General features: G+C 40.3%; 2 protein-coding genes across 3 annotated transcripts; both read right to left on the bottom strand.

Moving 5' to 3' along the window:
- Positions 1-21738: 21738 nt before the first annotated feature.
- On the bottom strand, positions 21739-38307 carry RSPH3 (radial spoke head 3). Its single transcript, XM_089529466.1, has 8 exons — positions 38183-38307; positions 33256-33343; positions 30099-30240; positions 27604-27749; positions 26286-26489; positions 23546-23708; positions 22770-22856; positions 21739-21890 (listed from the first exon to the last, which is right to left on the bottom strand). Exons 1-8 carry the CDS (start codon positions 38305-38307, stop codon positions 21739-21741), a joined length of 1107 nt encoding a protein of 368 aa, XP_089385592.1.
- Positions 38308-48906: 10599 nt separating this feature from the next.
- TAGAP (T cell activation RhoGTPase activating protein) lies at positions 48907-114076 on the bottom strand. Of its 2 annotated transcripts, none has more exons than XM_089530113.1 (10): positions 114048-114076; positions 61457-61541; positions 61288-61341; positions 59636-59702; positions 57766-57935; positions 56930-57091; positions 56416-56525; positions 54280-54475; positions 52312-52417; positions 48907-50269 (listed from the first exon to the last, which is right to left on the bottom strand). In XM_089530113.1, exons 1-10 carry the CDS (start codon positions 114074-114076, stop codon positions 48984-48986), a joined length of 2265 nt encoding a protein of 754 aa, XP_089386239.1. In that variant the 3' UTR covers positions 48907-48983. The 2 variants fall into 2 exon arrangements, with proteins under 2 accessions (XP_089386239.1, XP_089386240.1); XM_089530114.1 differs by lacking the exon at positions 114048-114076 and adding an exon at positions 62178-62351.
- Between the last annotated feature and the right edge of the window lie 11085 nt (positions 114077-125161).

The raw sequence follows: 125161 nt of genomic DNA, 5'->3' as shown, positions 1-125161 counted from the left end.
GGTTTGTAGTTTGTTGTGGCACCAGAGTTCTCTGACAGAGAAGGCAAAATAGCTCACAAAATGACAAATCCCAGAATTCCATAGCACTGAACCACGGTAGTTATAGTAGTGTCAAACTGGATTATTTCTTCATTGTAAATGCAATTTCTATTCCAGGGTTTGGCTTTTCCTTTTTGCAGAAGAGGCACTAATAATCTGTACTCATACAATATTTTTAATAATCTTGCGCATGATGCAAAGTCTGCTTCTTTCCACTGTCTTCAGCTTGACTGTGCCCTGAGGAAATAAGAAAGTGGAGCATTTTGAATAAAACGAATGCAGCACATAGTCTTTGATGATGGTGTGAAACATTAACTTCCAGCAGCCAGATGCCAAGCTGTTATAAGGTTATGAGAGCCTCTTCGCATGACCCAGTTACAGTACAGGTTCAGTCTCCTTATCCAAAATGCTTGGGACTAGAAATCTTTTGGATTTTGGGATACCTGTATTTGCATACAGGTACATTATGGGATATCTTTGAGATGGGGCCCAAGTCTAAACACAAAATTAATATATGTTTCATATATCAGTACATCTTATAGACATAGCCTTTCAGTAATTTCATATAATATTTTTAATAATTTTGTGCATGATAATAATAATAAATAATATAATAATAATAAAAACTTTATTTGTATACCGCCCTTCTAAAAACCAGGGCGGTGAACAACAATTCCGAACAATATAACAACAAGTCATACAAAACATTAAAAACAGATTAATAAAAATAACAAAATGTCCATGCCGGCAAGACAATGCTGACAAGGGGAGGGGGGGAGAGTAACTGGTCAGGGGTAAGCTTGTTCAAATAAGTGGGTCTTTAGCCCCTTCCTAAATTGGGCTAGGGAGGTGGCTGAGCGGAGCTCGAAGGGCAGCGCGTTCCAGAGGTTGGGGGCTGAGATGGAGAAAGCCCTCCTGATGGTAGAACTATATTTCGCCTCTGGAACGGTTAACAATAGCTGCCCTGATGATCTGAGTGTGCGGGGCGGATTGTACGGAGAGAGGCGGTCCTCCAGATACCCTGGGCCCAAGCCATTTAGGGCTTTATAGGTAATAACCAACACCTTGTATTGCGCCCGGAAGCGAATAGGCAGCCAATGTAAGTCTTTAAGGACTGGTATTATATGACTGGCCCTGGCAGTGCCAGTAACCAGACGGGCTGCCATATTCTGCACAAGTTGCAGCTTCCGGGTATGGTACAAGGGTACAATGGTACAATGATGAAAAGTTTGTGTACACTGAACCATCAGAAAGCAAAGGCTTCACTATCTCAGCCACCCATGAAAAAAGTTTTGGGTTTTGGAATATTTTGGATCCAGTTAAGTGAGACTCAGCCTGTAGAATGATTCTCCTTTAACATCCATGGCAATATCTTGTGGCCAGGGAATTGAATATATACAAAAACAACAGACTTGTTTCACTGACAGCGGAACATGGGAGTCAACTCCCTTTGAAAATAACAGGACTTACTTCTGTAAACATGCGCAAGAATGAAGCAGGCCATGCATTACTTCAGAAGGACTGTTTGAAGTTTGAATATGGCTGGGGAAAGGAGGTGGTTTAGCACTGGTGTGCAAGGAGTCTTTTTGTGTGATGTTGCTGCTGTTGCTGCTGTTCCATTCTCCTCCCTGTGTTTTTGCCAGCAAAAATAAACCTTTAGCCCAGGTCACATTGTTGTTCTAGGTTATATACCTAAAAGTAAGGTCCAAAATATGTAGTTTATTGTAGCACCAGAGGTCTCTGACAGAGGAGGCTAAATGTTTCACAAAACTACAGTTCCCAGAATTGCCTAGCATGGAGCCAGGGAAGTTAAAGCGGTTTGAAACTGGATAATTTCTGCAGTATGTTTTGGATCTAAATCACTGAAATTCTGACTAGATTAGTATCAGGATCATACTATGTGCAAGTGTATGTGATATATATAATGGGCCTTCCACATTCGCTAGGGTTAGGGGCACAGGATCCTCATGAAAGTGGAAAAAACACAAATAAGAAAATACTGCCTGAGACACCACCTCTCTAGGAATCTCTAGCTCCTCCAGCACAACTCTATGGTCAACATCTGTCAAAAATAGATCATACAATCATGCTGGAGGACCTAGAAATGCCTGTATAATTGTTTTACAGTTCACCAGGTTTTACTGATTTGAATTTTGGATTCGGGAATACCCAAGAACCTAGGAATTAGTAACTTGTGTTAAAAAAAAGAAGGGGAAAGAGGGAATACCTAGGCTATGAATGTGAACAAATTTCTATCTTGTTTATATATTTATATTTATATAAACCAGCCAAATTCACATTTTCCTGTTGTTGTTCATATGCAACTAAAGCAGTGAGCTCTTCTGAGCACTGAACAATAAATGGAGAATGTTTATCTTTCCATTCTTGGGAGTACAAGTCTTTTGGCAGCAGTGAGAGCAAGCAGGATCCAGCTACGCTGACCATTAGTAAAATGACTTCACTTACATTTACTGTATTATATATTACAGTATACAAACAACTTATATATCACTCAATGTATATTTTAACTTACATCTCATGTGTCAGGGATATGACTGAGAACATGTGCATCTACAAGTATCAGGGAGTTTTCCAGTGTAAAACCACTTGCAGAGAGCCAGTGGTACAGTGGTTTGAATGCTGGACTGTGACTCTGGAGACTAGGGTTCGACTCCCAGCATGAAACCCACTTGAGCAAGTCACATACTCTCAGCCTCAGGGGAAGGCAATGGTAAACCTCCTCTGAACAAATTTTGCTAAGAAAACCCCATGATAGATTTGCCTTAGGCCTGCCATAAGTCAGACATGACTTGAAGGCACGCAACACACACAACACCAACTGCATGTTCCAATTTTGGCAACTGTGCTGTTTTAGCTTATCCTCATCCTCAGTGAGAACAAGGTTGGGCCCTCTGATTCCTATGTCATTCCCTGAGGTGGTGATGACCAGGGTGACCAGACATGTCCTCCTTTTCCAGGCCATGTCCTACATTTCAGCCTTCTGTCTGGGAGGAATTCCAAATGTCCTCCCAAAATTTTCAGCATGACAATGAAACATGAATTTATATTTCTATGAGTGTTTTGAACTTTTCTTTGGTCGCATCCCTCCATTCTTCTTCATTGTCCAGCAATGAAGGAAGGAGGGAAGAAAGAAAAGGTGGAAGGATGGATAAAGGAGGGAAGGAAGGAAAGAAGGAAGGAAGGAAGGTGATTTTGCTCTCTGCCCCCCACGAAGCAAGTATGGAAAGAGGTCTTGCAGCACCTTTGAGATGAAAGAAAAAAGTTGGCAGCTGCATGAGCTCCCCTAGACTTCATTCCACTTCCTGAGGGGGGGAAAACATCTAATGAAGTAGGCTGAAATCTAGGAAAGCTCCTGTTGTTGCCAACTCCTTTCTTTCAGTCAGTCCCAAAGGTGCTGCAAGACCTCTTTCCATGCTGATTTTCCAGACTAGCGGGGCTGTTGCTTTGAACCCCTGCCTGTCCCTCGCTTCCTTGGAAGCTGTGGCTCTGGGGCAGAGGCGCAAAGTGCCAGCCAGGCGAGGCCAAAGGGGCCTGGCATCGCCGGAAAGGGCGCTGCAGGTGCTGATGCTAGTGCTGCGTGGCCAAGAGGAGGAGGAGGAGGAGGAGGAGGAGGAGGGCTGGGCTGGCATTGTCAGCGGAGCATCTCCTTGAGCCTGGCTCCCCGCCTGGTTTCGCTCTCCAGGTGGAACTTTGCTCTGGGTGCGATTGTGTCGTCACAAAGGCCGGGCAGCCAATGAGAGGGAGAGGTTAAAATAGCGCCTTATAAATAGCCAGCGCTGAGCCCCAGGAAGCAAAGGAGAGAGCAGCGGAGTCAGGGAGGGCAGCCTCGCCTTGCCTTGGCTGCCTTTGCCCTTCAGGCGCTGGGCTTTGCCCTCTTCAGGGTGCCAGCCCTCTCTCACAGTTACTCCTCTCTGGAGTCTTGCAGGTCAGGGTTTGTCCCTTGTTGGCTTTGCTGCATCCACACTGCAGAAAATAATCCAGTTTGAGACCACTTTAACTGCCCTGGCACAGTGCTAGGGAAACCTGGGGGTTGTAATGTTTGTGAGACAATTAGCCTTCTCTTGTCAGAGAGCTCTGGGGCCACAATAGACTACACTTCCCAAGATTCCCTACCAGTTAAAGCGGTTTCAAACTGGATGATCTCTGCAGTGTGTTTTGAAGCTTACATAATTTCACGTCTGTGCCAGCTGCCTCCCAGAAAGGGACCCAGGGAAGCTCATGGATACAGTTCATTTAAATAATTTTACAGTAAAAGTTTATGAACTATTAAAATAAGCTAGCTAAAAACAGGATAAAATAGCACACATATGTGTGTATTGTTTGGTGTGTGTGTGTGTGTGTGTGTGTATATATACACCCACACACATGTCATTTATGCCAGAGGATGGTGATGGCTAAACCCCCTCTGAAGAAACTTGCCAAGAAAACCCCATGATAGGCTTGCCTTAGGGTTGCCATAAGTTGGAAACAACTCGAAGGCACACAACATCAAACAACATATGTTCATGTTTATATGTTTGTTGTGTGTACACACACACACATACACACACATTGTTTTATACTGTTTCTAGCTAGTTGAATATGTATGCTATATATATTCATGTACTAGCCTAGAAATTTTAGTCAAAAAATTGACCCCAAAAAACCTGGGTTGACTTATCCGCAGGTTAATGTAAGTACTGTACTTTAACACACACACACACACACACACACACTGGGCTAAGCTCTTGATTTTTACCACTCTATTCAGAGAACACACACACACACACACACACATATATATACACACACACAAACATATACACACTATATATATATATATATATATATATATAAAAACCATTTCCTTTCTCCCAATAGAGTGGTAAAAGGCAAGAGCTTAGTCCATCCTGGAAAGAAGCATGGATCCCCTCTTCTCTCTCATCCATCCAGCCTTTAGGATGAGCACAAACAGTTATGTCTGCCAGAATTTTGTAAGTTCTTTGGCATCATTTTCCTTTGCATCATCCTTTACATCCTTTGTTACATGTCCCGAAATTTTGCCCTCAACATTCATGGGTCATATCAAAATCCATAATTTTTGCCCCAAAACCTGCCCTCGAGTTATACATGAGGTTGATTAATAGTCCAGTATATATGGTGTGTATATATATATATGTGTGTGTGTGTGTGTGTGTATGGGCAATCATGGGTTTGAATGTTGGATATTCAGAGTGGCCAGATGTCATAACCACAAAGGAGGACAAGGCACTGCAAAATGGAGGGCATTCAAGAAAAATGGAGGGCATGACCCAGTTAAAGCTAAAAGCACTCACAGAAATGTCAATTTGTGCTAGTCATGCTCAAAATGGAGGACCTTTTGGAATTCCTCTCGGACAGAAGGTTGAAATGTTGGCTATGTCTTGGAAAAGGAGGATGCCTGGTCACCCTGAGGACACTGGGAGGCCAGGGTTCGAGTGCCCACTCAGCCGTGGGAGCCCACTGGGTGACCTTTGGCAAGCCACACACTCTCAGTCTCATGGGACGGCAATGGCAAACCCCCTCTGAAGAAACTTGCCAAAAAAAACCCTATGGGCTTTATCACACAGGAGAGAATCAGCCAAATCCCGTGCAGAAAAAGGATTTAAATCTGGGAAAATCCCACAAAAGTGGGATCATTTTCAGATGTTGTTGGGGTCCCTCCCCACCTTTTCTGATCAGTAATACTGTAGCTATGGTTTTTTCCCCCTCACAGTAGTGTGTTTCTACCAGGGTGGCAATGATTTGTTGTTGTTTTTTGCCTTCAGGTCATTTCAGACTTATGGCAACCCTAAAGCAAAGCTACCATAGGGTTGTGTGTGTGTGGTTTTTTTGGGGGAGGGCATTGCCTTTCTTTGCAGCTAAAAGTTGTCTTGCCCAAGGTCATGCGGTGGGTTTCTGTGGCCAAGCAGGGATTTGAACCCTGGTCTCCAAAATTCTAGTTCAACACTCAAACAACTACACTAGGCTGGCTCTTTAGGTGATTATTACCCTTCAGATGCTGGGCAACTCCCAGTATCCCTGACTGGCAAGAGATGATGGGAAATGCAGTCTAGCATCACCTGGAAGGTCAGAGTTGCCCACACCTCTTTGACTTCTTTGAAACACCCCATTTCTAAAGTAGTCAACTAAGGGGATTTCTGCATAGTTGGTAGCCTTAAAAATTGCAGGATTAGTAAACATCCACGTACTTTATCAAACTCCAGCCAATTGTTGGTTTTAAGTTAACAGAGTGAATTATTGTCAGGTCAGTTTATAAATAAGAAACTCATGCTTACTTCAGAAAAATCAATGTCTCATCTTTCCACTGTATAGATAGTACTTTAGGTGGCTCACAAAAAGTTTGGGGGGAAAAGATTAAAAACAACAACAAAATTATAACTATAAAACAATATTGACAACATAAAATTTGTAATAATTTAATGCTATCCATTTTCCCCCTCAAATTTAAAAACCCCTAAAAAAACTAAGGCCTGATTCATACAATGCAGGCACACTATTTGATTCCTCAGCATTTGATGACCCACAGCTGATTTCTTTGGAAGGCATTGGAAAAGTTTTGGAATGATGGGAGAAGTGTGATAATTCAGAAATGCATGTAACCACTTGATGTTGCCATAATCATCATGATCAGCAAACATGTGATCTTGCCCTGTGGATTTTTTCCCCACTTTTGTTCTCATTTTACATTCTTTCCAGATTGGGAGTTGTTCAAGTTGGTGAAAAGAAGTCATTGTGCCACTTATTCCTGTGTTTTTGCATGGTAAGACAAAAAAATTGGGGAAGTGGGGAGCAGGGAGGATTATGAATGGAAGATGATGCTATGCGAAGCCCCTGTAAAATTCAGTGAATGAGGCAGGGTGGTGGTGGAATGAAAGTTTCATATAGAAATTTCCCCTAACACTTTCCTCACAAAATCAAATATACAGGTTAAGTCTCCCTTATCTAAAATGCTTAGGACACGGCATGTTTGGGATTTTGGATTTTTTTTGGATTTTGCATATACTTGGACTCAAGTCTAAATACAACATTCATTTATGTTTTGTATATACCTTATACACATAAAAGGTAAAGGTAGTCCTTGACATAAATGTCTAGTCATAACTGACTGTAGTGGGTGGTGCTCATCTCTGTTACTAACCCAAAGACCCAGCGTTATCCAAGGACTATTCTGGTGGTCATGTGCCCAGCATGACTGCACCAAACACTGTTATACACATAATACATATTATTATTAATAATTTGTTCATGAAACAAAGTTTGCGTACACTGAACGTACAGAACGTTTGCGTACAGAAAGCAAAGGTGTCACTATCTCAGCCACCCATAAAAAGTTTTGGATTTTGGAGCATTTCAGGATTCTGGATAAGGGGGACTCAACCTGTATCTGTTCTCTCTGTCCCCACCCAGCTAGGATGCTTCTTGATGCAACTTTTACTGCACAGCTGTTCTGCCTGATATACAGAAATTTATGGGAGATCCAGACAATATTGTCTTCGATTTTCAACCCTCTTGTGTTTTCCCATTGTTTCTTCCATCTTTTTTCTTGCCAGAGAAAATCTGTTCAGGAAAAAAAGACAATACCGTCAGTGATGGGTAACAAATCCATGCTAGTTTTAGTCCAACTTGAAAGGAATATCCAAGTTGTGGAACCCTACGCCCAAAAGTATGTTCTGTTCCACAAGCAGCTTCTTTAAAATTCAGGATAAACCTGGAGCGGATTCACATAACACATCATATAATAATTTCCAGACATCAGCCAATCCATCCATGAAGGTAAATTTGCTCTATACAGCTGCCACTTCTTTTGATGATCCCAGACAAACAATTATATTGGCAGTGTTATACGAGTTACAGTTTCACAAGGATGCACTGTTCTCATACCATTCTAAATACAGAAACACACCCTCTACCTATGTGGCATTTCCCCTTTCTTTTATTGAAATGTGTATCCTGCCCAAAGATTAATGTTTTGAGAATCTTGCTGTGCTAAGTATGGAACAGAAGTCTTTCCTTCACTCTTGCTTAGATTGAATCTGGGTAAAGCAGTGGGAATATGTGATCAATTGTCTGCCTTTTTCAAATTTGGCAAGTGGCAGCCTGGGAGGTGGGTGCGGGCTGTGACACTGGAAAATACCTTTAAAAAACAAAACACAACCAAAAAAAAAAACCAACCCTTTCTCCAGCACTGTTTTCCTGACTACTCCTTCCCCAGCCCACAAATTGCCTAGTTAGCAAAAATGCAGAGCATGGGAAGGCAATTTTTGAACAATTGCTCCCAGAATCCTGATTGATTGACCCATGTGTTCTTAGAACTTCTGGGAGTTGCAGTCCAAAAGTAACATTCCCAGGCTTAGGGGGAATCTTGACACAAAGCTTTTACTGAGGCTATTTCTAGATGGAGGGCTCTTTGCAATTGATCCCTCCTTTTCTCTTGAACAGGTAAGAGAAATGGAGGAAGATGCACTGGAAAAATGAGGGAGGAAGACCAAAGCACTTCAGGTCCTCATAAAATTTGGTGAATGAGAGAGGACAGTGGGATGAACTGCTCTGACTGAGATCGTCTGATTCATCTAGACCAGTAATGAAGACAATGATTAGCAGTAGTTCTCTAGGCTTTCAGGTAGGATTCTTTGTCAGCTCTACCTAAAGAAGCCAAGGATTGAATTTAGGACATCAGAGTGCAAAGCAAATCCTCTACCACTGAGCTATAGCTTTTTAATGTGCATATGTGTGCATGCCTTCAAGCCACTTGCTGACTAAGGGCAACCTCATGAATCCCACAGAGTTTTCTTAAGCAAGGAATACTCAGAGGTGGCTTACCATTGCCTTCCTCTGAACTATAGCCTACAGCATCTGGTACTCTTACATGATTCCCCATCCATACACTATCCATATACTAACCAGATCTGACCTTGCTTAGCTTCTAAGATCAGATGGGATCTGGTGCCTTCAGGATGGCATAAAGAAGTCAAACACATAAGCAAGGGGAGGAAATGCCAGTGTCCTGAAAAACCATTGTTTCTGCTTTATACTATTCCAATTTGGAGTGGAAATTCAGGAGATTACTACACATGGCTTTTAAACTGCCATTAGACCAGGGAAAAGTGGCATCGGTAATATTTATTGCACACTACCATCACTGATTAATAGCTGTGTCCATAACCTATAGTTGCTATATCCCTTTTAATTGATGGAGGAAACCTGTCAATGATTTCCCAGTCACACAAGTCCCCAGGGGTGAAATGCTCCTGCTGGGGTAGTTGTGAGATTGGCGTTCACATTCTGTCAATGTGCCCTCCTCACTTCTGGCCCACTGCCACCTTACTTTTTTTAAAAAAAATTTCAATTTTTTTTATTACACTGTGCATAATACGTAACACACTTCCACCTTACTATTCCGAAGCAGCTTGATTTCCTTTATTTAATTTATTCTGTTTTTTAAAAAACATAATCCACAGTAGCAAAGCTCTAGAACTGCATGAAAAATGAAAATAAAAAAATAATAATAGAAAGACATGGTAGGGCATAGGGCAGGGAGGTGGAGATAAGGGAGAGTCAGGAAGAGAACATGATGGGAAGAGCAGCCCCAGTCACAATTGAGAAGACGTGTGGTGATGGCTGCTCTGAAATGGTATGTTTGGTATATTTTAAAAAAACTGGCACAATTGCTGTGAGAGTGGGACTCATGTAGTAATGTCCTCAGGAGCAATCACCACTCCATTTAAATAATGTTTGGAAACATCTAGATTGTGAGTTTTCCCACCATCTGAAGTTCACCAGAGATGGTTAACTAAATGACCCCTGTGAGGCAGCACCCTCCGTGTGGAACTTAAAGAGAGTTGTTTGCAGTTGCTTATAAGGTTTTAAGATATGGGGAACTAGATCCAAAATTTTCCAGAAGGCCTTTGTTGTCTAGATTGTACTGCTGTTGATGCTGACATCAGTTGGTGCTGGGGTGAAGATTGATTGTCATCTTTCCTTGTAATAGTTTGTTTTAGACGGTGGGCTTGAACCTTACTGCATGTTAAGGTTTGAATGTTTGTGTAAGGTATTTCAGGGATAAAAACACAAGTAATTAAAAAAAAACACATGATTTGTTTTGGTGATACTATATCTATGAAGAAATGCATTATACTATTTTGGGTAAGCCCCAAAACTGTATTTGAAAGAAGTGAATTAGTGAGTAAATTATATTGAGAAGAATGGAAACAATGGTTTAAACCCTTTTACCACTGCATTCCTCACCAACTAGATTGATTAGAATACCATAAAACAATTGCTCTCCATAAAACCAGATTGGAAAACTATAACAGGGTTGTGTTTTTTTTAATCAAGCTTATGTCCTAGAACTATCGTCACATTGTATTTGTTTTTACCAAACTAATCTAAAAAAATAAAGATATGATTATAGACTTACATTAGATTTGTAAATACAAATGCAGCGGAAATGTCCCAGTATCAAATAAGTGACCTTCTGGGAAACAGAAATGGTCTACAGTTTTCAAAGAAAAATACATAGCAGTTACCATACCATGTCTGGCTAGTATTTGACTTGACACAGCAAAGGGCTGCCTTTAGGTTCCTGATTAAATGTCAAATAGAACACGTAAGTGATGCCAAACTTTGAGTATATCCAGCCTGATTAAAAAGACACCCCCCCCCCCAAGTTTTGTTCCTGTTCTTTCCAATTTTATTTGGGAGATCCATACATGTTTTGTTTAGCCCAGAATATTTTCTGTCAGTTCCTGGTATGAGCAGAGCCTTTTTATACCAGCTCCCACATTTGGTTTATTTTAACCCTCTATGAAATCCGGGGGGGGGGGGGGGGGTGACAGGAACAAAATCTGGATTTTCATTCAGTCTAAGTCTAGATGCACCCTCACCGTCTCTCATCTCTTGCTGGTAATAGCTAATAAGTTACAGGTAGTATTATGTCAGTTTGCTCTGTATGTTCCCATCATTGGTTACTGGTTGGAAGGAGTTTGGAAATACTGAACATAAGAGAAGGAGGAGGAGGAGGAAGAGGAAGAACCTGGAAGCAGACACATGTTTTTTATAACATTTCTCTCAAGAATAATTTTATCTTGAGAGAGAAAAAGACTTCATATTTCCCCCTCTCTCTCACTGAGAAAAGTTCAGTACAGAATGGAGATAGAATCTGTCCTTCAATGTTCTACAAATATTCACATTCATAAATTCCATAAATCAATAGAAGACAAATAATAGAAGGGTTCTACTTATTTGAAAGTAATTTATTATAGCCCAGAAACAACTGTGAGGATATTGCTAAATAAGACAATAGTGTTAAAAGGTAGAATATTTCATTGTCTTTAATACATTTACATTCTTATTATACAGTATAAACAACAGACCAATAAGAGTAGCACTGATACTTATATTAATGTATTTGGTTGTTTATTATAGGATGTATATACCTATCTTTTTTTTCTTTAAATTCCCTAGGGAATTAAAGAAACTCTTACTAATAAAATGGCAACAAAATTAACATTTTTAACAGATAAAACATCATTATAATATAGCTATGATAAAAGCTGTGTAATGATGAATGTAACATATGTATGATGTATCTCTTATATGTTTTATCATATTAATTACATTTTTAAAATTATATTTAACAAAGAGGGAAATATTTTTAACTAATATTACAACAAAATCAGGTTAATAGTTAATAAAATCCCAGTGGTTGCAAACATTTGAAAATGTGGAGTGTTCGGTTTATTACTTGCTGTAGGAACAATTTGCACCGGAAGAAATTCAGTTTTCAGTAGATATTCCCAGATGTAAGCCTTTTTGTATATATTTAATTCCCTGTGGAAATTTAGAAATAGATAGATAAATGAACAGCTGTATATAGCACTTAATAGTGTATATAGTTTCCTTCACTTGAAAACTTAAGAATGTGTATAAGATTTGGACCAGAGAGATCTCATTCTAAATAAGGCATTTAGTTCTGTCAGTCTCATACTACAAGGACTGACTTGAAAGACATTGTGAAAACCTGGATCTCTGTCATTCTTTAACAAACCCTCTGTCTATTAATTATTGAAAATCCAAATTCACACAATTGCACAGATGAGAACAAATCATTGAAAGCAAATTACACCAAGGTATGGTATAATCCATTTTTAAAAAGAAATTTCAGTGAAACTTAAACACATATTTATAACATTATTATTGAAAACAATTTCACAAATGTATTGACTTTGGCCCCATCATCCCAGATATTACAAGGTTTTATGAAATAACTGTCATTTGATATGGATCCCAACTTTTGTTATTAAACAAATTAATATGTTTGAGAGGTTGTTAAACATATTAGTACTGCTACTGGGTGATCAGTGATAATTCATTATTAAGAGGATTAGTGACCTCTTCCTTCCTTCCCCCACTTGCTTAGTGTCCCACCTAAATTTAAAATGAGGAGGGAGAAGGACATGTTGGTTGGTGCTTCTGCTCCAAGGTGGCACAGGAGCCATATTGTTTGACTAAAGTCAATAGATAGACTGAGTGACTAGCAGTCTTAGACCTCTAGACCAAGAGTGGGCAAAACATAGTCCACAGGCTGCATGAGGCCCCCAGGGCTGTTTTAGTGGCCCTTAGGTCACTTATTGTAAAGGAAAAAAAAAGATTTCTGCTAGGCCTAAAAAGGTGCAAAGGGCTGAAAATGTGGCAAAAAAGCTCCCCATACTCCATTAGAGGGCATCTGGGGGCCAAGACTGACTTTCTTACAGGGGTGTAAGAACTTCTCCTGGAGGACAGTTGCCTACCCCAAGTCTAGGGAAATACAAACAACTGACTATCTCCTAATTCTCTAAGGTGAAAACTCATACCACAGACTTCAAGTTGATTCTTCAAGTCAACACTCTCCGACAAGAGTCCTTTTGGTTACATACAATGGCATAACCTCCTGTTATGACAGTGTACATACGTTTCAATTGTTGTAGAAGGAAGTATCCAGTACCTCCTTGCACAACAATCTCCCTCCAACATGCAACCTTAGTTTTGCAGTAGCAGAGTGCATCCTTCTGACCAGTCAGGAGGCTCCTAAGCACCATCTAGTTGCAGTGACACAGCTGGGGAAAACAGACAGCTGGTACTCTGGCATACTTGCAAGGCATTTGCTGGAAGTCTGTGCATATGGCTGTCCCTTTTCCCCAGATGTACAAGTGCAACTGGATGGTACTCAGGATCCCTTTGCCTTGCTGGCCATTGCTTGTCCATGGAACTGAACACCAGAACTGCCAAGCTGCACTGTGCAGCTGGTGGAACAGAAGCCCAGTGGAAACATACTGGCAGAGGTTTATACTCTGTCACTTTTCAAAGAGGATCTTGGCTTGGGATTTCAGATTTTGTGGCTTTACTATCTCACCAGAATGATTTTGGGATCTCTCTGTTTTCCCTCTCATCTCAAGTTCTGTAATGTCCAGGTTGGCTAAGAGTCCTGAAGGACTCAAAATTTTATCTTGGCTACATCTTCGTGTTGTTAACTGCCTTCAAGTCGACCTCAACTCATGACAACCCTGTGATTGAGACATCGCCAAGCCACACTATCCTCCATTGCTCTGCTCAGGTCCTGTATATTCAGGCCTTTTCCTCTCTAATTGAGTCTATCCATTTAGCATCTTCATTTCTTTCTACTGCCTTCTACCTTTCATAGCATTATTGTCTTTTCTAATGTGTCATGTCTTCTCTTGATATGGCCAAAGTATGACAGCCCCAATTTGATCATCTTGGCTTCCAGGGAGAGTTCGGACTCAGTCATTGCAGACATAATGCAGATTGTCACCACTGTAATGGGCATGGCTCAATGCTATAGGATTCTAGGATTTGTAGTTTTGTGAGATATTTAGCCTTCTCTGTCAGAGAGCTCTGGTGCCATAACAAAACTACAAATCCCAGGATTCCATAACAAAGAGTTCCCCCTCCCCCTTTTAAAATTGAAAACCAACATTCTTAATAACATTGTGGCCAAAATCCTATTGGTGTTATACACACATCTATGTTTTCTTACAGGTGTGATTATACTTTCTTTGGATGTAGTGCAGCTATTGCATTCAGGTTATAGTTGTGTAAGCAGAGTTGTACAGGTGTTTCATCCCTTCCCTCCAATGAAAATCAATCTGGAAGTGATGTGATACCACTTGTGGTTACATCTGGAGCAGTGGTATAGACCCTGGGATGGGTGTGTGGATGAAAAATGGTCTTTGCTGCTTCCACAGTTGCCCACCTCTGTCTTTGACTGGAGCCTTCCAGATATTTGTGAGAATGCAACCTCCATCAGCCCTAGCCAGGATAACCCAGTCATGAGGGATGGTGGAAGATGTGAGATTACTAATTCAGATTACTGAGAATATGTATTAACTATTTTTCCATACTATTTCCTTTTGAGACCCCTTGTGTTAGAGTTAGAGCTTAACTGACGATTACGGATTGTTTGGCCAAAAGCAGGCAGAATAGGTGACTGGCTTTGATAAGGTGGGGCTGTTTTCATTTGCAGTTAATTATTAAGCTGATTTGCTCCAGTGGAATGCAGTGGCTTTCTTCTAAGTGGCAATGTTCTACTTGAACTGTTGGCATAGCAATAGATAACTGAGACAGTAAAGTGAATGCATTCTGTAAAATCCACCAAGTGCATTTAGCACAGAGATTCTGTGTATTTATCACAGAAATGAGAAAAACCAAAATTTGCCATGAATTCTGTTTCTACATTAATCATACATTGTTAGAGAATGTGTAATTGTCAAACTAAAGTCACACTGGCCTGTTACAGACTGCCAAAATAAAGCTGCTTTAGGTCTCTTTGGAGGTATGCTGTTTAAACGATTCATGGATACTATGAGTCCGGAGGTCGCGCCAAAGCCACACTCCATTCCTAAGCACTGGGGTGCAGCTTTGGTGCAGCTTCCGGATTCTTAGGATGCATGCATCATTTAAACAGCATACCTCCAAAGAGACCCAAAGCAGCTTTATTTTGGCAGTCTGTAACAGGCCACTGTTACCCAAAAAAGTGGGGATGGGACTTGGGGTCCCCTCCAACAGTGACAGTGTCTCCTTAATATTTGAGGGGAATTTATTCACTCACCAGGAGGCCTGCAAAAGGTTGAGTAAGTTTAACAGATCTTTTACACATATGTATAAAACTATTAATGGCAGTTTTGATGACTAAAATAGTTTTATTTAGAAATATGCAATTTAGAAATATGCAAAGGTCCATGCAAACACACAAAACCAATGCAACCTTAAAAACCATACAGAGCTAACAGACAGAAAGGCGTGAAAGTTTGAATAGTGAGACATCGGGAGTTAGAGAGGGTGATAATGATCGATCCTGAAGAGGGGGCTCTGTGGAAGATGTAGGGGGGCTCACATCACATCTGAGAGAGACACAGTGCACACGCAAGACTAGAGTTGGGGCTGATATTTATATCTGATTTCCTAGCCCCAAGGGGTTCTTGGTACTATGCTGCAGCAGTGTAACAAAGACCCGATGGTTTCCCCAGGGAATCAACAATGGGATTCTGGAGCATCTGATGGTTTTAACTTTGGAGTAACAAAACATTGATAAGATTTGAGACAACCTCTGGATAAGAAAGAAGAATAGGCCCAGGATGAGAAGGAAATATGGTCTTTACCTGCTTTGAATTGGGACTTACTCAATTCCTATTGTGAGAGGATATGTGAAAAGCCTGGAGAAGGATGGAGTGATTAGCAAACCCATTTAATCTTTATTTAGTGTTGCCTAGGTCCTCCACATATTTGGGTCAGTGTGCCTTTCCCATGTGAAACTTTCTAGTACAGTCAGCCATCCTTATCCATGAATTTTTTATCCATGGCTTGAATATATATATATATATATATATATATATATATATATATATATTCCAAATAGCAAACCTTGATTTTCTATTTTATATAAGGGACACCATTTTGCTATGCCATTGTATTTAATGGGACTTGAGCATCTACGGATTTAGTTATCCATGAGGGGTCCTGGAACCAAACCCCAGTGGATAACAAGGACCCACTATATTCCAAAGGTCACCATGACCTCTTCAAAATATGCCTGACTCTAGTTATCAAAATATAGAAATATGAAACCCCATATTCAGCATGGAGGATGTAGAGTATTTTAGCAACACTGATGTCTCCAGGATAGAGAAAGCAATCATCTAGCTGCCTCCAGTTGACTGGCAGTACCTATAACCTTAACACTTTTTTACATGCAAATTTGATTTTTAAAAAGTCAAAGTTTGCTGATTGATCCCAAACTTACATGAAAATGCTAAAGATGTCAGTCTGTCTAAATATCAAATTAACATTAGCTGGTAAGTACATATTCTAAATGAAGACATTCAAATTATTTATCTGGTGTGTGTGTGTGTGTGTGTGTGTGTGTGTGTGTGTGTGTTACCTGATGCAGTTGACAGATTAAGTGCAAAACCCTTTCTACGGTTTTTGTTTTAGTTTGGTTGGATAACATACCAACCCTGGTGATTTTGTGATCAAGTATGTCAATTTTTACCAGATAGAAATACTTGGAAACACTTCATAATATAGATATTTGATTTGTATCTTCCACAATTCAGCTCTGCCCTATTTTAATTGGACAAGACCTCTAGTTTTAAGAAGCTGTAGTGAACTGGAAAAATTCATTTATTCATATCTTATAACCACACCTAATGAGATTTATTAGTGTGATTCAGTTTTCCATTGTACATTTGTTGATAAAGCTGACTCATCAGCCACTATTGGTTTTGACACATTGTGGTCCTGTGTCTCTGAACAAGATGAATGCTACCTTAAAAGACTGTGGTGAAGAAATGTTCCACCTCACTTGTCCTGAGTAAAGCCACTAGTTTTGTGATGCCTGTTACTGGCTAACTTGAGTGCTACTAGCTTGCCAGGATTTCAGGTGAGAATCTTTCCTAGGCTGGTTGCTTAAGGATTTATAATTGGAAATGCTTGGGATTGTTCCTAAGAACTCTTTGACACGCGAAGCATATGATTCACCATTCAACTATGACTGCTACAAGATGAAGGTTTACCTATTACTCTTTTGAGATAGTATAGAGGGTTATCTGGACCTCTACCTGAATGGGAAAAAAAACCAATTCTGCGTAAAGAACAACAGCTTTTCTCTTGCCTTTTTACTGGATTGATAGGAAGTCCTACTACCAGTCCACCAGGGCAAGCCCAAGAGATTTTGCTGACTTAAGTGGCCATCCAGTCAAAGTACATAGTTGATAAACATGTTAATTCCTCAGTGAGGCATGCAATCCCACAAGTACCTCTCCTCTTCCCTGTGACTACAAATACAATAGTAACAAGCACAATAGTGGGAACATGCAGATCCACTAGAAAGCAAGGAATAAACAATTTGCTGTCCTTTCACAGTGTTCAAAATCAGCTGCTGAATAAGCTGCCTCGTTCTGCTAAGGGGGTGTGTGCAGTTGAGAATTTATATCACTTCCCAGTCTACAAGGGCCCTTGAGCAATGCAAAACCAGTAAAAGCATTTAAAACAATCCAGAGAACTTTTAATAACCCTCTAAAACAGTCCTTAGAATTAACTGTAGGACAAAGAAAGGACAGAGTGGTTTGAAACACCAAACGGGAAGGCCAGATACAGGATTTTGGGGAATAAGTACAACAAAAATTACACTCCATGATGGAATCTGATTTGTTTTGATTATAAAAGTTGCTTAGAATTATTTTGAAAGAAACATACATCCCCTAAAATGTAATGTAAGTAAGTGTAATGTGGAATATAACTAAAGCTAAAAGTGCAATCCTGAGCATCACCACTTAGCTGGAAGGACATCTGAACATAACTTACTATTAGATAAATTTGTAATATGATACACACCATTGCATTCAATGGGTCATGGATCTATGCACTAGAGTCTGGCGGCTCAGAAGTTGGTAGGATGGTGAACCCATTGCAGATTTTAATATGAAATTTAATTGAACAATTGAAAGCTTCCTTAAATATTTTGATTAAAACCTGGAGCAGATTCCCTGTCTCACTGTCATTGGGGTTTCCAGCCACCCCAAATAGATATTCATAAGACTCTGCTGTTCTTGAAGAAAGGGGGTAAGTCAGCCAGCCAGAAGGGATGTACACAAGCAAAAAGGCATTCACAAGCAGCTGCATAATTTTTGCTTCTAGTGGCATCACTGACATCTAGTGGTAAAACATATTGAACCTGTGTGGAGTAATTAAAGTTTATTTTAATGAATTGTAACTTGCAGGTTTTTCTAAAGAAGTGCAGCTTCTTGCAATATAGTGCCTTGGATTTTGCATGCTACTGAGGTGATCCCATTCTATAAAGGACAATTTTTCTTCTCTCTAATTTTTTAAAAAAATTTTTAGTGCTGTAGTGTAGAAGTGGAATTTCATTGAGTCACTGATGCACTATAACTTTTGAAAAAGTATTTGGGGGGGGGGGAGTGAAGAATATTTTTTATCCTAATGTTTTGGAGTTAAAAAGAAACCTGTTCAGGGATGGGAATAAAATGATGTAGGTGGTGCCAGAAATTGCCAGTGAAAAGTCTGGGACAACAGAAATATTGTTTGACTGCTTAACACCCCCCCACCCCGAACTGCAGTCACAGATGCCAGCAACCTCCTGACACATTTGCCCCTCTAGGGGAACCCATGACTTCCATATTAAAGATGGGGTGGACAGACTATTTTTGCAACTGCTCCCTGCCACACCTTCTACAGGTCTAATCAGCACTGCATAAATAATGCAGTTCGACACTGCTTTAACTGCCATGGCTCAGTGTTATGAAATCCTGGGATTTGTACTTTGTTGTGGCACTGAAGCTCTCTGGCACAGAAGACGAAATAGCTCACAGAATTACAAATCCTAGAATTCCACAGCCATGGCAGTTAAAGTAATATCAAACTGCATTATTTCTGCAGTGCAGATTAGACCCAAATTTGGCAGGCAGGGCTGAATGTCAGCAGCAGCGCACCACTAGAACAAACTACATTTTCTACTAAAAGAAGAATTCTTGTTTTAAAGTAAAATTACATTTGTCCCAAGCCTCTAGGGAATGCAGCTCTACTCTACAACAAGTAGCCCACTCCTCAATCTTCTTTTTTTGGTGGGGAAAGAGACCATTTGTAGCGTGCTGGAAATATCCCCTCCTCCTGTCATCCTCATTGCTGCCTGCCATGGAATTTTGGTGATAGCGCAATAGTGGGGTGCAGCTGCCATGGGATCTGACAAACTGGTGGCATCACTATGGTTGGCGTCACCTAATGCAGTAGTTCATGCTATTACCCCCATACCACTCCATCCAGAATCCTCAGTAATATTTTTTGTACCAATGTTACTCATAAATTGAAGTTCACTGAATGTAGCAGCAACAGTTGTGACATAAACAACTAAGAAAACTAAAAGTATGCTTTTAAATTACAATATCATATACACAGCCTAAATGGATTTACGTGTACTTTGTTTTTGGTAAGAAAATTTGGTAAGATGTAAACATTTTAAAAGGATAATAAATAAAAATAAAATAAAATAAATAATTTTTTTAAAAAAAGTGTGTTCTTTAAAATACACAGATGTTTAAGGTGTTTTACCACTAGATGTCAATGATGCCACTAGAAGCAAAAATTATGCAGCTGTTTGTGAATGCCTTTTTGCTTATAAGTCCTTCCTCCATTTTCTCAGATGGTCCGTTCTGGACCCCCCTGCGAAAACGGAAAATTGTGGATATTCAAGCCCTATTGGCTTGAATGGAGGTGCCCCCCCCCCCCCATTTTAACCTCCTTCATTTGCCACCCACGGATAGTCAAGGGACACAGATCCCAAGTTGGTGAGAACAGAGGGAGGACTGTATATCCTTTCTCCTCCTACTGACACCATCTCTTCCACTGAACTCCAGCATTTTAAAGGGACACAGGTGAATGCCACAGCTTATTTCTACCAAAATGCATATATTTGAGGAGCAGTGGTGTCACTCCCCCAGGGAGCTGCATCCTGCACCATTGCCTCCCTTTAGTGACACCCCTGTGACAAACCAGGGGTAGACAATGCATGTCCATGGCCTATACGTAGCCCTAACAGTTTTTGTGCTTCCATGACCAAATTTGCCACTTCATTGTTGGCAGGGGAAAAAAAGCCCAACAACAGAATTTCCTTTAAGAAAGAAAGAAAGAAAGAAAGCACGCACAGGTTTTTTTTTGCTAGTGGTATGGTAGGATGTTCAGCTACCCATTCTTGCCGTAAAGACTATCAGCTGACCATGGACCATTAGCATGCTTAATAAAAATCCAAGACACTGATCAGCTCTTGCTTCAAGACAAAACTGGAGAAATATAGTACCCTCACAGGTACATCTAGAGGGGAAGGGATCAATACTTTCAGGACAAGCTATACTCTTGCCTTTCACCAGGGAAGGTTTTTTTAAAAATAAAATATAAAGTACAGTACTTACATTGACCTGTGGATGAGTCAACTCAGTTTTTTTGGTTCAGTTTTTTGACTAAAATTTCCAGATGTATACAGGAGTATACACAGTAATTGTTTTTTTAATTTTTGTATTTTGTACTTTTGTATTTTGTGGATTTTAACAATGTTTTTAAATTGTAAACAGCTTTGAGTCACAATCTGGGGGGGGGGAAGGCATAATATAAATAAATATATCATGATATAAATAAATATTTGTATCATGAACAAAATATTTACAACAAGAACAAAAACAACATGCCTAGCAGTGGTTGGAATGGCCCTAACAGGGGTTGGGATGAAAAGGAGGCAACATTTGGGTTCTGTTTCAGATAGCAAACCTTTGAGCCAGAAACTGTGGGACCCACTGAATTCAGTCAGATCTGGGAGCCAGTGAGAAATAGGAAGGCCTGAAAGAAATGTCACTGCAAATCCTTAACCTTTACTGTGAGCCAAACAATTTGCAAGACAAAGAGGCATGACAGAAAATTAAATGGTGGTTCAGCTGATAGCCTTATTCTTTTCTTTCATGCCTGAAGCCTGACGCTTCACATCTGTTGTCCACCCTGGGCATGTGTGTGCGTGTGCATGCTTGTGCTTTCCTGGCCCTGGTGCTCACTTGGGTTGATCCCTGGGTCGACGCAGGGACGGGTGGATGTTACTCAGGGGTCAGGTCAGATCTTCTGGATCTGTGTCTGGACAGGCAGGATTGGGCCTGATCCTGCCCATGCGGTTTTGGCCTGCATCATCTGAACTAGACATCATGAGGCCAGGAAGAAGCCAAGCCTTTTAACCTATGCATAGAAGCCCTACATCAATAAATAAATACAAGAGCCTGTCTACATGCATACCTCATCTGGAGGAGTCTATTTTCAACAGCATCTACTTCCATGCACATTTTGATTTTATGCTGCAAGATTTGAAGAACTCATTTGCAAAGGCACAAGTCCAAAGAAAAGTAAGCAGCCTCATTGTTCTGCAAAGGTTATGACACCAGTTTTACATTTACTTTCAGGCAAGCATGTTAGGATTGCAGCTTCAACAATTTAATTTAATGCCTTCAGTGGATCTATGGTAATATGTTACTGAAAACCCATATTTTTTTGAGAGGGATAACTGTTTTGCACATTACCTGATTCTCTGGGTGAGGATTGTTCTTGAGACACCCTGGTTTATCTATCATCAGAGACTCCTCTGCGACCGTATCTGTTAGACCCAGAATATTGTTTCTGTTGCCGGGTTTTCCCTTTCTGTGACTGTTGACCATGCAATCTAGTTCTGGCGAAGCTGTAAAACCTGTTTCCAACAACCTCATTTATTAAGCCTGAAAAAGTTAGTACTTTGTGTTAGTCTCTTTTAAAATACACCCAGCAAGGCAAATTGCATTGATTACATTTTGGCACATAATCTTCCTCATCTTTAAGCACACTAGGGACTTTTAATTGATAGAATGGGCTTGGGTGACAAAATAAATGCCACAAGAATGACAGTTGAATGAAGCTGATATTTATATGTGCAAGAATATAGGAGAGAAAAGCAATAAATCTCTACTAATTCTTCAAAGCCACCAGTATCTTTTGCTCCTTGAACTCCTTAACAGCCAGAGCTTTGAGGAGGCTGCAGAAATGAGCTATATAAAGACAGTTTGGTCCATATTTTCCACCATCTTCTGAACTTGTAAGGTAACTAGAAAAATACACTGTTGTCACTGTAAAAGCCTCTCTCAACACTCCTCCCTCTGTGTCTTAGAGTAATCTAGAAGACTGAATTGGCAAGAAGGGATGACGATTTAGTTCAAAAGTAATTTCATCAGAATAAAACACGAACTTCCTCATTTTAAAAAAGATTGTTCCACTGAAGTTGCTCATTCTTTAAAAATATTCAACCAATCTCTACACAAGAGGTGCAGCTAAATGATAGCACAGGAATTATTATGTGATTGATTCTGAATGCACTTAAAAGGAATGGGGCTTATCAACAACTTTGTATGTTAAAATCAAAGTTTAAGAAAGTTACTTCTGTGGATTACAACTCTCAGAATCTCCCAGCAGGCATGACCAGTCACTATGGTGTTTGGGGGATTGTGGAGACTGTAGTCTAAAAAAGTAACTTTTCCAAACTCTTGTTGAAGGTAGGCTTAAAAAAGGAATAATCTCAAAAAGAAAATATGACACTCTTTGCTATCTCATCCCTACTAACTTACAGTCTGTCATTATTCTTCCAAGAAGCCGCTTGTCAATTCTCTGTTCTACATTCTGCATTAGGTATGGAAGGAAATCTTCCTCAATCTCTGTAATGATACAAGAAAGCAAAACAAGCATGATATTTTTATTCATGTTGTAACACTATATGGAAAAGTGAGTCCCATTTCCAATAAAATATCCTGTCAGGACTGTAGGAATGTTAATAAGTAATAAGAGTCGTAAGCACCAATGAAGTAAATCCTACTGAAGTGACTGCTTATCCTAGTAATCATGGAAAAGGAACAGGTTGCACATCATTCCACCCAGAATTTTTTTAGTTCCTCTACCTCATCTGGATCATCCAACAGATATTTGAGCCCTTTTACACTGCACAATTTGTATCACTACTATTCCATTTTAATTGCAATGGCAACATCCTATGGAATCCTGGACCTGGCAATTTAGGGAGGGATAGTCAGAGTTCTCAGTGAGGGAACGCAAGTGCTGCACCAAATGACAAAACCCAGGATTCCATAGGATGGAACCATGGAAGTTAAAGTGGAATCTCAGGGTTCCTTTAGGTTTAGACTATGCAGTAGATCTGATAAATGTTGAGGCTTCCTGTTTCAGGATTTCACAGCTTTTAATAATTATTAAACAGAAAGGTACAGTGGGTTCAACCTTCCAAGGACTCCATTGCAGCCCCCAGCCTCCCACCGTTGCCCACCCTTGGTTTAGGATGATTACTTATACTTAATCTAACTTAAATGTTTATGGCCAATTGTGTGTTCCATACCTTTTTGTATATCATTGTAGAAGAATCCCTTATTCTGAAGGCTAGTTAAGACTGAGGGAATGAGGTTTCTCAAGTACTGCTGAGCAAATGCTCGAGCTGCGATTCTCTCAGAGACTTTTGACTCCTTTTCTTGCTCATCCAGCCGCTGCTGCATACGACGTTTCTTTAAATAATAATGAAAGTTATCTATAATATTGAGTAAGATAGACATTTCCCCATCTCCCACAAAATAGACAGGAAGACTTAAAAACAGGGCTTCCCAACGTGTCTGGTCAAAAAGTTATTCTGACTCAAGAGAAAGCAATAGTAATGTAACACTATTAATAAAATTAGTTATAAAAACAGATTGCATTATTAATTTAAGTGTTATGTAAAGAAACTATAATATTTGGGTGCGTGATCAAATAGTTTGAAAAATATATACCTACCAAAAATGAAAGCTTCTGAGAACATGGTATCTTCAGAGATGGCATCTTCAAACCAATTTTTTATTTTCTTTGATTAAGCAAAAACTATTTTTTAGAAACTATGGCTGGCCAATGACTTTATATCTGACTCTGCCATGTTTTGTCAAGAATCCTACCCCTGCTAATGCCAAAGCTGTGTCTTCTTGTAGTGAGTGTGACAGGGGACAATTGTCATGGAGTGGTAGCTTGGTTACCTGTGGTGAGTAACAATTGTTACTGGATGACAAGGAGAGAGATATATCATCACCTCTAAAAATTCCTCTTTCTGTCCTTCCACCCATGCTTTCCCTGTTGTCACCTTTGTTAAAGTGCAGCTCTGCATTCTCAAAATGGATGAACTAGATATAGCTTAAATGTTACAATCCACTTGTTTGAGATGGGGGGAGGAGCTTAAAACCACAGACAGGCAGTGTCTTTATTGTTATTAAACTGTTACTGTTGACTTCGACTTATGGCAACCTTATAAAGGAGAGACCTCTAAGGCTCAAAACAGATGGGTTAAATGGTGCAGTTTCCTGCCACATTTGGGGCATAGCGTTTAGATAATGCACGCCCTGAATGTGACAAGAAACTGCACTGGGCCCATGTCATCAGAAAAGAGCCGGGCCAAAAAGGAGCAGTAAAATACTGCTCCTTTTGCTGGCCCAGTTCAAAACTGCAGTGGCGGCCTGGATTGGGGCCACATGCATGCTGTCTCCATGGCCCTGGTGCGAATGGAGCCAGCACAGCCCTGCTGCAGTTTTTTTGGCCCATCTGTTTCAGTCCTAAGTCACCCTACCTCAGCAGCCCTGCTCAGGTCTTGCTGACTTACGGCAGTGGCTTCCTTAATTGAGTCTATCCATCTGGAATGCAGTCTTCCTCTTTCCTACTGCCTTCTACCTTACCAAGCATTACTGTCTTTTCTTGTGAGTCATGTCTTATTTTCTGCATTGATTATTATAGTAAGTCTCTTTGTCTCTGCACATAAGTTGTTGAACATTTGCAGTCAGGGTTCTGACTCTATTTCTGAACTCTTTTACATTTGCTTCTCATCTGTCCTTAACTGCTTGAAGAGTCTCATGTATCATCCATTGAAGTTTCCCTTTCTTTTTGGCTGCAGACAGTGTTTTTTGCATTCCTCTCTGACAGTGCCTCTGTCTTCAGTCCAGAGTTCTTCTGTCTCCCAGTCAATGAGGTTTAAGTGCAAATCTATTTTTCACATTATTTTAAATTCTACGAGGATGTTCTTCAGGGTGTATTTAAGCACGATTGTTGATTTAGTGTTCTTTTTTAGCTTTATTCTAAATTTTGACACTGGTTGTTAATTGTCCTCGGCACCTTCTGCTCCTGGTCATGTCTTTACAGAGACAATAGAGCATCCATCTTCTGCCTCCAGTTTTGTAGTCTGATTTTTATATGTTCCATCAGATGATGTTCATGTATACAATCCCTTCTTGAGTTGCTTGAAGAAGGTGTCTGCGAAAAACAAACTGTTGGTCTTGCAAAATTCAGCCTTACTCCTAGGCCAAAATTTCTTACAATCTTTAATTCTGCTCGTTTTCCTGTTTCTGCATTCCAGTGGGCTATGATTAACAAGAAGTCCTGTTTTGATGTGTGATCAATTTCCTTCTGGACTCCACCAGTTCAAATCCCAGCTCAAGCATAAAAGCCCACTGGGTGACCTTGGCTAAGTCACAGTCTCTCAGCCTCAGATGATGGCATTGGCAAACCCTCTCTGAAGAAACATGTCATGAAAACCCTATGATAAAGTCACCTTAGGGTTGCCATGGTCAAAAATGACTTGGAAGCATACAACAACTACAAATGATTAAAAAAAAAAAACTTTTTCCTGATGAAAGAGCAAGTAGAGCTTTGAAAGCCTGCAACATATACAGTATTTTGTGCATTTTGGCTGGCCAGTAAAGGTATCACTCTTTTTTCCAGGTATAATTCTGAAATAATGACTCAATGGTTTTGGATTTTGTTGTAATCTCTTTCTTGAAAATCAGAAGTGAATACTTCCAGTTGCTTTTTCTGGTTTACTAAAGATGTAAGTGGAAGGTTGAACACATGAGCATGAGGCCTACTTAGACTTGGTCAGATAGTAGGAAACTCCAGATTTTCACTCTATCTGGACATAGCAAATAATGGTTCTGCAATTATTATAATTAACTTTTTAAAATCAAGGTTGAGCCCTGTAGACAAGAAATTAGAAATTTAAATTATCACCCACATAAATAAACAAGCAACTGCATCATATTTGGCCATCAGCAGCATTCATTGTACGGACATACCTTTTCTTCCGTGCGTCTTTTCTCTTGTTCTTCGAGGCGGTGCAGTTCTGCTATCTCTGCATTGCGCAATTCATGATAGTAATATTGGTGGGCATGAAGAGTGGCCAGTTCCTCCTCTTCTATGACTTCTATCAAAGCTTGCTCTATGGTTTTCCCAACCAAAACTTCAAGTACTGGTTTGACTTCAATGTCAAAATCAAAGAGCTGAAGAGAGAGAAAAAACAACGCTGTTCACTCTTTCCAATCAATATCTTGTTGTCTGAAGAAAAGCAGCACTCTTTTCCATTTTGGAACAGGGGATGGGAAGCGTTTTGCTGGTGAGGTTGGGATTATAATACTTACAAAGTCAGATCTTGAGATATTATTTTCAAAAGGAACTTGTTGGCCCTACACATTATTAAAAGCTTGTCATGTAATGTTATTCTTTACCAGCAAGTTACCTCATGATTACTTTCTAATTTTATTTAAAAAAAAAAAACACTTCTAAAGGCAAAGGTTTAGGAATAATTAATACAATTATTTGTTACACTCAAAGTAACATTTTTACTAATAGCTCCAGAACTGTTAGAAACACCCCTGGAAACATTATCATCCCAGTTAACACAGTTAATTGTAACATATTACTTACAAGTTCTGTACCCAGGTTACAATCTTGTTATGAGGGTAGCTGGAACAATGTTTGGAAGCATGTAGAAGTGTAGGTAAATGCCATCACTAAAGATAATCAATGTTATATTGATTATTATTTTATAGGGTTTTTTTTTGTAGCAAGCTTCTGTTGCTCTGCTTTCATATTTTATGGTGTTAGTTTTATCCTTGCAGTTTTAGGGACTTTTTGTTCTATAATTATTTTATATTTTTTTAAATAGTGTAATGCTCCTTCCATAGAAATCTTTCAAATATAAAATATAAAATAAATTATTCATTTGTTTCTTGAACATGAAGCAAAGTCTGGTGAGAAAGAAACAAATGGCAACAAAATCTACTATGGCAACAAAATCTACTATGGGAAAGCAGTGGGGTTGGAATCAGATAGGATGGCCCTCCCTCAGAGGGCTCAATCCATTTATGAATGAAGTAAACAAGATGATGCCTTTTGCTCATTCCATGTTCAGAAGCTGACTGGAATGCCTGATGAATCTTATATACCTGATTTGTCTTCACTGCACCTAAGGTGGCAGGCAGAATCAGAACTTGCCATGTTGTCCTCCAACATCTGCTGCCTGATGTGACTGCATCATTTTGCCTAATGATAGGAATGGCCCTATCCTGTGTTAATGGCAAAGAGGGAAACTGTAGCCTTTAATATCTTTAATACCTCTCCTTCTTCAATTTGTGTAGATACATCAGCTCCAGTCTTCTCTGGGATGAAAAGTGGGCTGGCTGATCTGGCCAGAAAAGCATCTGTTTGACACTCTGTGTCCATTTCTATAATGCGTTCTGCAATTTCTTCCAGGTATAATTCTGAAATAATGACACAATGAGGAAAGGTTTTAGTGGGGTTGGGTTATCCTCCATTACTCAACATGTCTTCCATAGAACATTTAATGAAACATGACAGCAGGGGCTCAGTCACAACACACAATTATACTGCTATTATTCCATGTTATCTGTCATGATTCCATCCTGTGGAATCCTGGGATTTGCAGTTTAGGGGTGGACTTTTAGAATTCTCAGCTGAAGCACTCTAGTGGCTCTAAGGACTATGCGCTGCCAATGGATGGATTTAGGTCAGTTAAAGTGGAATATAGCACTATAGCTGTTTAGTATGAATGGGCCCCAGATCTTGTCTGATCCTGGAACCTAAGCAAGGTGAAGCCTGATTAGTATTTGGAAGATATTTCACCAGGGAATATCAAGTGCAGTAAACCATATCCAAAGGAAGGAAGAGGCAAGTCTCCTTGAATAGATCTTGCCAGGCAGATCCTTTGAAGAGATGCCATAAGATGGTATTAACTTAAAGGTACACAACAATAACAACAAAAAACAACTGAACCCATTCCTCTTTTAATTATTTATTTCACTGATTTACTCCACCTTCCTTCATTGGCACACAAGATAGTGCCCATAGCGTACAACCTTCTTCAATCTAATGTCCTCCATAGTGTACAGTGGATTAGGCCCCACTGAATGAAATACATGTTGCATATCCCTTATTCAGAATTCTGAAATCTGAAATATTCCAATATGAATATTGGCTGCAATAGTGACACCTTTGCTTTCTGATGGTTCAGCATATACAAAATTATTGTTTTATGCACAAAATTATTAAAAATATTGTATAAAATCACCTTCAGGCTATATGTATAAGGTATATATGAAAAATAACTTATTAATTTTTAAAACTTGGGTCCCATATCCAAGAATCTAATTGTGTATGTATAAGCAAATATAGGTATTCTGAAATAAAAAAAAATCCAAAATATTTCTGATTCCAAGCATTTTGGATAAGAGAGACTCAACCTGTATGACTTAATTCTAAATCAATATATATGTATAGAATTGACCTATGGCACACTACTAAAATACTATAATTCCCTAACTTAAGGTGTAGGAGAAACACTAAAGAAAAGGATACCTGCTTTGGGGTACTTCAGCTAAACTCATATTTAATAAAAACAAGGTACTCCAGCACCAGTGAGCTTTATTTCTTTATCACTGCATCTCAAACACTGAAAACCTTAAGGAGCTCTTAAATAGGTTTATATAAATTAACTAGCTTGACTTCAATCACATACCAGAGTACAGACTGAGTTCAGTCAGTAGGACTTTATTTCTTGTTAACTATGTTTAAGAATTTCAATCTGAAAGGTGAACTCTTCAAAACAGAGCTGTTGAAAGGGGAAGGATAATGAGATAACTTACCTATGGCCTGAATCCAACATCATGATAATGGACAGCTAGTGCTATAATGGGACTTCCTTCCCTTCCCCTATTTCCTATCCTCCATCCACTGCAGCTCTCTGTATCTACCTGAAAAACTGTGCCCAGAGGGATCACAGATTCTGAGGGCACCTAGGGGTCTGGAGGTGAGTGGCTCAGGGATGTCCTTCCTGTTTGACTGATTGAAATAGTCTGTCAGTGGAAAAATAAACATGAATCCTGATCTATTTCATTTAAAATATTGGAAAACATTAAAAGTGATGGCTGGAATCTTGTTAGGCAATTATAAGAGTTGCATACTCATGACTGTTTCATATTCATGATCCCTATGTAGTCTCTAGTTTAGAGGATTCATAGGAACCATGCAAGTGCCCTAATATCCACTTAATGGGTAGCAGCCAGTGCGATCAATGGGGATCAGCTTCCCTGTAGATTGGGAAGCAGCTGGCTGATGGTCCCACCCTCCTTGCAGCACAAAGGCAAATTATGACAGTAATACTGTTTCTGTCTGTTGCACCAGAGATCACTCATGGAAGTGGGTGGGAACATCAGTTAGCTGCTACCCAAACAACAGGTGAACCAACCCCTCTTGACTGCAGCAACTGCTTCTTGGTAAATGAGAACTGCGGAGATTGGGACAGGATTCACTGTATAGTTCCGTAAGTATGATCCTTATGCATCCCTAAGTCTCCAATAGGATTCTGTCCTTATAATTTAAAAATCATATTTTATCTGAAAAAGTAAAATCTAAGCCACAATTTTCTGTCCATGTACTATCCTTTTTATTTGTTCTTCTTGACATGTCATCATGTTTACATTGTCTCTTAGCTATAGAAATCTCTCTGTTTAATCTGCATTGACCATGCAACAGATATTTATTAATTAATTTATTTTGACATAAAACCATTAAAGAAGTTATGGGTGTTCTACCTGTTTGCACAACAACTTTCTTTCCACTGTCATCAACCTCTGGAGCATGTATCGTACTCTCTTCTTTTGCTCGCCTTCTAGCAAGCATTTTCCTGTAGGCTTCTCGTCGCCTCTGAATCTCAGCAGGATCTGGTTCAGGACTCTGGAAAGTGGGAGAAAAAAATCTTGTGCTATTTTAAAGTGCTGTTCCAACCTATATGGTAAAGATATGAAACACTATGTTGGTTTTTTTTTGGAACACATATGTCCTACTTTATAGGTCTTAGGGGCTCTCTAAACAGTTTAAAAATATTCCCATTAGACAAAAATGCTTAAGTGTATTATGAAGAAGAAGAAGAAGACGACGACGACTATGGTAATTCATATGACACCAGGATAATTCAGGCAGCACCTCTTATCCTCATCCTTGGTCTTCCATGCTTCCATACAATATCTCATATTCCCCAGCCAGGAGAGGCTTCAGCAGTTTGCTTTTACTTGCACCTACTGGGAAAGACAAGAGTCTGCCATCTCCTCTCCTTCCACACCCTGTTGCATTAACTGAATGAAAACTACATTTGCAAACAATGAGAATGGCATATAAAATTATGGGATTTGGCTGTAAAGAGTAAATTGAAGCAGATTATCTGGGGACTTTATCTTACCAGGCTCATAAGGCACCACAAATGCAATCCTACTGGGTTGGGGATAGCCATTATTTCACATCTCTTCCAAATAACCAGGGTGCTGCTTTTGTCCCAGCCTTTGTCTTCTGCATGCCTGCCTCCATAGGCCCATCACCTCCCCACCCTATGCCCTTCCAAGCAAGCATTTCAGTCTGTGTTTATTTTTATTTATTTATATTTTTAGTGCAATTTCTCAAACATTTTATTAGCTGATCCTTATTAAGGATGTGGACAAAGATAAAAATAAATTGGTGTAAAACTATTCCAATGTGGGCATCAATTAATGAAGCTTTTTTAAAAAAGAGAAGTATGTAAGAACAGATCGATAACATATACAGATTTAACAAAAACTGATAATTATAAAATGAGAATGAAAATACAAGAACACCTGATACTAGAGGATTATAATTACAATTGATTTGCATATCGTCAAATGAAAGAAAGATTTAGTTTGGATATGAAACTACATGGGATTGAGGAACAAGATTCAGATTTTGAGAAAATACTAAAATCAGAGAGCAATCATCAAATCTTAAAGTTTTATAAATTGCTTTTGAATTTAGAAATGGAAGATGAAGTACTAAAAACATGTATGGTAAAGTGGGTCCAAGATATTGGACAAAGCATAAATTTAGAACAATGAGAAAAGACCTGCTCCAAAAGAATCAAGTATACTTTGAATTACAACTTAAAAAAAACTTTTATAAGATACAATAACACTATTACCTCTCTCCTTATAAAATAGTGAAAATGAACAAAACCACAAAAAAATTATGTTGGATTTGTGAGAAGGAACTAGGCACCTTTTATCATATCTGGTGGGTGTGTAAATGTGCAAAATAATTTTGCAGTTGGATTCGTCTTTAATCTCCAAGAATCCCCTGATCCAAAACTGTACTTATTGAATATGGTTACTAACAAGAATCTAGATTGAAAATTTGGTAGAAAAGTTTACGCAGCTAATTGGAAAAATAAAAAATGCCCAAATATAAAGACCTGGTTATTGAAATTGTATGACTACATGGAGATTGATAAACTGACTCATCTGCTTAAAGATAATTCCTTAGATATAGGAAGGAATGGGAACCCTTGATACTCTATTTTAAAAGAGAATGGGGACTGAACTTTGTAATAAGCCTAGAGTGAAAGTATAAAGAAACAAGAATGTAATCACAGAACCTAAAGTTAAATAAGGTCATAAATATGGAGTCACTAAATATTTAACATATTTGAAGTAAGATTGATATTTCTTTAATAATAGAAGAACTAAAGAAATCCGGAAGGATATTGTTTTATGTTGTGTAAAATATTGTTTAATGCAAAAAGAGTGGTGGGTTGAATGTGGGAATAAGAGAGGTTTGTTAATGGTTATGTCAAAAATGTCTGTGATGTGATGTTTATTTGTTTTTTTAATTGTATGGAAATTAATAAAAAACATTTAAAAAATAATCAGAGGTTTGCAACTTAGCTCTTTTTTAAAAAGTACACTATGGGGCTCTTCAGACCGGCCATTAAGGCCTGCCTGGGGGTGGAGTTGGGCGTTGCGTCCAAATGATGCACACCCCGACTATTCTCCCCACGGTGCTGTGATGCCGCACGCCATTTCACACAGTGCATAGCATCACGGTGCTCCTCTGGTGCTGTGTCTGGACGACACAGGGCTGAAGGAGCACCATATAGCTGCAGGGCAGTGGCATGCGGTTGCCATGGTCCCGATCTGGCTAGGAAAGAGGTGGCATCACACCGTCCCTTAGGGGCTGTCTGCATAGCCCCATATACTTTAAAAAAAGGATGTAGTGGTTTCAGTGTTGAGCTAGAACTCTAGGAGACCAGGGTTTAAATCCATGCTCAGCCAAAGAAACCCACTGGATGTTGTTGTTGTTATTATTATTATTATTATTATTAAGCTTTCTTTATATAGCGCTGTAAATTTACATAGCACTATATATACAATCTTTTAAGTCACACTCTCTCACCTGTGGAAGAAGGAAATGGATAAATCTGCTTTTAAGAAAACCCTATGAGAGGTCTGCCATAAGCTAGAATTGATTTGGAGGCTTGTAACAGCAACCAATGCATCACTGAATACAGGAAACTAGATAAGATTTACTAAGTACATAACTAGATATCCATCCTGTGGGCTATTGCCTCCATCATCATGAATCATAGAATCATAGAATCGTTGAGTTGGAAGAGACCACAAAGGCCATCCAGTCCAACCCCCTGCAATGCAGGAAATGAGTGATAGATTGTTTGAATACACACAATTAAATTGCTTGGAAGACATTATATTTGATGCTATGTAAGGCAAAAGGACATTTCTGTTTCCACTAGTACGTTTATGAGAATTTTTTTTAATACATGGAAGCATATTTCAAGTATCCCCCACACTATTTATCTGAAGGCACACATATACATTGCCAGAAGTTATTTTCTTGTCTTTCTGTTTGAGAAAGATACATAAATTTAAGGGGGGGGGGGGGGAGACTTACCCAAGGTGGCATAGGAATAGCGTATGTGTTGCCTCGAACCACTCTCCGGTCATACATGAGGTTTCCATAGCGAACAGAGCCTTCTTCACTAGAATACATAAGATTAAGGGAAACAGATCAGTGGAATTTAAAATGCTGTTAATCATGTTTTATTGGAGAGACCCAACAAAGAACAAAACATCATGACTGAATGCCTAGACTATTATCTTACAAATATAAAGAAAAGAACATGGGAAGCCCTATGGGGGCCTTGGAAGCCACCAAAATGGGTCTGGAAGAACAGGTACAGTTTGCGGGTTTTACTTTCCCCATCCATTGTCAAGACATTATCTTTTTTGGCTTCGTCACTCCAAGATGTCAGGGAAAAATTTGTTCCATAACTAATCTTTTGTTTTGAAGATGTCAAAAACTGAAGCTGAGATCTTCTGCATGATAAACATCAGTGGTGTAATGGAGCCAGGCCTTGCAGGTTCCAAGCATGGGAGATTTTGTTTGACAGGAAAAAATACTGCATCTTCCACTCCCTTGGATCTTCTGTACCCTCTGTTGCACTTCTCACATTACCTGGGGTGCATGAGTGGAAAGTCCCAGCAACAAAATATTGTTGTAAAGTATCTCTGTTATAATGCAGAATATGACAAATATTTGAAAAATTGTGGGGAAAATATTTGAAAAAATTGTGGAAAAACATGTTTTCTGTGTACAGGGAAACCCTATCAAGGAGAAACCTGGACCGATGAGAATCTTTGCACTAAGGACTCGTTCTGAGCAAAATTCACACCTAGTATTTCTGTGCAAAATGTCTGAATTTTGCAATAACATTCAATTCTTTGATTAATCCCAGTTCTCAACTGTTCCATTTTAGCATATATCTCCAGCCAAGTTACCTAAATGATTGTATTTTCCTCCATTCCTCCAATCCCCCCTTTTCCTCCCCCCCCCAAATAACCAATAGATGGAGGCAGCAATATTCCAGTTTCACTCAGTTCATAAACAAGTTTGTTTAGTCTATGAACATCCCCAACAGTTTTCTCACAGACAAAATGTCCCACAGTTAGTAAATTTTCTCTCATTTATTTCACTTCAGTTAGCTTTCAATTCTTTTTCCAATTTAAAATATAGCCCAGATATAATTCTTGAATAAACATGTTTTACCTTGTTGATTTTAAATATATTTCACTTAAGTTCTGACATATTCCAGTCATTCTCTCCCTTCTCCAGCATACTCAATCTTATTTATAGATTTAGGAGATTTACTGGGCACTTTATTTCATCCCTGCTGAGCTAGCTTCTTGCAGTTAGTCCAAATTTCATTAAAATAAAATTGTAAGGTATAGGACCTAGACAATCTTAAAGCCTGTTTGAAAAATGGCTTGACTTTTGATAGCTGGACATGCTGTTCCATCTACACATACCCCACTCCAAACCTGTAGTGATCGCCACTTCTGGCAGTCTGTTTACCAGAGCAGGATTTACATTGGGGCTGATATGGCTGATCCTTGGTTTCCTCCTCTCTCCAGAGGAAAATTTTCACAGCAGGGGTGTCCTTCCTGCCTACAATCACTATTGCACTTGTCTCTTAGAGAATGAACTGCTCTCAGGCACCTCTAGTCAAGATATAGTTATTTTGTAATGGTTGTACTCACTCCACACCAGACATCCACTTTTTCTTTGACAAATCCTACCTTTCAGCCTTATGTCTGGGGGTCTGGGAGGAATTGCAAAATGTCCTCTATTTTGAGTCATAAAATATGTCCTTGTGTCATCCAGTCCCTCTAGCTCAGCAGATTTATTACTGCCCAGCCTGCTGCAAAGGGCTGTGGAGAAGACTGTTGCTGACCATATGGTGGTTTTATTTCTTTTTTTTTTTTCTTTTGATGGAGGTTTGGAAACAAAAGGAGAATCTGGGTTGTTGAATTCAGCCAAGGGTTCATTGCTAGTAATGTACAATTTTAAATCTTTGTTGTGATCAGAGTTCTATAAGTATACTGTAAGCCAACTAGGCATTTTAATGAAGGTAAGATCATCAGAACAATATGGTTGAGTACATAATAAAATACAGTATACGTAACATAGCTGTAAATAAACAATATGCAATTAATTTAGATTTTTATTTGTGTATTTAGCTTTTTTTGGTACTATATTACATTTTTATCGAATACCCTACATTGCGGTGTCTTGACCTCCTTTGCAGTTATGATATTTCGTCACCCTTCACTCACTGGGAATATAAAAGATGGTTACATTGATTATCCTGAATCCAGTTGCTAATGCCAGTTACATTGGACTCATTGAACCAATGGGATTTACACACAAACACACAAACACTAATTTACCATTCAACAATTGATTCACCTCTAGTTGAGACTACCATTGAGACTACCAATAAGATTTAGACTTTGTTAACAACTAGGCTCCTTCCAAGGTAAAAGGTTGGCTGATAATTCTTTCCTCAAAGCAAGGTCTTAACAGTTGGCAAATGAAGTAGTTGTCCAAAAAAGGAACTTTCCCAAGCTTTGCAAGATGGAGAGAAAACCTTTGGGAGCCAGCATTTTCAACAGAGTATGAGATGACAAATTTATCTTTTTGGATGATATTACCAAAAAGGTGTGTGTATATGTGGGGAGGGAAACTGGAAGTCCCCACCAACTGTGCCAGTATCTTCTCTAAATATTGGGAGAATTGCTTAGCTCAAGGAGATTTGTGACAGAACTGGGTAACCTGAGGATTGTTTTCATCTATTTTTGTCAGTACTAACTGCTGGAGGACTCCAAGTTTGGTGAATAAAAATATTTTTTATTTATAAATATGCAAGATTGCAATCAAACACAAGATAGTAATTCAAATAACAAAGTTATCCAGAACTAACCAAAATAGAGGTATGGAATAATTACCTCCCTGAATTGGAAACCACAGAAAGTGGAGTGTGGCTTAGACGGTGTCTGAGGCAAACACAGTGAAAGGCTCTAGGTACTTACATAGTTAAGGGCAGACTGTGAATGCAACCTGGGTGCCAGCTGTGTGCAACTGTGTGCAAGAAGGCTAGGTTTGTGACTGATACTTATATCTGAGATCCTGGCCTCCAGGGGTGCTACATGCTATCTTACAGTGTTACAAAGACCTAGTTGTCTTCCCAGACAATTGATAATGGGATTCTGGAATGACTGATGGCTTTAATTTTGGAGCAGCAAAAATAGTGATTGGATTTAGGACAACCAAAAAATAGATGGATAGGGAGACTGGCTGGGAACACAGCAGAGGTAGGTAGCAAGTGTTGGCTTTCTTGCCTTTGCCTTTGTTTCCAATGTGAGCAGATATGCAGAGAGCCTGGGGAGAGGACAGAGCAACCAGCAAACCCATTCAGCTTTTACCTTGCTATTACCTGGGTCCTTCATATGTCTTTGGATCTACATGTCCTTCCCATGGGAAGATCTCCTAGTATTCCACAGGTCATCATGACCTCTTAAAAACACACCCAACTCCAGATAAGAAAGTATGGAAGTCCCATATACAGTGCCGGGTATGTCTGGTATGCTAACAGAGACAATTGTCAGAATATGCCAGCCAGTATGGCCACATGCCATGTGGGCTGGGGGACTTTGAATATTATCAAAAACAGTAAATATTCCAAGCTTTTTGTTTAAAATCATTTGGATTTTCCTCTGGAATATCTGGAGAAGTGACTGGGCATCTTAGAAGCTGAGCCAAGGCTATTGTGCAGGAAGAGAAAAATAACCGAAGATAATTTGTGTGTACTGAGCCAGTGTGGTTTAGTGGTTTGAGAGCTGGACTATGACTCTGCAGAACAGGGACCTACAGGGTAACCTTGGACAAGTCACATACTATCAACCTCATGGAGAGGCAATGGCAAACCTCCTCCAAATAAATCTTGCCAAGAAAACCCAATGAAAAGGCCACTTTAGGGTTGCCATTAGTTGGAAATTACTTGAAGCCACAGAATAACAATAGTTTGTAAAGGAGTGGGTTTTGAATCAATAGTTTTGCACTGGTTTGGCTTTTATGGTCAGTATCTATGTCTACTGTTGGAACTCTGCTGTTGTGTACTATTCGTCTCAGCTGTTGTTTTGCTTAAGGGTAAACGGGCTGCACTGTCCACAAGTCAGCACAGTAACTCAATGGAGTAAGAAAGGGAAGCTTTGAAAAATTTGATAGTATGACTTATAACTATGTGTAGACCTTTGGAATCCTTAGTCTTGTATATACTTGTAACCCACCTTAAATCTAATTGGAGGAGATCCTTGAAACAAACGAACAAACAAACAATTAGTCTTGCCAATGACAAGAAAAGTGGTGTTATGTGTTTTCATTATATCAAAGAGGACACGTTTATAATGCACACGGTGAATAAGAGATTAGGCAATGAAATGCAATATTGCTTTCTACTATTTATCACCTCATGTAAAATAGCCAACTATTCACAGGGTAACATTCTGCTAAAAATTGGGACAATGGTTTGAAATCTGATTGGTTACTCCTACCAAGACTAGACCTGTTGAACCAATTGTTGACTGATGACCAACATGTAACTAAATCCTTTTGACTCATTGGGTCTATTCTAGTTATGACTAGCAAGAGGATTCAGGCCAATAAGCCTGTATTGAGAACTTGAATATAAAAGGTGCCCAGTGTTGCCTCATCACGTCTCCTTTTACTGTAATATATGAAGAAATGAAGTAACTTTGAAGCATGCATCCCAGCAGGGAGACACATTTAATGTTCATGTGAATGCAAGGGACACAAATGAAAAATGAAACTGGACCAAAATATAGAACTGGTGTGTGTGTGTGTGTGAGAGAGAGAGAGATCAAAAGATGCAGAGAGGTGAGTGCCTGACCAAGCCTTGTCAGGTTGTACTTGGACTGAAGGGCTGGGGCCAGGACTGCTACAGTTTGGAATCATGACTCACCGCTCATTGTCTATTTTGGATTTCCGATACCGTTTCCTGTCAGGCACAACTCTAGGTCGACTGTTATAGGAATATGTTGTAGAAGGGGCAGTGGGAGCTTCTTGATTGAGAATCACTGAGGTCATGTTGGATCTTTGGGTTCCAATTGACATAGCAAAGTCTTTGTGGCATTGAAGAACAATCCTCCCTGCCAACAGTTGCTATTTGCTGCGGAACTCCACTTTGTTGCCAGGATAAACTGAACATGGGTTGAGCAGTTCTCCTGCTCCAATGGAACTCTGACCGTATTCTTAAGTCTCAAGCTTCTTTTCTAAGTTTTAGACAGAGCTGGTGAGGGTTCCTTTTTCAAACATGCTTTAATTGATGCCAGAACATAGTGGTCAGAGACAGCAAAAGACATTTGGTGCCTAAGGCAGACAAACCAATTGGTGACCTTCATATCAGGCAGGCCCAAGCTATTTTGATGCCTCAGGCAAAGTGGCAAATGGTATCACTCAACCATGGAAAGATATTATGTTTTAACTATAGCCAGCCAAGTTATTTGGGCTGCTGATGCAGAAAATCTAAAAGTGCCCCTCCCTGTCCCTGACAGCAAAAATATACCAGTTGCAAAGTAAATAACAAATAGCTCCCATTTCCCAACACCAAAAGCTGGGGCCTGAGGCAGCTGCCTCATGTTGTTGTTATTGTTGTTTGCCTTCAAGTTGTTTCTGACTTATGGCAATGCTATGGCAATCCTGTCACAGGGTTTCCTTGGCAAGATTTCTTCAGAGGGGTTTGCCTTTGCCTCCTCCTGAGAGTGTGACTTGCCTAAGATTACCCAGTAGGTTTCCACGGCCAAATGGGGATTTGGACCCTGGTCTCCAGAGTTGTAGTCAAACATTCAAACCATTACATCAAATTCTTTCCTGGTTCCATTCATGAACACTGGAGGATCACACCAGTGGAAGCAAGGAGGCAAAATTCCCATGAATTTTCCCCTTTCCCTACAAAGTCTTCTTCCTCTCACATTTCAGAGGTCAGTCTAGATCTTTGAAGGACACAAGAGACTGCAGGTACCCTTCTGTTTATAAGAACTTGAGAGCATAACTCTGGCCAGAAAATGCAAACATCATGAGCATCAAGAAACCAAATCATTAATTTCATAATGATCTTCCCCATCCCCAGCTTCAGAAATTTAATTAGGATTATCAGGGATTGTTGAATTTCAACTCCCATCAGCCCTCACCAGTACTGAGAGCTCCTGGGAATGATCAACCAACCAACCAACCAACCAACCAACCAACCAACCAACCAACCAACCAACCAGTCAATCAATTTTCTAGATCTGTTCAGCAGAACTGGCACAAAGAGCTAAAGTACAATAGCAAAATCTGAATTGCTCACAGGACAGGAAAACAAAGATTATTTTACTTAGATAAACTTTTAGTTTGTGTGGAAATGATGGAAGTTGTAGTCTAGCAACATGTGGGCATGCATTCTTCACAATAAATGTCCACTGTTTACAAGAGAAGTCTCTTTTAAAAATATTCATTTCTGTAGAGATTCCTTTCCCAAACTATTTTATTTTTTTTTAAAAAAACTGCTTTGATTCTTTAATTGGCTGTGCTTAATTGACAGAAAAATAAGAATGTGCCAATTTTAATCTTTTGCTCCCAACTACATACAGTATGGAATAAAATGTAGATGGAAATAGTCACAGATATCACAGTTTCTGTTAAGGCAATGTCTGAGAATTCTACCACAAGATGTCACTGCAATCCTTGTGAGCATCTCTGTGTATCGCCACCCGCACCTTGCTTTGTCTGAAATAGGGGGGATGCAGTTGCATTTATGACCTCCTAATGGGCTGCCCATAGCCAAATGGTTGACTACATGCTCCTCAACATTTTACAGATGAAAACCAGGACACGTGTGGCCATGTAAGATCAGAATTTGGGAAAGATAGCAAAAGTTATCAGTGAGGAAGTACATATAAGCTAGGAGAGGTTGCAACTGTTTGCTTCCACCTGAATCTATTGGAAAGGGTAAGATGCCATCCTGTATGCTTCAGGGATCCCCTGTTCTGTTAGATACAATGAATGGTGCGTGCCGCTGTGCTGCCACACCCAAGCCCCATTATAATGGTGGCACTTAGTCTGGATTCCCTCTTTCCAAAATCCTGGCTACGTCCCCATCTACTTCTTTCTAACCTGCTGAGTTAACTGAGTGTAACTTAACATTATAGTTTAAATTCAGTTTGTAGCAACTGAAGGAAGCCAGAATCAAGGAGGGAGGTGGGAGGAGGAGACTGACACTGGGACATTTTAAAAATTGGGATGATAGGATTAATTGGGACTCTCTCTGCCAAACTGAGACATGTATGGTGTGTGTGGGGAATACTGGTGATGAGTAAGGATGTTGCAAGAATACAGTGTGCAAGTTTTTGTCTTAATCCTGCAGATCCGCTGAATCAACTATAGAATGGTCAGTCAACATAAATCCTATAGATTCAATGGATCTACTTTTGTTGGGACTAAAAATATGATTCATGCTCCCTGATACAAACTGATTGAACCACCCAAACTAGCATTTGGATCAGAATGTAGTTATTCTGAGAACTCCACAGTTCTCTAAATGTTCTCACACATTGTATTTCAAATGTTTATTTTATGATAAAATTATTTTTAAAATATATATATATTTGGGGAGAAAACAATTTTAGAAATTTGGTGCTACGTTGATTAATACATATTTAAATGCTTTGTGTTCAGATTATTATTATGTTTTTTTTTTTAAAAATCAGTGTTTAATGCAGAAATAGAGTAGAAAGGAGTCACGAATCAGTGGCTGAGGATGTACATTGTGCTGATGGAGTGTAAATCTGTGCCATTGTACTTATGGGGGGCTGCTCCCCAGCCTGGCTGCTTCTTTTAGTACACAACAAAAGCCAACACACTGCTTGGTCTAGCCCCATCTTACAGGCCACTGCTTGGTGGTGAGGTGTGACTGGCCATATTTAGGCTGCTCCTGAGAAAGGGAGAAAGAGCAGGTGTTACTCCCAGTGTAAAATCACCCAAGACCAGTCATAAGGAGCCCAGGTATATCCCTGCAGTCAGTCAGTGGCTGGGAAATAGCTGTATCCAGTAGTCCCTCAAGCTGTTTTTCTATGACAGAGTTAGAGCCTTGCAGAAGGAGGAAGTAGATACCTCCTTCAGCAAAATCTGAAAAAGCACTGTATATATGAAGGTGTAATGTGGGTGTAATTTACAGTTGGGAGCCAGTGTAGTATAGTGATTTGAGCATTGGATTACGACTCTGGAGACTAGAGTTCGATTCTCAGTTCAGCCAGGAAACCCACTGGGCAAGTCACACCCTCTTAACCTCAGTCTCAGGGGCAGACAATGGCAAATCTCCTCTGAACAAATCTTGCCAAGAAAACCCCGTAATAGGTTCACCTTAGGGTTGCCATAAGCTGGAAACAACTTGAAGGCACACAACAACAAACCTCCAGTTATGTCCATGTATGCGGCTTGTGCAAGCACTAGCCCAAAACTCACAATTCAGGCTGTGCACATTTGTATATGATTATATGGGAGTTGCAGAAACCAGGTCCCAATACTGTAATAAATAAATATCTAAAAAAATTTCAAGTGATGCGTTTATACATGTGAACAAAGCAACTGCATTCATGTTTTGCTTGTGGACTTTCCACAGGCACTTAAGTGGCCACTGTATGAACAGAGTGATGGACTTGAAGCTTTTGGTCTGAGATAACAGGGGTTTTCTTGTGTTAAGGCCATATGTCAAGATTAACAAGTCTAGATGAAAGGGGAAAGCAGCAGGTCGGAGAAAGCCAGAAGATAGGAACAAAGTTCAGCAGAGGATAAAGCCACCCATCCAAGGTAATAGTCTCCAAATATAAAGAAAAAAAATGAGGTTGCACATTTCTCTGTCTCTTTCACATCATCAGTTTTAAGTATGGAATGGAAGTACCATTTTGTGTGCAGGATTTTTTCTTTTCTTTTCTGGCTTTATCCACACACTCATTCCTTTCAGATGGTATCTCAGCAACTGCTTGTGAGAAAGTAGAATACAACAACTGTATGTTGGAAACAGGTCATTTTCATTTGTCTCTGGAAGAAAAAATCATGGTCTAGAACAGATTGTACCCATGCAGAACTGAAGATATGAATCAGAAAACACATTATTGTAACCATAATTTTCTGTCTTGAAAGCACAGAAGAAAGTGTTGAGACTGATGGGCAGATTAGAACATATCACTAGCACAATCACTAGCCTAGAGGGCAGTCACTGTTGGCAGGAAGACAGAGTCAGTCAAGCAAAGAGCAAGTCCATGTGTTCATGAAACTGGAAGCTTGTATGTGAAATTGGAACTGGATACCTACTGGGTTTCCAAAACAAGCAAGCTTGCTTTCTTGTTTTGGAAATTTTACTTTTTGACTACAGTTCCCAGAATTCTTGACAGGTCATTATAGGAACTATAGTTTCAAAAGTAACTTGTTAAGCTGCTGACAGAGAAAAGCCTGTGGCTTCTGAAGTAGTGTGAAAGATAAACACTGATGGTGACAAAAAATTCAGAGAAATCCAGAAAGCTGAGACCAAACTTGTTTTTTTTTCATTTCCTGCTGAAATGTTTTTAAGTCATATGAAGCTGGAGCTGCTCTCTCTCTCTCTGGCCTTTCATTGTATGGCTGAAAAGTCAGGCACTGACTTCTGTCTCCTTCAGTTACTTACACATAATTCACTCTGACATGAAATAGTCCAGTCACACTCCCTTGACCCACACTATAGTGGGCATGCTGTGCATCTCTATATACTTTCACCAGCCTGCTCCAGCCTGAATGGTATGTAGATATTTTAATATTAAATAGAATTACTGTGAACCATTAGGATTTTATATGTATGACACTAAAACTATGGGTTGTCCTTTCTACATGTTGAAATTTAATTTATTATTGATTTTTACTGGATATATTCAACTATAAGTCAACCTCATGCAGGGACGTAGCCAAGGGGGGGGGGATCTTGGGGTCCGGACCCCCCCCCCCTTCCATTAGAAAAATGAACGGTGTGTGCTGCTGCGCCGCTGCACCCAAGCCCCATTATATTGGTGGCACTTAGTCTGGACCACCCCCCTTCCTAAAATCCTGGCTACGTCTCTGCCTCATGTATAAGTTGAGGTCAGGTTTTGGGGCCAAAATTATGGATTTTGCCATGAAGCATGGATAGGTCAAGAGTAAAACTTGGAGGCTCCTTCAGTGTGTGTATGTGTGGGCATCCCTGAGGAAGGAGAGGGCCTGAAGGAAGGAGGAGGAGGAGGAGGATTTCCAGGGGGAATTGGGTTGTGGGGCTGCGCTGGGGCTGCGCTGGGGCACGTAGGGAAATCAGGCTGCTTGTTCTACTTTCATTCCCTCTTGCTCCTGGATTATTATCAGAGGGAGGTGGGTGGTGGTGGAGAAAGCTGAAAGGGAGGAGAGGGTCGGAAGGAAGGAGAATTGCCCAGGGAAGTAGGGCTGTGGGTCCAAGCTGGGGCATGTAGGGAAATCAGCCTCTTTTGACAATTTATGCGCATTATTTTTTGGGTGCTTGCTTGTTCTACTTTCCTCTTGCTCCTGGATTATTATTATTATTATTATTATTATTATTATTATTTGTGTTATATGAGGATGCTATAGGAATGCCTGCACTGCATTTCCATTTTATTCCCAATTGATTCCATGGGTCTACTTTAGTTGGAACTGACAGGTCACACTCTCTCAGCCTCAATGGAAGGCAATGGCAGAGCTCCTCTAGCAGGAGGAAAAGGGTCAGGTCAGGTCAGGTCAAAGGCAGGGCACGAATGGGGCTCACATCATGCACCCCCCCCTTTCATATTTTTTAAAAATTATTTTTGACCAAATATGCACATGTTTTTTTTTCTTGAGGCAGATAGAGCAGGGCTAGCAGCTTGTGCAAGGGGTTTCTCTGCTCGCTTCAAGCAAAGGGGAAATGTTGTGAATGCAAATGTTACATGATACATGCTTTTGCTACTGAATTCAGAGGCAGCCCTGAATTGCTTTTAAAAGCCAAAAGAAAAAAAAAAAAGAAAAAAGAAAAAAAAGGAATGCATGGCAATTGCATCCTTTTCTGGCATTTCTGAGGTGAGGAAATTATTATTATTATTATCATCATTATTATTATTTCATGTGTAAAAGACATTCTGGGGGGCAAGGAGTGGGGGATGCATTAGTTTGCATGGGATTGAAAATGGGGACAGGGGCAGATCTGACCCAAATGCCCACATATACACACAACACACAAAAAAGAGGTTTAAAAAAATTGACACCAAGGCATTTTGTGCATGGCTCTTTAAAAAAAAAGGAGGGGGGAGGACATCTCTGATGCTCCTGCAAAAACGTCACCATGACGATCGCTTGATTGACAGCAGGCACCTTCACAGCAGGCACAGAATGCATTTGATTTAAAATGCCCCTCTTTTGTAGTGGGCACTTGCTAACGGAGAGATTCGGGGGAGGGGCATCCGAATCAGCCCAGTTCCTTCCAGATTTTTGATGCCAGTCTGCATGGGGCCTTCTTTGACCTTCCTTAGTAATTGTTCCAAGTCTGTGATGTTTTCCACTAGTAGTATGGTGAATCTGAAGCTGCATGTGCAAGTACACACACACACACACACACACACACACACACACACACACACACTCGAAGATGGGACATAGGTTCCTATGGATCTACAGCCTCTTTAAAGCTGTTCCTGACACATTTGTGGAATACCACCAATGGGACACCACTTGAAGAACTTGCTGCTGCACCAGGGTGACAGTTGATGGCAGGTGTTCTGTCTTGCTAGTAGTCCTTTCTCTCTGCTGGGGTGGATGGCACTCCTGCAGCAGCATGACCCTTTTAGACACTTTGTGGAGCAGAGAATTAATTTGGCACATGAATAGCAAAAGGTATGTCCCCATATTAGCACCAGGGTCTGTCTGCATACAACATTTGAAAAGCATCTGCACATCTGAAAATATGCAGTGTGCATATCCATCAGGAGTCTCACTCCATTGTGATTCTCTGTTTCATGTTTATTTTGTTTTCAGAGGCACAGTTTTTGTAGATTAGATTACAGAACTGCATGAACTAAAGTAGAGATGCTGGTCCTGTCTATTCTGTAGCATGCAGAATCTACCTTCCCAAACCAATGTAATAAGGATGTTGTGGACTATAGATCCCATTATCACTAGCTAGTTATCCTAAATTGTTTGATGTGTCCAGAGAACACTGGGCTGAGAACAAACAGTACAGAGTAACTGAGCTTCTGGGGTGTCAGAATCAAAACCACAGTCAAAACCATTACAACAATCACAATAATCAGTAAACATTATGTGTAATGGTAGCATTATACTGTAGAATTTATGCTGTAAGTGCAGGTTTAATCATAATGTTTACTGATGATTATTATTATTTTAATGGCTTTGATTATTGTAATGGTTTGACTAGGTTTATTGTCTAATTTGCCTTTAATGTGCTTTTAATGTTAGAGACTTTGAGTGCTGTTTTATAGTGCACGGCAAGATGAAAATATAGTAAAATAAGAGGAAGTGAATTTCTACAGCATAGTGTCATGTCTGAGTTGGCTGAGAAGAAACTAAATGAGGTTTTAGCTAGAAAAACTTTACAGCCTTGTAACCCTATGCTTCTCACAAAGGTCAAGCTACATGTTACATGTGTAGGTCTACTTGTAAGAGGCTTTAAATGTATATGTAAAAATTACATATCTAAAGGCAACATTTTTGCAAATATCAGAATTTTTACTGGAGAATTACAACTGACTATAGTTCCATATTGGATAAAAATGTGTATTATGAAACATGAGTTTGTCCCTATCTAATTCAATGTGTGAAATGGTTCTGTTTTGTCACAGTTACACTTATTGTAAACAGATTTTAAATGTTCTGCAAAAGATATGCTGAAGATACAAGGTAATAGAGGAGGACCACAGTATTGCTCTTGACTGCTCTTGGTTGGTTGGTTGAATGAATGAATAAAATGGTACTGAATATTTTCCAAGGTGGTCTCGGCACATACTGTATTCATAACTTTAAGAAAGCATTAAAGAACAAGTTATTTTTCTGAGATTGTTCTTTTTTAATGTCTTATTTTTAAAAAAGCTTGGAAAAGTTTTTTAAAAAAAGTTTCTGGAATTTCGCAAATACCATGGAGACTCCCACAATGGCTGGGAGATTCTGGGAGCTGAAGTCTACAAAAGTAACTTTTCTTGATACTAGTCAGGATAACACATTGTCAGATGGAACTACAATGATAGAAGTCCAGCACTGTAGTTATACTTGATGTCTTCCCCTAAAATCTACTGTTTTACCTTAGCAGTGCCTCAGCCAAGGGCTTCCCAACATGTTGCAGAATTTGGCACTGAGAAATGATGTCTGCAGTACTCTCCCAGTCATAGGCTGCATCAAGAAGAGACAACTGGAAAGATGCCTTGGGCCTTTGCTGCAACTGCTTCTTTCAATGTATCGTGAAACCAGAAGAGTGCTGCAGATCTCATTTGCCATTAGCCCAATCTACAGGGCCCCATTTGGTTGAGGGGTTGCCAGGCTATAATGGTAGTTTTTGGTGGATGGTATCATCAGGTGTAACTACAAAGCTGGCGTTCCTTCATTGTAGTTATGTCTGAAAATGAAAGATCCCAGCCAGTGGGGAAACAGTTCTCCACCAGTTATGAGGTCATACATCCAGTTTACAATAACCAGACTATCATAGCCAGCATCTTTAATATATAAAGATCTTGGTAAGTGTCACTAATTTCAATGAGACTCTGAGGGAAGTGCATTTAGAATGGATTACATAATTCCATTTTGTTATGCCTTTTGTAGACTGTTGAATATTTCTAAAAAAGGAGCCACTTCAATGGAAACAACTTTTTTAAAAAAAAATACAGAAGTGGTACTTTATTCTGGTGAGATTACTTTTGAACTTAACCCCTCCTACACTTTCTTGCACATGCTATATTCACTATATTAAAATACTGTGAGGCATAGAGTAAAGGCTAATCATAGAGGCTTGTACAATGACGATGGTGCATTTTTCGTCACCTTACATGTTCAGAAGACGCTCCAAGTTCACTTTGTAGAACTATGGTTCCTACAGTTCATCACATTCACACAAAACCTTTACAAAATCAGGTTACAGAAAACACGGTCCCTGCCATTATCTGACTGCAGCAACATGACTGTATCCACTTTAGAGCAGCAACAGCCTTATGTTATCTGAGTGGAAATTGTGCACTTCACCAAATGTTGTAGGATTGCAATTTCCAGTATTCACCATCATTGGCTATGACGGCGGGCGGGATTTGCAGTTTAGCAACATCTGGAGGTCTACAGGATTCACACCCCCAGCTTAGATACAAAAATGCTAGACTATAACATCCAAGGCCTGAATCCTATTGTTAGTTTAAACTAAAGTAGAACAGTTATATCAATTGGATTTATGTAACTGTCCGGTCACAGTCCGATACAATACAGCCAACCTTCTCTTCTAATGTGATCCAGAAAAACAAATCTTCTGTCCTCATTCTACCACCTGCTGCCCCAAAACAAGTATTTGTTCAGTAAAAAGGCTTTTATGTTCACTAATCCAAAAGTTGATGTTAACTAATGTGCTAAAACATTTTGCAGGAACATAAATAAACAAAAAACAGATCCCATATTTTTTCAACTGAAACTGTTTTGTTAGACTGAGATTTATTTCAGCTGGAAACAGCTTCTGAAAAGGAAATGGTGGAAACAGTGCTCCTTGAATAATGCAGAACCAAACAAAGCTGGATAATCAGATAAGTTTAAAAAAACAGTTTGCTTGTTGTAGGACTGAGATGAGCTAAAGCATCTTTCCCCAATTCATCATTTTCCAGGTATCTTGGGGCCCGTTACAGACGGGCCCTTCTGGCACCCGGTCACGTGCTAGGGGTTGGCTGAGGACCTAGCATCCACACCAGCTTTACCCCTAGCATGTGATGAGGGCGTAAAGATGGCGACGCCCTATACACACGGGCGCCGCCATCTTTACATGCTGGATGCTTAGCGTCCGCACGCTGCACCCTGGATGTGATGCTGTGAGTGCGCAAGTAGCGCCTCACGACATCCCATCCGGGGCTCAAGAAGAAGCGCCATTTTGGCATTTCTTCTTTGCTGTATCCGGGAACCGCGCGGTTTGGCTGCTGCGGTTCCCGGACGCAGCAACAGGTGGTGGCGGCAGAGTGCCGCTTTTCAGCGGTCTGTAACCCGCCATGGACTACTATTTCCACCATCTTCCATCAATATAGCTATGCCTGCTACGGATGATGAGGTTTGCAGTCCAACACATCCCTAAGGTCAACATGTTGGGGAAACGTGAGTAATATGGCGCTATATTTCTATATCTTCAGCTTATCTGTAGTACTGCAGTAGAGATACTGCTTTCTATGGCTATGACAATCCTCTCTAGATTTTCAAGTGAAAAGCAATAAATCACATCTTATAGGATGGCTAGAAGAATAGGATAGAGAATCTGTCTAGTCTTTTTGCTTAGTTTTAAAAGTGTCTTTTTAAAATTCACAGAAAATCATAAACATAATTATATACATTATGTACAAAATCTACAGATTTGTAAATGAGCAATGCAGATTCTGTATTACATCAGAAAATAGCATTTTAAAAACACAAATCAGCTTATAAAAGGGACAGTCAAAGACTTGCTTTCACATCATCTGTACACTATGTACATTTCTGTTAAAAGGGGACAGATAAACTTAAACATAGGATTCCTTTGCACCCTGGATGTTATCAAACGCTGGCTGACTGCACCGTCGCATCAGATATTCTTGTTTGCTTTTTTGATAAGAACCAGACATGGTCCTGAGACGATAGACTTGTGGAGTAAGGGGTAAATTTGCCCGAGGATGTATTCCAATAACAACATCAACACCTGGCAGATTGTCTTTAGGATTATTGCTCACAGAAAGCCTGTCACTTAAAAAGTCCTTATATACTTTGCTTGTAACCTCTCTGTCAAGCCTTGAACATTGAGGCTCAGAGTCTGGAGACATTATAGTGGGTTTCATATCTTGAACTCGTAAGCTACTGTATGAAGGAAGCCTAGCAGCTGCACAGTGTTTGGTTGCTTCTTCATAGGATGGGGGCTTTCCAGGATTTCTTTGATCCACAAGTTGAAACACCTCCTCTGCTGACATGAAACGACGCCTCAGTTCACACCCCAGAGGCACCACTGGCTTGCATTTATCAACATATGTTGCTTGGACTATTCGGCAAGAAAGATGCCTCTCTTTCTTGGACTCCTTCTTGAAACTGTCCCTTTGAAAGCCACTCAGACTACAACTTTGTGTTTTAGTCACCATTTTCTTGCGGGTTGCTGCTGAAAATGACAATGAATGTTTCTTCAGCTCTCTGGTGTATGTGTCACTTTCTTCTGAAATCTTAGTAGAAAATGACTGTGGCCTTATCAAGGCATTATCCTTCCACAGTGAAGGTGATGCTAGTGGTGAGCTGGTGAAGACAGAACTGTCTGAGATTGAGGTGACGCTGTCTAGTGAACTACTGGAGGACGTTCTGGGTAAGGAACCACTTGACAATTCTGACTGCAATCTAGCTTTCATTGTTAGGTTTGGTGGCTTTTTGGTTCTATAAAGACCTGAAAGAGAAGGTTCTTCCATCATGTGCATTCTCAGACTTCGACACTTCAATCCCAGTTCCTCTTGTTGAATGACGTTCTCCTCACTTTTAGTTAGCTTCTGGTTCCTCACAGAAGAGCTTTCCTGAGACCCCTTCGAAGAGAACATGTCTGGTTCCGAGAACCTTCTGTCCAGTTTGCTTACAGATAGTTTAAAACGGGTCAGTGAAGAGACAGAGCAAGTCTGGTCTAGTGGTTGTTGTAGGTGTAGCTTCATACTCCTGGGCCTGCTTGCTGTCAAATTGGCTTTTAGTAGATTGTTAGGCTGGAAATCATTGGAGCTGCATTCTCCCTCAAGGTCTGTGCTGTCATAGGCAGAATCATGTTGCTGGCTTAAGGACAGGATTTCTGGAGAAAGAAAATGTACTGTTTGGGTATGGGACAGATGGATGCATGCTTTACAGTTCAACTGACTTCATTATTATATTGGAATAACAAAGAATGAGAGTTATGACCTCTACATTCAAACTTCTTTTGGCATATCTGCAGTATGTCTACAAATGGTCTACAAATGGTGGCACAGTGGCTAGATGCCTGTACTGCAGCCACTCCTTCACAAATCACAAGGTTTCAAGTTCAATACCAGTGAAAGGGCTCAAGCTCGAGTCAGGCTTGCATCCTTCCGAGGAGGTCGCTAAAATGAGTATCCAGATTGTTTGGGGCAATTAGCTACCACAGAATTCTAGAGATCCTGCACCATGAAATCCCACTTTCTAATCTATAAAGGAGTCCACTATCATGAAGTCCTCAGTTTTATTGTCTATGTGCAACCATCTTTTAAAAACTTTTTAAAAATTAAAATCAGTTCATCCTATTCAGAGAAGTGTTCCCAGGCATTGCATGACTATTATTTGTTACTTGACATTTTTAATTTATTAAAAAGAGAGGGAAACAACAAATGATATATACAAATGTTTGGAAAAACAGAAACAAGGACGTATCTCATTCATAAAACATATATGTCTGTATTCACAATATCGAGACTCAATGGTCACAAACACTCAACAGTATACACATGAATAACACTGTGTTCATTGTGAAAGTCAACCAGGTCCATGAAATAAATGTATGCTGTTTTGGCAGTGAAATTTTTCTACTGCTATATCAACAGAATCCAATAAAAGGTCTAGGAAAAAATCATTGAAGGTACTTGCAGCACAGTAGCATGAGGATGTAACATATAATTTGTACTGGTAGCAAAAGTCCTTTTAAAGTCCTTTTGACGGCTACCTCCAGAGTTCTCTGTGGCCGTTTTGACACTCAAGTAGTCTTCATCAGAATTATAGAGTTTTTCTATGCCGGATTAATATGGTCAAATATATATTCCATGCTTCCATGCCATTACGCAATATAGCTTGAACTGATAAGAAGATTGAGCAATCTTCTTATCAAAAAAATGGTGGATGGATGGTGGATGAAGACTACTTGAGTGTCGAAACGGCCACAGAGAACTCCGGAGTAGAAAAATTTCACTGCCAAAACAGCATACATTTATTTCATGGACCTGGTCGACTTTCACAATGAACACAGTGTTATTCATGTGTATACTGTTGAGTGTTTGTGACCATTGAGTCTCGATATTGTGAATATAGACATATATGTTTTATGAATGAGATACGTCCTTGTTTCTGTTTTTCTAAACATTTGTATATATCATTTGTTGTTTCCCTCTCTTTTTGACTATTGTAGAGTAAGCTTGCTGCTCGTTGTTTGTGTATTTTTAATTTGTTGCCTGCTTTACTTTATTGTACCCTTTCCTGTATTGTGATTATTATTTATATGTATTATGCTATTATTTCTTAGATTGTACGCGATGGGCGGATTTACTTTATTGTTTGTATGTACAGTGCTGTGTAGATCTACAGCGCTATATAAATAAAGTATATAATAATAATAATAATATAAAATAAAAGCAAATTTCATTTTCCAATATATGATTGCTGTTACATTTTCACATGTTTCCATACATGCATCCATGTTTTGATGGTGTTCTTTGCTTATCCAGGGTTTTTATATATTCTTGGATATCAAAAGGTATCCAATACAAAGCTGCAGCTAGGGATTCCCAGACCTTAATACTCTTTCTCCTCCCGTGTCACCCCAAGACAGCAAGTACAGTAGTGTGTTAATCTCAGTCTCCCATGTGAACTTCTAAGAAATAGCACTTTTAACATTTGAAAACAATTGTGGTTTGTCTGTTATCTCTAGTTACTTCCTTTGCAGTTCAAGCATGTCTGAATAAATCAGCAATAATGTAAGACTGAATCCAGCCTTTTAGTGCAGAACTTCTAAAGAAGCCATAGTACATTCTGAGAAACATGACCAGTGAGACAATGATCTAAGTTAACTCTTAGAGAGCCCTGAAGACAAAATAGTAGCTGAATATGTACCTGATTCATCCAGGGAATCATCAGCTGCATTACTGAATAGCGAACAGATTTCTTCCCCAAATATATCAGAACAATTGTCAATGAGGAATTCCACTAATGCCTTCACCTGTGCAAATCAATCAAGAGTATTTGTTATTCAGGCATTTGTCTCAGGTCATTCTGCAATTAACAGTGTTATTTATACAGATTATTTATACATGGCCCATTCTCTGGTTAAACAAAAGAACAGATGCATCAACAGCACTGACTACACTTTCAGCCACAACCCTGTATGGGACAATGTGCTGCATGTGGAACTATATTACAGCTGGCCAACAACTGGAAGAACCACAGAGTCATTGCAGCCCTCATCTGGCCATTCTATGCCAGGTAAGAGCAATTTGGGGGGGGGGGGGGAGTAGCCAGACACAAAATGATTACATAGCATAATATAACATCACAAAATGATTACATCCTCCACGAAGGTCCACTGTGTCCTGCCAGAGGTTTCAGTAGATACGGTAATCATCATTTTGTGTCTGGCCTGGGTATGTCTGCCAGCCACAAAATGCTAACCACAGGTTCTTTACATAAAATGCAGTTCTTTGGTTAGGCCTGGTACCTATGCTAGATTTGTGGCTGTGGCTGTGAATCCATTCCCTGGCCAACAAGATACAGGACCTGTACCTAAGAATATTTGCTACCAAATAGTTCATTGGTACAGGTCCCATATAGGATAGGATAATCATCACCTTTACAACCTGCCTCTCACCACTTAGAACCTTATCACATGAGAAAAGAAAGTCAAAATGCAGCAGGAGAGTAGCAGCTTTCTCCATGCCTCTCCATCATAGCACTTCCATTCTCTTTTGAAGGGAAAGAGATGCTGTTTGTTGAACTGATTTTTCCAGTGTGAAAAAAGGCATTTTTTTGATGACTCTTTCCTTTGGGAAGAGAATGGAAGTGCTACAATGGCATGCAGAGAGGCATGGAGAAAGCCGCTACTCTTCAACTACATTTCAGCCTCCTTTTCTCATGCCTTCTCTTAGAAGAGAAGCATAGGTTGGAAACATTACTTGTTTCACCTGTAACTTCCAGAATTTCCCAGTCAGTCTGGCCACTGACTAAGGAGTACTGTGGGAATCTAGAAAAGTAAGTTTTCTAAGCACTTAGAGGTTATCTGCCAGGGATCACAGGACAGTTATAGCTGGTGACAAAGCCACAGAGACAAAAGTGGGATGGATCAACCCCTCTCCTTCTGCTATTCCTTTGCTCTCTCTCTTTCTCTCCCTACAACTCTTCCTCCCTGCCCAGTGGGGTGATGAGGGAAGAAACAATTATGCCAGAAGTCTGAATTCATCCATTGAAGAGGACTTTTGAAATCAGAACTTTGTGCAAATGTATGCTGTAGGTAAGACTTTCCCACCATAGCCACAAAAGGTATTCTTACAAAGATGCCTTATGACAGATGAGAATATTTGTCCATCTAGCCTAGCATGTCTACTCTAACTGGAAGCATTCTTCAGGGTATGAGGCAAAGGCCTCTTTCCTGTGAGCTGATACTTCATCAATTAATTGGAAATACCAGGGATTGTACCTAGACCATCTGTGTGCCCAGTACTTTCACTGAAGTATCACTCCTCCCTAGTCCATCTCCTTCATTAACTGAAGTTACCCTGATTCAGAAACTAGTGTTCACTAGAAATTTTAGATTTTTTTTTTTAAAAAAACCCATTGGCAAAAGTCACTGAGGCTAAAAAACAACAAATATTCTCAGGAATGCAGCACCTTTATTGACTAGTTTACTGGTTCCATTTTCAGGTGTTAACTCTTAGGCTAAAGGTCCCAGTGTGAGCCGATTTCATCATAAGTCAGTTTGAAGACTGATTCATCACAGTGTGTTGTAGTAATGGCCTTTGTTCCTTTTGAAGACAAACAGCTATGGGTGAAAGAAAAAGTGACAGCAGAAGGAAGTAAAACCAAGCTCACCTTATCTGTCAGCTCTTTCTGGACTTCAAGAGGAAGACCTTGGTCATAATTTGGAGTCAACATGGTTGGCCCAAAACAGATGGCAAGATTGCTAGAATCCATTTTGTTGACTTCTGACCTTTTGCTAATGTGGTGGAGCACACAAAGCAAATGCTTGAGCAAAATAAGGTTTGGTCTTGGTAGCTTGTCTGCAACCCTACAAAAACGAACAACAACAAAAATCATCCTCAGAAAGTTCTGCTTTTTTTAAAGCCAAGTTTCACATCCATTTGCAACACATGATACTTCCTCTAAAATGTGGAAATGTGTATTTAGAGTGGCTAAATAAAATTCCCATTCAGAAATCCCCAGGCATCAGCTGTGTTTGAAACTGACAGCCCAAAAGCTCCTGACCAACTGTCAAGCAAGATGATACTTTCTCTTGGTCCCACCATAGTCACAACTACTTTTGGTAAGGATACAGGAACAGACCTTCTTCTCCTTCCTCTGGGAGGTGACACTGGCCACTTTTGTGTTCACCATTAGCTGGCAGGCAAAGATCTTTTTATTTAGACAAATACTTGGCTAAATCTATTGCTGTGGAAACGCCTTTTAATGAAGGACACTATACTTTTATCTACATTTTTCCATTTTAAGTGCTTCTGTTTTGAATAGGATAGTTTAATTACGGCTTAATAAAAGAATTCTTTTTTTGAACTCACAACATTGGATTTGAGTTATATTTCTGAAAGCAGAAGTCTAGGGCGCATGGAGGCAGGCGAGAACTATAGGAGAACTTGCCCCCTTTCTGATGTCTTTGGCTGTGGTCTTCAAGCATACAACTACACCGATTACACATGTTTCTGCTGTCCTAGATGATAGCTCATCCCCCATCACCTGTCAGACAGCAGCAAAATTGGGGGAGAATCTGCCCTAAATTAGCTAAATTTTATTCACATTGTTTTCAATAAGCATTCAGTTTTGATGGCATGATATTGTGGTATCATGTTAGCCATTTTATGTTTCTCTATGGCCTCACCTGCACTGCAGAAATAATCCAGTTTGACACCACTTTAATTGCCATGGCTCAGCGCTATAGAATTCTGGGAATTGTAGTTTTATGAGATATTTAGCCTTCCTTGTCAGAGAGCTCTGGTGCCACAAAAACTAGAATTCTTAGATTTCCATAGCACTGAGTCATGGCAGTGAAAGTGGTGTTAATCTGGATTATTTCTGCAGTATGGGTGCAGTCTATGTGGTGATATCACATGAGCGAGAGAAAGCCTTCCTATTCAAATGAGGGAAAGAGGAAGCAAGCCCAGTGCCTAATCAACCAATACTACTTTTGTTGCCACACTAGTAGTTGCATTGGTAATAGAAATGGATCTCTGAAGATGCCAGCCACAGATGCTGGCAAAACGTCAGAAATAAACTCTTCTAGAACATGGCCACATAGCTTGAAAAACCCACAAAAAACTATGGATGCTGGCCAATGAAAGCCTTCGACTTCACATTGGAAATGGATGCATTTCCTCTTCCAATAATATCCTCCTCCTTTTGAACAGTTTATTAACAACAGTAAAAACAATGAAAGCCTGTGGGATGAGGAGACATATAGAATTGAAATATTTACAATAATTCTGTGTTGGAACTCTGCATTCATAGTAGCCTTACAATCTGATCCCACACAGATTTGTTTGTTTGGTGGCTATACTGACTGCAGGATTTTGGCAGTTATTGTCTAAAGTAACCTTTCCAAGTTTCTGGTTTAACACACTTGGGATTACCTGTTACTTCAGGTAAACCACAAGATCCATTTAAATCAATGGCATGTGTAAATGAACATGCTAAGATTTGAGACTGGATGTGTTTCTTAAAAGAAATGCTTTCAAACTTATTTCATCCCAGAATAAAGGGAAGATATGGCAAGCTGTGATCCTAAACACACTGCTCAACTCCCTTCTAAGAAGTAACCCTCATGGCTTTCAATGAGGGACACTTCTAGGTAAGTGGATAGAGGACTGCAATCTTAAAAGCAATTTCAGTGGAATCAATGAAACATTTTAAAAAGGAAAATAAATACACCTTTTGGATCTACTTCTATTTGTGTTGTATGTCACGGAACAAGAAGATATTTTCTGCAGTGGATCAACTTACTCTTTCATTGCTTCAGTTTTTTCACGATCGCTCATCTTTTCCAATGCTGTCATCCAATCATCATAAAGCTCAGACAGCAGAAGTTTATGGGGAATGTTCCGGAGGAAATCCTGCAAGAAAATAAACCTTGCTTCAACATTCAGGTAAAATGTTTTGCTACCATGTAAGCAAAGTTATCTCTTCCCAGTATAAATAAACAAGGCAGATTTAAGACATTCAGTTCAGTTGAAGAGCAAGCTAGAACCCATTCCCACTTCATGCACAAAAGCCAAATGGACTGGGTGTTGCCTTTTCTTCAGCACAGTCAATGGGAGAGTGTCTTGAATCACCCCTGAAAGCAGCAAGGGTCCAGGGTGAGATGCACAACATGCAGCTCTCTCCACCAAAACCTTGCGGCTGACTCCCAGCACCTCTTACTACAGGTGACCCTCTCAGTCAGCTGGTAGAACTGGCTCCACTAGAGAATCATCATAAAGTGGTCAGAAACCAAGTGAAGACACAAATACACACACACCTTAAAAACCACTGCTAACAAATGCACAGAGGCCTTTTCAAAGGCAACTTTCCCTCCAGAGTTTAACTCTTCTTTCAGCTCTTTGCGTAACTTCTCATTGGCAGCTTTCCGGAATATTCCTTCAGTGTGAGGTCCTTGCAGGAACAATATTGTAAGAATATCCTACATGAGTAAGAGAAGGAAAGAAAGGATATTTGCTACATTTCATTTTTGTAAGAAACAGAGATCTGAACACACTGACTGTCATACACTTTACTTTTTAGATGTATATCTCACATATTCAACACAGTGCTCAATGTGACTTGCAGCACTGCATTAAAATGCAGCAATACAAATCAACGATAAGCAACTGTAGCGATGATGATGAAGTGGGGAAGAAAAACAGTAAATACAATAAGAAGGAAGCTGATTTATGTCACCTGAGCAAAATTAACAGCTAGACAGGTCAAATACCTGTCTAAAAACTTCACAGGTGGAACTCCATCAGAGAGGAACTTGTTTGACTTATCTTAGCTATGTGGTGTTTGTCATTGCTTATTCCCCCCAAAAAAAAACATTCTTTTCCTGAGGCTCTGTATCCTTTCCCCTCTCCCAATTTGTGTCTCCAGATTTCACTAGAAACACCTTTGCCCTCTTCTAGATATCAGAACAATTGAAGCCCTATTGGGAAGTTAAGTTTTCCATTGATATGCAGTGTTAATTGTTTTGTTGGGAAATATATAGTCCAAATAATTTATCTCTTCTGAAATAAAGCTTAGCTTTGTGATGATTTTGCATAGCAGAAGCAGCAGGGACCATTTCTACAAAGTGAAAACAGCTCTCTACTGTTTGCTTACCTGTATTGGTTTGGGTAGCATATTTTCCTCATTGCAAACTATTGACAATGGCTGATCAAACAGGGAAGGCTTCAAGTCAGGTTCAAGCTGACCCAGAGTCTCTGATCCAGTGGTGATGCGTCTCAGCATGAAGGGCCAAGATATTACTTTCTTTCTTTTCTTATTACTTTCTGTTGAAACAAAAGAGAGTAGGGATATGTCTTTAATCAATGAGCAAAGCTATCATGAGACACATAGCTACTGACTGAATTATATAGAGTAGGAATGAGGAACTCTAGAACGAGCCATTTGGCCCGTACAGACATGCCAAAATAAAGCTGATTCAGGTCACTTTGGAGGTATGCTGTTTAAATGATGCATGTGTCCTAAGAAGCCAGAAGCTGTGCCAAAGCTGTGGTCCAGTGCTTAGGACTGGAGCATGGCTTTGGTGTGGCTTCTGGTCTCATAAAACGCATGCATCATTTTAACAGCATACCTCCAAAGTGACCCGAAGCAGCTTTATTTTGGCCTGTCTATACAGGCCCATTGTTTTTCTTCCATCTGCCCCCATGGGCTGCATCTACCTGAAAATTGGCTTCCACATGGCCAGAAGTGATTTGGCTTCTATTTTCAGCTGTTTGCAGCCAATTTGTGCTGGTTTGGAGGGGCCTCAGTGGGACTGAGGTATTTCCTTTTCCATTTTATCCCACTGATGGCTTTTTGCCAATTGGGGGAATTTTTTGCAAGCCCTTGGAGGAATTCAGTACTGCAAAAAATCTGCTTAGGGGCTACACCCAACCCATGGGCTGCAATTGCCTTACCCAATCTAGAGGAATATTAAACCCCCATAGAAATAATGGGACAAACAGCCAGGCTACCTGGGGAATTTTTAGAGCTAGACTCAAAAAGGTAAATTTTCCAATCTCTGATGCACTGAACACTGATGCCTTTCCCCCCACCAAACTGAGAATAAGCTGCATTGAAAACATTGGGACTAGTGAATAGTCAAGTGTAAGCTTAAACTGTGTGGCTTCTCTAGTATACTCTGTAATGCCCCCCTTTATTTATTTATTTATTTATTTATTTATTTATTTATTTTGCTGGATAATCACTTTTTAACAGTGTAGGCTGCTGACCATAGAGGAAATAACAGATCAACTGAACATATCTAAAGCAGTTTGCAAAACATTACTGCTTCATGTGAAAAATTTTGTGCATGAGAAAGAAAAATGTTTTTCCTCTGAAACATAGCTGAAATTTATGGCGAATCAGCATCCCAGAAGTGAGAGGGGGGATTCCTTAAGATGAATCCATGACCATTAAAAAGCCACAAAACCAACGTAATTGGGAAGTGCAGATATACAGCTTGCTTGCCCTTTGCTTTGCCCTAGAATGGTCTGCCTGTCAGACTTACTGACTAACCAAGAAGTAAATTTTTTTTATGAAAGATTGCCACAAGGGGAAAATCAAGAATGCTGTTTTTAAATGTAAATAAAATCTTAAGGAGCCGCATGCCAGCCTGCTGCTACCCAAGGGCACAGAAGGAGACCAGTATCAATTCCAGCAGGGCTGGATTGACCAGCCCCAGTGTCTAATACCAGTAGATTAGAACAGTTACCTAATGGACTGCAACTCCCAGAATCCTCCTTCCAGCCAACCAGGGCAGTAGGCTTTGGGATGGTTGGCGATTCTGGAATCTGTAGTCCAAAAGAATACCTTTTCTGATTTTGAACAGCTGTTCGCTTAACAAAGTAGAGTACATGCATCAGTGCTGGATCTGGCATGCTTTTGATTAATCTTGCACAATGAAACCCAGGAACCCAGTATTGACTTTGCAGAATTCCTTGTTCTCATATTTATTAAAGGACATAGTTTTCTTATGAAATCATACCAGACAGATGACAGAGCTCTTCTTCAGTGTCACATGGCATAAACAAGTGGCATTTCTTGATGTCAACCTGGAATAAACAACAATCAGCTGTCAAGAAGCCATTTAAAATTAATTCAGACAGCTTCTCCATGCAACACACATCTATAATAAGCTTGTAATGTGCATATTTCTTTTTAAAAGTGCAAATAAAAGGGAAAGGATAGAATGCTTCCTTCAAGAGAGCACAAATTCTCTTTAGCTGTGGGCTTGTAACTTCTGCAGAGCTGGTGATAAAGTATTATCAAATAGTGATAACAGTGTGTTTGGAAGTTGCATGCAATCCTGCTTTTGAAGAAATTACTTTTACTGATTTCTACTGAAAATACCTAATCCAAAAAAACCACATACCCACCCACCCACCCATCCATCCATGTATATGTTAGATCCAGACAAGTATGATTAAAATAAACCTACTGAAATCATTGGTTCAGTTCAGTCACAGCTATTCCAGTGAACCTGCTCTAAGCATGAGTAGAATCATAGATTTATAGAGTTGGCAAAGATCACAAGGGCCATTCAGTCCAACCCCCTGCCATGCAGGAACTCACAATGAAAGTACAATGAAAGTACCCCCGACAGATGGCCTTCCAGCCATCCTCCAAAGAAGGAGACTCCACCACTCTATGAGGGAGTGTGTTTCACTCTTGAGAGCTGTTTGGATCCAGTTCCATGAAATGAGTTCTAAAGGGGCTTTAAAGGGTTTTCCCCCTCCCAAACAATGCTCCCCAGAAAATTTCCCCAGAAATATCGCTGTATGGCAATTTTCTAATATAACAGAATTTCAAAAATTGTTAACAATTGGGGTAGTTGGGAGGGAAGTCAAAAACTCCACAGGATTAGCACAACCTCTTTGAGTGAACCTAAGCAGATACCTGGATCCCAGCCATACACCCAAGTAAGGCTATGAAATGATTCTTCACATCGGTAGAAACAGCCCCACTGAAATTAATGGGTCTTTGAAGCAGAAGGTGTTTAGAAATTGAGTGTTGTTGTGATCCAGGCTGTATGCAGCTTTATAGCTTGGTTCTATATCTCTGTACATATATCTGACAGGGTGGGGATTCTGGGAGTTTTCATCCAAAAATGAATATTTCTAAGGTCTAAATCTAAAAATCTTTTTTTAAAATCTAAAAAAAACCAAAACCAAAACATTTTTGTTTTAGCAAAAACCTCCTTAATTTCAGTAGCTCCCACATTAGTAAGCATAGCACTCCCTTTTCTACCTCCAGCATATTTCTTACACCTATTAAGATACTTAGCTGCAGATTACAGCTCAAGACTTGTCATGGAATTTTGACAAGCTTCTGTTTTCAAGCATGATTTTAACACATTAATGATTAAGTCACGGGTTCAGAACTACCTGAGCCACCTGAGGTACTTAAAAACAAACCAAGCAATAACTTGAACTATATGAGTAATGCTTCTGTTCCTCCCATCAATTGATATCAGCAGAGCTTTCACTGATGGTAAAATCAGAGCTGGACTTTTGTGATGCACACTACAATTCTGTGCATGTTGACTCCGAAATAAGGCCCATTGATTTCATTGGGGCTTATTCCCTTGTGAATATGCTCAGGAACAAAGAATCAACAAAGAGCCTGATATTTGCTTACCTCTGATCGGCATGCAATCAAAGTCTCCATATCGCTCACATTTAAGGTTTTGGGCTGCAAAACAAAGGCAGCGCATGGTTAGAATCCACTTCTTTTATATATGATAACATATTACAGTGTCCAGACAGAATAAAATATATTAGTTTAAACTACTACTACTACTACTTACTGCACTGCAGCTGCTTAGCACCTTCATCAGGAATTTAATTGATGCAACCTTGGTGATTTTTGCACTGTTGATTTCTCTTCTTTGCCTGATTAAGAATGAAAAGGCAAATATTAACAAGAGCTACCAAATGTTACAATTTTCTTTGCTGCAAACTCAAGATGGGTAAGTAAAGAAATTTCATCTGAGAGACAAAGGAGTCACTTGCCACGGGGTCTGCACATACTCATTTTCTCTCATTACTGCTTCTGGTTTTAAAACAGCACAAAGCCTATTTAACAGGGACAAAAGTTGACCAAACACAATGTACACCAAACCATCTTCAGCCTTCTTTACACCACTGCATAAATCATAATCATTCTAGTTAAAAGAACAGGTCCAAAATTCACTGTTCGACCACTCTTTATAGCAACATGTTATCAATATTTTAAGAAGTTGAAAAGATGGCCTGACTAACATAACACTAAACAGACAGTGTCTGCAAGATGATGGAAAACTCACAATGAAAAAGGAGCTAGGAATATACACTAGGAATGTGTAAAAGTTCCTGACAGTGTAAAAAAATAATAATCAAGCCTCATACTGGGCTTAAGCTCAATACAAATAGCCTCCATTTGCTGTACGGAACAGTTAAATTGAGCAGTGGATGCCTTGCCTTAAACATCTTACTGATACAATACAGAGTCAAACTAAGCTTTCACACATGTTTATTTTTCAAGCTTACCAGAAAATGATATCCAGCCAGAGTTTGTTCAAAAGGAGTGAACTTCAGAGCAAAGGAAAACCAGCATGACTGCCCACTGCCTGCAACTAATTTGCCAGAGAGAGTTGGAAAGACAGAGAGAGCTCCAGCCCAGCATGTACTGCATGCTAAATGAGCGTCAGTGGTGGAAGGACGCAGGTGGAAATTCACACTGTCATAGGAACAGGAAGAAGCATCATGGTCTGAATGCAGAACTTAGCACTCACTGGCAGATAACTAGTGCTCTGGTTTCCTCTTTCCTTTTAGGGCAGCTCTACTCTGTGTTTGGGTTTCCCTCCCACTATTTTTTTTTAAGTCCAGTGTTGTCACAGACAAAAAAACAATGGAACAGATGAGACGTCAAACAGGTAAAAGTTCCACCTTACGACAGGAATCTGGTGGGATGTGTGAAAAACATACAGCTGTGTAGGCTGGATGAATGCTAACCTAAAGGGCAATCTGGAGTTACAGACATCAACTTCTATACAAGCAGGGTTTGTCTTTGGGTGTACAAGTGTCCCTAAGATGTCACATTTCACCCCCAAATAAACCACAAGAGATCATGATAGATGAAAATAGGTCAGTGTCCTCTCTTTTAAAAAGCAATTGGAAGAAGCAGTAGGCATGTGGGAGGATAAATGGGGACCAAGGAGGACATTTTAGAAGTAAAACATGATTTATTACTCATACATTGATATCTCAGATACTTTTTTTTTAAAAAAAAATTGCTCCTGTTTGTGTTGCTTGTGACTAAAAAAAAATCAAAACAGGTATGATTTTTTAAAAAGATATCATTTGGGAAGCAACAGTGAAACACATGCAGAGTGCTCCTTTCCTCACGAGACCAGAACAGTTTTCAGATCTGGGCATCACAAACTTGGATAACCTGAGATGTTGACATATAAACATGAACATTCAGAAAATTGAACTGCAATGTGACTTTGTGGTTAAATAAGATGGTGTGTGTGTGTGTGTGTGTGTGTGTGTGTGTTAAGCCCTGGCTAGTCCTGCAAAATGCTAGAATACAGCAGCTGCTACAAGATCGCGTGGCAGGCAGGCAGCACCAGATGGGAGAGGAACAATAGTCACTAGGCTGGGAAGCAGCTTTTGGAGAAGGAAAATGGGGTTTATTGCAGCTGGCTGAGTGAGCATGCTCCCTGGAAAGTGGCAGGAGCTGCCAAAACCATTTTCACACCTCATGGAAGCAGATGCTGCTGGAAAAAAAATAACTCAGGCTGCAGACCTAAATAAAGTTACTAAGAAGTGTAATCAGCCCTATGTATCTATGGATTCTGCACCTACAGATTTAACCATCCACAACTGGAAAATATTTGTTTAATTAATTTTTTTTTTTTAAAAAAATCCACAAAGTCTCCATCCACATGGATATAAATAATCCAGTTTGACACCATTTTAAGTGCCATGGCTCAATGATATACAATTCTGGGAACTGCAGTTTTTGGGAGACACCGAGCCTTCTCTCTCAGAGAGCTCTGGTGCCACCACAAACAACAATTCCCAGAATTCCATAGCATTGAGCCATGGCACTTAAAGTGTTGTCAAGCTGCAGTGTGGATGCAGTCAATGAAACCTTGGTTTTGGCATGTTATATAAGGGACACCATTTTACTACACCATTGTATATAATGGGGCTTGAGTATGCACAAATTTTAATATTGATGGGGGATGGGGTCCTGAAGTCAGGCCCCAGTGGATACCAAGGGCCCAATGTAGAGTTAGCGACACTGCTTTCAGTGAGTTTTCCAAACAACAACAGCAACAACAACAAATACCAAGGTTTGGAGAGGTAGCCTTCTCCAAACCAGCTGTGTTGGCTCAATCCATCTGGACAGCATTGAAAAAAAGCTGCTACAAAAACATGGAGTACCATTTCCTTCATTCTCAGTTTCAGAATAATAATGTTGTGTGCCTTGAAGTCATTTCCAATTTACGACAACCCTAAGGCAAACCTATCGTCCATTGTTGAAATATCATTCCATGATATTCAAAGAGCAAACAAAGCCTTCCCTGTTTCATTGGACCTTGTTATGAAATCAAACAGTTAACATTTATTTAGAATAGTATTCCTATTTTGTGTTATAACCAGAGGCAGTGGCCATTTGATTCCTGGATGAGGAATTTCTTTTGGTGAGATCTGGACCAAGGTTGCATCCTAAATGCACTTACGTCTGAACACAATTGGACTTGTTTTGTTGTGAAGATGGTAAGGTTGTTAACTTATAAAGCCCCCTAAAGGTTGCAGTCATAAGCATACTTAGTTGTAATAATTACTAAGGAAGATCAAGGGCAAAGGATGGCTCACTGCTGAACATAAATAAGAAAACAAAAATAATGACCATGGATGATCTATGTAAATTCAACCTAGACAATGAGCAAATCAAAATAGTTAAAAGAGTTCCTGTACTTTGTATCAAACATTGATCAGAATGGAAGCTGCATCAAGAAATCAGAAGAAGTCTAGGAATGGGAAGGGCAATTATGGAATAACTGGACAAGATGCTAAAGGGTAAAGATATAAGTTTTCTGATCATCCAAGCTATCATATTCTCGTACATACATATGCAAAAGCCGGACAGTGAAGAATGTTGACAAAAAGAAAATCAACTAATTTGAGATGTGGTGCTGGAGAAGAGTGCTGAGGATACCATAGACAGCCAAAAACACAAACAATGAGTCCTAGAACTGATCAAGCCAGAACTCCCCCTAGAAACCAAGATGACAAAACTGTTGTCCTTTGGCCACATAATGAGAAGGCATAACTCATTAGAAAAGACTATACAGTCGGCTCTCCTTATCCATGGATTCTTTATCCATGAATTCAAGCATCCACAGCTTGAAAATATTCAAAAACAGTATAAATTCCAAATAGCAAGCCTTGTTTTTTTCATTTTATATTAGAGACATCATTTTCCTTTTCCATTATATTTGACAGGACTTGAGCATCCACAGATTTTGTTACCCACAGGGGGTCATGGAACCAAACCCCAACAGATAACAAGGGACCACTGTAATGCTAGGAAAGATAGAAGGTAGTAGAAAGTGAAGGGGCCTGCACACCACATGGATAGACTCAGTGAGGGAGATAACAGATTTGAATTTGCAGGACCTGAGCAGAGCCATGGAGAACGGGAGGTCTTTGGGATGTTTCATCTACAGGGTTGCCATGAATGGAGTCAACTCCAGGGCAGTTAACAACAACAAAAGCCCCACTGAACACAGTAGAATTTACTTCTGTAAAATCATTTATAGCATTTTGCCATTAGTCTGGATTGAACACATTTCAATGGGGGTGATCATTGGAGTGCTTTTGTAAATAAATTACATTATATATTGCAAATAAATTATGCACTTCAGCATCTTGTGAGGTTTCATCTCTGTGATTTTGGTATGTTCCAGTGCCTCACATCATCTTCCCCTCTGATGTGCACTGCTCCACTATGTGAAGTTCCTTCCAGCAAACTCCTACTCTGCTGGCCTCCCTCCCATGCATACTCAGCAGTGTGCTATGTCATAAGCTGCATTATGGCCCAAATGCTTTTGCAGCATTTAACAAAGCATGGCCAGTGCCCAAAGGCACCTGAATTTGATCCATGAATACCAAACAGCATAAGATAATACAATTATGAAATGCAAATCCAATAAAGATAAGCAAAAAAACAACATTGCCATGGTTGTTTATTTATTTGCTTAAAGTACCTCTGTATCACCTCCAAGCCCACAAGGACTTCCAAGGTGATGAACTAATAAAAAGCACATTAAGATACTCTTGAAAAACTCCTAAAAAGTAGTCTAAAAACCATTATTAGAATCTAGTTTTAAAACAGCAATTTTAAATACTGAATGCCAAGTGGAATAGCACTGTTCTGACTGCCTTTTGTTGTTGTTAACTTCCCTCAAGTCAATCTTGACTCATGGTGACTTGTGGATGAGACATCTCCAAGACTCCCTAGCCTTGAGTGCTCTACAAATTCATATCCATGACCTACGTAATAGAATCCATCCATCTAGCATAAAGCCTTTCTCTCTTTCTGCTACCCTCCACCTTTCCTAGCATTATTGTTTTTTCCAGTAAGTTGTCTCTTCTCATGATGTGACCAAAGTATGACAGTTTCAGTTTAGTCATGTTGGCCTCCAGGGAGATTTCTGGCTTGATTTGCTCTAGGATCCATATGTTTGTCTTTTTTGCTGTCTACGGAATCCTTAGCATTCTTCTCCAGCACCACATCTTAAATGATTTTCTTTCTGCTTTCTTTACTGTCCAGCTCTCATGTCCATACATGGTAACAGAGAATACAATGGCTTGTAGGATTCTAACTTTCATGCTCAGTTGTATATCTTTGCTCTTTAGGATCTTTTCTAATTCTCTCATAACTACCCTCCTCATTCTTAGTGTTTTTATGATTTCTAGACTGTAGTTCTCGTTCTGATCAATATTTGGACCCAGTTATGAGAATTTTTTTACTATTTCTATTTCCTCATTGCCTAGGTTGAATTTGTGCAGGTTCTCCATGAACATTATTTTGTTTTCTTTGCATTTAGCAGTTAGCCTGTCTTTGCACTTTCTTCCTTCATCTTCCTTAGTAGTTGTTCTACGTCTTTGATATTTTCTGCTAGTAATATGGTGTCACCTGAATATCTTACGATTGTTGATATTCCCTCCTCCTATTTTCACTCCTTCTCCTCCTGTGTCCAACCCTTGTTTTCATACAATATGTTCTGCATATAAGTTGAACAGATAGAGTGATAAGATGCAGCCTTGCCTGACCTCTTTGCCAATTGGGAACCATTCTATTTCTCTGTGTTCTGTTCTGACAGTAGCCTCTTGTCTTAAGCACAGATTCCTCACGAGGACTATCAGATGTGTTGACACTCCCATGTCTTTAAGAGCATTTCATATTTTTTCATGATCTATGCTGTCAAAGGCCTTGCTATAGTCTATAAAGCACATGCTGATTTTCTTTTGGAATTCCCTGTTATGCTCCATTAGCAATCTTATGTTTGCAATGTAGTCCCTAGTGCCTCTTCCTTCCCTGAACCTTGCTTGGACTTCTGGGATTTCTCTTTCCATTTATGGTTGGAGTCTGTGTTGCAAAATTTTGAGCATAATTTTGGCTGCCTGGTGGAAGCTTAAAAGAGCCGGGGCCAACTTAACGTCCTTGCATAGGGAGTTCCACAGTTGATGTGCTGCTACAGAGAAATTTCTGTTATATGTACTTATTAACCTAACTTCATGAGGTGTTGGGACATGCAACAGGAAACAGTAAGGAGACCTGCAACAGGACCTCCTCTGAAGATCTGTTTTCTAGCAGGATCTTTTGGGAGGAGGAGGCCTTTCAGATATCAGGGCTCCAAGTTGTTGAGGGCTTTGTAGGCCAATACCAGGAGCCAGTGTGGTGTAGTGGTTTGAATTCTGGGTTACAACTCTGGAAACTACTGTTCGAATCCCTGCTCAGCCATGGAAGCCCACTGGGCAAGTCACACTATCTCAACCTCAGAGAAAGGTACAGGCAAACCCCCTTTGAAGAAATTTTGCCAAGAAAACCCTGTTATAGGTTCACTTTAAAGTTTTCATAAGTTGGAAATAACTTGAAGGCACACAACAACAAACATGTTTTCATTGTAATTAGTTTTATTTTGTTTAAATATATTGTTTATATTTAGTATGACTTTATTAATATATTTGCTATGTTGCTTTTATGCTGTAAGATGCCTTTGGAAGAGTATGTTTATAAAATGGAGCAGATAAAATGCTTTCTCTTCATAGTTCTTATTTCAGCAATATCTTTGCAACATGTGAAAGTGAAATGCCACTCTTAACAATCCTGTGAATAAATGAAAACTTAGAAATATACACTATGTCATTGTGGAAAGAAGTCTATTCCTTAGTATGGACAGCTAAATTAAGTAAGAGCTGGGAGAATCAAAAGATAAGCCAGATTGCTGACATCCCTCCCCCCTTTCCCCCCTCACAAAGCATCTGCTTTACTTCTTTTGTGAAACCTCCAAATGGGAAAATCCCAACCACGGTAAATGTTTGCCGGTTTGTAAAGAGCTTTTAACCAACTTTTGAGGCACCCTGATGACCGTTGCAAACAGGGGTTACATATGAGACCAAATGGCAACAAATCTTTGTGTCAGTGTTATGCTAATGAGAAAACAGCAAAGGGGTAGTTTAGCCTGGCAGACAAAAGGATGCTGCTCAGGCACTGACACTTCAAAACCCACATACATATATAGTCCAGTAAAACAAGGAGGGTTCTGGACTGATGCCTCCAAATGTTCATATATAGTATGTATTCCAGCTTTGTAAGAGTTGGCAGAACAATGGTCTCCTGGGAAACAACAGAAACATTGACCAAACAAAAAGGCAGTTGTGTAAGCACAAGGGGAGAGCACAGGTTTCATTTTCTTTTCCTCTTTTTCCCCCCTCATGTTTTCGACTGCATAGCATGACAGCAGCTTTAAAGTACCAGCTGTATTGTTTTCATTACTCTTTATGTTGTCTCCTGGTCTCTCTGGTGGGGTCAGTGTTGCAGGCCTTTTCATGTATGAGAGGGATCTTTGTGGGACTATTTCCTGGGAGGGGGATACTAACAAATATTTCACAGAGTCCTCTGTGCTTATTACAGCTTATTGCTGTTCTCCACAATAGGTTCCCAGACTGGCACCATCCCAGACCCTGAGATTTCAGGGCCAAAAACTGAGACCAAGGGATAGACTTGCCATACCACCCAGATAGCTGGGTTTTACTTGGCTTCCAGGCATGGCAGCCAGTGCCCGTTTGCGCCATCATTTAATCTGGCTTCCAAGCTTACTTTTTTTCCTTTGTTAAACTATGTCCTTAGCCCTGTTGAAGCTGAGATATGGAGGGATATGTGGAGGCATGGTTCTCTCAAATTGTTCTTTAAGAAACAAGTCTATTCAGAAATTTCAGGTGTGAGAGGAATGAGAGAGAATGATGGGAGAAGCAGAGTAGAAGAAGCAAGGGAGGGTTGCACTTTAAGGGTGCAAGGTGAGGTGAAGGATATGGGGAGACAGGAGAGTGAGCTGTGCAAATGGATGAACACAAGAAACAGAGGAAGAGTACACCACCAGGGCAGGAGGTGAGGCAAGGGAGGGAGTCGGAGAGATGGGAGAGAGAGTAGTGTGAGCAACACAGTCCAAGAATCAAGGAAGGGGAGCATTGAGAGGGGCTAATGTGCAGGGAGTGAGTAGGAAGGAAGAGAGAGTTAAGTGAGGGAGGGAAGTCAAAGGAGACAAGGGAGGTTGAGAAGTACAGTGGCAAGGTGCAAGCAGTTAGAGACGTGGGCAATGCGGGTGCAAGATGCATGGGAGGGAGATGTTCTGCAACAAGCAGAGGGAAGAAGGGGGTGTAGGATCAGTTGTAATTGGTAACAATGGTAGGAAGGTTGAAATATAATGGCAAAAAGCAACAATTAATGTAGCTAATTTGCATAATTAGATTATAAATTAGAGTAATTTGTATAATTAAAATAAATTACATAATATGTGAATTAAATATCAGGAATTGGGGAGTAGAACAAGGCAACCTTACTGCAGGTTGACTCCCTCCCTTATGATGTCGCAGAGAAGAGTCCCTGGTGAAGTCATTAAAGTATCAACGCAGCACAGCACAGAGTAAGGAAGCCATTCAAACAGAAAACACCAAAGCCAACAAAGGCCAAACAAACAAACAAACAAAACCCACACATGTATACACACACCTTTTAAAACAACTCTCTTGCCCTGAGATTCTTTTTCTTGTCCCAAGGACTAGAGCCTTATTCCCACTTACTGAAAAATCCAATCTCGATCCGACCCAATCAGGATTTGAGGCTTTTCTCAGTGGGAGCGACCCCCTAGGAAAACCAAACCCTGAGATCTGGGACCTCAAGCCACATACTGATGTGCATTGCATAACTGATATTTTATCATTTTGTGATATAATTGTATTGAATGCTTTAAGAGAAAATCCAGCCACTGTTTAATTAACATGTACTAGTGAAAGTCCCTATTACTTTTGTGGGTTAAAACAATCCCTCTTCTACCCCATGAATGCAGTCCTGTTGACCTGTGCCCCATTTTAAAATATATTCCCCTTCTTGCCAGTCTGGGGAGTTGATGTGTATATCTGTTGTTTCCTTGGCACTGTTAAGGTTTCTTTCTTTGCTTGCTTTGTTGCTGCTTGGAAGCAGCATGAGTTATTAATGTCAAGAATTTTCTTCTGCACCTTTCCCGCATCACCAGCATTTTTTTTTCCTTGCAGTGTTTTTGATGTGTACCTGCAAAGCTCCTAGGATTTGTGAGCTTATTCTTACAGATTATGAGTGTTCACAGCAATGTATTTCTTTGGCACACATTGAAAAGCAGAGGGTTTTTTCATTATTAGTAATGCATACTCATTAGTGTCAGCAAGTAAAGATCAGAGCATATTTTTCTCTCCAAACCCTACCACCCCAGTCATCAGAGTTTAGATGTCCTGAAAAGTCAGCACATGGTTAGTTTTTAATTTATTATTACTATATTTTTTATTTCCAGGGAGGGGCAGGGGAGGCAGAGATGTTTGTGAGACCTACTGCCTCAAATGTCAAAATACCTTGCTTGGTTTTGCATACAGTGGCCCAGATCCTACATGGTTGTATGTAGCATAGGAGGTCTATATGCAGAACTCTACCAGAACTCGCTGTCATCAGCCTCAGGACTCACCATGTCACTGTGACAGGCCCTCACAAGGCCAATCCCTGTCTGATGGAGAGTTGGGAGGGAGGGATCAATCCCCATAGCCAGATGCAGACCAAGGACATCTACCAAGGTCCATTGGGGTGCTCTAGGAGTTTCTGCAAATCATGTCATTGGTTTCAACTGGCTATGGGTACATAGCCAGATGCTTCTCTGTTTTCTTCTGCTGTCCACTGGCAGCAGAATGTTTGTGAGAAGGAGGGTGCTGTGACACCAACATGGTGTGTCAGGGTGGTGGTTTAGGTCATGCGGACAGAGTAAGGTAATACCAACCTATGAAATGACCAGAAAGATACATTGGCAAGTATAAGGTGGAATTATGCTTGAACATGTCACTGACAGGACGCTGGCCTACTACTACTCTGCCTAAGGTAACAAAACGTCTTTGACTGGTTCTGTGAATGAAACTCAGTAGCCACAATGCAAGATAATCAGATGTGCTCATGCCACTGGGTTCAGTGGGCCTAACTTCACTTCACTCAGTATTAGATAATGATGTGTATATTTACTACTTAAAAAAATATTTTTTGTTAAAAAACAGGAGAATATATACATGTTACAGACAAGCGTACATCAAATTATATATAATTATCAATATTATATTAAATAAATATTAGATAATTGTGTTTATATTTGCAATGTTACTTGGTGTAACTCATTGGACAACTTATGCACATTCACTGAGAAAAAGCAGATTAAAATATTTTTAAAGTATGAAGTGCTCCTCATTCATCAAAATGTTGCTGACAAATAAGAAACTAATCTTTAAAGCAGATTGCGATCTGTGTATTGTGTTGCTGTTAGCAACGGCTCTTGTTCTATGTGGTTTTAAAACAGACCCCAACTTGGGACAGCTACCAGTATTTCAAATTGAAATGTCCTTGTATTAACCTTAAAAGGTTATTTTCCACACACAATATTGGATTTAATGGCAAATGATAAGTAGGGGAGCATTCTACCACTATATGCCCATATGTATAACCCTTAAGCTTTCTTCATTGTTTTTGATTTCCTGCATCATTCCTTCTATTCATGGTACTCAGACCTGAGTTCTCGTGTGTTATGTGCCTTCAAGTTGACTTTGACTTATGGAGGCCCCATCACAGGGTTTTCTTGGCAAGATTTGTTCAGAAGGAGCTTGCCGTTACTTTCTTTTGAGGTGGAGATAGGGTGATTTGCTCAACGTCACCCAGTAGGTTTCCATGGCTGAGTGGGGATTTGAAATTGGTCTCCCAGAACCCTCAAACCACTGCACCATGCTGGCTCTTTCAGACCTCAGTACTGCTGCTTATATAGCCACTTATATAGCCAAAACAGCAACATAAACACACAAGACAGAGATAGTAACAAGAAACTTTAGAGGATAAAAACAAATTGGGAAGAAGATGACTCAGAATAATCCAATAAGGAATGAACAGGCTAATGACATGGCATGCTAATAATAATAATAATAATAATAATAATAATAATAATAGATTTCTTTCTAGCCTGCCCTATCACAAAGAATCTGGGCGAATTACAACAATAAAATACATCCAGGTTACAATAAAATCCAAAAAAGAAAAAAAAAATCAATCCTTATGCCCACCCCATAATCTCAATGCTAAAACAGGATTAAACAATCATAATATAAAAACAGTAGAACAATAAAAACATTCGATTAAAATTTGGAGGAAAATAGGCAGATGAGGAGGCATTTTCGTAGTTGTGATCATGTTCATGTCAAGTTCGTATCCAGATCTCTATATCCATATCTCTATATCTCAATATCTGGGGAGGGGTAACTAAGTTGGAAAGGCCTGTCGGAAGAGATCCATCTTGAGTGCTTTCTTAAAAGCTGTTAGAGTAGAAATGTGGCGAATCTCCTCCGGCAGGTTGTTCCATAGCTTTGGAGCAGCAGTAGAAAAGGCCCCCTGGGAAATTGATATCAGCCTAGATCTTTTTGGCTGTAATAAATTCTTCTCAGAGGACCTTAGTGTGCGGGACGGACAGTAGGGAAGAAGGCATTTCTTCAAGTATTCTGGACCCAAGCCATGTACTAATGAACTGTTATGGTGGCTGATGTGGGGTAGAAGTAGATGGAGTATGCTTCAGGAAGGTATTGCACACGCAGAGACATTTTATTGCATGTCCCATCTATTTTAACTTAAAATTCCAGGCATCAACATTTTTCAGTCCATCCATCTACAGAAGTAGGGAGAAAAACTATGGAAAATATTAGTTCTTCCAAAACGCAGAATGCCCATGACAGTAGTTAGCCAGAAATACAGCTCATCTTACCAATTTAGCCTGTTAGAAAACATTACAATGAGTTGAAATAAAAGAGAAAAGTAAAAGATCTTGAGGTATGGGCATAGGCATAGGTGATGGCAAATGGGGTTCATGCACAGAGATGCTCTTCCCTGATGATTGTAGATTACCAGTTGAGAGACAATCTACCCATTTCAGTGGCTGAAAACTATGAAGCCTTGTGATGAGGAGTGCAGTGTGCATATGTGGCTCCAGGATTGGCAGGGTTGGCATTATCATTAGGGATGCAATCATTCTCAGGTGGCAGATGTTGGAGGACTGCAGTACAGTTCCCAACTTCTTGGGACCCCTTGTCATGCTGTAGTGAGGTGGATACAGGTGAGGAGAGAGCTAGAGGGGCTAATGGGGACCAGGTGGAAAGAGAAGAGGAAGTAAGAAGGAAGGAGGGGCCAGAGGCGGGGGGAAAAGAAGGGCAGGAGGAGGAGCAAAGAGGAACCTCAGAGGATATAAGAGGAGAGGGGCAGAGAAGCGCGGGGAGAGTGGGACGACGCGGAAGAGGAGACCGGGAAGTGGCGGCCGCGAAAGGGACAGAAATAGTAAAAAGGAGCCCGCAGCGGCACGGGATCCCGGCCCCTCTCCAAAGACGCTCAGGAGGACGAGGAAGAGGGCCGCACGAGGAGGTAGTGTTGCGAAACCCCCAGGAAGAAGGGGACTTTACTCTGCAAGACCTAGAGGGGTGGAAACCAGCAAGTAAGGGAAGTCTGGAAGGACAGTGGTGGGACTGTAAAGGAGAGAGGTGGGAAGCAGGACCGGTTCCTAAAGAGCGTGAAAAGGCTGAGGTGGAACCCTTAGAGAAACATTCGGGTGGAAGACGGAATTGCCCTGGAGAAAACAGGCCCAGCTCCCAATAGAGACTCCAGCCCTGAAGAAGTCTATCTTTAGGATAGGCAAGGGTTTGGGACTGTGACTTTGAGTTGTTGTGAAGTTGTTATGGTGAAGGGAAATTCATATTAAAGTTTCTGTTGTTGCTGCACGAGTAGTGTAAGTTTGTTTCCCACGAGGACTACTGTGTGTTTAGGACACGTGCTTCCTCCCAACATGCAACCAGCCCCGCCCACACATGCCCTCCATTGGAGAACATAAATGTGTGCCCCACAGAGGTCCATAAAGTAGCCTGCTCTTCTCAGTGACAGAACAAGATATTGTCCCATGGCCATTGTTCAACTGACACACATGAATAAGAGGAGCTCTTGCCTCAGGAAGCAAAATCTCATGTCTTAAAATGAAAATCTAATTCTTTTTTTTGTGTGTGTGTCCTGGTGGCTTGTGGGAAAGCATATCTAAATCAAATTATAATTCATGGGTAATCAACTTCATTGTGGGCAGGGGCCATATTTTTCCTCCACACTCCCTAGAAGGTTGCATGATGTGACTTTGACATCCTGGAAGGAAGTGGGATCTTAAAATTTCCAGATTCATTTTCAACCCAAAATTGGTTCTTTTTTTTTTTTTAAACCAAACACACACTTTTGGGTTTCTTAGAGGATGGAGTGGGGCAAGTGTTCTAAATTTTAAAACCATTTCCTCTTCTGAAACAATGTTTGTTTCATGGTCTGAAATCTTTGATAGGCTCCACAGGCATCCTAAGGGGCTTATGGGGTAGGGGGTTTGTGGGCTAAACCTCCACTCTATCATACAATCATCGAGCTGGAAGGGACCACAAGGGCCATCTAATCCAACCCACTGCCCTGTTTGATATTTGCATAGAGCAGAAATGGCTCACACCATCAAACTCTTTTGGTCTGAAACCTGCCACTGCGCCATTACTACTCCTAAGAGAAAACAAGTCTCAAGAGGACTAAATGATTTCTGAGGATTTATGGACAGAGCACATTATGTTGTATTGGGGTTCTTCCCTCTGCTTTTTCTCCAGAGTAAAACTGGACATTTATTTAAAAATGGGACTAATATCACAAATTGCTCGTTTCCAGCAGATCAGGCAAGAAAATTTCACCATTTATTATAGAACATAGCAAAATACAGCACCCCCAAAGATGGTATGTTAGCTCAGACTTGGATGTTCAAAGAATCCAGCATCACAAGTTGACCTACAAATGTGGATAATCTGTCATGGGTTGAACACAGTAACCCTCTCTATATCACTTCAGTCTGCATTTTATCACTATAGTCTGCACATGCAAGTGAAGAACATTCAAGAGTTGACCAATAACTGACAAGAAATAAGAGATGTAGATATTTATATCAGTGTTTTTAGCTTTTATTCTGTAATGTCCTACATTTTTTGAACATCCTACATTTTACAGTGCCTTGTCCATCTTTGCACATGATATCTGGTCACCCTTCCTTAGGGGAGGTAACACCACTGTTTCCCAAGCACCTGCCTTTTGGCAGAAAGGGGCTATGACATTCACCTATATGCCTTTAAAATGATGGAGCTCAGTAGAAGAGGTGATGTGAGTGGGGCAAGGCTCAGTGGAGGAGAAAGGATCCGTTTCAGATTTCTTTTAAAATTTAAAAGTTTAAAAGTTTAATTTTTTAAAAAAATTGTTTACATTTTTCTTTAAAAACATCACATCTTATGAAATTTTCACCTGAGCCACATAAAAGTATGAACACGTAAATACATTTAGGCTGTGCATATGATGTTATATAAAGGTACAGCGCGCCCGCGCCATACGCGGGTGTGCCATACGCAGCCTTGAGCATATGCGCTCAAGCCGCGGGGCACGCGCAGGGCACAAGGGGCGGCGCGTCCCATTCAATTGAATGGGCGCCCGCGCCCGTTGCGCCCCGTGCGCGCCCGCGCCCGTTGCGCCCCGTGCGCGCCCGTGCCCGTTGCGCCCCGTGCGCGCCCGCGCCCGTTGCGCCCCGTGCGCGCCCGCGCCGCCGCACCACCACGCACGAGCCCCATTGTTTCCAATGGGGCTCGAGCATAGGCGGAATTCACCTTACGCGGAGGGATCCGGAACGGATCCCCCGCGTAAGGCGAGGACGGACTGTATAATTTTAATTTTATTAGTTGTTTATATCACAGGCCCGATTTAAATGGGCCTTTTAGTACGTCCTGATGACGTACTAGGGTTGCCCAGGAGTGTAGTTTTTAGACGCTCCCTAACCCTAGTATGGTGCCAGGACGTCAAAATGATGGCACCTTGTACATATGGGCGCCACCATTTTGACGTGATGGATGCCTAGTGTCCGGACGTCTTGGCGCCTTCATTATGCCGCAAGTGCGCCATTGGTGCCTTGAGTCATCATAATGGCGCCGCAGAAAGAAGCCACTTTTTGTGGCTTCTTTTTGTTGCACGAGGGAGCTGGGCGGTTTGTCTACTGCCACTCTCTCATGCAACAAACGAGGGTGGCGGAAGACCGCCCTTTTTGGGCGGTCTGTATCCCGACAGAGTTATTGTCATTACATTCGGTGATATACAGGAATTACAATTTATAGTAATATTAATACAAAAAATTACTAAGGAGTCTGTATGGTGTAGTATGGGAAGAGGTCAAGAAGGGTGATATCATGAGTTACCCGCACTGGGTGACACCAGCCCTAGTGACGCCACATCCCAGAACTTCTCTTAACATTCCTGGCAGTAAAATATATTACTAACAAAGTTAATAGCAGACCATTTGTTTCCCTTTCATGACACGCAAAATCTTTTGCCTGAAGATCACTCTGCTTAATTGAAGGGCCAGCCTTAGTGTTCAGTTTCACCAGTTTGCCTTCCTTTATCTTTATTCTATTAACTAAATAACAGTTTTGGGAGCACATGTTTCTTAACCACTTGTATGCATTAAGAACTGAAGAAGGACATAGTATATAATAAGTACACTGTATAACCATTTTTGTGTGACAGTTTCCCTATTCATTACATCTAGCCTGAGTTTACTTGTCTAAAAAAGATTTGCTTACTGAAAAATTGTTGTTTTTTTTTCAGTTGTATGTTTCCTTTTAAAGAGTAATTTTGGCTTTTCCTCACCCTTCATTTATCAGATAAATAAATTAAATTGAGGCCATTTTCTCTGAGAACACTGACAGCATGTGGTCACTCGCTTACAAACAGCCTTATTTGGTAGCTGCTCAAGACTTCCCCTAAGAAAAGTCTTTTGCTCAGTGATCCAAAACCTTAAGAAGTATTTGGGAGTCCATAAATAAGATCAAGTATCATTTTAAAGGTGATTTGAGTGTCAGTTCCAATTTACATCTCCCAAACATCATGGTTTAGGGACCGTGAAATAGTATTTTATTTTAACCTACTGAATAAATAATTCAGCTGCAGTGTTATACTCTCATGCAAAATAGAGACTGGAATACAAGGACATTCAAATAACAAAAGACATGTCGGCTTAGCATATCGTGTTAAGGGCTTTCCATCTCCAGTCAAGGTCCAAAAAAATGTCAGGAAACTGCAGCTGCTAAGAGGTCATGCTTTAACAGGAATGTTCTTTAGGCAATATGGAAATGGCATGGTATACTGTCTTGTGATTAGTTCTAGCTCCATTACTATCTTGGAACTGTATTGCTGGCACCACAAAGTGGTGGGCCTAAATCTCAGATTTGTCTATTCATAGGCTTCATGGCTTCTTATGTTGGCTGAGCACTATTCAGTCAGCACCATCAATGCCTCATCCCTACTCCAGACTAGCACCTGCATGTTATTATTTGCTACATAGAAAAGGCCAAATCTGTCTGCATGAAATTGTCTATTCCTTTTCTGCCCATTTCTCTGAGGCATAGGCGGGATACAAACCGCCATATAGTACATATTGTATACGTACTAGGGTTAGGAAGGGGCGGTGCTTCCACACACCCCTAACCCTAGTACGTATACAATACGTACAAGATGGCGGTGCCCCTTCCATATGGGCGCCGCCATCTTTATGTACTGAACGCATAGCGTCCAGACGTGTCGCGGCGCTAATGACGTCACGAATGCGCCCTTGGCGCTTCACAACGTCATCAGTGCGCCGCGGAAAGAAGCTCCAAAATGGAGCTTCTTTTTTGCTCCGCGCGGGAGCTGCGCAGTTTGGCTGCTGCAGCTCCCGCGCAGAGCAAATGGTGCCAGCGGGGGAACGCCACAAAGCGGCGGTTTGTATCCCGCCATACATTTTCCCAAGTATGTGCCATTTTTTGCAGGCAGCACTGCTTAACCTAATTCTCTCTCTCTCTCTCTCTCTCTCTCTCTCAAATGCCAAAACAATGTCAGCTATAGGGCTCCATGAGTAAAAAAACAGCAATATAGAGTCAACCAATACTCAAAAGTGTAAAAGTTTTTGTCATATCTAGAACACTTCAACAGCCTTGTAACCCCCCCAAATGGAAGGCAGCTTCCAAGTGCTGGAATATGTCCCACCCCACCCCTTTAATTCCTAGTTTTTGTGACAGGTGCATGGGCAGCATCTATCAGTAGTTTTCCTGCTGGGAGAAGATAGCAGCCATCACTGTTCCAGACCTACAGCAAGTATGAGTACAGCTGGTGGAGAGCAAGCAGAATTATGTCCTTTCTTCTTGTTGTGGAAGAACAGGCAGAAACTACCTGTACTTAGTCCACCCTCCCCAATTATTAAATGGCAGCGAGAGCATGCACTGGCACTCAGAAGCCACACTCTGGGGACCAGAAGGGCTAGCCACACAGAACTGTGCTGGTGGAGCATTACCTTCTGTAAGTACAATATAGGATCATGCCCTATTATCCTAAATAATACACACATTTTTGTGTGTATTCTTTCTGTGAGACTGGAAGCTGCAAATACTGAAGGATAACCATGTTTTGGTCTGTCTATTGTCTTAGAAAGTGTGAATTAGGCAGGTTTGCATTCATATTCAATGTATAATTGAATAACTTCCATTCCTAACTGGGGATATTCTTTGAAGAGACAAAGAAATATATGCACATACACTTTACACAGTCAGAGAAGGTTCCAGGGGATTTGTGGGAAACACAGAGGGCTTTAGCAGACAAAATATTCTTCTATAGGAGCAGATGGTGTCTGCAAATCATAACTTGCCCTGCTCTCTTCTAATTTAGCATCTTAGTGCATCAACACATTTACTATTTGGTTGAGAGAGAGAGAGAGAGAGAGAGAGAGAGAGAGAGAGAGAGAGAGAAAGAGCACATAAGCAAACTCAAGGCTTTAAATGGGAATTTCATGCAAAAGAAAGGTGGGATAAATAGGATTGATTTCTGGAGAAAAAAGTGGAAGCCAAAGGGTATGTTTGTGATATTGAGTATGCTGAAAATATACTTGGATAATCCATGGGAACCAATGTGCTGTAATGGTTCAGAGTGATGGAACAAAGAGAATGAAGTTTAAATTTTCATTCGGGTATGACTCTCACTAGATGACTTTGATCCAGTCACCATCATTACCTGCCTCACATAGCTATTGTGAGAATAAAATGTGGTAGAACCATACACATGAATTTAAGCTACTTGTAAGTAAGGTGGGAAGAAGCAAGTATTTCATTGCTACAATGATTTTGAAATCTGATTTTTGATGAAGTATACATTTTTAAATGGTGTGAACTATGGGATTAGGAAGTGTGGCATACCTTACTGAAACAATGACCAATGAGAAAATACTGCATGTTATTCATTAGGGGTCTGAACAAATATAAATTAGGATTTTCTTTATTTGTTTCACAGAGGCTACTTGGTTCAGTGAGTTTCTCTTAGAACATAAACAGGGAGAACTAGTTACTTTGGAAGGTCCACAGCGACAGAATTTTACTATGTAGCAGTGGCTTCAGTTCTTATTTGTAATAAGTAAAAATTATACTGACAAATTGGACTGGATTCCCTCTTAATTATGTTTAAAAGAGGCCGATGGAAATAAATGGGACTTAAAAGTAGTAATGACTAACTTGTTTACTATAATACAGTGTCTGCTGTAAGCAGGACCAAGGTTAGATACAACCCATTGTTTCCACCTTTTCTTTTCTTGAAAATGTAATACAGTCGGCCCTTCTTATACACGGATTTTTTTATACACGGATTAAAGTATACACGGTTTGAAAATGTTCCAAAAAAGTATAAATTTACCTTGATTTTCCATTTTTTTTTATAAGGGACACCATTTTGCTATGTCATTATATTTAATGGGACTTGAGCATACACGGATTTTGTTATACATGGGGGATCTTGGAACCAAACCCCAGCGTATAACAAGGGTCCACTGTACTTTCTTTTACTTGCTGTTTATATTAAATTCCAATTTCTCTTCCAAAAACTTTATTTCACATCTATCATATCTTAGGCGGGTTACAGACCGCCATTTAGTACATATTCTATATGTACTAGGGTTAGGAAGGGGCGGTGCTTCCGCACCCCCCCAACCCTAGTACGTATAGAATACGTACAAGATGGCAGCGCCCTGTTCATACGGGCGCCGCCATCTTTACGTATCGGACGCTCTGCGTCCGAAAGTGTCGCGGCGCTAATGACATCGCGAATGCGCCCCGGCACCTCGCGACGTCATTAGGGCGCCGCAAGAAGAAGCTCCATTTTGGAGCTTCTTTTTTGCTCCGTAACGGAGCTGCGCAGTTTGGCTGCGACAGCTCCCTTACGGAGCAAACGGCGGCGGCGGCAGACCGCCTCAAAGCGGCGGTCTATAACCCGCACTAGTTTTGTTGGTTTCCATTTCTGTTTTGAGTTTACTATTGTTTTCACTGGAAATCATCCAGTTTCCTTTTAAGTTCTTCTCATCTTTGTCTACCAATTTTTCTCATTAAAATGTTTCAACAGAGGGCTGGGCCACACCCTTCTCCAGCACACAGCTGTTGCTGGAAGGTGATCAATTCTCCTGGATTCTGGCCTGAAAGTTACAGACTGCCAAAATAAAGCTGCTTCGGGTCTCTTTGGAGGTATGCTGTTTAAATGATGCATGCATCCTAAGAATCCGGAAGCTGCACCAAACCTGCACTCCAGTGCTTAGGAATGGTGTGTAGCTTTGGCGCGACCTCCAGACTCTTAGGATCATTTAAATAGCATACCTCCAAAGAGACCTGAAGCAGCTTTATTTTGGCAGTCTGTAACAGGCCTTAGGTGTTTGCAGATGCTTTTAGGTTTTCCCTGTATCATCATTCGGCCCTATATTGGGGGAAAGGCGGCATATAAATCCCACTAGTTTATCAATCAATCATTATTTATGAGAAAACATAAATTCGTACAGGAAAAATGTGAAGCCTAGATTTTATATTTGCCTGAATTGTATTGGCTTACACTTATAATGCATGGTATGGGGCAGGGGCTATGCATGCTCTCCAGATGTTGTTGGATTGTAGCTTTCAGATGTCATAATCTACACCAGGGGTAGGCAACCTGCGGCCCGCGGGCCGGATCTGGCCCGCCAAGGCCTTCCAAGCGGCCCCCGTGCACTCCTGCCGCCGATTGCCACCGATTTCCCCCGTTTTTTGCCGCTCCGGGCGCCATTTTGTTTTTCAAAATGGCGGCCGAAATCTCGCGAGACCTCAGGATGGCAAAGGTCACACGAGATTTCGCCGCCATTTTGAAAAACAAAATGGCGGCGCCCATGTAGCAGGCCCCTTGCAGCCCCTACAGCACTCCAACAGGGCTCCAGGGGCTGCAGTGGGCCTGCAGCAGGCTCCACCTCGCCCTCCGCCCTCCTCCTCCCAAGAGCAGGGAAAGGAGGAGGAGGAGGCAGCAGAAGGAGGGCAAAGCCAGGGAGAAACGGAGCCAGAGCAGCAGCTGCAACCACAGGTTGGTTCATTGGGGGAGGGGGTTAGGTGGGTGTTCTTTGCAAAATGCTCTCCCAGTAGTACTTTCTGGCTTTTCTTTGCTTGCTGCCTTTTATTTTGAATTGCATTTTAGTAATCTCCATGCCTGTAACTTTAATATTAATATTATTATTTAATTGCCCTGGTGTTCTTTGCAAAATGCCCTCTCAGTAGTACTTTCTGGCTTTTCTTTGCTTGCTGCCTTTTATTTTGAATTGCATTTTAGTAATCTCCATGCCTGTAACTTTAATATTAATATTATTATTTAATTGCCCTGGTGTTCTTTGCAAAATGCCCTCTCAGTAGTACTTTCTGGCTTTTCTTTGCTTGCTGCCTTTTATTTTGAATTGCATTTTAGTAATCTCCATGCCTGTAACTTTAATATTAATATTATTATTTAATTGCCCTCTCAGTTGTACCTTGTGGCTTTTCTGGGTTGAAAGAGTGCATGTTTCCTGCCTTTTATTTTGAATTGCATTTTAGTAGTTTCCATGCTTGTAACTGATTATTATTATTATTATTATTATTATTATTATTATTATTTTCACTTGCCCTTGGTGTTCTATGTGCAAAATCCCCTCTCAATGAGAAAGAGGAGGAGGAGTGTGACTTTCCAAAGTGCATTTCTGTGTATTTTTGGTGCATTTATTGCTGAAAGGTCTGCTGTAACAATGATAGCAGTGGAGGTGGTGGTAGTGATGATTATGATGATGCTTCTGTGGAAGCTCCACCCCTGTTATGTGGCTCTGCCCTGGAGGGTGGAAGCCCCACCCCCAGCATGCGGCTCCGCCCCGGGGGTGGATGCTCCACCCCTGTTATGTGGCTCCGCCCCCTGAGGATGGAAGCTCCACCCCCGGCTTCGGCCCCCCAGTTGTCTGAGGGACAGCAACCTGGCCCCCGGCTCAAAAAGGTTGCCTACCCCTGATCTACACAGACTAATTAACGCATCCTTACCAATGCCAATCCTGTTGAAACACATGATATTCCTCTCCTTCCAACTTGAAAATACTTCTTTTTGATGCATAAGGGCTATGTTGTTGTTGTTGTTAACTACCTTCAAGCTGACTTTGACTCATGGCAACCCCATGTCTTCAACCACACTGCTGAGGTCCTGCAGGTTCAGGTCCCTGATTGAGTCTAGCCATCGGTTTTCTTCTCTTTCTACTGCCCTCCACGTCCACCAGGATTACTGTATTTTCTAGTGAGTTATGCCTTCTCATGATGTGGCCAAAGTACAACAGCTTCAGTTTAGTGATTCTAGCTTCCAGGGAGAATTCAGGCTTGAGCTGTTCTACGACCCATTTGTTTGTCTGTTTGGCTGTACACAGTGTCCTCTACAGCACCACATCTCAAATGAATTGGTTTTCTTTCTGTCCTCTTTCTTCACTGTTCAGCTCTCACATTGGTGGCTTAAATAGGTTGGTGGGTGGTCACCTAAGTCACATGATCATTCTTGCCATGGAAGGGTAATTCTCTTGTTTGAATTAGCATCTAGAAAGGCAGTGTTGTCATCAGGAAGAAGACCCGGTTTCAGAGGCCATGATTAAGTGGGCAACAGACTGTGGAAGGATTATTGATCTTGAGAGTTGGAAATATGCGAGAAGTAGAACAAAGAGGTTTACTCGATCGCAGACATTAAAAGAAAATTATCTTAAGATGGAGCAAAGATGGTATCTGACACCAAATAAAATGGCAAAGATTTACAACCTAAGATCAAAGAACTGTTGGAAATGCAACTCTGCAATAGGTACTTGGATTCATATGTGGTGGCATTGTACGAAAAAAAATGGAAACAAATACATAGAATTATTGAAGAAGCGTTTCAAACAAAATTTGAACTAAGACCCGAAATTTATCTATTAAATATGCTTAACAAGTTGCCATTACAGTTCGAAAGAAAACACTGGAGAATCTTACTGTATTTGATCACTGCGGCTAGAATGGTAATAGCACAAAAATGGAAATATGATGAGATGCTGGGGATAGAAGATTGGCTATTGAAGGTAATAGAGATGAGAAACAGGGATTACCTAACAGCTCTTTTAAACAAAAAGAGCAAACAGAGGAAGAATGGTTTTCTATCTTTGAAATATGTAACCAGAAATGGGTAAAAGGAAAAGGAAGCAGTAACTAATGTAGAAATTTGAAAAAAATATTCTTAGACCTGGGATACTCATAAAGGTAAGAGTTTAAAATGAACAGTTATATGACAATGTAATTAAGTTTACTAATTTGTTATGTATAAGAATAAGCTAGATAAAATTAGATTGAACAGAATCAACTTTTGTAATGACTTCAGGAAGTTATTAATAGATATATAACAAGGATTTATGAGCTATATTTGGTGGATTGTGTACTTTTTTATTTTTCCTCTTTTATTTCCCTGTAAATGTTTGAAATTTCTTGTGGATTTCCAGGGATGTTGAACCCAACAAGGACTTCTATCCTTTTGATAGCTTGTAGATAATCCTTGTGTCTTTGCATTGATGTTCGATGTAAGCAATGTTTTATAATTGTGGAATAATAAAAAAAAAATTAAAAAAAGAAAGGCAGTGTTGTCTTTTTTTTGGGGGGGGGAATGGGTGTTTGTAAGCACCCATTTGCAGGCTGGCATTTCACCTTCCTCTTCTCTCCCAGCTTGATGTACATGTGGCAATCAGAATGAAAAGAAAACAAAGGCTATTTGATGAAGTGAATATGCAAATATGTGCATGTATTGTGGGAATCCAACCTCCAACCCTCAGTGGCTACAGTCATATGAGCAGACTGTAGGTGAACACATGTACACAGTAGGAAAATCTCTGATGTGGCTATGTAACGTGGGGTCCTTTTCAAACTGATTTCATTTTCAATTAAAACAGATCTGTGTGGCAGTAAATCAGGACAGGGACACTACACAATGAAGTTGGGATACAGCCCTCGTATAGGTTCAGCCCGAATCAGCAAAGCTAAAAGTGAGGAATGTTGGGAACTGTAGTACAACAACCTTTTGAGGGCCCTATGGTTCCCATCCCTGTCTATGAGAAAGATCCACTAGTCCCGGTCATTGTGGGTCTTCACTGTGATTGTATTTTCCCCACATAATTTTATATTCAATATTGAAACTCATTTGAGAAGAAAATTGCTGTGTGTGGGGGGGGGGGGGGGAGGGTGGTGGGGGGGGAGGCAGACTGCAGAGAAGCAGCAATAGGAAGGGGGAATTTTATATCTTCCACCAAGACACTATATTTAAACAATGCTTTCTTCCTACTTCATATGCTATTGCAGACACATAAACAAACAGAGCTACTGCCCAGAGCATGGAAAGATAATTTTAAAAGTAACTGGGTATAGCTGCAATGACCATAAATTAGTTAGCTATTCTTATAATTACATGATTAAAAAAGTAGTTCCCAATCCAAAAACTAAAAAGCTTATTTTTGGTCATTATTTGGAAGTAATTAAAATAGTTACTTTTTATTTGCTTAAAAACACAATTAGATAACAGTCCTGCATGGCTCAGCAGAGCTCTGAGCAGCTGACATAAATTTTTCATATCTGGCTGTAGAGACATAGCCAGCTATTTCTGTGATTCCCCTTTCCCCTTCTTGCCAGGCACAAAATGGTGGGGCAGGGTTGACCTGTGTCAAATACTAATAGGATGCCAGGCCATAGGCTATTATAAAACACTGGCCTGGTACAAAATATGCTTAAGTAGCTAAGCCCCGTAGCCCCATAAAAGTAGCAATAAGTTGCACCACAACCGAAATGAGCCTCTTCAGTCAAAAGATGAAATTTTTTTTTGTATTCTGACAAGTTTTTGAAATTGACTTCAAGTTTTAATTTACTATTAGAATTTTTTTATATTGGTTGTGTAGTAGATGTGAAGGCACACAACAACAAACAACAACAAATTTAAATAAATGATTTCAAGGTGATTTATTATTTGTAAGAAGATACTTCTAAACCCTGTCACTATCATTTCATGATAATACTGTTTCTTGCTCACTGGATTTGCCTCCTATCCATTGGCATAAACAATGGGTGAAATTTTGAGGAAGCAAAATTCAGTCTTTTTTTTTTACTAGAATGCTGCAGCTGTTAGGGGAAGATGCATGACACAATACCGACCATTTATGTGACGGTTGAGACAAAGAGGAAGAGTAGCTGAATTGCATAACTTGGGGCTGGTAACTACAGAAACTGACTCCAAGTCTTGTCATATAAACTGAAGGGCAATGGGTCCTTCTCAGAACTGTGCAGCATTCTGAATATATATATTTTTTCTGATTTATAGTAAGTAGAAAATTATCTAAAGCATGTCTTTTGGATGGCATTGTTCTTGCAGCACATTCAGATAAATCCTCACACAAGTTTATAACAGTTTTAAAGAATATAAATACTGAAATCCAGCAACAAGTTAATGCTGCAGGGCCAAAGCAACCATACTGTTTCCCCCTCTCCCCAAGTAGCCTTTGGCACAGGTTGGTGTCACCCTGAGTGGCAACTCATGGTGTCACGCTCCCCCCCGACCTTCTCTCTTACACGATACAGAATCCTTAGTAATGTTTTTTGTACTCATAAATAGCAATTCCTGTATATCACTGAATATATTGGCAATAGTTGTGACATAAACAACTAGCAACATTTAAATTATACCTTTAAATTACAATATCATATGCACAGCCTAAATGTATTTACATGTACACAGTTTCATGTGGTTAAAGTGAAAATTTGTTACATGTTCTTTTAAAAGAAATTTTTAAAAGATTTAAACTTTATTTTTAATTTTTTTAATATAAAATTTAAAAAATTATTTATTTTAAAAAACTGGGGCCTCTCCTTTCTCCTCCCAGGCCCCATTCCCACTCGCTCATTTGCCCTGGATAGTACTGGGCAGATCCAGTTGTCCCCAGATCGAATCTGCTTGGAAAGAAGTTCGTACTACCTTTTACCTCGATCGGGGCAATTTACCCCTCTGAAGTTCACATTTGCAGTACCGGTTTAAAATGGAGCCTCCTTTGTTGTCAATCAAATTCACTTCCACTTTTGTTAAAGGTGACGTATCCTACATCCATTGGCCAACGGAATGGGTGCTTTCCCCCACTCCTTTAAAAAAAATGGCGGCAGTGTGCGCATATTCTGTCAACTTGTCAAATTTAAAAACCTCCAGGTGTCTGTGTGTGTTGTGTGTATTTGTGTCATTACAGATTATGGCAACCCTAAAAAGACACCATCCTGGGGTTTTTCTTGCCAAGATTGGTTCCGTGGAGATTTGCCATTGCCTTTCGCTGAGGCTGAGGGAGTGTGACACCCCCAAAGTCATGGTTTCCACATGCCAGCCTCTAGCCTTCCCTTTGCTTCCAGCCCAGCATTTCCTCCTCTTTGGAACCTCTTCCCTACCCTTCCCTTCAAGCCCAATGCCACCTCCGAAGCCCTTGCCTCCCCCCCATGCCATCCTCTTCCTGTCACAATAATAATAATAATAATAATACCTCACCTCAGAATGCTATCTCTGCATTCTTTGCTTTCCCTCCGATTGCCACCCCATGCCATATATATATATATATATATGTAGCAAAAGCATTCACATGTTGTATCAATTTGCCAAACTGAAAGGGAAACATTTGTAACATTCGCATTGTAGCATTCACATATTGCACACAAAAAATAGTTTTTAAAAAAGCCACTTGCAAAGTGAGGTGCCGTGCAGGCAGCAAGCAGAAAGGGAAATGTAGCACAAGCACACACATTCTATCAAAATGTATCAACCTGTAGAAAAAGCATTTGCATAATCTGTCAAGAATAAAAATACGAGAGAGAGAGAGAGAGAGAGAAAGCTGCCTGCGAGAGGGAAGGCATGTTCCGTCCTGTGCCCTCCTCTGACTTAATCCCTCCCCTTCCTCCTGCTCCTTCCTCCTCCTCCTTCATCCCAATGAAGGGGAGGCATGTTCTGTCTTCTGCCCTCCCTCTGACCTAATCCCTCCCATGAACTTGACCTGAACATGACTGGGCCAAGTTCACATTTGCCTGCATCCAGTTTTTCTCAAAAGATACAGGAAAAACTCAGTTTTCAAAAGACCCGTGCCAAGGGGCATTTACCCCTGAACGGGTGTGCAAAGCTCAAATTCAAGTGTAAAAGAATCAGGGCCAATATGAACTTCCCGCTTTTAATCCAGTTTCTGAACTGGGGTAAAAAGTAGTCTGAATGGCTCCCCACTAAGCCTTGACCCATTCACACTATCTCTTCAGCGTTTTAAAGGGACTCAGGCAAATGCCACAGCCTGTTTCTGCCCAAAGGCAGATGTTTGGGCAGCAGTGGTGTCAGTTCCCCTTAGGGTGTCACTGGTGTGGCATGAACCCCCTACACCTCCTAGTGATGCCCCTCATAGGAAGGTGTAATGTTTAGCATAACCTATAGTGATTGTCCTTTTGGTCTATCTAATAGCCTGGTCAACATGACCTCGATACAGTCGTGTTTCCAACTACCTTGGGCCATCATGATTCCCAAAATATATATCAGGTCCTCATCATGACCCCTATGCTAGACAGTAATTATGAAAACCCCATATCCAGCTAGAGAGGGTGACAGGATATGCCTCCCTTCCTTGCCCCAGCATATGTCCATAACCTCATTATGCTGCCTTTTGTTTCCTTCAGAAGCAGTGGTACACTGAGGTAATTTTTGAATCTGCAATTAATAGCCTTATGATTATGGTAGCGGTATGGATTCTTTACATTGTAATGAGCAGATTACTTAATGCCAAAGTTGGTAAAATAGCCCTGCTGTGACTGGGGGCCATTCTACTCATTCTGTAACATGGAACTCTGGGATTCAATCCCAAAGTCCTGCTCTAATAACTCCTCTATTTGCCATGTCTCATTTGTTTTGCTTAACTAGGTACCTCCAAATTTATTTATCAGCTGATCATCCTCAGACTCCCATTGAAAGGGATGAAATACCAGAGACTCACTTGAAGGATGCTATTGAGGCATTGGTGGGCCACCAATGATGGAGTGTCTACAGTTGAGAGCAAATTCACAATATGTTTCTTTAAGGAGCCAAGAACAGTATCATTTCTGGCAATTCATCTTTGCAACAACCCTTAGATTGAAAGATTGTCACTGACCTAAGGAAGATTTCATCTGTCTCCTTAGATATTTCAAGGTAGATTTCCTCAGCCTCTGCAGTTTTAAGCCCACATTCTGACCACTCTGGCTGCACTTCTATACCATGGCTTTGAGTTATCTATTGAAGTGAATCAGACTCACTTCTGATTAGACATATGTAAGATTGCACTGCACACCGTACTAACTCTCTGTGTAGTGTGTGCATTGTTCCATTTTCTAGTTTTGCCCAGGGTTGTGATATCAAAACTTCACTACTTCAGTAAATAAATAAATATTCTAGAAAGCCCAGAGTTTGACAGATGACAGATGAGGAAATTTTTGACAAAACTGAATGAGAGAAATATACTTGAAAAGAAATGTGTGCTTTTCCTCCTAAGTGAAGTCATAAAACTAATGGGGAAACGTGACTGGGCTAAGAGAAACAGCCTTATTTGGTGGTTTCTTGTGAAATTTTGTACATCTTCAAAGACTCATGTTACAGCCACTTGACTTACAAGATCTCTTCTTATCACCCCATGTGAACAAGTTGCTCTTCTCATTTGTGTGTGTGGTTTTTGTAAACAGAAAATGTCCCGAGCTCTTAAGGAAAGACAGGAATCTCAGAGATAGCTTTACTGGAGAAAATTGTGTGTCATGATGTGAGGGCTGCAAGTGAAAGCAGTTTTTCCATCCTATGAAAAATGAGTTTTATTTCTGAAAGGTTTGGCCAAAGGAAGACCAGGAGAGGCCAAGGGGAGGGGGCAGAAGAGAAAATAAAACAAAAGGAATAACAGAGGTGACTGTGGGACACCATCAGTAAAGTATTATCTGAGAAATACTGACATTTCCTTCTTCTGGATAGGAATTCAGTTCTTAAAAGGAAAAGCGCAAAAGCATGTTAGTTGACTTGGGTTAAAGTAATTGCTTCAGCTGCATAGCACCACAAGTGGGGAACATATTTGAGACAATAAGGAGCACTCAGATTTCAAATGAGTAGATTTTCTACCTGTCACCTTTCATCCCCATCTGGCTTTTACATCCATATGTAAAAACTAATGTGGATGCTACCCTGAGTAAATTTAAAAAATTGCTTCACTTCATAGCTTTTTGTAAGGATATCTGCGCAAATTTTGGGGACTATTAATTAGCTCAACATACCAATATGGGGCTCCTTACAAGTACCCTTTTTGGATCGAATCCCAGCAGTGTTTACGAAGGGACCAGAACTTCCAGGAACTGACGCAAAGGCAAAGTCTTTGAATTTTAATCTAGTTTATTGATGCACAGAGGGACACACTCACACCCATACATTCACTCATGCAATCCCTCAAGGCTAATAGAAGAAAAGGGAGGAAAAATGGAGAGAGAACACAAGGCCTTCTAATGGAAATACTTGCCTGCAATGGTTTCCCTCGGAATCAAGGTAGATGCAGCAACACTGAAGGAAAATGGGAAAGGGGTGCGTGGAACCAGGAGAAGCAGACTGACAGAGTGACTGCCTGCCACCAACATGGAACTTTGAATAAAGGAAAAACTGAACCTTAAATAGGTTCCTAGTCACGTAGTCAGTGGAGGCTGTTGTCCTACATCAAATTTACACATCACTTGCTCTATAGGCATCCTCTTGTATCTGTGAAACATCTCTCAGTCATAAATCTGTCTCCTAGGTGTGAAGGAATCTTTCCTGTTTGCAACTCCTAACTGAGGCTGGTGCCTACGTGGTCTCTCCGCTTTCAGGTCATGGCAGCCAAGGGGCAGCTCCTATAATGCCTTTCCATTAGGGTCATCAGGAGACATACTTCACCCTATAGATGCAGAGCTTGCTTGGAGGCCTCTATGATCAAGTGATGCCAGGGAAAAGGGGCCACCTGATTACCTCCACAGATGCATTTTGGGATAGGGATTTTGGGGGTATTTTTATAAAATTCCAGACTTGATAACATTATCTCTTGTCATCTTATTTGGGATTGAACATTTTTTACTCTTTCTCTAAAGAGCTCTCTCACTTACAACCCTGTGAAGTCAATTAGTAATGAGCAACTGGCCCAATATCACTCAACAAATTAGGTGTCTGAGTATGAGTAGCCACTGGTGTCCTCATTATCAGCCCAAGACCTTTTGCTGCCTGAGGCAAAGCAACAAATGGAATTCATACACACTTTCATCTCCCCATTTATAAAAGTTGTATAATATGAAATTTCAGCTAATTTATGTTTGCACTGAAGACAGAAAAATCACATGAGAACCTCACCTTACCCTACTCCCATGCAATAAAAATACAATAATAATAAGTTAAATAAACAATTGCTGCCTCTTTCTGACACGCAATCTCTGCTGCTTAAGATGGCCCCTTTATTTTGCCTAATGGTATGGCTAGCTCAGGTCTCTAAGTTCACCTCTCATCCACTACACCACATTAAGTGTTATTTCCAGGCAGCACTTCTTCGTTTTTAATTTTTTTTATTAAATACAAACATACATATAAATATGCTAACAAACATACAAAAGCTGAGCATTCCCTTTACGAGAAGAAAGAAAATATATATTATTCATTATTCTTGTTTTCCCATAAACTTGATATTACTTCCATTTGTCCTTATATTGTTGTGAAGTCCTATCATTTTTGAACATAGAGATCATATCCATTGAGGCTAATTCATTTAACTTTAGGCTCCATTTGTCCATAGTTGGAATAATATTGGATTTCCCATATTTTGCATATACCACTCAGGCAGCTGTGATCATGTACAATAAAACACTCAGTTCATCTTGAACCAGATTTTCAGTAATAGTGTCAGTTATATTTAACAAAAATAGCTCTGGAATCAATGGGATGTTCTTCTTAAACGTAAGAACAATGTTTTTATGAATCATTTTCCAGAATTTTTTTGCCTTATGACATTGCCACCAAAGATGATATAAGGTGCCTTCCTTCTTATTACACTTCCAACAGTTAGAATTGCCATGTCTCCCAATTTTTGCTAGGCCAGTTGGTGTGATATACCAACGGAAGAACAGTTTATAATAATTTTCTTTTAAATTATTACATTTCATAAAACGAAGATTTCTTTTCCAAACGTTCTCCCAGCTAACCAGAGGGATTTCTCTCCCTATATTCTGAGACCATCTTATCATGTTTATTTTCACCATTTCCTCCATCATTTCTATACTCAACAGAAATGTAAAATTTTTGATTGATTTTACTCTAGTTCCCTTCATGATTTTAACAAATTCTGTTGCCTTGCTTTCTATACCAATTTTAGATGTATCCCTTTTCCAATCCTCTCTTACTTGATAGTATTTAAACCAATTCATTTCCTGACTCTCTCCAAACATCTCTTCTTTTTCTTTCAACACTTCTAATTCTCCTGATTTTTTTAAAAACTATCATTATATTGTAACCAATTATGTGCGTACTTTTTATCGTTTTCATGGAAGGCCTCTTGTGAGGACATCCATCTAGGCAATTTTCTATAAAGATATGTCCTGTATTTGTTCCAAATGTTCAATTAGGCATTTCTAACATAGTGCTGATTGAATTATTTTAGTTTCCTCTCAGTTCCATAACAAATATAAGCGTTCCATCCTAGGTCTAACCCACAATTTTCTAAATTCATGATTGCATCATTTTCTAATAAGACCCAGTCTCTAATCCGTGATAAGGTACATGCATTGTGACATAATTCTAAATTGGGAAGCCCCAGGCCACCTCTATCTTTTGAGTCTTGCAACACTTTACATTTTATCCTAGGTCTCTTGCCTTGCCACAAATACTTAGGCCTGTTACAGACGGGCATAAAAGTACGTGCTCAGCACGTAGAAAATAGCGGTGCCCATTCCACACGGGGACCGCCATGACGACGTCATGAACGCGCCACCCCCAAATGAGGCGGTGTGGATGTGACATTGTCACGCTGCATGAGGGCGCATAGAGCTCCCTTTCTGCAGTGCGAAAAGGAGCTCTGAAACGGAGCTCCTTTCTCCTCCTCCCCACTGCCGCGGGGTGTCCTTGGGGCTTGAAGCCCCAAGGACATCCCTTTCCAGGCCGCGGGGAAGCGGCCTTTTGCCACTTCCCCGCAGCCTGGAAAGCGGCAGATCGGGTCCTCGGAGGCTGCCGTTCTGGCAGCTGAGGCCCCGATACAGCGGGGAAAGGGGCGGGTGCAGGCCACCCCAAACGGGAGGTCTGTAACACACCTTAGAAATGTATCTACTCCATGTTTTAAAAGGATTCTTACTAGTTATAATCGGCAGGACCTGGAACACAAATATCATTCTTGGCAAGACATTTGTCTGAATTCTTGCAACTCTCCCTAACAGAGATATTTGTTGTTTTTCCCACCTTGCTAATTCAGATTTTATGGTATTCCATACAGGTATGTAATTGTTTTTAAATAAATCTGAGTTGTTTTTGTCAAAGTTATATCCAGATATTTGGTTTTGTTTATCAACTGAAATTCTGTAATATGTTTCATTGCTTGCTCTTCTTTCTTGGTTAAGTTTTTAGTCAACATACTGCTTTTGTTTTGGTTAACCCTAAATCCTGCTAAGGCACCAAAACAGGCAGCACTTCTCACATTGTATTTTTAGAAAATGTCAGCATGTTGTTGTTGTGTGCTTTCAAGTCGTTTGTGACTTATGGAGACTCTAAGGCAAAATTATCACGAGGTTTCCTTGGCAAGATTTGTTCAGAGGAGGTTTGACATTGCCTTCCCTTAAAGCTGAGAGCATGCGACTTGCCCAAGGTCACCCAGTGGGTCTCCAAGTCCTAATGGGGAACTGAACCCTGATCTCCAGAATTGCAATCCAACACTCAAACCACTACACCATGCTGCCATATATCATACTACAAAGATCCTCCTGCTGGCAAGGCCCAACTACAGGGGAGAAATCACTTTACCAGGGCTGGATATCTGGGTGCTGGAGAGCAAAAAGGGAGGCAAACCCATCACCTCAGTGGGCAGGCAACTGCCTTCCTCTGAAACTGAGAGTCTCAGACTTGTCCAAGGTTACCTAGTGGGTTTCTTTGGTTGAATGGGGATTTAAAACCTGCTTTCCCAGAGTCCTAGTCTAACACTTAAACCACTGCACCACATGGATTCTTTTGGGAGCTACAAATATGGCCCATTGGCTGCACTTTGCTCACCCCTGCTTTACACTGAATAGACAAACTGGGGAGGGAACTGTAGCTCATGCTTGAGATTGCATAAGTGGTTACCTGTTTCTAGCCTGAGTGTCAGGAACTCAGAATAAACAAAACTGTATTCATAGTGAAATAGCTACCTGGTTCAAGGCCAAGCTTCACCCAACAGCCTCCAAAGAATGGTTCCACACAAAACCGAACTCTCAGCCTCATGGAAGCAAGTATGCTAGTTTCTTGGAACTTCCCATTTTGGACCATTTCAGACTTACCACAAACTCAATATTTTTTTTACATTATTTTGGAACTTCTGCTTCTTGTTTTACTCAAAGATAAGAAATAAATGAGTAAAACAATGTGTCAGGCAAGGCTCACTGTATCAGCTGCCAACTGAATTCAGATTTTAAGAAGATGCAGTTTGCAGTTCAACTGTAAGCACACTTCCTCAAGCATAATCTACCAAACCACACACACTGCAGAAATAATCCAGTTTGAGACCACTTTAACTACCCTGGCTCAGTGCTAGGGAATCCTGGGAACTGTTTATTGTGGCGCCAGACCTCTCTAATAAGGAAGGCTAACTATCTCACAAAACTACAGTTCCTAGAATTTCCTACCCTTGAGCCAAGGCAGTTAAAGCGGTCTCAAACTGGGTGATTTCTGCATTGTGTTTTGGACACTAGTGGAACTTGGTGAACATGCTTAAGATTACCCTGTTGGTATTTGAATTTTGGCTTAGAACTAAATCCCTTTCCAATTTTTGCCATCCATTGCACTACTCTTTTCCTTTGCAATAGTGTTCACTGCATAATTGAGGGCATTGATTTGAAACGTTTTCTAACTAAAATAATTTTCTAGTTAGACATTGGCTGTTCATCTCTGAGGGAAAACATTAGGCAAAGATACATGCTGAAATTGACTGGTATTGGTAGCAGGACAAGAAACAATGTTTCTATGCAATGCTTTTCTTGTACATTCTGGACAGACATGAGCACAGTAGTATAAGTAAAGATTTACATGGAACATCCAACATACATGCAGTATTGAATGAGTTTTTGGACTTCAAGGTGCATATCAAGGAGCCCTGGTGGCGCAGTGGTTAAATGCCTGTACTGCAGCCATTCACTCAAAACCACAAGGTTTGCGAGTTCAAGACCAGCAAAAGGGCCCAAGCTCGACTCAGGCTTGCATCCTTCCGAGGTCACTAAAATGAGTACCCAGACTGTTGGGGGCAAATTAGCTTACTTGCTGTTCACCGCTATGATCTTTGGAATAGCGGTATATAAATAAAAAAAACAAATAAAAATATTTTTTTTAAAAAAATGATGCTGCATCAGCTGCAGAGGGACTGATAACGGTTGATCCCCCTTTATCCAAAATGCTTGGGAGCAGAGGTTTTTGCATTTTGGATTTTTAATACCTGTATTTGCATATTCAGACACAATGGCTTTGAACAGATGGACCAAAAGGTCCACCGTTGGGCTGTGCTGGGGGTGTGGTGTCCAGATGACGCATACCCTGAACGTGGCTGGAAGCCACACTGGGTGCAGCTCTTCCCGGAAGAACTAGGCCTGATAGGAGAGGTAAAATACTGCTCCTTTTCATGGCCTAGTTCAGGATCACGGTAGTGGCCTGGATTGAGTCTGGGCATGTGTGGCTGCCGCTGTCCTATGGTGGATGGAGGTTGCACAGTCCTGGCATGGACGTTTGCTGCTGTCTGTTTTGCTTGAATGACATATCTTGGAGATGGAACCCAAGTCTAAAAACAAAATTCATTAATGTTGCAAATATCCTTTATACACATAACCTGAAGGTAATTTCATACAATAAGGAGTAAGTCCTAGTGATCATAGTAGGACTTCTGAGTCCACAAATATATCATTTTACTGTAAACCCATTTGTTTTAAACTGGGACTTATTTGTTAACATGGCATGTATTTAATATAAATATCTAGTAAATGCATGCTTTCCTGCATTTGTGAATATACACATTCCTTTAAAATGTGCATATATTTATAGAGTTGTGCTAGAGCAGACCTGCATAACTTGGCAGTAGGTGGGGGCCAAAACTAAAACAGACTAAACTTCTTTGGGCCACAGATTGAATGTTAGCAGCTCACTTTCCTAGAAAAAGTATAATTAATGATTAAACCATTTTGCAAATAAACCATGTTATAAAAAAGAGGAATTTTAATTAGTATCAATTAATTACACTTATTACTTGAAATTTTCATTTATCATGAAATAATGTTGAAAAATTACTTTTCCAATAGTTCAACTTTGCATGAAGTACAAAAGAGCCAGTTTCCCAATTACGTTAATGTTGTCATGAACACCTTGAATGAAAATTGGAAGTTGAGTAGTATCTGTCAAATCATTGCTCTTGTCCATTGCTAAAGAATAATAGCTGAATTCATTTGCCTTCTGATTTAAATGATCATTAAGGTTATTGGATATATCAGCTACTCTTTGGTGCATGGTCATGTGGGACAAATTTATATTCTCAGAAACACATTTTTCCCCAGGAAATTATCCAGAAACTGCAATCAGCAACCAATTTTTAATGAAGTCACTTTCAGTTAAAGACTTTTCAGCAGTAGCAATTTTTTTAGAAATCTGAAAACTAACCTTAGCAGCCACCTCATTTTCTGAGTTTATTTTCTTGAAAAATTGTTTGTACCCCACTGCAATTTTCCAACAATTTGAATGCTTTAATTTGTTTTTCATTGGTGTTCAAATTGCTTAAGTTGGGATGTTTTGATTTGAAATGGGAACGAAGTCTGTATTACTTCAGAATGACTATTACTTCTTGGAAAACAAGGCACAATATTTTGTCTCTCTTGTAAGCAAACAAGTATCTATTTGTCCACTCTGGATTAAACAATCTGTATTCTGATTCCGTCTTTTTTTTTCTTTTTATCTTCCATTTTACAAAGTCACCCCAAAAACTTTAATGTTAGAATCAAAAAATCTCCATAGCAACTGTTCACATACAAAGAAAAACTGAAGAGTGTCTGACCTTGGAGAGAGCTCCAGACACTCATGTAACTTGGAGGGTGGCCATGCAGTGACGCAGGGGAAGAAACCCTCATGTTGTTGCCGCTCATCACATAGCAGGCATCAGATGCATTGGCACATTGCTGCAGTCACTTTGTCCTTGTTCAATGCCAGTAATGACCAAAAACATAGTGAAAGGATACAAGTCTCACTCCTCTCAAACTAAAGACAGACTGCTGCGGGTCACATGACAAATTGGAGAGAGTGCATAGTGGCAACCCACCCATCAAGTTACATGATGAGCACAATATTGACTAGTGGAAGGCAAGTTATGTAGGGCATGACCAAAACATTTGTAACTTCTTTACATTATTTTATTTCTCTACATTTTTTGTGGGCCACTTGAAATCCTTTGGCACCTGCAAGTGGCCTGAAGGCCATATGTTGTGCAGGCCTGTCCTAGAGAAACATGCCATATGGGCTTTTTTTTCAAGGTTCATGCTTTCTTATTTTCTAAAAGAAGGTGGATTTAGTATGTCTGAATATTTGAATTCAGCTAATTGTAGATGATGTGATAGCATCAAGCAGGTCCAGGACAGTAGCTGTGTAAGTGCCTCCTGTTAGCAGGCAAAGAAGGCAGAAGTGTGTGTGTGTGTTTAGCATCTAACTGCACCACCCCACATTCACCCAGCAGCCAGCTTCAGAAGGTGGTTGGCTGCCGCAACCACTTATCCCCCGCCTTCCTCCCAGAAAGCAGTGTCTGGCAATGAGGGAAACAGATCATGCAACAATGGATTATCAAAGCACTATTGTGGGGGAAAGTGTGATAAGAAATTATGCCAAACTGGTATGCTTCCATTCTTAAACTAGCAGATTGTGGTGGGATAGCAGGCTGGTGTGATGATATCCTAAACTGAGGGTATCATACTTTGGCCATATCACAAGAAGACATGACTCACTAGAAAAAGACAATGATGTTAGTAAGGTTGAAGTGAGCAGAAAAAGAGGAAGGCCTAAACCAAGGAAGCCAAAGACCCAAGTCTGCAAGACCTAAGCAGGGTAGTTGATGATAGGGTGACTTGAAGGTCTCTTATTCATAGATTTACCATAAATCAAAGTCAATGATGGCAGTTAACAACAACAACAACAACACATGGCCCCCAAATGATCTTAGGGCCAGAAAATTGCCCCCCCCCCCCCCGGTTCACTGGAGTTGCCAACCCCTGATATAAATGTTAATTAAATATTCTAAAGACACCAGATTAGCTTAGCTTCATCAGCCTTGGTTAGTACTAGGATGGGAGATTGCTAATAAATCTCAAGTGTTGTAGGCTATATTTTAAAAGAAGGAACTAGCAAAACCACCTATGAGCAGTCCTTGCTTAAGAAAACCCTATGGAATTCATGGGTACCCCTGGATGTTTTATGGATTAATAGGTAATAAGTTAGTAGGTAACTTGAACACACACACACACACACGGAGAGAGAGAGAGAGAGACTTAGTGAAAACAAGAATTAAATACTGTTTCATTCTCAATGATTACAATAATAGCTCACTATGGTGTTCACAGTAAAATCAATAGTACAGATGATGAGAAACAAATCTTCTCATTGCTAGTGCAAAAATTGAAATCAGTTTTTAATTGGTTTGGAAGAGGTTCTGTTCTTTCCAAAGTATATAAGAGTGTTAAAGCTTGAGGGTGAGTAATCTGTCAAGTGTTGCCTTTCTGAATACAACCTACCTTACTGGAACAATGTAGGAGGGTATTTAAAGGTCAAGATCATATTGGTGGTCTTTTTTGCCATCTGGAGGAGTGTGGTATGTGCTACTGCTGCAAAGGTGAAAACGCGGGGGGAGAGAAACAGCCCTTTCTCTCTCTTTTTCTGTATAGGACAAGGGCAAGGAGAAAAAATGAACTACTCTTGTGCATTCTAGCTCTGAAATTATTTCTGTTTGCTGCTAGTGGTATGGTGTGTGTGGGTGACATGATCACCCAACAACATACTAATTTCTGAAGTTGGAAATTCAGAATTTAATTCACCAGGCTGAGGAAGATGGAGCATGTTCAGTAGTCACAGAATACTGAGTCCATTGGGATGGCAAGAGAAGAAAATGGCAGAGGGAATGGGAGTATTAAATGGAATGGAATATTCTGGAAAAAGCCATGGGTGCTTGACTGGAGCTCTGAACAAGGGCACTCCACATTGAGGAGGTGGTTGCATGCATGAATATGTTGACACAGTTCTATTAGGACTACACTGTGTATCTCATCTGTCCACCTGAGTGTTTGGATCATCAGCTTGTTTCTACACTGATGCAGAACTACGCACACACAGAAAGGTGTACAGTTCATGTTTCCCATGCCTTTCTGCAAAATGATTTAAGAAACAAACAACAGCAGGTGGAATCATGTTGAATCACTACTCTTGTGATGGCTCTTTTTCCAAGGTTGTGCAGCAGTGCTGAGAGAAAGCAGGTAAAATCTGCTGGCTCTAAACAGCTGACAATATTGCTCCACCACATTGCTTCCTTCACTGCTCTTAGCCTTTTCCCTCCTGCTGCAACAATCAACAGCAGCATAGTGTGCAAAGAGGATTCTAGACAAACTGTACAGTTTATGTCATTAAAAAACCACTTATTTTTTTAAAAAAGATTGGGCTGAGAATTGTTATTTGCCATCTAGTTAGCTTCATCTTATAAAACCCTATGGATAGTAGAGCTCCAAGAGCTCCACTCATTAGCAACCCTGCTCAGGTCTTGCAAAGCCAGAACTGTGGCTTCCTTTACTGAACCAATCTGCTTGTGCTGCAGTCTTTCTCTTTTCCTACTGCCTTCCACTTTACTGAACATTATCTTTTCCAATGAGTCATGCCATCACATGAAATGTCTCAATGTATTGTAGCCTCAGTTTAGAGATTTTGGTTTTTAGTAAAAGTTCAGAGTTAATTTGCTCTTGTTGTTGTTAGCTGCCTTCAAGTTGACTTCAACCCATGGTGACCCCATGAATGAGAGACCTCCAAATTACCTGATCCTCAGCAATCTCGCTCAGGTCCTGCAGACTCAAGGTTGTGTCTTCCCTGATTAGGTCTATCCATCTAGAGTATGGTTTCCCTCTCTTTCTATGGCCCTCCATCTTGTCAATCATTACCATCTTTTCTAGTGAGTTCTGTCTTCTCATGACATTGCCAAAGTATGACAGCTTCTATTTAGACATCCTGGCTTCTGGTGAGAGTCCAGGCTTGATTTGCTCTACAGTATCTGCAGAACTCTTCTCTAACAAATTTATTGATTTTCTTCCTTCTTCACCATCCAGCTCTCACACCTATACATAGATGGGAAATATGATGGCTTGTACCATTCTAATTTTAACATTCAGTGAGATATCTTGACATTTCAAAATCATTTCTAGTTCCTTCATAGATGCTCTTCCAAGTGTTAATCTCCTTTGGATTTGTTGACTTCAGTCTCCACTCTGATTGATGATTGAGCCAAGGTATAAAAAAATCTTGAACTGTTTTGGTGCCTTCATCATCTGCTTTAAAATTATCTAAATCCTCAGTGATCATTATATTAGAGTTTTGTTGTTTTTTTAAAGTTCAACTGCAGTCCTGCCTTTGCACTTTCTTCTTTGAAGTTCTTCAATAAGTTTGGTATTTTCTGTTAGTGGTATGGTGTCAACTGCCTTAGTTAATTGATGTTCCTTTCTCCAGTTTTCACACCTCTTTCTTCTGAATCTAATCCTGCTTTATGTATGATGTTTTCAACATATAAATTAAACAAATAGGGTGATAAAATGTAGCTTTGCCTGACCCCTTTGCCCATTGGAAATCACTCAATTTTTCTGTATTCTGTCCTGGCAGCAGTCTCTTGTACTGAGTACAGGTTACATATCAGGACAATCAGTTGTTGTGGCACACTCATTTCTTTAAAGGTGATCCATAGTTTTTCATGATCTATACAACCAAAGGCCTTACTATGATTTATAAAGCTCAGGTTAATTTGCTTAAAGACTCATTTGTCCTTTTGGTCATCCCTGGTAGAACTCCCCTCCAGCACAACATTTCATTTGAGTTGATTAAGGATTTTATCACACAGAGGCAAATTACATAAATCCTGTGCATACAAGGGATTTAAAAGTCTGGGGGGGGCAGCACGCTTTTGTGGGTTGTTTTTCAGGCATGTTTGTGTAAAAGAGAAATAATACGATAATTTACCTGAATGGAAAGTCACCAAAACCCACTCCTTTTTACTTTTGGAAGTTCTCAAAAGTAAAAAGGAGCAGGTTTTGGCAACTTTCCATTTGGGTTAATGTCACATTATATCTCTTTTACACAAATGTCATCGAAAAATCTACCCACATTTGTGTGTTTTGTGCACTTTTTGTTCTTGTTACCCCCCCGATGTCTGAAAAATCTACCCACTTTTGTGAGTTTTTGTCTAATTTAAATTCAGTTTCTGCATGGGATCCGTCCCATGTGTGTGTGCTTAGGTTGAGAGGCAACAAACAAATCCCTGTAAACATCAGTCAATGAGTGTGTGTGCGTGTGTGCGCGTGTGTATGTGGGATCGGAGGGTAGATGCCATTTTGTCCTTTGTCTCGGACAGCAAAATGTCCTGGTCCAGCCCTAATAGTATGAATCGAAGGGTTTTCCCCTTGTTTCAGAACAATGAAGCAGGTAATGAACAAAAACATCTATACATGATTCATTCACCCTGTTCTAAATAAAGCAGCAGCAAGTTTCGTTTTCAGACTGACTTCTTCCTCTCTTGAGAGTCTTACTCTGAAAAAGCCCCAGAGGCAAGACTTTGCTACTGTTGATGAACTGTAGGATTTCCCCCAAACCTTTTACAACAAACAAAGGGTCTTTTCATAAACATATATAAAAATACAAGATTTTTATGGATTTTCCATGATAAATATTATGAAATTTCAGAGTGGAAAAAAAAAGAGTACCCAGAAGTACTCTTCTGTTCCAATATAATGTTTTGAGCAATACTGGTTCAGTGCTATCAGCACTAGCTGAAGAATGGCATCTGACAGTGGCATCATTTTAGCAAAGGTTTCTGATTTTAGTGTTAATTGTTCTATTTTTTCAAGTACATATTTTGGCATTGGAAAAATCTTAAAAAAAGATTTTCTCTAATGTAAAAAAAACCTTTCAACTGCTAGAATGTGAATTATTTAAATCAGGGATGGAGAAAGTGTGGCCTGTGGGCTTCATCCAGTTCCAAATGCCATTTTTGTGATTCTCCTTGGCCCCAGAACCCCTGCTCCATTTAGAGTTTTTGTATAGAAAAAAAAAACCATTTAAAATTCTTTTGGAATTTCAAAATAATGGTCCCAAAGTATCATATAATGCCCCCCGGCACATGTGGGCAATTTTGCAAAGTCCCATTGACTGTATGCAAAAACCTAAGCATTTCTACTCAGAAGTCTCCATCCAGAGGGATGGGGAAGGACTGACAGGCTGCTTGGGCTTTAGTTCTTCGCAAATTTTGTTCTCAAAGGAAGCAACAAGTAATTTTAACAATTTTCTTCCTACTGCAAGAAAGTTTTTGAAAGTGTGAACTTTCCAATGTTTATTTTCTAAGGATTTCCTGACTCTTGAGAAACGCATTTTGACAATTATTCAAACATTTTCAATTTTGTTTTTGCATCTCTGATCAGTCCACACAATCGCCCCCCCTACTCTAGTGTGATAAGAAAGGGAGTAAAACTTATGCCTTTCCACTTTTTCCACACCACACATAATGTTATAAATCTCTGTCATAGGCCTCCTCTTTCGTATCACATCTCCTCCAGAAAAAGACACTGGTTGTCACTGATGAGATGCTCCACCCTCCTGGTTATTTTGGATTCCCCTCTATTTAACAAGAATGGGTAGCTGTAATCTTCCAGATATTTGTCATACTGCAGCTCCCATAATCCCCCTCTACTGGCTACGCTAAATATGGTTGTTGGAAATTGTAGGCCAAAAAATCCTGGTGGAAGTAGCAACACGAGCAGCAACTATCTTGACAGTCTGCTTGCCGCTTACATCCTCTACAATGTCCGGATCAGTGGTTCCCAACTTTTGATCTCCCAGATAACTTGGACTTCAGCTCCCATAATTCCTGACTGGGGCTGTTGGCTGCGGCTTCTGGGCTCTGAAGTCCAAGTGGATGGAGAACCGAATGTTCTTTGCCCCAGACAGAGGGGAATTATTGCTGGATCACAAAATATGATGAAAAATATGTAGAGAGCAAGCTGGAAAACAGTATTTTTCTTGTAGTGAGGGTAGAATAGAAACAAGAAAAATCTCGGAAGAAATATCTTGAGAAATTTTCACACAACTCCACCTTCTTCAGTGAAGGGATTATCCCTTACCACAAAGCCATGAAAACATTATCATTTGAGAAGCAGTCAGCCGCACTGAGGTGGAAGTTATGTTTCAGTTGAAAAGAATGTAGCTTAATTCAGGTTAAAAGCATCACACATTAAACTAGTATCTATGAGGGGGATTAAACTGTTATCTAACTGGTTTATACCAGTCCTCCTGGGCTGGCCATCCTGGGTAGAAGGAAGAAAATCCTCCAGTTGTGCAAACTCTGTGTTAGTTGAGTGAGAGTAGCATAGAAAGTTACATCTCAAGCTTTACTTTAGTTTGACAAAAGCAAGGGAAATGTTGAAAAGGAAGAGATGCTACTCTCTGGTCTTCATGCCTTTGGTTATGAGCATGCTGTCTGTGATGATCAGTTCTGAAGTTTCATTAGTCAAGCCTAGCACGAAAGGACATTGCTCAACAGGTACCAAGCAACCAGGGTTGTCTTTGGAAAACAGAACAGAGATATTAATCTTCCCATAACAAAAAGCCAGGCTGGCCAACGATTTTGCATGTCCCAGAGAAGTCAAAGGGAATAATGTGATTAAAATGGGTGCTAAAGCTACAGTAAATGTTAAATGTAAAAGACAGCCATGAGCAAGTAGACTCTCATCCAAAATTATCCACACTGTTTTTGGGCAGAGATATGTGGCAACATACTACCAAATTTCTTAAGGGGAAGAAGAAATTCTCCAGCTATTCCTTGGGGAGGTGTGGGGTTTCACCATTACTGGGAACCAATGTGACATAGTGATTTGAGTGTTGGACTATAACTTTGGAGACCAGGATTGATTCTCCACTTGGCCATGAAACCCACTGGGTGCCCTTGGGCAAGCCACACTCTCTCAGCCTCAGAGGAAGGCAATCCCTTGTAAATAAATCTTGCCAAGAAAACTCCATGATAGGGTTGCCATAAGTCAGAAGCGACTTGAAGGTACACAACAATATCAATGGCAGTAGCACAACCTTCTTCCCCGCATCCAAGAATTACTTTCTTTTACTGCTGCTGCTTCCTTTGCATGGCAGTAACAAATATACTGGCAGACTAACCACCATCTTGTATTCTCACAAGACCTTGGTGGGGCAGAGGATGTGGGTTGATGACTGCTATAATAAATACTGTGCAATGGGGCTGGGGTCTGAAAAGTGGTCTCCTTTTTCTGGAAACATAATTATCGGAAAAAATGTATTTTGAAAAGCTTTGGCTCAGTTCAGTAATGGACACACTCTCCAAAGCAGTGACCATTAGGTAGAACATAAACAAAAAGAGAGGAGGGAGAAACATCTAGCACATAAACTTGAACTGCTTCCATGCACAGGAAGTATATTTTATATATAAATCAAGGATAGGGAACCTTTGGCCTCCCAATGTAGATAAACTACTGCATCCAGCATAATTTATTGGTCAGGTTGGCTTGGGCTGATGGGAATCAGAGCTCAAAACCTTCTCGAGGACCACAGGTCCACCAGTTCTGATGTATACCCTATAGAGGTTGAGTGTTCTTGCTACTCAGTTTCTCTTTACAGTTTCAGTTTTTCTCAGTCAGCCTCTTGGATAAATCCTATTGGACTTAGTGCTTACAAAAGCAAAAGATGTCATGCTGTATCAAGAACAAAAGTCTATCCAGTCCAGCATTTTATTTTTATAGCAGATAACCAGATTCTATAGCTTGCTAGTATAGAAAGCTTGCAAGAAGGACATGGGTCCAATACTACCCTTCTACTTATGTTTTCTAGCATATGGTGTTGAGAGACATGGTCTCTCCAGTACTGGTAAAGCCATGATGAGCCAACATTGTGTAGCAGTTTGAGCACTGGATTACAGCCCTGATGACAACAGCTGGAACCTCCTCTCAGCCAAGGAAACCAATTTGTTAACTTGGGCAAGTCACACTCCCTCAGTTTCGGAGGTCTAAAGATTCGAGGAAGCAAACCCAGTCCATGAAAGCTTATGCTACAACGTCTTTCACACAGTTAGTCTCAAAGGTACTAGAAGATCCCTTTGCACACTTTACTAACATTATGGTATTTTCCAATGAGTATTAGTGTCTCATGATATGTCCAAAGTACTATAGCCTTAGCATACCATCCAACATTTCACAGATGAAAAATGAAACATGCGTGGCCAAACAACTTCAGAACATGGTGGAAACACTGCAGCAAAGCAACAGGAGGGAAAACTGATTGATGAGGAAGAACACACAAAACTACTATTTTAAGCAAAGAAATCCAGGCGTGTGTGTACTGAGTTTAGGAAGAACTGAAAAATGAAAACATCCAAATAAGTGGAACTAGGAAGGATAAAACTTCACCATTCCTCTTCTTGTCTCTTCCTCCTGCTGAGTTATTTGTAGCAAATGAAATAAACTGAGGTTGAAGGGTAAAAGTGGGAGGAGAGAAAAACTAGGGCATATAAAAAGCAGCTGAGAAAATGGGATGGCAGAGGATTATCTGGGGCTGCTCTGCCAAACTGGGACAGGTGAAGGATATCCCTCAGTTTAGTCACCTTGGCTTCTAGTGCCAAGTCATGTCTAATTTGCTCTAGAACCCATTTGGGTCTCTGTTGTAACTGGCTGCCCTATTCTGAAGTGAATTTTGAATCTATCTGCCAGCAGCTGCCTTAGTGATGAACAGAATGCAAACAAACAAATGATTTATCCTTACTGGAGATAAATCTGGATCGATTAGTAGTTAATGCTACTTTGCAATAATTTGTGGAGGGAGTGCCATTCCATGCACATGATCTACTCAGTAGTAAGTTCCAGTGAGTTCACTTATACTTGATGAACAAACACAGTATTTCAGCCAAAAGTGAAAATGGGATAAATTTTTAAAAAGTATATAAGATAACTTAAAACATGCCATTATACCAAGATAATTTTGCTATATCCCATAAATCTCTCTCTCTATATATATATATATATGTGTGTGTGTGTGTGTGTGTGTATAAATTAACAGACACTGAGAAAATAGTGGCTCATGGTCCAGAGTTCCTGTGCTAAATCATCATATCTACTCATATTGGAAGGGTTTGACTCACCAGCTGGATAACAACCAGAGCTTGCACAAAACTTTAGTGAACACATGTGAAGGAGTGGAACTCCAACAATGAATGATGTTCTTGAGGAGCTTAAACAAAGCAAGATAAATGCAAGCTAATTAGCTTCTCCTGTATCTTCTGCCATGTACCATTTGCCCCCTACATTTTACCTCTGTATCAGACTATGTTCAATTCATCCATGGTGGATTTTGTGTACTTAGAGATGTACTGGGAAATGTGTGGTCATCCAGATATTGTTTGGCTGCAACTCCCATCTTCCCCAAATACAATTGCCAATACTGAGAGATGTTGGGAGTTGCCATTTGACATCTCGAGTGCCATATGCTTCCCAGCCCCACTGGGTTAGCTATTGGGATGCAAAATGAGGGCATTGCCTCACCATACCTTCAGCCATGGCAGTTAAAATGGAATGATAGTGATATAATTATACATTGTGATAGGACCCTTTGTTATTTATTTGATTTAGATTCTACCATTCTTCCAGGATTGGGACTCAAGAAGAAAAAAGGAACAAGGAAAACCATGACATTTGGTTCTAGCTCTTGTGTCTCTGATTACATAAGTATTCAGAAAGCTCCTAACCTTGACATTTGTAAATTAGTAAAATACTGTTAACATATCAGCCTGGCTAGTAAGGGTTAAAAATATGACAATTTTGTTATGTTTGATTTTTCACTAAATGAGAGGAATGGGGTCTTTTCTGAGTCTAGGGAATGTTATTGACTCATTATTACTGTAATGCTTCACAACAAGTTCACCAAGTATTGCTTAGCAAAGAATGTGCCAAAGCTACACTCACCTACACTTTTTGGTTTCACAACTGTGGGCAGACAGCAATGACATTTTCATATTACTATCACTTGCTGATACAGGGTGTTGCGGGGAGAGAACATTGAGCATTTTTGGGATTTCATCTGCTGTGAAATTCTAGTAAATAAGCCTGTGATAATATGGACATAAGATTTCATCTTATGTTCTTTTTTACAATGATGTTAGATGTTGATTTTTAATTTTATTTTAGAAAAAGTGTTCTGGGGATCTTGCTCTGTGAGATTCTACTACTGAGCCTATATGAAGCTAAAACATTACATTCTACTACCATACTCTTCTAGCAGCCAGTGTGGTAAAGTGGTTTGAGCGCTGGACTAGACATCTGAGAGATTAGGGCTCAAATCCCCACTCAGCCAGGGAAATCCACTGGGGACCTCGGGCAAGTCACTGTCTCAGCCTAAAAAGCAATAAATCTTGCCATGAAAACCCTATAATAGGGTTTGCTATAAACTGGGACTTGAGTTGAAGCCACATAACAACAGTGGTCCACTAGAGACATGTCAGAGGGCTGAAAATATCTACATAAACAAGACCTAATAGAAGAGTTCAAAAACCAAACTTATTAGTGTAGATTCAGACACAGTCATGCCTAAGGGATAGACTGGGATGGTGTCCTGGTAGCAAGTGCCCATTGCAGGGGTAGTGCTTCCAAGAAGCTTCCCATGGAGTCAAGAAGTTAAAGAATATCTACAACCAGTAACCAAGAAATAGTGCCAGTTATATAGGAATTGGCAAACAAAGCAGATGTCTAAAAGTGAGAAGCAGAGCTGGAGCCACAACAAATTCCTGCCAGGCCATTTGTTGAATCAAGTGAAGAAACGGCAGAGATGAAGTCTATCATCAGGTCAAAGTCAGAAGCCAACAAAGCCAAAGGTATATCAGGAAGAGTAAGAGATGAGAAAGACTGTTTATGGAGATGTAATTTCCAGCAGCCCCACATACTTTCTAAGTATACCAGTTTGTCAGGAGCAGACATAATTTACCCTCTGTTATATCACATTTTAAAATGTCCCAGTTTCTCTCTCCCCCTCCCACTTTCCCCTTTATTTTCAACTTATATGAATTAATACATACTGAGTTCAATGTGCAAAAGTAGGTTGCACTCAGCTAGGGAGAGAAGGGAGAAAAGAGGGTGGAATCCTGCCCTTCTCAGTAGGCTGAGGCAAAAGCAAACTGCCTTCTCCTAGCTTGTTGTGGGCTCTTCCTCACTAATCATGTTATCTATTTTGACCATACACTGATGATGTTGCTTGGGCTGTATATATTCTAGTTTTCATCTGTGGAGGGTATCATCTTGCTGAGAGTATATTGGTTTAGTGGTTTGAACTTTGGCTAGGACTCTGGAGGACCAGGGTTGGGATCCCTGTTCAGCCATGGAAGTGCACTAGCTGAGCTTTGGCAAGTTGTTCTCTTAGGCCTGCTACAGACTGCCAAAATAAAGCTGCTTCGGGTCTCTTTGGAGGTATGCTATTTAAATGATGTATGGGTCCTAAGAATCTGGAAGCTGCACCAAAGCTGCACTCCAGTGCTTAGGAATGGAGTGTGGCTTTGCCGCAACCTCTGGACTCTTAGGACCCATGCATCATTTAAATAGCATACCTCCAAAGAGACCCGAAGCAGCTTTATTTTGGCAGTCTGTAACAGGCCTTAGTCTCAGAGGAAAGCAATGGCAAACTCCCTCTGAACAACTCTTGCCAAGAAAATTGTTGTTTAGGGTCGCCATAAGTCATTACTTTTTTCTGCAGCTGAATCAATGGATTAATTTTACAAGAAATTTTATAAGAAAGGATATTCCAACCAAACATTAGGAAGAATTTCCTGAAAGTTAGCAATAGCAAGTACATTTCTATACCACTTATCAGTGCACTTAAGCACTCCCTAAGCATTTTATACAGTGTAAGTTAATTGGCCCCAACAAGCTGGGTACTCATTTTAGCAACCTCGGAAGGATGCCAGGCTGAGTTGACCCTGAGCCCCTGGCTGATATCAAACTCACAACCTTGCAACTGTGAGTGAGTGGCTGGAGTGCTGGAATTTAACCACTGTGCCATCAGAGCTCCTGTTATATAGTGGAATAGAGAAGATGGTGGCATTTGTAAAATAGAATATCAATGGGCATCTCTCAGCATACTTTAGTAGCAGATTTTTAGACTGTTAGAAGTATATACTCAACTATAAGTCAACTTCATGTATAAGTCGAGGGCAGGTTTGGAGGCTAAAATTATGGATTCTAGTATGACACATGGATAAGTCAAGGGTAAAACTTAGGGCTATTTGGCAAAGGATTTAAAGGACGGAGCAAAAGAAAACAATGCCAAAGAACTTACAATGTTCTAACAGGCATAACTGTGCTCACTCTAAAAGCTGGATGGATGGGAGAGTAAAGGAGAGTCAATGTTTCCAGTTTCCAGTTACCAGGGGTAGTTCCTTCTTTTAATAAGAGTTAAAATACAGAACTTATGTTGACCCATGCATAAGTTGACTTGGGCTTTGGGGGTCAATTTTTGAGTATATACAGTAGCTCGTGCATAGGGCCACTTCCAACTGTATGGTTCTATAATACCATATCCCTTTGTTTCTCTTTGAGGCTATCTGCCTCCTAGGAAGAGCCCTTGTGCCCTGCCTCTTCAAGTATTGCTGCTGCTCTACAGGGGTTGCAGGTAGTTCTTCTCCTGCCACAGAATACATCTCCTCTGTAAGGACTAAAGATCTAGCTACCAGATGCCACATTATTCCTCGTCCCCATTTTGAAGTTCCTTAGTACTTGTCAAAAGCTCCCTAAATTCCTTGTTTTAAAACAAAGTGCTGGTGGGTGTAGTTTGTGTTTGCTTGTTTTTTGCCACCACACTGCTACAAACAGTTGAAGAGGTCACAAAAATTGGGCAGAGAGATTATGCATCCTCTGGAACATACATTGTTCACCCCTGGCAAACAGTCATTGAAACCAATGGAATTTATATTAGTTGTGACTTGTCCCATTGATTTCAGCGGGTATATCCTAAGCATGATGGCATCTGGATTCAACCTTAAATGATTTTCATCTTCTAAATATGTTCATTTTCTTAAGAATGTCATCTGATTAATATCAGTTTGATTTGTTAAGTCTGCAGCCTCTAACAGTTCAGAGAAAGCTGTCAGGAGAAATGAATGATTATTGTGCTTGAGAACACATGATTTGAGAACATCTGATTCAGAAAACCCTGGACCATCACTTTAAATTCTTAACCAGCAGCTGTTTTCTTCTATTTATACTCAACAGTGAGGACAGAAGCCCCAATACAAATTGGGACCCTAATGCAGGAGTAGAGGGGTTTTGAACTTCTTCCATTGCTTCTGTTGCATGTGAAATCCCATCTCATCAGCAATTTGAATTGTAAAATACTGTCTTCATAGTTGTTGTGTGCCTCCAATTCATTTTTGACTTAAGGCAACCCTTACTGTTTTGCAATATAAATTGTTGTACAAGGGAGGGCAGGATTGTGATGGTACGTACACCCTGCTGTTCCACAAACAAGACCTCCACTAAGTCTCAAAGCCTATGCTTACTCCACAGTAAAAATGAAAACATAATGTCTGCTTTGAGCTCTAGAGAGTGGTTTGGAACAATTCATAGCCCACTTGATTTGTGGACACTTAAGAGGTTTGTGAAATAATTTCTTGTAATATAAACACAGAATACTAGCACAATAACTTGCTTCTCTTTAATGATTTGTCTGTTTTCATGGGAGGAGGAATGTAGTCAATAAAACATAATCCTTTCTAAGAGCCATCTAAAGCACCTTGAGATGACTGGTGTTTTGTTTTGTTTTTTAAAAATGAAATGAACTGAAGAAAGGAAAAGCCAAGTAGGAGTGCAAAATTCAGGTAATACTTGCCTATGGATTTGTGGCTTTCTGAATCAATCTGAAGTGACCTTTAACACCCACGAACTGGAGCAAGTTAACCACAAGCTAGCCAGATTTGCAGACAAGCTGCTACAACACTGCATAAATAATGCAGTTTGACACCATTTTAATAGTCATAGCTCCAGCCATTGGAATCCTGGGATTTATAGTTTGTTGTGGCACCAGAAGTTTCCAGAATTCCATAGCATTAAGCCATGGCAGTTAAAACAGTGTCAAACTGCATTAATTCTGCAGTGTAGATACAGCCTGGCAAGCCATCAGTCAGATGTAAGTCTGCATGTGCCCTTTTACTTCCATAAATTTCTTAAACCTATGTGGAATAATAGAGAAATAATTACATAAATGAAAAGTAATGGGCAGAACTGAAGACTGACTTAACATTGCAAACAACACTTTGTAAGTGTGTGCTTTATGGAAACTGTATTGCAAACCCATCTCTGCCCAACAAGAAAACAGTTAAATGCATTCCCTGGTGTGCCTGGTGGAGTGTGTGGATGATTAGTTTCTTGTACTTTGTCACAGATAAATATAGGAGAACAACAAACCTATTCATTCTTCATCCTGGCACAAAAAGGGCTTTTCTTATCCAGTGAACCTCATTTGTTGATTTCCCACAAGGTCTTCTTTAATTACCCCTGCTTTGCTGCATATGCAGGGCCACTTTTAAAGAAAATGTTATGACTACATGCCAATATGTGTGCCTCAAACTGCACTGCTTTTGTCAGTTCTGGAGCTCTTCTGATGGCAACCCCCCCCAAAAAAAACAACAAACAAACACCTAAGCCAACATGGGGAAGATTGTTAAAACTTGTATTGAAGTATTAGAAACAAGACGGCAGAGAGGAGGTATTGGCCTTGGGTAGGTTCCCATACCCACCATCATTTCACAGGTGAAAACTGGGACTTGTGTGGTCAAGCAACATCAGTGCATGATGAGGATGACAAAAGTGATTCATGAGGAAAACACAAGCTAAGAAACACTACTTTGCTTTAGCTTGAGTCTACCGAGAAAGACAACATTCATTCCCCTCCTCTCCTCTCCTTTCCATGTTAATTGAATGCAAACTATTTTTGCACTTTGAACTTAGTTTACAGCAACTGCGGTGAGCAGTGGATGAAGTAGGAGAAGGTGAAGAGAAACTGGGACAATTTATAAGCAGCTTAAAAAGTGAGGTGACAGAGGAGTAATCAGTATCCCTGCCAAATCAGGCTGGTTATCAGGAAGGAATGCACTACCCCATTCCCCCTACAACTAGATGATTATTGGTGCTGTGACCCAGCTTCCAGCCTCCTCCAAACTTTTATAATGTCTTCTGGAAGGCTCTTTTCTCTCTCCCAGCACCATAAGAGGCACAGCTGTTCACTAAGTAGGTAGGAATGAGTGTATTGCCCTTCCATATGAGTGGATAGGGGTGTCAAAAATTTACCTAAATTCCCTGAGGGCTTGTGGAGAGGGGAGTTACTGCTTTACAGTACTAAATCATCAGATTTACTATCTGATAAAATATTTTATTTAACTAGAACCCTCATCAGCCCCAGGTGGTATTCTAGTTTCCCATGAGCAGATGTCATGGATAATGGGAGCTGAATTTTAGCAACATCTCAAGGTCCATAGGCTCACCACCCATATCTAAGATGAAAAGAACACCAAACCAAGGAAATGTTGCTATTACAGTAAAGTATGTGTGTTCAAGTCATCTGTTGACTTATTGAGACCATATGAGTTTCATAGGGTTTTCTTAGGCAAGGAATACTCAGAAGTAGTCTGTCATTGTCTTCTATGCAATATAGTCCACAGCACCTGTTATTGCTTTGTGGTCTGCCTTTCAAGTATTGACTAGGCCTGACCTTGCTTGGGTTCCAAAATCAGACAAGATTTGGTACCTTCACAGTATTACCATCTGTCAGACTGTGCATATAAGTGATCCTTTATGATGTCTCGTGATCTCAGATATATAAGGGAAACTCTACTTTGTTCTTTTTTTCCCTCTTAGAGAAATTTAGACTTTAATGTCATAGAATGGGGCTTTCTTTGTGATGGCACCCACTGATGCCTATTCATTCCTTACATTCCAGAGCTTCTTTCCAAGTTGAACATAGTGGGTGATAGGAACATATGTTTCTCCCTGCCATCCACATCCTGGCTCTGGCAGTCAGTCAAGAATGTCCTAGGTAATTTGGATAGATATCTTTGCTTATCCTCCTGGCCAGTGTTGATATCTGCTCTTGCGCCATGAATTTATTGTCCCCCTTTAAACTTTACATATACCATTATTAGTCAGACTGTCTTAACCAAACTCCTCTCTACTTGCATTAGCACTTCTGAGCTATCCATTTGTGCCAGTTACATGCAAACCATTTGTGCATGTCAGGTCCTTATATCTCCTATTAGTATTAAAAGAAATGACAATCACATTTTGGTGCTGATAACTCTGGTTGCAAGACATAAACACTGGTTCATAGATTTTCAGCATACTAAGGCTAAAAACATTCTTGTATTTCACAATTCAGGTAGAAAAATCTCATTGATAGAACAAGCCATGCAACTTGATTCAGTCAGACAGGAGATGTGCCTACCACCACATCTTTACCATTTAAACTAATTGGAATTAAAAAAGAAAGTGCCATCTTCTTGGACTGATACCTCTATCCTGTGATCCAAAATAGATTATAAAAATTAACAGTGATGTTCTTGTACTCACCAGATTCCTAGCTGCAGTATTGTCGTCATAGCTTCCCCTCTGCACTTCACTTAGAAAATCCAGATTGGACATGCCAGTGTGAATATGACTGTGTGAGTAGCCCCAGTTTACAAACAGGCATAGCAAAACTGGACCTGAATAGTCAAAGAGGCTTGGCTAGCTATTCTATTGAGTGCTAATGAGCAGGATGTGCCAGATAAATCTGCAAGCTAGAACACATCGGAAAGGAGGAACAATTTGGGCTGCTGTTTACAAAGTCAGTGCACCGATAAGGCCTCAGGAAGTTTATCAAATTAAACAACAACCTTACATGTTCTTTGAATGACCTTATCTCGCCTTTTTGGGGAATGGGCTTGTTATAGGAGTCTTTATCACACAAGGCTAGCAAAGCAAAATTTCAACAGGATAAAAGTGTCTTTGGGCTGTTCTTATCAGACGACTTGGTGTCTCTGTTCTTGCTGCTTTGCATGTAAATCTTTGGTGGAGGACACATTTTCATTAACAGGGAAAACTTGTCAATAACCTCCAACATTGCTGCTATTCTCTCAGTCTCCCTGGTGCAATAAGTCCCTTCTGAGGCAGTAACGATATGACAGCAGCCTGGAGAAGAGAAGGTTAAGAGGTAACATTTTAGTGGGTGCAAATCTGCCTTGCACAATAACAAAATCATGGGAAAAGCCGTATGTGTCAAATCTTTTACTGAAATGCAAACATTTAAGTGAGAAGAGTCTGTTCAGAAAATGCTGGCAACCATCGTGTTTGCTATTCTTAACATTTTAATGACAGGAGGACCCAAAAAGGGCATGAGTTTCTGAGGAATATTCTAACTTTGTTGTTTGAAAGTAAAGGGCCTGAATAGACAGGCCAAAATAAAGCTGCTTCGGGTCACTTTGGAGGTATGTTGTTTGCAGGCATGCTGTAAATGATGCATGTGTCCTAAGATGCCAGAAGCCACACCAAAGCCATGCTCCAGTACTAAAGATTGGAGTGCAGCTTTGGCACAGCTTGTGGCCTCTTAAGATCCATGTGTCATTTAAACAGCATACCTCCAAAGTGATGTGAAGCAGCTTTATTTTGGCCTGTCTGTTTGGGCCCAAAGATAGAAAGACTCTTACTTTCTCAATGATGCTTAAAAAGTTCATAGGTAATTAATATATACAGTGGGCCTTTGGTATCCACTGTGGTTTGAATCTGAGACTCCCCATGGATACCAGGATCTGTGGATGCTCAAGTCCCATTAAATACAATGGCATAATTAAATGGTGTCTCTTATATCAAGTAATTAAAAGAAACTGGGGTCTCTACTTTCTCCTACCACTGGGCCTCCCCCCCACACAACAGCTGATGTTTTTAATAAAATTTTAAAATAATACCATTTAAAAAAAAAAATCCCGTGGGCCCTACTTCCTCCTCCCTCTGAGCCTTGCCTCACTTATACCATCTCTTCTGTGTTTTAAAGGGATGCAGGCAAATGCCTCAACCTGTTTCTGCCCAAAGGCAAATGTTTTGGGCAGCAATGGTGTCACTCCCCTTTAGAGTGTCATCTGGTGTTCTCTGAAGCCCCCACAACCCCTAGTCATGCCACTGGGCTCATGTCATAAGAACGTGGAAAACTGACTAATTTTAGATTATGGGCTGTAAACGTACCTCAAGCACACTCAACAATGAAAAAGCCTGGATAAAACTGCTAAGCTTCAAGTATGTGATTGCAATTGCCAAGGGCTTGTTTTGGGCCCATGACCTGTTAGTTATGAGTTACTTCAGCTGGGACAAAACAAACAAACAAAAGCAGCAGTTACCAAAATGATATTGTAGAGAGTGGCAAGTAAAAACCTCAAACCACCAGATAATGTGTTATATCAGTTGCCGTCAAGACAGAACAGAATGTACCACATCACACTAAATCTGCTACTTTAATTCTGTTCTTGGAGTAAATCTGTTGATGATGCTCTGATAGGACTGGCATGTAGCTCAAGGGAACATTGCATAACACTTGGATCAGCTGGATATTGAACTTTCTTCTCACCTTTCTCGCATGTTTCTCCCCATCTGGACTGCAGGCATTGTACCTTGTGCTGTATGAATAATAGCTTGGCAATAATCCTCTCTACAAGAACTGAGCTCTCCCCCTCTCTTCCCTTGTAAATTTTCTCTCTCCCTACCCCCAGCAGTGAGTTATTAGGGAAAGATTTGCTTTTTTCACAAGCCATGAAAAGATGGTTTGCAAGGGTTTTATGAAATGAGAGTGAAGAGTATATGAAGAATGCATCCGTACTGCAGAAATAATCCAGTCTGACACCGTTTTAACTGCCATGGCTCCATGCAATGGAATCCTGGGATTTATAGATTGTTGTGTCCCAGAGCTCTCTGACAGAGAAGACTATAGGTCTCACAAAATGATGATTCCAAGAATTCCATTGAGCCATGGTAGCTGAAGTGGTGTCAAACTGGATTATTTTTGAGCTGCAGATGCAGCTGAAGTTAACTTGAAGGCCATGGGTTGCCCACTTTGCATTAAAGCATGAGGCAAGTGGTGCATTTCAACTCACTGGGAGAGATTTCCAGTGTAACTAATGAGTATGCAGATCCCTTCCCATGGCTGACCATTCTTTCCTTATTAGACTTCTTCAAGGTCCCTGCAACTACTTTTAAGGTGGTGCGCAAATGTCCTCCTTTCCAGGACATGTCCTATGTTTCAACTTTCTGTCCAGGAGGAATTTCAGAATTGGAGCATGACTAAGAAGTATGAATTTATAATTATATGAGTGATTTTAGTTTTTGTTTTTGAATGCCCTACATTTTTCTTGAACGTCCTACAATTTGTAGTGCCTTGTCCTCCTTTGCGGTCAGGACATCTGGTCACCCTGGAGGAATGGCTAAGCATTAGCAAGGAGTTCATTATTCATTCTGACCAGCTGCAGGTATGTTGATTTTTTCCCTGTCAATCTTTTTACTTTAAAATTGCCTCTTTTTAAGTATCTGTTTTCATTAATGTTATTTCTATCTTCCATTAATGATTTATCCAAAATCTCACCTGTTCTAATGGTGATTTCAATCTGCTATTATGCTGACACTAATAAATTGTTTCTATATGGGCTTGAATAAAGTCTCTTTTATTTCTCCCCTCTCTAACCTTACTTTATACGTTAATTTTTCAGATAAAGCTATGGCCCATATTCTATTCAGCCAATATTGTATCAAAAAGTTCTCTGATTTTTCCACACTTTGATGATCTCCATCATTGCAGCACAGACCAAAAATAATATAATGTCTTTATTTGGTAAATTCTCATTTTCATTTTCAAATAAAGAAATAAGAAGTAATGCCCAGGTATAGTGCAATGAAAGCAAAATATGTTACATTAAAGAAACCTTCTTCCTTTTCCTCTTCCAAACTAGTAACCAGCTGACAACCAAGAAGGCAATAACAAAATAGTGACCATTCTAGCTGATACTTCCTGAGGAGACTCAACTATACTGGAGTCTTGGTTGTCCAAGTTTGTAAGATCATCTCAGGATAAGGGGCTCAGTTTTATGTGTGCATGTGTGTGTATGTGTGTGGGTGCCCTCCCACTCTACCCCCAATAACAAGTTCCAAGGTTCAAACGAGATCTCCTAACTGTAATGATAAGCCAGCATCTAGCGGTTTGAGTGATGGACTGGGCCTTCAGGATGCTGGGGTTCGAATCCCCGCTCAGCTATGGAAATCCACTGGGTGACCTTGGGCAAGTCACACTCTCTCAGCCCCAGAGAAAGACAAAGCATTGTTGTAGGATCATTGTACCCTTCCATTATCCTCAATCTTCCCCTTAGTCCAACACTGTGCAAATGCCCTGGCATAGCAGTGTAACCTATGGCATGGACAATAGGCTACTACAGTCACTCCTCCTTATCCATGGATTTTTATCCACAGATTCAAGCCTCCACGGCTTGAGAATATTCCCAAGAAAATATAAATTCCAATTAGGAAACCTTGATTTTCTATTTTATATAAGAGACACCATTTTACTCTGCCATTGTATTTAATGGGATTTGAGCATCCACAGATTTTCTTATCCACGGGGGTCCTGGAATCCAACCCCAGCAGATAACAAGGGCCCACTGTACTGAAAAGGACCACCAGTAGGGAGTGTCTCACCAAACTTGATATTGTAGTTTGTTCCTGGAAGACCTGACCCAAGGCATTGTGCTGTCTGAGGGAAAGATAGTGCTCCTTCCATTCCACTTACAGAAGCTGACTGGGTTAGGAGTCAAACAAGATGTTAAAGGAGAATGCATATTCCTTGAAAAGTAGCCCATTTTCCCTCTGACAACAGGACTTCCTCTAAGATGCAAGCTTTCTTTGTTCCAGATTTTCAAGTGAAATATGGAAATCACATACCATGATAACAGGTACTTTCTTTCTTTCTTATTTTTTTTTTACAGCCCTAGCTTGACGACCCTAAGATAGAAAGGTAGAGAGATACTTGATAAAAAATACTAGGATGTGGTTCCATTTGATTTGTAATAAAGCTTAAAACTAAATAAATACCTTCAGTCTCAAAAGTTACCTACCCTTCTAAAGGAAATTAAATATGGTCAAGTGTTACCCTTGGAACATCTTGCAACTCAACAGAGTAGGCAAAAATAAAATATGAAGTCATCAGCTGGAAATACGTTTGCAGTCTACATCTGGAGATCCATCAAGTAAAACAATACTGTGGTTTTAGAGCATGTTGACATTGGTTTATGCCACAGAGTAATAAGATGGTAGTAAAGCTTTTCATTTGTGCCTGCCACTTTATGGGAAAGAAGAATGTGTACAATTATTAAAATACCAAGTTGCTGCTACTGTTGTTCCTATTAAAATGTAGGCCTGTCTTACAGTATTTCAGTTGGTATTCCATCATTCATGAGAGTGTGAGATAGCTAACAAAATGATATTTTTGGAAGAAAAAAAGTTAAAATGTACTCAATTAAAACAGCATACTGCTGATTACATTGGCCATCAAACGCCAATTCAAATAAAATGGAGATTTTAGACTACTTTGCAAACTGTTCAGGAACTTGACACACAACCAGCTCAGTGCAAGGTAGCAATTTGAAAAATGTTCTTCTCAGTTAATGAGTTATGTTAACCTAGCACTACCAGATGGACCATAAAATTTCACCCCACCACCTTGAAGGAAGGCTTCCTCCAGATCATGAGCCATCTCTGTCTATTATCATGGTTGGCTTTCATGCCACCCATTGGCGGAGTCTGTTTCTGTTGCATTTATCAGCCATGATAAACATTGACTCCAGAGCTTGGAATAGTTATGTCTGGAGACAATAGTTTGCAGAATCCTCCAGCCAGAATGGCCAGGGGATCCTGCATGGAACAGTAAGTATTCATAAGTACACTGCCAGCTTGTCTGCAAAACCAGCTTGAATATATATTGAGGGAAAATATAGCATAAATGTTTAATGAAAAAATAAAAACAAAAACAGTCACATAAAAAAGAACATGTTCTTTCCTGCACAACCTTGCAATTGTAGAGCAGCCATGAGAGCCAGCATTATGCAGTGCTTTGAACATTAGACTATGACTCTGGAGAAACCTTGAAAAGTAGTATCTGATTTGTCTTTGAGTTCAGCCAGATAAATATAAATGAATTGAGAAATGAACAAATGTTTTGCCTGAATGTACAGCTCTTTGTTGTTCCTTTTATGGTGAGGAATGAAGACTGTAAAAAAACAAACCAGGGTTCCTTGTTTTATCTAAACCAGGAAGCTATGGTTGCCAAGACTATGGAACAAGCAAATACTGTATATTAAACAATGGTCTGGAGCTTGTTCTAAAGTTGTAACCACACTTTCCTAGTTCCAGAATGATCATAGTTAATTAGAAGCTCCCTGCTTTGTTTGCTCATGTCACAAAAGAGGCTATATGCACCAGAAGAAGGTTTGTCTAAAAATCAACTGTACAATGCACACATTAGAAGCAAAGGACAATAAGAAGATCACCTCAGGTGTATCTGCTTTAGCTCTTAAATCATAGCAAAATGAAAAATGCACCCCTTAATTGAAAGTGAATCAGGGCACACATGGATTGTGTCTTGTATTCATTTGTGCTCTGAATTGTACTACTACCCCTTGTGTTCTTTGGCCACACTTGACAAGATATTTCTCTGTGCTCAGCATATGTACACCTACTATTTGCATTTGAAGAAACTTGGACTGATTTAAACTAAGTGCTGTGTAAATGTGTAGCATGCAAGGAAACCACTCACTCACAGCTTCTATATTGCTTTCCATACAAAAAAAATGCCTAAAGAGGTTTACAAGACTGGAGAGTGAAATCAACAAAATACAATAAATCAAGTAATAATTAAAACAATAATAATTATTAAAACAAGAATAAAAAATAACAATAAAGCATTTCATCAAAATCACTAATGCTGGTGATCTGGGAAGTGCCTAAAGAAACATAAGACAGAGTATTTCCAAGTGGTGGATCCTGTTTTTTTAATCTGTCTGAAGATAACAAGCTTTGTGATGCTCAAAGGCCTGGAAGTTATTACACTGATGCTCATTGTTCTTAGGCAAGCAAGTCTCTTCCTGTATTTTTTTTTCATGTACTGGGTCAGTGTATCAATGCTCTAACACCCCCTAGTGACTGAAATGTCTTCTTCATTTTGATTTCTTTCAAACACAGGTCAGAAAGTCAGTGGTCACAAGAAAGGTGTGTTAAAACTTTACAGGAAGTGGCATGTGAAGAATCCTATACCAACTGATTCTCATATGCAACCAAAGAGATAATGAAAACAACAAAAGGGGATGCATAAAGGAGATCCATATGTCATCCTAGAGATTGCCTATTAGAAGACTGATATTGAAAGGCCCCCTTTTTTGAGGGTGTGTGTATGTGTGTGTGTAAAACAGACACTCAAAAAACACACACAGACACACACACTTTAAAAAGGGAGACCTTTCAGTAGCAATAACCTAATGGGCAATCTTCAGGATGGCATATGGATCTCCTTTATACATCCCCTTTTGTTGCTTTCATTATCTCTTTGGCTTGTGTATGTAACTGATGAGAGCCTGCATGGTGTAGTAGTGTGAGTGTTTGGTTAGGACACTGGGAGACCAGGGTTGAAACCCCAGTTTGGCCATGGAAACCCACTAGATGGCCTTGGACAAGTCATACTCTCCCAGCCTTAGACGATGACAATGGCAACCCTCTTCTGAAGAAACTTATTAGGAAAGCCCCATGATAGGTTCGCCTTAGGGTAGCCATAAGTTGGAAATGACCTGAAGGCACACAACAACAACAACAACAACTAGTGTGTAACAGAACCTGCAAGATGTATACTCTGTTGCCACACCAAAGCTGTAGGTCTCATTGTACATTTGTCCTATTTACTCAACTCCTAACAAGACAAAAATTCTTCCTACATGTTAACCTTAATTATGTTTGGACTCTCGTATCTCTTAGGACCTTATCACACATGGGGGGTTTGCAGCTCAAATTCGCAGTCACTCCTGTTCTAGCAATGCAAAGTGTGATGTTTTTTCACACCAGATCCATTCCTGTCTAGCAATGCGAATTAAGGTTAAAACGTGATGTTTCATCACACCTGGTTTCATCACACCTGGAGGGTTCAACGATTCGAATTGGCATCCTTGGGCATGCTCACTGGGGCTGTCCTCCTTCCCTGCCCCCTCCTTAGCTGTCATCTTTCATCAGGATGAAGGAGCAGTCAGGGGATGATGGGATAGGTGGCAGGTTGGCAGAGAGGGTGAGATGGTGATGCCAGAGCAGTCAGGGGATGATGGGATGGATGGCAGGGGGTCACTGGGGCCAGGATCGGGATGCAGGAGAAGACAGGGGATGATGGGATAGGTCGCTGGGGGTCACTGGAGCCAGGATCAGGATGCAGGAGAAGGCAGGGGATGATGGGGTAGGTCACTGGGGGGTCACTGGAGCCAGGATCGGGATGCAGGAGAAATCAGAGGATGATGGGATAGGTCGCTGGGGTCACTGGAGCCAGGATCAGGATACAGAAGAAGGCAGGGGATGATGGAGTAGGTTGCTGGGGTCACTGGAGCCAGGATCGGGATGCAGGAGAAGGCAGAAGATGATGGGATAGGTTGCTGGGGTCCCTGGAGCCAGGATTGGGATGCAGGAGAAGTCAGGGGATGATGGGGTAGGTCGCTGGGGATCGCTGGAGCCAAGATCGGGCAGGAGAAGGCAGGGGATGATGGGATGGGTGGCAGGGTGGCAGAGGGGGCGAGATGGGCTGAAGGAGGAGGAGGGGAATGATGGAGCAGGACACAGGGGGCCAAGAGGGGTGACATCAGAGTGGTTTTCCATACCAGACCAATTTGAAGTGAAATCAAAGTGAGCTTGAATGCGAATTCTGTGAATTCCCTTTTTTTCTGAATTCATCAAAATGAGGGGTCACTTTGGAATCTCTGTGGAAGCACCACGGAAGGAGCGCCCATAGAAAGGAATCTCGTCTGATAACACATTCACATTCTGATGTGAATCCGCATCATTGGAAGCGCAGTCACGTCGGAAATGACCTGCAAAGGCTCTAAAAATCTCCGTATGATAAACCTCTTAGTGATTTTTGATACCATCAGTCATAGTGACCTCCAACTTTGTTTAGGGTGAAGACAAACACACAATGGTTCTGCTTCTACTTACACTATTGTTTCCTGAAAACCTTGAAAGAACTGATTCCTGATTATTTCCTAGAAACAAACTGAGATGGTGCTATCTCAGTCAAAGTCTTTGGAGACAAAGAACAAAGAGCCTTGTGGCATTTTTAAGGGTAATAAGTGTTATTTGGCCTAAGCTTTTGTGGACTGCACTTGACTTCATCACAAAGCTTGGTGCCACAAGACTCTGTTTTTTGTTTGTTTGTTTGTTTGTTGTTGTTTTTTGTAGCAAGAGATTGCCATGGCTGCTCTTCTGGGTTTGGTTAATGCATGTAGAACTTGGAGAAATTACTTTTTTGGATTACAGCTATGAGAATTTTCCAGGGATGTTATGGAAATTGTAGTCAAAAAAGTAATATTTCTAAGCTCTGATGGCATCTTTACACAAACCCTCCAGCATTTCATAGATGAAAACTGGGACATGTGTGACCAACCAACATCAGACTGTGGTCAGGATGGCAAAAGTTATTACAGTTAACCCTCTGTAAGCGTGGATTCAGCCATCCATGGTTTGAAAATCAAGGTTTCTTTTTGGAATATATATACATATATATATTCCAAAAAGCAAACTTTGGGTCTGTCACTTAATATAAGAGGCATCATTTTGGTGTCATTGTATTTAATGGGATTTGAGCACCCACTGATTTTGGTATCAATAGGAGGCCCTGGAATCAAACTCCAATGGATATCAAGGACCCATTGTAATGAAGGACAAACCAGCTAGGAGAGGGTGCAGCAGTTTGCTGTTGCCTGAGCCTACTGGGAAGGGCAAGATTGCACCCACTTTCCTCCTCCCCTCACTATTGATTGAGTGGAAACTACTTTTGTATCTTGAACTCAGTTTACAGCAATTGAAGTTAGCAGAGAACAAAGGGGGCAAGAAAGAGAAGCAGAGAGAAACAGACATGTTAAAGCAGCAGAAAAAGTGAGATGACAAAGGATTAACTGGAACTGTCCTTTCCAAATTAGTACAGTTGGATGCTGTACATACAGTCTATTTACTTTCTTTACAAACATTCTGATGTCAACAGAATTGCATGAACGATGAGACCATCAAGTGTTTCAAACTTCTACAGTTATACAATTATGCATTTTACTTTTTTCATGGTTTTCTTTTAAGCCAACCAGTCATTTTCTTGAGAATCAGCAGTGGGTTACAGTTGTTTTCTAAAGGAAGCACTACCTGACTGTGCCAAGGCCATGCCACCTCTGTTTATTTCTTTTAATAAGGCTTGTGGGAGGAACCACAGTGTTTTGGCATTCATATGCTGACCAAAATGTAATTGTGTTCCACATAACTTTCAGGGAACAACTGGTTTTTATCATTCACCCAGAAGTGTAATTTATGGAAGAGTCAGCATCAAGTGGAATTTTGTTTTTGTGCTTGCGCTTGGCAATGGCTGCAAATGTGAACCATGCCTTTAAACGGCAGGCCTCCCAAAAATGAATCCCTTTGCACCCTTGGTGGAGTTAATATAAACACCAGACAGGCCATTGAGCGACAGTTCAAATCATTTTTGCTAACTCTGCAATATTTTTTTTAAAAAAGAGGGGATGTCTGAAATGTATGTTGAGAGTTGAATTCCCATTATCTCAACAGGTTGATATTGCCATCTGGGGTTATTTGAGTGTAGGCCATTTTTGTATTTGCATACATTAATTAATTCAAAAATAGGCAATTTTAAGAATGTGTATTCCCTAATAGAGGGAGGGAGCTTTTCTTTTCTGAGATTGTTTGCTTAGATAGAAGTCCAACTGAGTTCAATACAGCTCATTCCCTAGGAGTCTAGGAAGTGGACTTTGGGTTGCAGCTTTTGAGAGCTATTGCAAGACCTGGATGTTTTCTTAAAGAAAAAAACAAAGAGAAAATCCGGTGTTCCAAATATTTTGAAACCTATGTTATTTTACTTTTTGAACAACCACCAACATCCCATATGTGTGTTTCCCAATCACATTTTGATAGAAGCTTTGGGTGCCAAACCAGGGTCTGTCAGAACATTTTTGTCCATGTTTATGCAGAAATCTTGCTGTGCTCAAAGAAGTTAGTTCTCTAGCAAAGCTTGGAAATGTTACTTTGAATGGCAACTCCCAGAACCTCCAGTTTACCAAGAAAGTTGAAAGTTGTAATCCAGAACTTGTGAAATTGTAATTCCAGACTCTGTGCTCTAGTAAGTGTGTTTAGGTTCAAGGACTTTGCTTAGAAAGTTATCTTATGTAGGTACACATAGGCTGCTGCCACACCACTGAATTACTGCAGTTTGACACCCGTTTAAGTGTCATGCCTTGATCCTGTGGCATTCTGTGATTTGCAGTTTGTTGTGGCATCAGAACTCTCTGACACAGAAGGCTAAATATCTCACAAAACTACAACCCCAGAATCCCACAGCTTTGAGCCATGACAGTTAAAGTGGTGTCAGACTGCATTAA

Source organism: Sceloporus occidentalis, unplaced genomic scaffold, assembly GCF_023333645.1.
Source record: "Sceloporus occidentalis isolate IW3139 unplaced genomic scaffold, rSceOcc1.0.p SCAF_6, whole genome shotgun sequence".
Taxonomy (NCBI): Eukaryota; Metazoa; Chordata; class Lepidosauria; order Squamata; family Phrynosomatidae; genus Sceloporus; species Sceloporus occidentalis.
The sequence above is the reverse complement of the archived record's forward strand: the minus strand, read 5'-3'. Positions and strand labels throughout refer to the sequence as shown.

What these genes read in the sequence shown, in the direction of transcription:
- TAGAP (XM_089530113.1), bottom strand. Translation starts at nt 114,076, where the DNA reads ATGACGACAATACTGCAGCTAGGAATCTG. An exon ending in TGATTGCATGCCGATCAGAG is followed by an intron (nt 59,703 to 61,287) that starts GTAAGCAAATAT and finishes TGTTTATTCCAG; the next exon opens with GTTGACATCAAGAAATGCCA. An exon ending in AGAGCTCTGTCATCTGTCTG is followed by an intron (nt 57,936 to 59,635) that starts GTATGATTTCAT and finishes TTGTTTCAACAG; the next exon opens with AAAGTAATAAGAAAAGAAAG.
- RSPH3 (XM_089529466.1), bottom strand. Translation starts at nt 38,307, where the DNA reads ATGACCTCAGTGATTCTCAATCAAGAAGCTCCCACTGCCCCTTCTACA. An exon ending in CTATTCCTATGCCACCTTGG is followed by an intron (nt 30,241 to 33,255) that starts GTAAGTCTCCCC and finishes CCCACTTTCCAG; the next exon opens with AGTCCTGAACCAGATCCTGC. An exon ending in CTACAATGATATACAAAAAG is followed by an intron (nt 22,857 to 23,545) that starts GTATGGAACACA and finishes GTATCATTACAG; the next exon opens with AGATTGAGGAAGATTTCCTT.